The sequence below is a fragment of the Leuciscus leuciscus genome (assembly GCF_965113295.1).
Source record: "Leuciscus leuciscus genome assembly, chromosome: 10".
In the NCBI taxonomy this organism is placed as follows: domain Eukaryota; kingdom Metazoa; phylum Chordata; class Actinopteri; order Cypriniformes; family Leuciscidae; genus Leuciscus; species Leuciscus leuciscus.
This window is the reverse complement of record NC_138734.1, coordinates 30,891,296-31,035,474: the sequence shown is the minus strand read 5'-3', so window position 1 is coordinate 31,035,474 and position 144,179 is coordinate 30,891,296. Positions and strand designations below refer to the sequence as shown.

General features: G+C 37.1%; 1 protein-coding gene and 1 long non-coding RNA gene across 2 annotated transcripts; one reads left to right on the top strand and one right to left on the bottom strand.

Moving 5' to 3' along the window:
* The first annotated feature begins 3,552 nt into the window (after nucleotides 1-3,552).
* On the top strand, nucleotides 3,553-5,221 carry LOC309508715. The gene is made up of 2 exons (XR_014209687.1): nucleotides 3,553-4,650; nucleotides 4,681-5,221. It is a non-coding gene; the product is annotated as an uncharacterized lncRNA (long non-coding RNA).
* A 21,549-nt stretch (nucleotides 5,222-26,770) lies between these two features.
* Nucleotides 26,771-136,829, bottom strand: tmtc2b (transmembrane O-mannosyltransferase targeting cadherins 2b). Its single transcript, XM_082182073.1, has 12 exons — nucleotides 136,349-136,829; nucleotides 87,923-88,496; nucleotides 59,666-60,491; nucleotides 57,857-57,971; nucleotides 56,905-56,990; nucleotides 52,504-52,688; nucleotides 52,193-52,271; nucleotides 48,920-49,041; nucleotides 39,918-39,999; nucleotides 37,394-37,508; nucleotides 33,638-33,701; nucleotides 26,771-30,333 (listed from the first exon to the last, which is right to left on the bottom strand). Exons 1-12 carry the CDS (start codon nucleotides 136,429-136,431, stop codon nucleotides 30,154-30,156), a joined length of 2,511 nt encoding a protein of 836 aa, XP_082038199.1. The 5' UTR covers nucleotides 136,432-136,829; the 3' UTR covers nucleotides 26,771-30,153.
* Nucleotides 136,830-144,179: the final 7,350 nt, after the last annotated feature.

Sequence of the window (144,179 nt, the reverse complement as noted above, 5' to 3'; positions counted from 1 at the left end):
ACATCTGGAAACAGTGCGATAACTGTGATGCCCATTAGATTTCATTGGCACAGATTTGCACATTCAGGTCATTCAGCCCAGGTGTAGTTTTTAATCAGCTGACATTAGGACAGTTCAAAAGACCTAAAACCAAAGATGACAGACAAAAAAAGATCACTTGAGGACTATTGTGAAGTATTTGAAAATAATTGTTCATTTTGACAGTGTGCTTAGTGAAAGGCTACACAAATACAATAATATTTTCTAAATGAAGTTTTATAAAGTTTTGAAATGCAATGTTTCCTAAATAAACAGATCTCATGAAAGAAATTATATATAGGCTAGCACACATTTTATTTAACTTGCCATTTATACACCAAACATAGGTTTTTTTTGCGTGCATATGATAGGCCTACGCAGTTTCAAGTGCATATGATGCATATCATATCATAACCTAAGCGGTTGACAGTGTGCGTATCATATGCACGATAAACAAAATTTGTGCTATAGATACGCACTTTCATGAGATCGTGTTGGATAGACAAACCGACACAACAACTATTTGAACAGCTAATATCTCTGATTCAAGAGCTTAATAACTAAAGGCACTTGGAATTGTTGGACATTCCAGATCCTTATGGAAAGCTAAACACACTTAAAGGTCTTGGTTTTTGCTTGTTTTGGACGGCATATTTAACAGACTCTCTAATATTTCACTGGTATTCAACCACCCATGTACAGACTGACATTAGCCAAACCTTTCGTACAAAAACCTTAGGAGTATGATTCATTTCACATCATTTCCTATGTTTTGAAATGTGTTAGCATAGTAATGACTGACATGAAGACAATGACAAATGTAGTTTCCTCAATCACTGTAATTTAACAATCTGTATGTAGGCCTATCTTTATTTACAATCAGTCTGTACTTATAGATATATAGAACTACACTAGAGTAAAAAAAAAAAAAAAAACCTCATGTAATAAAAATCCCATTACAAATTATATTTTGGAAAGAAAGAAAGAAATAAAGACAGACTTTTGGACCCCACTACATTAACGTTCTGTAAAAATCTGGGGTTAGCAAGATTTTTAATGTTTTTGAAAAGATGCACGGCTGCATTTATTTGATCAAAAATACAGTAACAATAGTAATATTGTAAAATATTATTCAAATAATTGTTTAAATTTTTTTACATTTTAAAATGTAATATATTCCTGTGATGCAAAGCTGAGTTTTCAGCATCATCACTCCAGTCTTCAGTGTCACATGATCATTCAGAAATAATTTTAATATTCTGATTTACCACATGAAACATTTCTTATTATTATCACTGCAAAAAAAAAAAAAAAACCACAGCGGCTTAATATTTTTGTGTAAAATCTTTCTTTATTTTCTTGACCTGAAATGCATCCCTGTTTACAGGTATTCTTCACTGCTTACATAATAAGCATCCTTATATTAGATTGACAGAAAGAAGTTCGGTATGAACCAGATTTAAAGTGACTTTTGAGTGGCTTGTTGTTTTGATTTTGTGTGTCAGCATGCAGTTCCAGATTTAATACTCACTGTGATGATTGGGCAGACTTCACTGCGGTTTGTGTCAGTTACCTCACTGATGTGCATCAAGGCCAGCAGCCACATCCATAAAGCTTTATACAGTACATCCAATAATCTGCCAAAAAGAACTCACACGCATATTCAATGCTGATGAGTCACAGATTTGTTTACAACATTTCCACACTGTGGCATTATGGTTCTTTAGGGATACCGTTTCAAAATAATCAGAGGCATTACGTTTTTAGTAAAACATATCTTATGTTCATGTGCTTGCTGCATGTTTTGGTTATACTTATATTTCTCTGCTGAGCTTGCACCTTGGAACCTATTTCACTGTTGTTGTGCCAATGAGCGGCCAGCAGCGCGTTAAGGGTTTTCTGTTAGAACGGTGTCGTGTTAGCGGCCCCTAACATAATAAGTAATGATCTTTGCAACGGAAGTGAATCAATCAAAACGGACTTTATAGCTGGACAGTAACATTATTCTAGAGCTGCTGTAAAGCCAAAACAATCTCTGTTACTTTAATTTCCTATTATCACTGTAAAGCTGCTTTGAAACAATCTATATTGTTAAAAGCACTATAAATGAAGGTGACTTGACTTGATGGAGTCAGATCTAGTGGAGAATGCAGGTTTTATGAACGTAAAAAGAAAGAAAGTAAGTAAAAAAATAAAAATAAAAATAAAAATAAAATTTGATCACATTTCCCTTTTCTGTGGTTCCCTGTGTATATCAATGAAACAAAACAAAAAAAAAATACTAAAGTAACTGTCCAATGAAATAGATAAAATTCTCAGTTCTATACATTAAAAAACAAGGATTTTTTTCCTTCATGATTGTTCAAACCATTTTTCTAAATTAATGTCGGCTTCTCCATGGAAATAACAAATCATTTAATTATAGCTGCGAGCTGTTTTTTTAATAAATATTTTACGCAACCCTCTGTGTTAATCCGTCATATTTACACACAGTGCACCTCTAAGCATTCTCTTCCTTCAGGGTGTATACCCACACAAATGACTTTGCAAAATGAATAGCAATAGCCTTAATCTGAAATAAATAATTCAACAACTCACTTTTCATTGAAAATAGAGAGAATATATGTTAAACATTAAGGAGCCTTTATTTCTAGCAGCAATACAGTCCAAGTGCATTCAAGTCTTTAATGTCTTGACCGACTAACCAATCTTCTGATCTGTTGTTTGATGTAAACTTCATTCAAGAATAGAATTTTGACATACTGGCATAACAACTAATTAGTTCATAAATTACATAATTAGACTTAATATATTAACATTTACTTTATTCTAAGTCATCCTCTCAGAACAAAGAATACTGTAAATATTTACTGACCGCTCAGCAGTAAATGGATTCATTACATTCAGGGTATTTTGAATCTGCAAAAACTCGAAGGCTTTGATGGTAAACATTTAAATAAATTTTAAAGCCATACTATATCTGCTTAAGAGGCTCTTGATATTTATCAAATGTTAGTCAAAAAATGCAACCTATGCAAATAGGTATGAGTGAAATCATGGGCTGATGTTGCTTTTAGCAAATGGTGCCCACATGTTTCAGTCATTGTCAATACTGATCTACTAATGCGCCTTCCATGTGTGAAACACAAGAATTTGGTGTAATGGGGAGGTCTTGGCTTTATGGTACACAGATGTGTGTTGAGAGGGTCATTTGCTGTGGATGTAGTATTAACTGAATTGATTTAAAGTAACTGACCTCGTGATCATTTACAATTTTGTGACTTCCAAGAAATGAGCACCATATATAATTGAGGTGAAACTTTAGTTCCAGTTGTAAACACACATGCCATGTTATGGGCAGTTCAGAGGAAACAGCAATAACAACTGTGTCGAGGTTATTAAGGCAAGACACTAAAGGAAAATATGTTTAGGAAAAGACCTAAATTTTTTTACTGTCTGTTGACAGTACTTTCTGATTTCTGGAGTACTAAAAAGAAATCCCCTTTCTTTGACCAATTCCAATTGTCCAATTCTTTGACTTTAAAGGGACTCTGTGTAGGAATTTCTCCCATCTAGTGGTGAAATTGTATTTTGCATTCAAATGAATAATGCTCTCCAGCGCCTCACTTTTTCAAATGCGCGTTGCATCTACGGTAGCTGTTATGTACCAAAAAGCTATGACAGGATGTCTTATAATAGCACTTCGAGTTTTTCTTGGTGAAACTGAAACTTGAAACAACGAAAAAAAGATTGTTAGTTATCAATTACTGACTGTGAAAAACATTAACTATGGTAATTAGTAGTAATGCCTTCTTTACTCGTTATATTTTTTGAAGTACGTGAATTGTTAGATATCATCATCATCAGAGCCTTCTCTATCGTTACTTTACTCAATAGCTGCTATTCATCAAAGAGTCTGTTTAACTTTTAACTATAAATGTTCTACTGTCTATATAACATAGCTGCCAACTTTTGAGTTTTGCTTGGAGTGAGATTTATGGAGGAGTGGGGGGTGGGGGGGATATCTACACAAGATAGGCATTAATTTTTCTCAAGAAAAAAACAACTCACCTAATGCTGTAAACATACAGAAAGATACATAATGCGTTTTTTTTTTTATTATAATAACTTTATTTAATGATATAAATAAAAATATAATAAATATGTAATATAGTACACATATTTAGCAAAATACTCTTTATAGCTCTAACTGCTTAGCCTTTATTATGGTCATTAAATGGCTTTCCTGAGGTAAATGTTGTGACATACATAATTGTTCTCCAGCTGTTTACCATTTGTTTGATTGATTGGTCGATATAATGTATGAGGAATATACATTTCGGTAAGTTGTACTGTATCTTTCAACATTGTTCATTTGTGTTTATTTGCTACTAGCTAGAGATGATCGGTTCACGTGCCGCTAGGGATCCGTCGTGACTCGCGTCACATTTACAAGCGCCAAAAACAGTATATATTGTTTGAATTTCGTAATAAAAGTGACAGAATCTGAGAGCTGAAATTTTTTTATATCATAAGTAACCTGCTCTGTCTATTCTGTCAGTCTCCGTGTCCTCTTTGCTTCGCGATAAAGTACACAACCAAGCAATGAAAAAAAAGCTTGTAATTAAGGCCGTAACATTGACTTACCTGTCAAGAAAGCAGGAAACTTCAGCGTCTCTTTTGAAAGCTTTCTCCTGCGTTAGCTATCCCGACATTAACCCTTGTTTTTGTAATCTCCGGTCACGTTTCCTTTTACGGTCTATTTTGAACTTTTTCGACGACAAGGACTCCTTATCCTGTGACTCAGCATATGTATGAATGAACGGTGTATAAATAACCGTGCAGTGCAGCCTTTTAAACTTGCCGGTGCAGTGACAAGCGCCTCTCACTGCTCTGCGCCTCCGCTTCTGCTGACTTCAGTCACGTGACGCTGGTTCTGAACGAAAACGCGTTGTGGAAACGCGTTGGCCTAGTACTTTTTGTCCCTCTCTGCTATTATAGTTTTTCAAGATGGCGGAACTACATGGAAGCCTCCGTGGACCTACCCGTCCCATGTATATAAAGATAATAAATTCTTCGTTTACGAGGATTAGTCTGATCATTGGCATAGGTATTTGTACACCATTGAGGGCATATTTATGAATAAAAATATTGATTTTAGATAATAAAATACCTAAAAAGCTACACATAGTCCCTTTAAAGGCACACTATGTAATTTTTCGTCACTAGAGGTCGTTTATTCAAAACAAAGGCGTAGCTTGATGACGTTTTGATTTCACAGAGTCATAGGAGTTGTCTTCACCTCTACAGCCAGTGGAGAATACGACTGAACTCGGGGAGAAATCATATTCATGGGTGACCGGTAATGCATTAAAGATTTATTAACGTTACGAAGCCGCTGGAGCGGAACAAGGCCGCTGGAGCGATTGCTAATGAGAGACAAGTGCGACACACGGCTCGAGAGGCTACTATATGAGACACTTGTAGCACACTGCGATATTAGGCATGGTAAAATATGATACTTGCAGTAAATCAAGAAAACAAGATTTAAACAAAAAGACTAATTGTACTGAGCTGTATAACAATGATTCGTTTTCTGTCAATGAATGTATCCAAACAGTTGCTTACCTGTCTAATATATATACACATAATATACTAAAGCGTCTTTGGTGTTTCCATGGTTTCTACAAAAAAGAAATCGAGGGTAACGCGAGTATGATGTCATTGATAGGCGACGGAAGGACGTGTCCTGGTTAAAACTGCTTATTTCTCTGGATTTAAACATTCTTAGAAACATTTGGGATAATGTAAGTACACAAATCAACCAAATATATAACACTTTTCTAGTGGTTTTCGGATATTTTGATCCAAAAATCTTACATAGTATGCCTTTAATATAAAAATAAAATAAATAAAACATTTGTTTTGAACCTGGCTTTATCCAGTATCCAGTATTCAGATTCCTGTTCTGGAAATGTATGCAAATTAGTGCATATGTAATGATACAATGCCTCATTTGCATATTTAAACAACATTTCAGAAAACGTGTAATACACAAAATGGTTGCAATTTTGTATGCAATCAATCAACTGGGGAAGTTTGGCGATATCTCTTAGATAGATTTTTACCCTATTCACCTGGGGTGTCTTGCTATTTTTAAAGACTTTTGTCATTACTCATTTTGATTCACCATAATGCCATTGATTTACTTTAGCGTCCATTTGTTATGAATGTGTGTGGGTGTGTTTCACCTGGTTTGTGTGAAGTCTTTGTACTCAACTGTCTTAATGAACTCAATAACGTAGGGAGGCCTGGATGTAGATCAAACCAGTCTGTATGGCTTTATGTTCCCACAATGATTCTTAACATATTTTAAGTAAATGATTAACCAACAAACATTAACATCAAGGCTAAAAAAGCACAGTAATTATTAGTATTAAGCACCATTAGAGTTCAAACAAGCATATTCTGAAAACCAAATATTTAAAGAAAAACACTTCATTTAAACTCAAAACACCTTAATTTAAGAGTACCACATTGCACTCGCCTCATAGTGCTAGCACATGCACATGTCTTAACTTCTGTAATGTAATGCATACTAGACCAGGTTCAGACTGTTGACAGGGAACTTTGAAGGAGCCATCACTGGAATATAGTGCCTTTATTAAAACATTGCTGAGTGCTTCTGATGTTCAGCCATCGCAGAAAGTGAAAAAAGACTTCTGCTGCGCAAACAAAACACGAGTTACATTTATACCTTCAAAACCTGTGCAGAATTTATGCACTGTAATTCAATTGTGGATATAAAACATTGAACACATTTTGGCAGACATCATACTTCAGATGTCTTGTCTGTTATGAATTTCGCTACAGCTGCGTAAAAGTGGAATATTTCAGCATACATAATTCAACAAGTCTGAGAATGTATTATTTGTGAAGACTGGTAAACAGATGATGCAAGTGCAGGTTGGACCTCATGTAATGACTAAATTCTGAGAAATCAATGACAGTGAGTTAAGCCATAACCTTATATATATATAAAAAAAAGAAGAAAAAATAACAACATAAAAGCCAGAGGTAGAAATTATCACGGAATTTTGTCGTAAATTAACCAGTGTAAATGTTTAGAGTATCTGTGAATTTTCTTAATCAAAGAGACCTGAAATTAAATATACAGTATATCATGTTGTTACATTCCTGTTGGGTTGTGAAATATAAATTTTGGATAACTTGTGTAGATATCTGGCTCAGTTGACAGTTGCGATATGGAGAAACAAACCAGGGATGTGTTTCCCAAAAGCATTGTGAGCTAAGCTGATTGTAGAGACCATTGGTGGCAATGGTTCTGCGATGTACTTAGGCTTAATGCTTTTGGGAAATGCAGCCCATGTGAAGTGTGGCTTGAACAGTAAGTCAGATATTTGACAACTGCTATTAGTGGTCAGTCATATTTTATTGTGCTGTGAAGGCCAAGCATTAGCAAGCCCAAATGTGTGACTGTACTTTGGAAGTACGCCCCAAAAAATGAAACTCATTCTGACCTGTATTTTTAAGGTTTTTATGAATAAAAAAGCAAACCTGAATTCGCTTATAATAAGTGCATGGGCAACATCAATTATTCCTTTCCTCCTATCACTTATTTAAGATTATTTTGGAGCGGCAAGTCACTTTCAGGCTAGCTTGTTTGTTCTTACTGAAAGATCTGGTAACTTCTTGAGTAGAAGCATGAAGAACAATCTTTGGTGGGCTTATTTTATGACATTGAAAGCCCATTTAAGTGTACTGCCAATATATGTGGCAAACATTGATTGATGGGCATACGATTATGGGATTTATGTTCTGCCTGAGGTTACTGATTTCCAGGTTGTTGTTCAGGCAGCATAAGCCTACTTTGCTTATCTGCTCATGGAATGGGAGCTCATTGTTATTGCTTATGAGAAATAATAGTTCTTTATATAAAAATATAATGAAGGTATGTGGTCTGTTGGTCTCCGAGACAATTTCGAGTTTGGTTTGTATGATTCATAGTTAATAGGTTCCTAATAGCCAACTGTATTTCCAAACCTAATAAAGAAAAATGGTTGGTTTTACACTGACAACTTAATTTTACCTAAGGAGTAAGCCACCAAATGTAAACTACATACTGTTTAATAAGAGAAATAGACTCAAATATTATGATTGCAAACACAAAGTTCTAATAGATACTCAGTTAGCTTATGTCCTAAAAAGAAAAATATAATTTAATTGTTACATTTAATTGTGCATTTGAGAATAAATTGCAGTTTGCTGATTGGTGGGTTCATAAGTAAAAGAAAAATTTGGGACAGGTCGAAAAGTAATAAGAAAACATTATCCAGCACTAAATCATCTATGATGATCTATATCTTAGATTCAGTTTAACAGTCAAATGTAAATTACTGCAGGGTGAAACAAATACTTTGAGTAGATACGTTTATAGCAGAACAAAATAAATAATTCTATAACTGACCCCAATCATTGTCAAAAACATATCAACATATTGATGAAAAAGACCTCAAACAGTGAATTAGTAAATTGTTTGTTCTAATTGGTTTGTTTAAACACTACATATAAAATAGAGGACAGTGTTTGATTATTGCCTCAGGTTGCTTGTGCTAGTACTAGTGTTTTGTCTGGCTAAAACACACCTTAAACTGAATAATGATAGATACTCCACAACAGCAATAATATATTGCTCTTTGTGCAAGTTTGTATCATTGTTTAAATGTTCATCCAAGGGAGTGTAACATCAGTGTTGAGCACTAACTGTTGCTTCACATCTGAAGTAGTTCTGCACTTTTTCCACTGCTGTTAATGTTTAGAAAGCAAAACTTTTGGCAAATTAATCAAATATTAATGGAACTGAAAGTCTATTGTGTTTGAGACAAATGGCAAAATAACTTAAGCTTTCAACTACATATTAAGAATTCAAATAGGGGAAAAAGATCCAAATAAAGTGGACATGCATTTACATTAGAAGACACTTTAGTAGGTTTAGGGGTCAACAAGTTAGGTGTTTTTTCCCCACAATTTTTCTAATCCGTCCAAATCTCTGGGACAATATTCACTTTCATATCGGTCAGAAATGACCCTAAACCACTAACCTTCTAGAACTCCTTGGTAGTCTTCCAAACCGCAAGTTCGAGTACCTTCCTTTGGGATTCCTATCATAACTGTCAAAAACTTCAGAAACACACTGGACCCCGTCTTTCTGAACCCATTTGTAAATAGGGTCCCAACCCCGAGCAGAGTATTGAATTACCGGAGCGAGCCTGCCAGGATGAAACCTACACAGGTCAGCTACTGCAGAGGACCTGTGTGTGCTGAGCAAAGCCAACAGTGTCAAAACACGGTAAGACAAACCTCTCCGATATAGGTTCTGTCACACTTATGCATCCACCCACCGGTGTCCCATTTCCAACATTTGAATTTTTGTCCCCTATGAGCGTCCAAACCTATTAGCAACATTTTGCACTCCCTTTCGTCACGTTGCCGTAGATTCTGTGGGACCTGCCGGGGGTGCGCACACCCTTCCAGTGCTCCAGTTTTGCATGATGGATGAATACAGTGGCTGCTTGGGACAGGTCTTCTGCTATAATGGCTCCCTAAGGACCCCAATCAGCAATGACTGGAGCTCAGTGGATAAATAATGAGCCACAGGGCCCTGCTAGACCCACTCTGGGGGTCCAAGAAGGTACCAGCAGCACCGTGTGGTACAGAGTCAGCAGTCTGTTTTCAGCAAGATGATATTCATTGCATTAGGGGAGGGAGAGTCAGTTATAAATATTCCAAACATATGCTCTCTTCTGGAAATAGAGGCCTACCTGTCATTCCGTACGCACTCAGCAAGTAGCAAAATCCATCCTGAAGGGTAGTGTAAGGTGTGTTGGCTTCACTTCAAACACCACATTGAAATTCTGGTGGTTTGTGTGGCTTAAAGGCATCCAAAGGCTCCACTGAGACGTTTTTGTAAGGGAAGAAAGCAGTTCTGTAGCATGAGGCTTTGAGTGATATGCTCCTTCAATCTAGAAAAAAAAACAGGTGTTGGAAGGTAAAACCTGGAATATACAGCTTAAAGTTGGCATGAAATGGAAATACCCCTATTCACTCTATCTTATTGTGAATGCGTTTACATTTTTTTTTTTGATCTCTTAACTTTCAATCATATGCCTGGTTTCCCAGACAAGGCTTAAGCCAAGTCCCAGACTAAAATTAGTTTAATCTTTGTCCTGGGCAATCGAGACAACACACACCAATTTACAACACAATTACAGTCCACCATACAGTAGCACTCATATACAACACAAAAGAAAACATTAAATAACATTTCCAAATGTCACACCTCAGACACTGCACAATGTCAATATTTGAGAGAGGCAAAGAAGCAGGCTGGGAAGTGGATCCAAGTGCAGGTTAGATTTATTAAAGTGCGAACACAAAATAACTGATGAAAACACGGAACAGGAGAAAACACACTAAACCAGGGAATGTCTATTCAACAACTGACAGAGAACAAGTGAAACAAAGGGAGATAAAGATACAGACAAGCTTAACAAGATAACAAGGAGGCGTGGCAAGTAACACCTGGGGAGACTAATCAACATTAAACGTAACAAGGAACTGCAAAACTTGGAGCAGACAGGAAATAACAAAAGTGGGCCGGGGAGGATCTGACTGTTCAGGGGGTCAGGGAGGCACCGCCTGTTCAGGCGCAGAGGCGGCCATCTTGTCCGAAGACACAGGCATAGAGACTGCCATGTTGTCTGAAGACAAAGGCGTAGATGCTTCCATTTTGTCCGAAGACACAGGCATAGAAGCTGGCATCTTGTCCGAAGTCACCGGGGTAGACACAGGCATAGAGTCAGCCATCTTGTCCAAAGACACAGGCGTGGAGGTGGCCATCTTTTCCGGAAACACGTGTGGGGGTGGCCATCTTGTCCTAGGGCTCTGGAATGGTGGCCATCTTGTCCGAGGCCTTTGGAACAGCGGCGGCCATCTTGGCTGAGGGGGTCATGGGATAGAGTTGGTGTGCTGCCCACATACACAAAATAGCCATGGCCATGATGATCAGCGCTGTTTCATCCAGCGCTGACTCAGGCACGGTGGCCATCTTGTTCGAGGACTCTGGAACGGCAGCCATGACGGGCAGAGGCTCTGGAAGGGCAACCTCGACGTGAAGAAGCTCTGGCTCGATGTGAAGAAGCTCTGGCATAGGAAACATGACAGGAAGGTACAGGAAACAGGACTGCTGACCATCAGAACTGGGCATGCTGATGACTGATGGTGTAAGCTCCATGGCCACTGGAGCTTGGTGGGTAACATCCTCCTCTACTTCCCCGACAGTAAAGGAGGACCCACTTAACAAAAGAGCATAATCTATAAATTGTTCTAAGTTTAGGTCATTTACCCCTCTTGGCAGAAGTGATTTTAATGGTTCATTTAGTCCATGACAATAGAAGTCTTTCAGAACAGCATCCTTCCAGTTGTTACCATTAGCTAAAGCACAGAATTGAGTAGTGTATTCCTCAATGGTACAAATACCTTGACGAAGGAACAAAATCTTTTCCACTGGATCCATGTGTGTGGTCAGTCGTTCTGTAATACTTGAGACAGGCAAAGAAGCAGGCTGGGAAGCGGATCCAAGTGCATGTTAGATTTATTAAAGTGCGAACACAAAGTAACTGATGAAACCACGGCAAAGACAAAAACACACTAAACCAGGGAATGTCCATTCAACAACTGACAGAGAAACAAAGGGCTATATATACACAGGCAGAGAAGCTTAACAAGATAACAAGGGGGCATGGCTAAGAAACACCTGTGGAGACTAATCAACATTAAACGTAACAAGGAACTGCAAATCATGGAGCAAGACATAAAAGTCCAGGGGCCTGTTTCAGAAAGGAGGTTAAGTGAAAACTCTGAGTATGTTAACCCTGAAATGAGGGAAACTCTGAGTTTTCTGTTTCAGAATGGGAGGTATGTCAAACCTGAGAAAGCAGAGTAAGTCAAGCCTGTTTCTGAAAGAGAGGTAACTTATACTCAGAGTCAGTTACCATGGTAACTTACTCTGTGAACCTAACCTGGTCAGGAGCAGGTTTTCTTCGGTAAACCCAGAGTTTATTTCGGTCTCCTCCCCTTTTTTAAAGAGGAAGTGGTGTTTAAACACCTCATTCATTCTTTCAGTACATTTTTATTAAGAAAAAAAAGAAAAAAAATATTGCTATTTTTACTGCTGTTTTTTTATTTTTATATAAGATGAAGTCTATAACTCCTTAACTGGCAAATGAATATAATAGAATAGATAAGAATACCCATTTATACTTGGATATAAACTTATATTCTATAAGGCTACTCCACATAAATATGTGAAAAAAATCTGAATGTGTAGATTGTGTGATGTGTGGACACATAATATTAACATTACCTCTCTGTGGCAGCAGAAACTCTTTATCCTCATTGTCATGTGAAGATGAGCATTTGGTCGAGTACACTTTATAACACTATTTATCATAATTTCTGGTGTATTGGGTAGGCTTACAACTGCCTGGGGTTCTGTTGGGACAGGAGGCTCCAAAAGACAGATATTACCATCAGAATATGTTGGGACCAACAAAAAACCCAACCCAAAGTAAAATAAATGGAAATATCAAAAATAGCCTATATAAAAAAGGACACATGTAAACCTCTTACATTTTATGAAGGCCCTTGGATCTTCGGGAGTGACTGGCTCTGAAGTCCCTCCAGGAATTCCCTCAGCCAAAAATGCTGCTGCACTGCTTGACACTGGATGCTATTTAGTTATTTATGTCAAATGTAAAGTCAGGTAGCCTACACCCATGATATGCTCAAGCCTTACCTAATTGAATTATGTTTTTATATTTCATTTTCAGCTGCTGCCATGTTCTTTTAATGCCTGCAGGATAGTAGGGGAGACCGGGGACAGTTGCAACACTTTTTGCATTTCTCTCAATTACTCAGAGACTATTTGGACTACTAGACCAACCAAATTTGTATATATTAAACTTGCATCTGTCTGCTAATTACCCATACCATTTAAAGATGATTATATATGACATATCGTTCACAGTATTTATTTGAATGGAAGAAGTCATGAAGAAGAATGTTGCAACTGACCCCGACCCAGGGGACAGTTGCAACACAACCCAGGGACGGTTGCAACATGTTAAAAATACCTTAAATTTCACTAATTAACTTTAGCTTTTTGTCTCAATGAGCAAAGAATTCTGAAAATATAAACTTTTTTAGGCCTACTATAATATTATAGTATTATTTATTTCAATAATATTATTGTAGCCTATTATTTATTTATTTAGTCATATTTATCAAATAACAGTTATTGAGTTTTGTTTGTTCATGTGTAGAACATAGGCCTACATAGATTCAGTGTGCAGGTGTTACAGATGCTATTCAATCTCTCCATATTTCAGTGTCAGACAGGAAGAATTTAACAATTTGCAATGCAACAAACTTTTATTAAACATGCAATTTATAACATGTTGCAACCGTCCCCAACCCTATCAGCCATGACAGAACATCATATGCCTGCTAGACACACTGACTTTGACACATGCTAACCATGTCACTTAGAAGTCAACCAAACAATAATTCAAACGAAGTAAGTTTTGATTAATTCATACAAAATTTCAGGACAGTATGACAAAAATATATCTCATGAAAAAATTTACTTTCATACTGTACCTCCAAAACAAGTTTTGTTCAATAAATGCAGCAGCAGATGTTGAATATGTCTACTGTTTTCTTGGTGGGTGGAGGGTCTAACTGTGCATGTGCAGTATGAGTGTCATCACTCTAGCTTGTTTCTGATTGGAGAAAAATGACATGTTGCAACTGTCCCCGGTCTCCCCTACCTACATGAAAATTTAAATTAGGTTGAATAACATACTGTTCTTTCACCTCTGATATTATAACAGTTGGGTAAGTTACTTGTATTACTAACTACAAATGACATCTTCAACAGTGTAATTAGATTAATGTAATAATGACTATCTTTAGAAAGTATTGGTCTACTTATTAGGCCTACTAAATCCCATATCAACCTCAACCACTTGAACAATACAAGGAGAGACAAGAAACTGCACTTTTAATGCTTTCAAATAAACAATATACAATTGCATGAATTATTCTTGAATTGACCAAAGTGTGTAGAGGGAGAAGGTTACATAAAAAAAATATACCTTTTAAAAATGTATGTTAAATATACAGAATTGTTCTATAGTCTAATGCATTTACATCAGATTTTACTTTAAATTACAGAAGAATTAAGAGTAATCCCTTTAATTAAATTGCAGTATTTAGATTACTTGGTAATTAATTACACCCAACACTGTATAACTAATTAAAATGTAAAGGTGAGAAACGTGCAGACCTCTTTTTGTCCGGCGCTGTTGCCATGGTGACTCTTAATATCTGCACTCCATTGATAATGGCTTTTTATAGTTGTGGTGCACGCGCTTAACTCAGAGTAGGTCAACTCAGAGTTGATTTAACTAACTCATTTCAGCTGTTCTGTAACCGAAACCTCAGAGTTTCCCATCTCAGGGTAAGTCAACTCAGAGTTCAAGTTTTAACTCAGAGTTGGTTGAACCTCCTTTCTGAAACAGGTCCCAGGAACAAAGGTTGGAATCATAACAATATTGCACTATATACACCTAAAACATTACTTTACACATCTACAGCCCACCCTCTCCCACACACACCCATCATTACTTGTTGTTCAATAATTGAATTGATAGAGGAACTAAAGAGAATTTATACCTATCCAACTTGCAGGTTGATACCCTATACCTCTGAGGGCCTCAGCTCACACTCTTTGTGAAGAATATGGCTTGAATCACCAATGATTTAAAGGCCCTGCTTCTTTACAGTCCTCTCAAATATCTCCTGAAGAGAAGATGGGGCAACCATTATTTTTTTCCAGCTCTTCTAATCACGTTTTGAAGTTTAAACCTAAGTTTAACAAACAGGTCATTAAACCATGTTGAGATACCATAATATATGACAGATTCAATAGCCGCTCTGTAGAACAGTAACAATGATACTCCACTTCCAACTGAGAATCAAAGTAAATCCCATGTTGTTACCTGCTCAACTTCCCCCTTATAAACTGACACTTTAGGCTATGATCACAAACAGACCTCGGGTCAAAGATCATTTCTTTAGTTCAACATTCATCATCAAATTGTGCTCCTCACACCACTGCACAACCCCTTCTATCTCAGACTTATACATGACAATATCTGAATCTTTTGTCAATAAACTGAGTATGATAATTTATTTGTATGCTGGCTTCTAGATTTTTTTTGTTTAGTTTTTTTTGTACAGTATAAAAAGAATGGGGGAACTTACACAGCCTTGATGAATGCATGTTTGAGCTATCTTAACTCTTTCCCCGCATGCATTTTTGAAACAAGCTGCCAGCTATCACCAGCGTTTTTGCAAAAATTTCATGGCCCCTAGAATATTTTGTTAATTTTTTGAATATCTGAACATGCAACATATCAAAAGAAAGAACTCTGCTTAAAAAAATAAAAAAAATAAAAAATAAAAAAAACTATTTATTCTAGCTTCGTGCATTCCTCTTTTATCACCACTTGAATGTGGGTACAACATTTTAGAGATGCGCGGTTGGCGGTTACAGCCGCGGACTCCGCGGATAAACCGCGGATCGGGCGGATGACGTGACGAAAAATAATATTTTAATTAAATTCGGGCGGGTGGCGGGCGGTTGAACCAAGTCATCAGCAGCGCCTTGAATCGCCCAATCAGCGGATGGCGGGCGGGTGCGGTTTTGAAAATTGGTCAAAAACGTTGGTGCGGATGGATGGCGGACGGATGATGAGTTTTGTGATGCGATTGCGGATGAAATAATAGCCCATCCGCGCATCCCTACAACATTTTGAGCAAAAAGCTGAGAAAAATGCATTTTTTTCAAAGACTACATCCAGGTCAGATTCAGAACGATGATCAAAACATACTGTAGATGGAGTAGATCGAGTCTATCAACACCCCTAATGCTTGCATAATGCTGCCATCATGGGTCGACATTTCAATCAGTACCATTAGGAAGTTTTGATTTATTTGCTGTTTAATGTTGATGAACGTGTTTTAAAAAAAACTGCATATGATATGATATCGCTTGTTTCTGCGTCTTCGCATGTGTTTTGATCAGTAGATTCAGTATTCTTTCAGAAGATGTGTAATAGCGCCCCCTTCATAACAGTGAAAACACGTTAGGCCGGAAATTTCCGTCACAGTAGCTGGTCCAAACTGGTTGCTGGACAAACCAACCATTTTCCAAATACCAGCTTGACCACCTGAAGCTGGTTAGATCAGCTATGTTTCAAAACACAGCTATCTTGAGTTGAATTTTCCAGCAGGGAAATTAAACAAATTTTAAATGGAGTTAATGTGGCACAAGGATGAATTTCACATTTACATTTGGTGTAAGCAGATTTTTTTTTGTGGTCATTCAGGAAATGAGCCCGATTCCTATACATCTTGGCAAAAGATTCAATTACACTTAACAGATGGTTGGGAACGAAAGGAACCAACGAAGTGGCCGATGCCAGCATCCACATGCCAGTAGCCTATATTTCTCCGAGCAGCGTTCCTGAAATGGAGCATGAAAACCAACAATATTTATGAGGAAAAAGCACCGCTAAGCACGTTCAGTTGGTGACATACAAAATGGAGCTAACTACTAAGTGTTGAAATGCTAATGCTCTTATGCTCTCTGTTAATGAACAAAAGCTGTTACAGAGCTAAATGAATGACAAAATTCATAGCTGTGTTGTTTTGTTAAACAAGGTTTTGCATTAATTCATCTTTTCTCAAGGGTTGCTAATAGTCAAACTGTCTGCAATTCATCTGAGACGCTAAACATCACAGAGCAAGACAAATTACTCTTCCTACTATCATTATTTTGTGGAGGCCTACGTTAAGTGTATTTCATATTCACCATTTTTCATTTGATAAATGCACTCAAATGTAGTCTCTATAAAAAATGTTTTGTTTCCTAACAAGCCTAATGCCCAGAGCTGAAGTCTTTCAGCTGCTACGCACTCAGAAAATGGCTAATAGTGCTTTACAGTGTGATCACATAAACAGTGATATTTCATATTTTATGGCATCCCATGACAAATTATTTTTAGTTATCGAAGAAATAAGGTCATAGTAGACTATTCTAGTTTATCACTGTAACCCATCTTTAACAAAAAGTTTTAATATTTATTCATAGTGTACTATAATTGCAAACTTTCATTTCAGATATACTTACATGCAAGATATATGACTAATCCCCCCTTAAAATAAATCATATAGATACAAAATTGTAAGTTTGACTGAAATGGGAGGCCCATATATTGTGTATTTTTATTGCACCTAATCACTCAAGCTGCAACCTTACCTATAACCGCAAGTCTAAAATCAACCATAACGTCTTTCATAGTGTTGTATTCACATTAGAAATACTATATACTTAACAAAAAGTTCCAAAATGTAACATGGTTTTAGACATGAATATGGTAGGAATTTAGTACCATGGTAAAAACTAGTATTTCTGTCTGATACTATCACAATTTATTTTTAATTTTAATTTTTTTTTGTTAGAGTAGCCTACATTATACTAATGAACAACTTACATTACCGTCCAAAAGTTTGAAAGTAATTAATACTTTTATTTAGCAAGGATGCATTAAACTTAAAATGATCCCTGTAACTATTTCAAATAAATGCTGTTCTCTTGAACTTTCTATTCATCAAAGTATCCGGATTTTTTATTTATTTTTTATATCCAGGTTTCCACAAAAAGCAGCACTGTTTTCAACAATGATAATAATATTGATAATAATAATAAAAAAATCTTGAGCACCAAATCAGCATATTAGAATAATTTCTTAAGGATGTGACACGGAACAACACTGGAGTAATGATGCTGATATTCAGCTTTGAATCACAGAAATAAATAACATTTTAAAATATATTCAAATAAAAAACAATTGTAATAATATTTAACTATTACTATATTATTTTACAGTTTTTTTTTTATAAAAAATGCAGCCTAAAAAATTAACAATAGTGTAGGCCTATATTTAATTATTTTGAGGAAAAAATAACTATTACACATTATTAAAGCAAATGCAGTTACAAATTTGTGTAAAAGGTCATTAATTACCATATCAGAAAAAAAATATATACGCTTTTGTCAGACATCAAACTCATTATTTTCCTTATTCTCATTTCTATATAATGTATCTCTAAGAGTGGGGACACATCTAACCTTGAAGAAAGGCACAGGTGATACAGCTTTCTATTTTTTATCTCATTTACTGTCAATACACATTGAAAACCTCATTATATTGTGCACCGAGTTTGGATTGAAAGGTTAATAAGCAGCGTGTGTCTGGGTACAAATCCATCTCAGCACTTCAGCAGTGTCCCTGGACTATATCCAATCCTTCTTTGTATTGATCTCCACATGTCTTGTTGAGAGATCTGCATCCATTTGTGGGCCTGTAACTAATTAAACCTGAATACAAGCACAACATACCGACCTGCCCACACAAACACTGAGCTAAACAGAGACAACGTGACACAGAAAGAGTGAGAGAATACAAACAACTATTTAGTTTGACAGGGTTGTCATTCCCTACTTTTTTGTCCTTGTCCACTATTGTCAACTGATTATATTTAAAAAAAAGACTCTCCGGTTTTGGCCCGAATGGCTGGTTCCTATAATTTAGATGGACATTTTGGGATGGCAGTGGTCTGGGTTATATCGTTCACTCCTCATTTCACACACAGTGTGATTTCACCCTCCAACACCATTCAGGCCTGCTGCCAATGTGGGGCATTACGATGTGACATATAGCCATTTCACCCTTGAGATAATCAATTTGTTACCTTAATAGGGTGCTAGACAAGACTTACAGACAGCTGAGACATGCTACAGCAATATTGCTACATGCTACAGCAACCTGTGTGGTGCAACTTACTAATGTCCTGGCCACCATAACATCTCATAAGTGTGTTAGGATTTAGGAATTAAGGCAGAATTGAAAGGGATGGTTGACCCCAAAATGAAACTGGACATTATTTACACATCCTTATTGAAGCTTGTTTACACCACAGGATAAAAAGATAAGGTTTGCAATTCGGACTTTTTTCTTGCAAAGGCAAGTTGATAACTCGCAATTCTGACTTTATTCCTTGCAATTGTAAGATATACACTCGCAAATCTGAATTTATTTATTGCAATGGTGAGATATAAACTCGCATTTGGAAAAAAAGTCGGACAATTGTGAGAAATAAAGTCACGATTGCAATATATAAAAAATGTGATTTGTGCGATAAAAAGTTACTTTTGGTAACACTTTATTTTGATGGCCCTTTTGAACATTCTGTTGACTATAAGTAACTTTGCAGCTACATGTCAACTAGCTCTTATAAGAGTATAAGTAGACTGTCTGCTTAATATCTACTAACTCTTTATTGTGATGGTTCTCCAACAGATATACTATACAGACTATAAGTAACTTTGCAACTACATGTCAACTTATTGGAGCCCTTACAGTCTAATAATACTCTACTAAAATTCTAATGAGAGTTAGTAGACATGTGGGTGCAACGAGCCAACTGAATGTTAAAGGGACCATCAAAATAAAGTGAAACCCTTTTTTTATTCTGTTGAAGAAACAATCTTCCATACATCTTTCCAAACCCGTAAACTTTTTGTCCATATGAAAGTCAATGGGCTTCAATAATGTTTTGACCCAAACGTTCCTCCAAATATCTTCTTTTTGAGTTCCGCCAAAGAAATAAAGTCATACAGGTTTTGTAACAACATGGTGAATAAATGAGGACGTCATGTTTTATATTTGGGGGAACTATCGCTTTAGGAGAGGGTTTTAAATAATATTTTGTGAACTTTGGAAGATCATATTCAACCAAAGATTTCCAGTTCTTAACAAATAACATTACAAACACCTGAGTCAATATTCTATTGGCCACCAAACTGGACCATTGTTTCCAAACTGCGTTTAATACATGGAAATTAGCTTGCATTCTTACGAAATACCCATGTGGATCAAGTTTATGATTAATATTGGTGCACAGGAAAAAACAGCATGTATTATCATACAGTCGAATCAGATTATCCTTATTCTGCTGTTGCTTGCTCAAATGTTGCATCATTCAGTTGGGAAGAAAAATTACATGCGCATCAAGACGTCAACTTGATGAATTGTGGGCCGCTGGAACTGCTTAGGTGACGTCTATGTAAAACGCACAGCCAGTGGACAGAGTCATCTTTACACTTCTGACCTGAAAAAATACATTAAAAAGTCAGTGACAAATGTACAGTTATATGCCAACAAAACATGCAATATTTGCTATGCATAGCCTGTGTCTGGACGACTGGTTTCCCTGGTGTAAAATTATAGTAATCTCTGTAATTATTATTGATTGCTCTGACAAAATGCACATCTTTGTGATCAGGATACTTAACTAAATGACCACAGCTTAATTTTCTCATGATCTCGACGCAAGTTCTCTTGTGATTTATCATACCAAGATAATTTATAATAGAAGTTCTATTTACAAGTTACTTAAAATGCTTAACCAGTATAGGCTATAACAACTGAAACGTCAATAATGGTATTTAACATTATTAAATAAATCTAAACTAAATACTAATACTGAATTGTAAATATAAAATAAAAATAAATACATATGCTATAAATATAGAAATATATTATAAATATAGTTATTACATTTTATCTGATGTTTGTTCTTTTGCACCACAAAGTAAAAAGAAATATTTTCTAAATCGTCTTTATGTTTTTATTATATAAAATACAAAATAATATATTATTATTACATGTTTTGTACATTACATTATTTTTTTGTAAAAAAACATCTTATATGCCAAGAAAAATTTTGAGATTATAGCCTCGAGATATTGAAGAAATCTCTTTTATGTGTGTATGCATCCAGGTTCCAGTCTAATGCACAGTGAATAATTTTTCTTGTATTATGAGATAGTATGTTTACTATCAGTCACACCTCAAAGGCCCACTGAAGTGCCTTGAAACGCGCAATTTCCCCTGAAACATGAAGACAGGGCGGGACAAATAGCTCCTCCCCTTTTTTTATGCCGACTCACGCATATGATCCGCTCTGTGCTATTGTCTCTACATTCGCTTCAAATGGAAAGCATATTTACTGTCTGAATCATTCCCTATCCCCTATATAGTGCACTATGTGCCATTCACCATATAGAAAATAGTAAATGTGTGAAGGTGAACGATTTCAGCCGCAGCTTCTGCACCTATTTATAATATAGGGGGCGGGACGCTTCAGATTCTAGCATTTGATTGGACAGAAAATCTGATTAGAAGCTGAAGTGCAGTGTGATGTCATCAAAATCGTTGATCCATATTGGCGGAAGTGAGAGACTGTATGTTTTGAATGCTTATATCTTTTAAAAATACAAATCGTGTCATTGTTTTGGAACAACCTAGCTTATAGATAACAGCAAGGCTAACATATTCATACTAAAAGACAAAAAAACTTCAATTTTGATTTCATGGTGACTTTAACTATTCTAATATACAGCTCTGCTACTACATACCTGTCATCTCTAATTTAATTTCCTTCACGCTTCAGAAAACTCGGCGAAAAGCCTGAAAGAGCCGAAACCAGATTGTTGGGTTTAGCATTTTGTGCACAATACCCCATCTGTCAGGCAATAACATCGGCTATTGGATTTAGAGGCAAAGGCTTCCATGCGTCACGCACCGTGTTGCCCTCAAAAGATACCGTGTGTCTGCCCGAGGCTGCTGGAACCGGCCAGCCAGATCAAAGGCCCAATAGGTTGTCTGCACATTCCTAACAATATTTGCTTGATAACAGCTGGCAGATTTTCTATATAACAACATAATAAGAAAAAGGCGCTCATAAGGAAACGGTAAGCTCCTCTTCTTTACCAAAGAGTTCTCTTTATGCAAAAGGCAATATTGTAATGATGAAGTGGGTCAGGAAAACAAGAGACAGATGTTTTGATTTCCTCCATCGCTGGACATGGTGGATCTGAGACTTAATGCCTAATCAAAAAGATCAAAATGCGCACTTATTGATAAAGAGACAGGAAATCATATCGCGTGTGATGGATGGATGCCTGTGTCCTATGAGATTTTTGGTGAGATTGATCACAATATTAAGATCGCTGAACTTTGGGTCAAGGCTACGAGCCAGATGAACAGTCAAAGCTGGGGAATGTTCGCAGTTTGCACTTTCAAAGGTGTTCATTTGGGAAAGGAGTGAACCTAGCACATAATCATGTGACTCTCTCCAATTTTAATCAATGTTGAAAAAAACTTGATAATGGATGTTAGTAAATGACAGAGCACAACAGGACACCTGTTAACATTGCTGTACACTTTAAAATAATCTTTTAAAAAGATAATAACATACCTCAAAAGAATATGCTTACGTTTAAACTGAATGTAAGGTTTTTAGACATTTAAATCTGCAATTGCAATTAAATGAAAATGTATTATTGTTTAAATTTATATGAAATTGTCTGATCTTGAGTGTCTTTTTTGAACCTCTTAAGTATCTTTTTGTAATCTTTATCTAAAAATATAATATTGAATAATACAACCATTTAAATTATAATCAAGTACTTTACATTATGTTAGTCAACATCAAAATAAGTGTACCTCTTTAAAACACAACAAAAGATTATTATATCGCAATGATTTGAAATGTAATTTGTTATGTCAAATTAAAAGTTTTACTTTAAAGTGCACTTTTTAAGTGTGTTAAGAAATACACTTTAAATACTCTTGAGAGACCTTTTATTTATATTGTCTGCAATTCGAGTTTTTTAAAATAAAGTTTTAAAGATTTAAAGTTCACTAAAATGGCACATTCGATACAGTTAAGCGCATTTTTTTTTTTCACAAGGGTGTGCAAACATAATCCAAGTAAATGTAAATAATGCTGCAATGCATATACTGCGAACCATAAACAAATATATTCAGACCTACTTGCTTTGCACCTGTAACATTCTTTTAGAAACATTCTGCTTATAAACATTCAGTTTATAAGCAAGTAACATATACATTTACATTGCTTAACAGTACCACACATACTTTTAAGAGAAAGGGCTTGTTTTGGCAGAGAGAAGAGACATTTATATTCATTTGTGTTATGAACATCACACAGACTTCCCTCTAATGAATCTTATTAGTACATTAATTGCAGCTGGATCATGGATAATTATTACAATGATTAGTTGAGCAGGCACAGCTGCAAAACAAAGGCCTGCAGATAAATTGTGGAAAGACAGAACACAATCCACAAACCTAACCTGCTAACATGCATTCTGCAGAATATATCATCCATACTATGCAAATTTTCCTACTACGAATACCTGCAGCTGAATGTGCAGCATACAACATAACACACTGCACAGCTTACTGTATCCCACAATGCAATGCACTCAACATCAGTCCGCGTGATGCAAATTTCGTCACCAGAATAGTACGTGCACCGCATGATTTTTCTAAGTACGCGCAGGTCGCACATGCGCATTGAATTTGTTTCGCACTAATCAATTGTTCCACAAGGTGGCAAAGGTGCGTTCACACCATGTCGTAATTACCGTAACAATTCTGAACTGTAAAAAGCCTTCACATGCTTGTAGAACAATTTTCTGAGAACTACGACGTGTACCACCTGACTACTGCAGATTTAAGATGTGTTCGACTTAAAGCAGCGCTGTGCAGACCGATCATCAAAGTACCGTGAGCAATACCACCAGCAATACCACTGACTCCTGTCAGCAAAGAACAGGAAACTGAGGCTACAATTTGCATGGGCTCACCAAAATTGGACAATAGAAGATTGGATAAACGTTGCCTGGTTTGATGAGTCTCGATTTCTGCTGAAACATTCAGATAGGGTCAGAATTTGGCGTAAACAACATGAAAGCATGCAATCATCTTGCCTCAAGGCTGCTGGTGGTTTAATGGTGTGGGGGATATTTTCTTGCCACATTTTGGGCTCATTAGTACCAATTGACCCTGCGCAGGGAGTTTGATTGACAGACAATCTGACCAATCATAATCCGCCATCCGCTGAATCCGCCATTTCTGTCCAACAAAGCAGTCAGGAGAGTTAGAAGATTTATGTTGGTGGATTAGAACTTGAAAAACGGAGTGTACTGACGTCTTTCCGCGGTTAAAGCAACATTCCTTCTTATGTTCTTTCATGTTTATTTCCATGCTATAAATTAACTAGAAGGAAGAGATGATCGGTTCATGAGCAGCTTTAAGAGGCTCTACAGCGATCTGTCACAACACATTAAAGAGCCACAAAACGGGATTTATTATTTAAATTTCTTAAAAAAATTACCAAATTTGAAAGTTGAGACTTTGTTTCATATCAAAAGTAACTTGGTCAGTCCTGTCGGTCAGCGCCTTGTCAGTGTCCTCTTTGCTCCGCGATGTAATTTCACTGTGTGAGAACATGGTGTGTGGCGTGAGAGCGGCGTGGCTTGTCGGACATAGCAACAGTAATTAAAGGGGGCGGATCTTTGAGAACGGTCAATTGAGCATTATTTAAACACCACAGCCTAACTGAGTTGCAAACCATGTCCATCCCTTTATGACCACCGTGTACCCATCTTCTAATGGCTACTTCCAGCAGGATAACACGCAATGTCACAAAGCTTAAATCATCTCAATCTGGTTTCTTGAACATGACAATGAGTTCTCTAGATCTCAATCTAATAGAGCACCTTTAAGATGTGGTGGAATGGGAGATTCACATCATGCATGTGCAGCCGACAAATCTGTGATGCTACTGTATCATGTCAATATGGACCAATATATATTCCCTAATCTATGCTATGAAAAATTAAGGAGGTTCTGAAGCAAAAAGGGGGTCCAACCTGGTACTAGCTAATAAAGTGGCCGGTGAGTATATTACATATATTGCAGAATTATTAGGAGTAGTATGCTATTCTGAACGTAGCCTTAATTTGACGATTTTAGGCTATATAACAGAGCTTATTATTATTTATTTATTTTTGGCTTGAGAAAAAGAACATGGAGCAAGACTGCTGAAGAATTGAGAGAATTGTGAAGTACCTCAAGGTATAATACATCATTGGCTTTCTGGAAAAATCCTTAAATCCTGGAAAGAACAGCAATGCGTAAGAAAACAGAGTTGTGCAGTTCAAAGACTGCACTGTTTCAGTTGAAGCACTTTTCACACCAGTCTTCTGTCTGACTGTTGCTAGCTGAGATACGAGACACCTGTGTTTTGTAAAGGAGATGAGAAACATGTAGCGGCCATGCACACAAACGCCTTACACATTTTAAATCAACAAGGCCCCATAGTGTGATCAGACGTGAGAAAGGGCTATGGAGAAGAACATGTGAGATACAACACATGGCTCAGTTTCTCATATCCAGGGTGGACGGCTTCTGGCTGTCAACAGGATAGTGTGTGTGGAGGAGGGGCGAAACACGTGTCCCAGATGTGAATGTCAATGTTTACATTACATTATTGTGCCGCAAGACCAAATGCTCACATATGAATGACGCATTTAATACATTTGCAGGTCAAACTTCTAATTAGATCTTCGCATTTTCAAAAAAGGTAACTGGCTTTGTAAAAATCTTGAGTCCATCACTGTAAAGGTAAAATCATAAGTTTGATGGCTTAGAAAAGCAACAGTTAAATAAAGTTCTGAAAGAACCTGTAACGTTATAAGTAAAAGCAATAATAACAGTGAAACTTGTGCGAACACCAAAAAAAATTAAGAAAGAAAGAAAAAAGTGACAGAACAAGCTGAAAACTTAATATTAAAATGTTATTGAATTGGTATTTTTTTGTAAGTACAGTGTAAAAATACAGCAAAAACAGTAATGTTGTGAACTATTATTACAATTTAAAATAAACAAATTTTAAATGTAATTTATTCCTGTGATGTAAAGCTGAATTTTCAGCATCATTACTCATTACAAAATCATTTCAAATATGCTGATTTTATGCTCAATAAACGTTTCTTATTATCAATGTTGAAAGAATTTTTCAGAATGGCATTTATTAAAAATCAAATAAAAATCTTTTGTATGATTTTACAATATTTAGGTCTGTAACACTTTACAATAAAGGTTACAATTGTTAACATTAGTTAATTCATTAAATACCATAAACTAACAATGAACTGTTTTACAGCATTTATTGTAAAATAATACTACATTGTAGGATAATTCAAATTTTTACATATATTGATACATTGATGAATAATCATCAAAAGTACACATAAATTAACATGAAGCTAGGTTAATAAATAATGTAAACTGTGATACCTAATGCATTAACTCAAGTAATGCAAAAAATAAAAATAAAAAAATAAAAATAATACATGAGAAACCTACTTGAAGACTGGTTTCTATGGAGACAATGATGTCTTGGCTCTGTTTTAAAGTATTTATGTAACCCTAAAGAATTGCAGCTATAATATTCAGAACACTTAACGCTATCTGTTATAGCCATTGTTCAAAGCATTACCGGAGCACAACATTTGAGTTAAATGACGTTAAAGAAAACAAGATGAAAGGGAATGGATCACAGACTTTTGAAATGTTTGTATTCCAACGATATAGAGTCTGGAGAAGAGAGCAGAACACCGGGTACTTTATTGTGGAAAAAATGTGACATTGGGAAAAGTCTTATCTGGCACATACGTCAGTCTTTATACAAAAACAGAAGAAAGGCTACAAATCCTGATCATTTATACAAATGCACTGTTCCAAAAAATATTTTTTTTTTCTTCTTTTATTGAGTAAACTCGTTCTCTGCTCTGAGAGCACCAACCGCGATATCGCCACCTCTCAAAATCCCTGAGGAAAGACAAACACACTCACGCCTACGGGTGCAGGTGTCTTAGTCGTGTAGGTCTGCATTGTGTGAATCCATATGAAAACTCATCTTAACAGACACACTGGGTACAGCTAAAAACGGCACAGTATCGATGCAGTCACAACCGGTACCACTAGAAACTACTCAGATAACTTACACTGTGGAGGACAGACAAGACACATCACGTTACGACTGAGACGAATAAAAATACAAATGGTTTACTATGGTAATGAGGAATGCACATCCTTTGACACATGGGAGGTTTGTTATTCCAATCTTATGCTACTCTCTGCTATATATATATATATATATATATATATATATATATATATATAAAACATGACGTCCAACATTATTTTATATATAGTATTTTTTCCCTAATCTGTCTAATATTCATTAATATTAGAAAGATCAGACTGTATTGAGTTATTATTTGCATTTGAGCTCAGTAACTTTGGAAGGAAAAAGAAGACCACAGAAGTAGAGAAATGTGAAGAAACGATCGTCTGAGAGACCATCAAGATGAATGCATGACAAATTCTGGGTTTATTCCCTTTACAATGCTCCCTTTACACACGTCTCAGTGAAACAATGGATGAATCAGTTCAGCGCAAAAATGTGTTATAAAAAAGGGCATCTTGAATCAGAAAGTTTTAATACACTTTTAACATAACACAGAGCCAGCTGTTTTCTTTCTTTTTTCCATCAAGACAAACACAAAAAGGAATAAGTTAATACTGACTCGGCTGTCCGAAATGGCATTTGTTAGGACTTTAAAGGGATAGTTCACCGAAAAATGAACATTCTTTTGTTTATTCACCCTCATGTCATACCAAATACATTCGGTTGCTTAATTCCATGCTGTTGCAATGAATAAAAGTGGTTTATGTAACATTCCTATATTGGTTCCTGACACAAAGCTATCATATAGCTTCAGAAGATATAGAATATAGCGCATGAGTCGTATGGACCACTCTTACGGTGCTTTTTTGAAGCTCCATTGTAATAGCATGGAAAAGATACATGATTTTTTCCACATTTGTTTTTCATGAACAGAAAGTAGGTCATGTGGGTTTTAGGGCGAGAAGATAAAGACAGATTTTCATTTTTGTGTCAATGTCAATGTTAAAATAATGGAGAGAAGGCTCATATTACAAAAATCCTTCATAAAAATAGTTGGGATCACCAAATAAGAGCACCAAGTTGAAGATCAGGAACATGCACGGAATAAAGACTATCATGAAACAAAGTAATCGCTGAATGAACTAAACAAATAATTCGCATATCGTGATTCTGGCTCATCGTTTTCTGTTTGAGCAACAACATCATACTGTGTAATGTGTCATTTTATATATTAGGCTCCATTTATACACTCAAACATAGAAGAAAATATTAAACCAACAATACATATAAACAATCCCTTACAAAACTATGGCTGTATATTGTTAGATAGGTACAACAAGTAAACTTATCTGTATTTGGTTAGGAGTTACCAGTCAAAACTTTGCATTTCTGGTCTGTTGAACCAATTCAGTCAAAAGGACATTACCAGCAGAACTAGTCGATGCCCATGGTCCTAATGTTCAGATCTAATAAATACTACCGTTCAAAAGTTTGGGATTTTTTAAAAATTGAAAGATTTGAAAGTAGTCTCTTAAGCGCACCAAGGACGCATTTGATTTGATCAAAATGCAGTAAAAACAGTAATTCTGTGAATATTATTACAATTTAAAATAAGTGTTTTAATTTTTTATTTAATTTTAAAATGTCATTTATTTCTGTGAAAAGCTGAATCTTTAGTGTCACATGATCCTTCAGAAATCATTCTAATATGCTGATTTGGTGGCTCAAGAATTAGTTCTTAATACCAATGTTGAAAACCTTTAAGTTCAGAAGAACATCATTTATTTGAAATCACTTGTAACATTAGAAACGTCTTTACTGTCACTTTTGAAGAAAGAAAACTTACTGTCCCCAAACTTTTGAGTGGTTGTGTAACTGTGAAAAAACTCACTCTGCTAAATGTGATATTCTAACAAATGAACATTTTTCATCCGAATTTGTATTAGTAACGCAACAAGGAAATCAAATCCGCTGAATCTATCAGTTACAGAACAGTTTTATGCAAAGTAAGGCAAAATTTGCAAATTCAATTAGCTAATTTCCTTCAGGCTACATAGCTTATCGAATGTTCCTTTCCTGTCATTTTTGGCAATATGCAGCAAATGGATCCAATTTCTTGATCCCAGAAGTTACCGACCACTAGTTATCTTGTGTTGTGGGCGTGTCATGTCTGGATTGACAAAATGTTGATGGAATGTGTAAAAGCATTCGCAAAAAATTCTGCATCCCAAACCAAACTTCACATATTATCTGTGCTCATATGTACAGTGTCATTAAGGGTGTGTTCACACGTTTGGTTAGATTAAAACGAACTCTGGTACACCAGGACTAAATGTATTCTTTTCTTTTTTTGGTCCAGACCAAAAGAACCAAGAAAACCAAACTAAAAGTGTGATCACACCCTAAGTCTACAACCTCACAAATCAATCATTTTGACACAATTGGCATTTGTTTTTACAGTTAGAAAGACGTATGACATGTTTGGCCTATTTACCTAATTACTTTGATGATGTTTAGACAATTTGATTTGTTTTTTTTGCGTCCAGGCGTTTCTGTCAGCCATGATGTGCTCATTAAATATTAATGATTCCAATCATATGAATGGAGAAATGACATTTAAATGTACTGTACATGCAGAGTATAGCCTCATGGGGGTTGTAGCACTCTCAATTCCTTCTCAGTCTCAGGGCAAATATTGCCCTTCAAGACTATTAAGCATTGACTAACTAATTAACATCTAATCTATCATGAGACTTCAAGTATGCATCTATGGGCCACTTCAAGTTAAGGACTCCCGACACGTCTGAAGAGCTCCGCAGTTCTAGATTGTTCCAGAATGTCTCAGTTTTACCAGACGAAGCCGCTCTCGCATGCGTAAGCATCCCATGGGTAACCCAGGTTTTGAAGATGTTCTTTGTCAGCCCTAGGATGTCAATTACCTCATTACTGAGAGCTCAGAGAGAACATCTCCTTTACAACTTCAGAGAAGCTGTTAGATCAAATGTGTCCAAGTCAAGGAGCCATGGTCCTTAAGCCCTGTTTTTCCATGATGTTCCACAGTTTCCGCAGGTTGGACTGAGTGATGGTATCGTCCGGTTTCAGTTGCAAGGCTCGCAGGTAATTGGCTTCCGCTTCTTGGAGTTTGCCATTGAGATGGAGAATAGCTCCGAGGTTCATGAGGGCTGCGGGATACTGTGGGAAAAAAAAACACCAGTTTAAGGAAAAAGTCACTTTAAAAGTGCAGTCACATTTACCGTTGTTCGACATAATTTTGCAAGCAAAATCCAGTCATTTTAATAGGAATTTGTGCGATTGGGAGTTTCGTGAGAGGATGAAATATTTCACCACGAAATATTTGGTCATATGAAATTGCCACGCTGACCAACAGAAAGTTGGTTGGTTTGAAAGTGACTTCATACTGTTTAAAATTTACCTTTTTTGGCATGCAAAATTTCACTAATGTGACTGCACCTTATGGAAGCAAATAATATTGTTTGCATGCTTATTCTAAAACAAACCACGGTTATAGCGAATCTTTGGCATTTTGGAAAAGTTTTCAGGTTCACAAATCCATAAATTTACCCAGAAACTCTGTTATTCTACAGTCTATAACTCTCCTGGATGCACATCATCTATTTTACTTATGTCAGGGTTACATGAGTGATGTTGAATGCATCAGGCTTCAATGGAAACAATATGTTGTCTACGCCAATTCTTCTCACATAAGGAGATTTCAATAGATACATAAATCAAAATGAACCTTAACTAAACCCAGCATACCATGAGTTCTCACATGGACATACACAAACACATTTGTTGCAGAATTTCAACACAAATGTTTTCAATGTCTAAAATATATAATCATAAGAAGTTACTGTGATTTAATACAAAACCATTTCTGGACATGCTTCACTTGCCACCTCTGAAGGGAAAGACTTGTATATTATCTAACTCTCACGAGAGTAAAACTTACACTAACTGACTTTTTAGGCCAGCTGCCATGGTTTCCCGCACGGAAAAGTAGAAAGAGACGATCGTTGTAAAATTACACAACGTGTAAGTAATATATTAGCACTATTTGACCCAACACAGAGAAGTCAAACCTCAAAACAAGACTGAGGGACAAATGAACTGCAAACTGTGGCATTAACTGCACTCAGGTGACACGTATACCTTCCTCTCAAAACCAAATATATTCAAAGACATATTCAGCCACTTTTTCACTATAGCTCCAAGTATCCAAGTACACTGTAGGAAAAAAGGTACTGGTAATTTTCTGCCAGGACATTTTCTGGTAAGTTTAAGGACATTTCCTTTAACCCTAAAACACAATACAATGTGCAATTAAAAATATGGGTAAAACATCTGTGTAAAATCAATACAAAAATGTGGTAACACTTTATTTTAATTCCCTTGTTACACAGGTTACATGTAGTTACTATAATGATATCTATAAATTATGCATAATTACAACTAACCCTAAACCAAACCCTAATCTAACCCTAACCCTATAACATGTAGTTAATTAATTTTACCCCGTACTTAAATGTATAATTACACTGAAACAAGGACACCTTAAAATAAAGTGTAACCAAAAATTCCTTCATATATTAACACTGTACATGTCGCTGGCTATTTTAACAGACAGTTTTTAAAGTGTATGCATTTAAAATGTGAGTTTGATATGACCAAAAAATGCATCATTTTATGATTAATATATATAATAAATTAATACACACATACTTTGGTTTAAATTGTAAAGGGATTATCCAGTTAATTCAATTATTTAATGAAAGTTACTTATCTAATTTTACCCATTTTATTTTAAGCCAAAAAAAAAAAAAAAAAAAAATTAATAAAAAAAAAAGTTGATTTGAAAATGAAAAAGATTAATATATATCCTTAACAAATGGTAAGTCTGGCATCAATGTAAAAACATCTTCATATTATGAATCAATAAAAAAAGAAATAGCCAAAAAACATCCTAATTTATTGACTTAAAAGTCAAGCCAGGGGTGGTGGTGGCGCAATGGATAAGACACATGCCTTTGGTGTGAGAGACCCGGGTTCGAATCCACTGTGAGACACCAATGTGTCCCTGAGCAAGACACTTAACCCCTAGTTGCTCCAGAGGCGTGCGACCTCTGACATATATAGCAATTGTAAGTCGCTTTGGATAAAAGCGTCAGCTAAAAAAAAAAAAAAAAAAGAAAAAAAAAAAGCCAACTCTTACATGTGCATATTTGTGTTTGTATACTTTTGAGAAGGGTGTAACGTTTGATTGTTCACCACAATATAGAGGCTTTCTAGATACTGTCAGGTGAGAGGAAGTGAGCAGTGGAGGGGAATCTGCCCCGCTGTGGCCTCCAGAAGTTTCCTGACCTCTTTCCTTCCTCTTCATCCTACACTCTAACCGCACAGTATCCCTCACAACACTATCACGGCATGCAGTCACAGCATCAGCAGTACCAGATGTGGAAAGGATCTTGGGACCTTTGTTGAAACAGCTGCTAAGGAGACAAACATCCCTAAAGAAAGTGCAAAAAGTCCAGACACTGTACAATACTGAAATAAAGGTGGCATTTTTGAGATGGGGTAAATGTAGTTTAAGTGCACTTCAAATTAATTATACATTACCGGAATAACTATATTTGACATTGGCTGACACACATCAAATATTCATAATATTAATTTAGCTACATTTAAAACAAGTCATGCTTTCCGGAATTTCAATAATGATTCTGTTCATATATTACCTCTAAATGCCGTTAAATGCAATAGCAATGCATGATAAAACAGTGGCTTGAGTTTAGGTAATTTTTTACTTTATTTTTTTTTAATTTTATTTAATATTTCATACCAAAATAATTTTTTTTTCTTCTAAACAGAAATAAAATATAGAGTAGAGAAAATAAAATAAAGTTATGCAAAGAATGAATATAAGCAAACATAACCATCACTCAGACAAAGCTATTTTTTAAAATATAATTATAATACTAATAATACTTTTTTATAAATTAAACATACATTTTTTTTATCTGGTTGACTGTATGATAACTTACTCCACCATTGTTGTAAAGAGGCTTCATTACCGGTTTCCTAGTTTTTTTGTTTCTTTTGTCTTTGCTAAGTTTTCTTAATCTAAAAGTCAACCTCACCTTTCCATTTTTCCATTTTACACTTCTGTGTGGTTTACAAGGCAACTTCCTTTCAGGCAGCTGCACACCAAACATCAAACGCATTCACATATTCCAAAGAAATCAAACAACTGTGTGTTTTGCAAACCTCACAGCGCATGTTTCTGACACACTGCGTCTCTTTAAAGTTTGAGACTGATGCTGTGAAAACAAACCCCAAGACCGCCAGCAGAGCTTGTACAGTTGGTCGCTGATACAACTTATGGGGGATCAGTTGAGTCACACCAATCAATTAAATTCAACCACCATGTGTGTGAATGGCACATGTCCTATATGAGTGGGACTGCATGCTTACTTACATTGGGTCTCAGGCTGGCTGCTTGTCCGTAGTACTTCTCAGCAGCATCATTGAGGCTGGCTTGCCTGAAAGAGCACATAAACATTGCGTGTTACTTCATCCTTTCGCACTGGTTTATTGCTGGCCATCAAACCAGGGATCAATTGTTGACCAACTTTACTGCCACGGAGAAACTGAGCCAAATAGGGATATAAAATGTTTGCCCTTATTTCTCAGGTCATGACCTACAACCTACTGGATGCTCTTTGAAGATCTTTAGCTTCTTTACAACCTAAAGGTTTTGTTTTTTTTCCATGTAAAAACACCCCACATGCATCTTCTAGCTGCTTGTACCTGCTGGTAGCAATAACTTCTTTGAGAAGTGAGTTCAATATGGAGACAATGACCGTCAGCCAAAGACAGGCTGGGTTGTAATGATGAAAGAGCCGAAGATTAATGATAGAAGAACGCTTTTCTTATTCTGGCCAGTTTTATAGACCCTCCTTCATCCTCAACAAACATTTCTTGCTGAAAAGAGCTAAGGTTAAATGTTTCAAGAAATAGCTTTTTATTAAGAAAAAATAGGATGGACTTTACTTGAAACATTCAAGCAATGAGATGATGGATAAATTATGTCTGTGGAAAACATTCCAGTTCCAACCTTGACATTAGAGAGAAAGATGAATAAAGAAGAAGATGAATGAAGACACAGCATTAATATACCATTCAGGATGACATTTCTACAAGTAAAGCTGAAGAGGGTATATGTAGGTTAAGCAGCATTTCAGACACATGCTCTGTTGCTCATGTGGGTGACACACGTTTGAGTTCGGCTTGCAATATTTCCCAATCCCACTCTCAACTCCTCTCATTTGAATTTCCTGCCCTCATTCTGATATACTATGATTAAAAAAGCCAAAAATAAAATAAAGTGCTGAGTGGGAGAATACTTTGGATCATGGTGAACTTTGAACAGCTAAAAATGGTGTTGTCCTTCCCTAGAATTTTGTGTTTGAACTTCCGTTTTTGCAGTAGCTCTGTATATTTCTATTGCATCGCTGTCAAAGAGTAATTAGCTGGTGAGGTGGATTTACTTACTGTAGTTATTTAAAGTTATCATGGGCATTGTAATGTTTGAAGCTTATGTCATAAATGTAATTAGACCGGGAAGATTTTAAAATGAGCGGCTCATTCAAAAATCCGTAAGATCTTACCTTCATGCTGTAGAAATACAAACTGGAAGACCGAACACAACGAGCACAGCGCTGAAAAGGGGCGGGGCTACATAAGGTCTATAATGATGCGACCTGATGTATATTCATGGTGTATCTTTATATTATCTATATTTACAAATGATTGAAAACAGCAAATCTAGATCAGTGGTTTTAATTCCCTTATAATCATTAGTGGTTTTAAATTACGGTGGTCACTGGTTTTAAATTACGGTGATGTCCAGTTGGCTTCTGTAATAAATAAAATAAAGCCAGTTTGAAAAAATATCTGAGACATTTTAATTATTGTATGACAATATTTTCTAATCATTTACAAATATTAACTTATTTAGTACATTGACCATTATAAAAAATGACTTTCTGCACTGTTGTTGCTTTCTTATGCAGTATAAATGAGTCTTAAAATATGCATCTGCCTTCATTTAAACTATTTAAAACCTCTCATTTAGATGTATCCATTTTGAAAACTGTATGATTTGTCTTCCTTCTCAAACCTTGAATTTTCCCTAATGGCCCAACTTTTCTTGAACACAAGGGTCAAAATTATTTAAAATCTAAAGATAAAAAAAGTTACATAAAGAAAAATCTAAGATAAAAAAGATAAAAGACAAAAATCTATGGGATGACCGGTTCTCAACAGTGGACTTAAGCATTTTAAGCAGAACCATGTGTTACTGTTCACCATCCCCAATTCTGTTTTACAATCCTTTCCTCTTAAACGACGAGTCGGTGTAATTTTCACATTCACATGCACACAATAAACCATAGCTTGATCATAACCACAATTGTCTGCAGGGACAAAGAATTCCCTTATAATCATCAGCTGGAAAGTGACCACTCTTAACAGAGTCAAAATCCAACAGTATTAGGACTGGACTGGCCTCTATGACCACATTCCACAACTGCAATATATGGTGAAAATCTAAAAGACAGCATCCACTTGAACTCCCTAGGTCAGATCTAAACCTCCAAAATACAATAAAAACAAATGTTTAATATCTGGCAACCAAAACTGTTCCTCCATCTCACCGCAATCTGCTCATTATATCATTCCAAAGTGGTCACCAACCTTCAGAGAAAAAGCATAAAATAATTCATAACTTCATGTAACCATCTAAGACTGCATTACATGAGAGCTTCAATGGTAACCTTTTATTATACAAAGCTATAGAAATCCTCTAAAACAATGAGAGCTATGGATTATGGATAATAATGGGAACAATGCTCAAATGCAAACAATGCTAAAAGGCAATTTGGCTGAAATCAGACAGCAATTGTCATGAAATATATTGTGGAAGGAGGTGAATGTGTTACAAAAGTGGTGCTTAAACAGAGATTAATTTAGAGACGCAATGAAGGAGGGTTTTAGCATGCTCTAGACTGTTAAGACTTCCAGCACGCTATAATCCTCTCTAAGAAGATGCATTTATAAATGTATCCCCCTTAAAGTATTGCTGCTAAAAATACTAAAAAAGCAGAAATGATACTGAAAATGATACTTTCACAGACAAACAAACAACTGGGAAAACTTGTTTGGAAGTAGTAAAATTAGACATAGCTTTTCCTTAGCGTGGCAGTGACAGTTTGGTTGGGGTTTAGAATAACCAGTGGTCGTTTGAAGAGTGCAAGGAAACTGAAACTGATAGTAAGGAAGCAAACTTGTCGGTGCAGACGGGCCCCTGAGAGCCGTAAGAAAACGCTGTACATCTGAAGCGGTCTCGTACTTTCCGATTCCCCCCCCCCATCTGAGACCCTTCTGCATTTCCTTTCAAGACAAACACACCAGGAACCCGATCTTCAAATAAGTTGGACCGCAAGCCAGTATGAAGGCAGGGGACACGGCCTAAGACAGAAATTAACAACCAAGTGTTCGTGTAGCATAAAGCCCCATGCAAAATCTGCTGAAGGGCTGTAATACTTTTTAGGAAGTGTGTAACTATATACCATGTGAACTCCATGTAGTAATTATGAGAAGTGTATTCAACAGAAACCTCGAGGCGAGGGTATTAATGCAGGCTTTCCATTACATGTCCTGTGGTGCACTGCAATAGAAAGAAAGCATCCATACAAATGGGTAGGTGGAAAGAGTAAGAGAAAGAGAGACAGAGGGAGAAAGAGATAGAAAAACATCCTCTAATCTAGCGGTTCTCAACCGGTTTTGCTTCAGGATCCAGATTTTACATTGGACATCAAAGTGGCAACGAAACGCATGACCAATATAGTTCATCGTAAAAACAGGGTTGTGTGCCATTCACAATCAAATATCAAGACTCTTTAAACTCCAGTTCAATTTCAAGATTTGCACTGAATTATTATTATTATTGTTGTAAACAAAGTGGAACTGCAACTTAAATTTAAGGAATATCCTCATATATATATTGTGAATATATAAATATAAAGTTTGTAAAAAAAAATGTTTAACTATAAATGCTGTATAAAGTCGAACCAAACCAGTACGACAGCTACAAGAAACATTTATGCGTTGTCCAGGGTATTTAATCATAGTACAAAATGTTGTCTATATGGATTAAGCGTGTCCTTCTCACCTGAGCATGTGAGCTGCACTGAAAACCACATCAAATTCTTCACTGTCCAACTGGGCGGCTTTCTCTGCCATTTCGGCAGCCTCCAAAAGCCGCGAGTCCTCCAGCAAAAACTGACCTGAGGAAGAAAAGGGGGGAATTTCATTTTATATTTGCTTTTACTCCCTCAGAAAGACAAATGTGAAATATTTCCTTTGGCTGTTGGACGGATAGTTTGGTCTGCCCTCTCAATGATTCTGTGAAACACGAGATAGCAAGGGCGCTGCACGCCGCGCGCACCATCTGACAGACCATTTGTCCAATTGAGATTTCTCCGATAGGCATGTTTCCGTGACAAATTAAACGCTTACTCCTGTAAGGTTGTGGAAAGGGGACCGACTGGGATCTGAAACTTCTGCAGTATCGTTGCTAGAGGCATCGGTCAAGACCGAAGTGGAATAAACAGCCTGTTGCTATTTGGCGAAGCGGCTCTCCACACTCCTGAACACTGCAGGGCCAAAACCAAACATTTTTTCCCAAATAGCAATGGACCAAAGTAGAAACATAAGAAGTGATGTTATGCAAAGGAAGAAAGCTTAAAGTGCCCCAATTATGCTTTTTACAAGATATTACCTTTTTATGTAGTGTGTAATATAGCTCTTTGTGACTGTAAAAATGCTGCAAAGTTTCAAAATATCACAGTTTTATTGTCTCCCTAAAGAAAGAACTGATTCTGAACTGCCTGAAACTAGTGGTCAGTAATTCCAATCTTACTTCCTGCATGAACCTATGTAGGTTTATAACAATTTTGCATAATGCCAGACTATGGTTTTCATTTCAGAAATGTCTACCACATAGAAATGTCCTGCTCAAGTCGTGCTCTGGTTGATCAGCTACTTTTTTCAATGTTTCATTATTGGACTCGAACTGATACGGTAAAACCAACACCATTGTTACGGTTCGTATCACTGTGTATACAAGTGCTGAGAAAGCTTCCAGAGCTGAAATTGGGATATGGTAATGGCTGTTTAGTTTACAACATGTGCTGTAAACCTTAGACCAATCACAACAATGGGCAACAGATCTGACCAATCAGAGCAGAGTACACTCTCAGAAAGGAGGGGTTTAGAGAGACCGAATCTGTGAAAAATATATATCTTTTTTTTTACTATACACCTATTGTAGGAGAATTCCAAAACATTGAAAATTAGACATAAATAAAATTGTAATGAGGCACTTTAAACATTGTCATCAATTAAGGCATGTCTGAGTGGCACAAATGATTTACACAAATATTGCAAAAATCAGGCATAAAGCAGCTTTCTCCCTTTGGTAAATGACGATGTGGTCAATCATGCAAAACGGAAAATACAAAGAAGGCGGCACATTCTCCAGGACAGTTATACACCAGAGAACAATAGAAGGAAATAGAAGATCATCCTTATGGCCTTTGGATAGTACGTGTTCTAAAGATGCCTGATCAGACACGTACTAAATAATATTACGCAGATGCCTTGGCAGCGATTGAGTAGAAAACACATTGTTGGGGTTAGCCAGTGATACTGTGTTTTTCTGGACTAAATCCATACATGGGAGCATCCAGGGACAGGTCAACTATGAAAATTTAGGATTTTAGGGAAAACGATACAAGGAAGACTCATATGCCGAGATAAAACTAAAAATGCATCCTAAGGATAATTAAACTTTTTTTTAAACATTCAATTTGAAACGACTTTAAATTGAAAACAAATACTGTTGATAAAAATATATGATTAATAATAATACGATGGCATACTATAAAATATGAATAATGCAGTGCACTTATGTTTTAGTTTTACAGTGTGGTTTCTCACATTATCATAAAATCAAATGTTATTTTTCTCAACATTTCCATTTCAAGAACAGCAAAATGGACTAAAATTAATGAAAATGACAGGACAAAAACTCACATTTTCATCAAAAACTGTTAATATAAAAAACTATGTAAAAATTAACACTAAAAATGAGGATGTGATGCACAATAATAATTTACGAAAGAGGTTCAAACAAAACAAAAATACTGTACAAGAGGCAAACTGAAAAAATGGTCGTAGGCTACAGTTTGGCTAAACCACATACATGCAGACACACATGAACCCTCGTATGCTTTTTCCTTAGAGTAATAAGTTCTCGTTATCTATCTCTGCTCGCTGAGGCGTGGGTGGTTTCGTCTCCCTGGAATAACATCTGTATACAAGGTACGCTTCAGATAACACCCAAACAATGACTTCCTGCACAGCACCATCTATCTTGCTGTAAAAGAGCCTACAAACGTAACCTCAATTACAAGACTAAGCTAAAGAGTTAAATGTGAACAATTATGGCCAAAATGGATTGTAGTAAAATTGTGAAAGTATTTCACGAATTTCCCTGCATCAGCAAAACTAGAGCAGATGCAATGTTTGGAATTACATGACCTCATTATTTTTGCATTACTGGATGACTAGCTAATGTCATTTCAGCCCATGTGGGCACGTTTAGGAGTGATTAAAAATAAAGCACTACCAACCATAATGCATATAGCAGTTTCCTTTAGTAGGATCGAGCTCGATCGCCTTGAGAAAGAACTTCTCCGCTTCAGTTTTCTGACCCTGAAATGAAAACAAACAAATCATAATCAGGAATTTCTTCAGGGTGAGGTTTTCATGGAATCTTTCACTTTAAACCTGATGATTTCTGACGTATACAGTATAACGTTCACTGGAACAACAAGAAATGTGTTTAGCAATTCCAGTGCCTAATGCTGCTATAATTTATACACCCTTTGACAGCATGATTTAAATGTAAAAATGTAACAGACTTCTTGCAAATACAAAAAAAAAAAAAAAAAAAAGAAAATACTCTCTCTAGAATAGAATATCTCTATTTTATATTTTATTAAGCGAAAAGAAAGTAACTTTAGAATGATGAGATACAAAAATGAATAAACTTCCATTGCAATTTAAACCTTAAACAATACTCATTCCAGTCTGAGAGACATTATCATTGCACGCTCCCACGATTCACTTGATTAACAGTGCATGAAGTTACCTTCAGACCAGCTGCAAATCAGTGAAATATTTTTATTTACAGTGTATAATTTAAATCCCCAAAGCAGTGATGTGTAACTTTAAATCAATGTATTGCACTCACAGTGATGCCTACACTATATACAGCCAGTGCTGTTTAATGTTAGACATGGATGTTTGCGAACTTACACAATGTCGAGAGAGTGAAAGAAATAAAGAAAACAGACACATGGGACACTTGACTTTTATAGTTTATGCAACGGGGAAAAAAAGGTTACAGCAGTGGTGCAGTAGAATAAAGTATGTTATTCACGTGGTGGCAAACCTGTTCTTCAGCAGCCAGAAATCATTCTAATATGCTGATTTTCTCAAGATACATTTTTTCTTCTAATTTATTATTTCTGAAAACAGTTGTGCTACTTAATAATTTCCGCCACAAAGTTAAATCCGTTAAAGCCTAAAGAAAGCCAAATTCTGAGCACTTTTTACTGTATCAGTCGAACTTGGCAAATAGGACAATGCAAACAGCTGTCAGTCCATTTCACGGCGTGGTTTCTCGGCCATCACAGAGGATGTGTTAAAGCGGACATAAGGCCGTCATATTGATATACTGCCCTAACGAAAGCCAAATTTTTAGCAAATAGATAATTCATTAATGTGCATCCATACTCTCGTTTTCTTCATAGTAAAATGGCAGAGATGCACAAAGGAAATAGGTTATAGTACAGTATGCGCATACAAATAGTTTCTCATGCGCAAGCGAAAGTCTGTAGCGGCTCCGTACTATTGAATGGTATACTGGTGAGCCAAAACAATATGACCAATCACAGGTGACGCAGATATCGTTGATCATCTCCTAACAAGGCCACATATTAAGGACTGGGTAGATTAGATGGTAAACAAACAATCGGTTTTCGTAATTCGTAATCAACTGTTGGATGCAGGAGAAATGGCTAGGAATAAAGATCTGAGTGACTTTGACAAGGTCCAAATTGTTATGACAAGGTGACTGGGTCAGAGTATGGCAAGGCTTCTGAAACGGCAAGGCTTGTGGTTCGCTCTCGGTCAGCATTGGTGAGAATTTACCAATAGTAGTCAGAGGAGGGGCAAACCACAATCCGGCAACATGATGCTTGAAGGCAACGAAGGCTATCATGCAAGTGTCGGAACTGGACCTTGCTGCAGACCTTGCTGACCTTCACCTGGTCCGATGAGTCCAGTTTTCTTTTACATCACATGAACGGCTGTATACCTATGCGCCGTTTACCTGGGGAAGTGATGGCACCAAGATGCACTGTGGGATGACGACAAGCCAGTGCAGGGACTGTGATGCTCTGGACTAAATATCCTGCTGGGATACCCTAGGGCTATTCATGTGGACACGTCTACTTCATGTCTGTGCCACTAACCTAAACATTGCTGCAAACCAGGTATAACCCTTCATGACAAGGGTATTCCCTGGTGGAAGTGGCCTTTCAGCAGGATAAGTCACCCTGCCACCTTGCACACATTGCTCAGGAATGGTTTGAGGAACATGATGAAGAGTTCAAGTTGTTGCCCTGGCATCCGAATTCCCCAGATCTCAATCCAACTGAGCACCTGTGGGATGTGCTTGACCAACAAGATCACTCCATGGTGGCTCCACCTTGCAACCTACAGGACGTGAAGGATCTGCTGCTAATGTCTTTGAGCCAGACACCACAGGACACCACAGGACACCATCAGGGGTCTTGTAGAGTTCATGCTTTGGCAAGTCGGCGCTGTTTTGGCAGCACACGGAGGACCAACAGCATATTAGGCAGGTGGTCATAATGTTTTGGCTCATATATATATTTTGGAGTATATACATATACTTTATATATTTTGGGTTTTGATTCATATGAAAAATATGCGTGTCCTTATTTGAATGAGTAAGGACATGCATCAAGATAAGTTACATCAAGTTCCTGACAAACACATGTCAGTGTCATTCACCGAGTTCATGTTATCACTCTAAAGCAATATCCTGCTTCACCCCCCTTTCCTATGAACACACACACACCCCTCTCTGCTGGACCCCCGACCCCTTAATCTGAGCATGACATCAGAGAGACAACAGACACACTGCTGTTCCAATGTCTCCGAGGTGTTCTCGAACGGATTCTGAGCCTGATTAGCGACGGAAATGAGAGAATTCAATAACGCAGCTGAAGCACTCATAACACACACACACACACACACAGACACACACACACCCCTGGGGAGGGGCTCTTTGACCCGGTGAGTTTGTGAATGGAGGTCGGGGAAGGTCAGCACAGCAGGGGAAAGGACTGAGTTTCATCATGTCTCCTTCTTTCAACCCTTGACCGTGAAGATTTCCCTGTCCTCTCCTGAAAATGATGCCTGGGACAATGTGATGGTGACTGGATGAACAATTCCTCATTGTTAATGTAAAAAAAATGTACATTAATTAATGACCTTAAGAAGACTGACAAAAGTGAAAGTGAACACTTTTACACTATTGCAAAAAAAATTAAATTAAAATAAATTCAAATAAATGCTGTTCTTTTGACCATTCCATCCATTTACAAAAATATTTCACAAAAAGCAGCACCGTTTTCAGCATTGATACGAAATGTTTCTTGAGCACCAAATCCTCACATTAGAATGATTTCTGAAGGATCATGTGACACTGAAGACTGGTGTAATGATGTTGAAAATTCAGCTTTGCATCACAGGAATAAATTCCATTTTAAAATATATTCTTACAGTCAACAAATATTTTAAAATGTTTTTAAAAAGACCGAAAACACTGGGATATGAATATGTTGTATTATCTAAACCCAATTTAAAGGGCTATTATAATTATAAGGCTGCCAATTTAATGCTTTAATTCAGTGTAATTAATTAAAAAAGCTATAAATGAAAGCAATTAATCATGCCTTCTAATTAATTGCAAGTGTATGTATAGGACATTTTTCTGTCATCAGAGCAGTTCAAGCATGAAATACGTTCATTTCTAATATATGCATTTCATTTTATTAATTTGCATATCACATAGTTAAACCAATTCAAAATTGTATTCAATTGACAGCCCGAATAATGATAGATTTTGTTTACATATACCGAATGTATTTCCCTCTCAACCATTCAAGTTTGTTCAAGGTCAGAAAACTGATCAAATCACAGCCCAGGTTCCTCTCATCCCTGAGAAAGTTTTGTTTTCACCCAAAGGATTATGGGTACTCATGTTTTCCTCTGTTTCTGCATTAAGCAAGAAGAAAACACAAGGGCCTGAAAGCTTTGAGCTGAAAACGTAGTTCAAAATCAATACGGCTCTGAAGTCAAGACAACACCTTTTGAGTTTGCTTTCACTCGAGCAAGTTTCATCACAGCAGTGCGGTTCTGTGATGGATTGACTATGTCTCTGGTGGACTGACTTTGTTCTGGACTCTTCAAATTTTAACAGAAAATCAAGTATAGGCTACTGAATGTGTGATTTGGCATGGCAGAAAGTGTGCAAAGATTGCTCCCTTCATAATCACTTAAAAGCTGTCACTCATTTTAGTTAATTTAAACTAAATTAATATAAAGTTCAGTTATAATCAATGAAGCTGACTGAACAATTAATCTCTCATAATGTCTAGACTTTGTCTGTTATGATGAGAGGATTTGCGAGTGTACAGAACTCAGCACTGAACAAAAATCTGGTGTTTTGATTGGTGAGTGAATTCTGTTTGTGATTGGCAACATAGCTTAACGCTGCAAAAATGTGTACAGAAAAACGCTCTCCAGAGCGCCAACAAAGATACGCATTGGATTGCTTGCAAAGTCTGTTTCGCCCATGCTATTATTACGAAGAAAACTGATCCTAGACCAGCAGTTAAGGCCAGCTTTTCACTCTAAAATTAATCAGAAGCAAATATGTGTGCAACCGTTTGCATTTGATCCGTGATCCGAACGGATCAGGCCCAGTGGTTTGGCACGCATGTGATTCGCGGATTAATTGATAAGTTTGACAATTATAGAGTGAAAGTTTATGGCTACCTCTCTCTGCTCGCATCAAGTTCAAGGCATTGACGCTCGATCACAGGCTCAGCTCCCTCCTACTTTCACTCACTCCTACAAGTCTACATCCCTACCAGAAGCCTACGATCGGTCAACGAGCGACGTCTAGTGGTTCCATCACAGAGAGCCAAAAAATCACTTTCCAGAACATTCTCATTCACAGTTCCATGCTGGTGGAATGATCTCCCCACCCGCATCCGGAATGCAGAATCCCTGACAACATTCAAAAGAGAGCTGAAAACCCGCTTATCGGGCTTATGCTACTCTGAATAATGCCTGAACTTCGTATTTTGAGCACTTCTTGCGTTGTTTTTGCCTCTTCACAATGACTCGCTTAATTTAGTCCTAATTTTTAAGTCGCTTTGGACAAAAGCGTCTGCTAAATGACTATGTAAATGTAAATGTAAATGTATTGTATCCATGCATTAGGTCTAAAAGTGACAACAGCCTATACATATTTGCTGCGGTCTATATCATAAATGTTAATCAAACAACAAAACACAGCTTTAACAAAGATTAATCTATATTTAATTTATGAAGACTATAGTGTTTAATGATTACATTTCTGTACCTGAATACTGTTAAACCTTACTTTATATTGTATTTATCTATGCTTGTAATTTGTGTATTTGTTCTTATTTTATTACTGACTGTTCACTTGTCTTTAATAATGTTCAATTATTAAAAACTAGATTTTTGCTGTGGTATCAAAGTTAAAGGGGGCTTTAAGTAATAAATGAAAAGCAAAGTTACATTAATCCCCCTATTTTTTTTGGCTGATCAGAAAAATGATCCAATCTGCAATTCAAAAACTGTAATATGATCCGAACCATACGTTTTTTTTATAGAAGCAACAGCAAAAAATAAATAAATAATAGAAGCAACAGCAACAGAACTTGCCTAGCCTTACACACTATGTTTATGTGTCTATGTTTGCCCCTGTGAATGTTTTTTTTATTTTTTTTATTGTTGCTTTTGTGCAATAGAGCAATAACAATTGATTTGTTTTTGGATATTTTCTTTTTTCTATATTTTTATTTTGTCTTATCATGCGTCTAGTGTGAGTCCCTGTATTGGGATGCTTGCGGACTGAGTGTCTTGGGATTTATGTCAACTAACAGACAAAGGAATGTCAAAGTGAGAGAGGGACAGAGCCCTTTGATCTCACATCATTTATTCTTGGCTGTGTGAAATGATGTAACTGACAGAAATGTTTGGTCAATCTAAACGGTTCACGGAGTTTTATAAAAATAACTTCAGCCAAAAGTGTTTCAAATTTAACCCATATTTGAAAAGTCAGTTATGGTACCAGCAAAAAAAAAAAAAAATAATATAAAAAAATATATATATATTCATATATATCAAATATGGGTTGAATTTGAAACACTTTTGGCTGAAGTTATTTTTATAAAACTCCATAAACCGTTTAGATTGACCAAACATTTCTGTCAGTTACATCATTTCACACAGCCAAGAATAAATGATGTGAGATCAAAGGGCTCTGTCCCTCTCTCACTTTGACATTCCTTTCTCTGTTAGTTGACGTTTATAATATATATATTAAGTTAGTAACATTAATTGACATCAATAAAATATTAAATGTCCCAATATAAACTGCATTTCAGATTCAAGTAGAATAAAATACTTCATGAAATGTAAAATGACATTAAGATAACAATAAATAACAATAACAATAAATGGGACTTTACCTCTTTGTGAATTACCAATATCTTACAATAGCTTATACTAGCTAATAAAACACACACAGTTCTGTGCAAAAAGAGGACATCTCTCAGACACTTTTAGATGCTGTCATTCATTCACTCATCCTCAAGGTCTTGTTCAATGTCCTTGCCACCATCACTTGCCAGGATGTTTTCATAGAACTCTTGCACAGCTTTTGGTGCTCCCAAAAAAGCCGGCTCCTCAGCGCACCGAAATCATATGATTCGATTCGCGCCTTCTGATTGGTTCTTGGAAAGAAGCAGCTTTTGCTGCCAAATGGAAGTGTCGTCTAGAGGCTTTTGTCAACAAACTTATATTTCTGAATTGACTGAGGCTGGGATTTAGAGGATTTGAAGCAAACACATTTGTTGAACGTGTACTATGTGCATAAAGCTTTCGCTCAATCTCATTTTTGATGGAGGTGGCGTTTAGCGGCTTTTGCATCTGAACTCTTATGTTCCTCAATCCTCAGTAAATCTATTTATAAATAAAAAATATATTAAAGGGATTTCACCGCTGGAAAGATGAATTTTTATTTAAAATGGGTCATTTATGTAGTAGAAATGGGAAATTATTTTAGAAGTTGGTGCCTTCTAGACTGAGAAAAGCCAGTTTTTTTTTGGGCTCATGTGGATGAAAGACAACAACTCCCAGAATGCACTTGCTTCGCTGCCTACGAGGCCACTTCCGAGCCACGCCTACCGGTTACAGAGGGCAGTATCGGAAGAAATGATACAACTAGGCTATTAGTTGACTCGAAACTGAAAAGACGCCGTTTTATCGTGAGATCCCCTATGGGCGGGTTGAAAACATGTGGAACTAGCTCCTACTACTGGCTGTAGTCTCTAGCCTCTGGCCAAAAAACCTCAGATGATGCAAAATGACGATTTTTACGTCATCTGAGGTTTTTTTCCAGACACATAATACAGAAATCTCTCGTCTCAGGGGGACATGAGGGAGGGAAGCAGAGTCATTCGAAAATACTACCGGGTTTCTACTGATACAAAGCTTAATGCTAATCCCTTGAATTATCCCTTTAATGAAGTATACTTCACTAAGTACTTAGTGAAGTATCCCTTTAATAATACTTGAATATGAATACTTTCATTCAGCAAGGATGTATTTATAAGAACAAATTCTGATCCTGCTACTGTTTTTAATAAAGTATATAGACATTTTGGCTACAGCTTTGGCCTTTTTGCCTCATTTTAATGAAAGATGACAGAGGACAGGAAAAATGTAGAGAGGGATCCCTTATGGACACAACACACACCTGATATGAACCAACATTTCCAAAATGAGCACCACAGCTTAACATGCCTGGAACATGTTCAACTGCTATTTCACAGTGCGATTCCAAAAATAACTTTTATCTTTAGAATAGCATGCACAGATGAATCATTCACAATGAGAAAAGGAACCTGTATTAAGAAAGTATGTTGACTTTACACGATACCGCTAAGTAGTGGAGATTCCATCACATTTCTCATTTGATTTTATTGCCATAGTAGCTTAATAGTGAAGCTCCATTTCTGCTAGAACCCGTCAGAACAATCCCTCTTTCAAAAGCACACTGCTTTCCTTGTACTGTCTTGCTGAGCTTTCAAAGATGCTAAATTAAGACAGCCTGTATTTTCTTTACATAATCAGCTGGTGGTGGCCTCATGGAAGAAAAAGGCCCGAAGAGGACCATATGGCCAGAGTGGAAATGAAAGGAGACAGACACAGGTAAACTCTCAGAGGCAATCGCCTCCCCTCAACCTTTTTTTAACACATCTTCTCTCATATCTGTCCACACGGATTTCTGCTGAGTGAATTCAGAACCAGGGCATATGTGCGAGTAATCCGGTCTTCTGTTTTTTTAGCTAGATCAGTTTTTCAGTTCTAAACTTTAAGATTAGAGAGAAAGAAAGAATGCCTTTGGTTTTAAGGCATGACTTCTCGGTTTAGATTTATAGATGAAAAAGGTTTCTTTATGTAATGGTATCTTCTTGCAGAAAGCCAATGTGTGCTCAAGCTACACTATGCCTAAAGGGTATTTAATGTTCAATGAGAGAATTCTGACTTTCAAATAAGGACGTTTACAGAGTTACTAATAGGTCATTTATCTGATGAAAGAGGTCCAATGTTGTTTGGGAACCTTTTGACTTTTATTATAATTATGGTCAAAAACAGTCCTCTCTATATCAGTAAGCACTGTTTCTGACCTCCATGAAACGTCTCAATTATAGATTTTTTCCAGGAACGTACTCATCACAGTATTCCTCATTTAAATAATTCCAACCCAAGGCATATTCAAAAAAAAAAAGAAAAATGGGTAAGGCCTGGTTGTGTTGCTTTAGTAGTGTGCTGTTGCCATGTTTGAGTGTAAGCTGAAACTTGCGGTTATAGTAAGGGATGTGACATTTGCGAAACACGCTTGAAGTGGTTGACCAATCACAACACAATGGTCCAGCCGACCAATCAGAGCACATTGTGCTTTTCAGAAGGAGGGGCTTCATGGGGAAATGTACTAAACAGAGCTTAACTGACAGAGTGAGAAGAGGGGTGCTGCAACAATGTAAAATGTGAAAAACAATGTGTTTCTTGAACATTCGAGCATTAAAACCTATTCTTATACACCCCAAAAACAAAATTAAAGGCATTGTAAAAGGGCATAAAATGGCCTCTTTAACAACTAGGTAACAAACAACCCATTATTCGGTTAATGTTCATTAGAGTGTGAGTTTACCGTCATAGCCAGGAGCTTGCCGTAAGTGAGGTGCGCAGGTATATGGTCCGGCTTGGATCGGAGAGATTCCTTATACCAGTGTTCTGCCTCTGTCAGTTTGTTCAGCCTCATGTAGGCCTCTCCTATGAGGGGAGGAGACAGGGGTCAGGTCAACATGTCAAAAGTTAAGGAAGCACATAAACCCCCCCTCGCCGTGGTTCATCCCATAGCAAAAATAGAGGCAGTCAACTGAAAATGACCCACAAAAAGTCTGAAATGTGATACTGTAGCCTGTAAAATGAGCGTTGTGCGAAACCAACATTAAGCTGGGTGATTGTTTAGTGACCAGCAGACATTCAATTATTTATTAGATTACATTAGATTATTTATATTAGACAATTTTTGCATGGGATATAAAAAAAATATATTAAAAAAATGAAAGGCTTGAGGCCTCAAAAATGATCCTGCCAATGGCCTTTTGGATTTTTTTAAGAAGTCTCTTATCCTCACCCAGGCTGCATTTATTTGCTCAAAAATACAATAAAACAGCAATATATATAATTATATAAATCTATAATTTAATGCATCCCTGTGATGGCAAAGCTGAATTTTCAGCATCATTACTCCATACTTCAGTGTCACATGATCCTTCAGAAATCAGTCTAATATGTTTCAGGATCTAATATGATGCTAGATGAATAGAAAGTTCAAAAGAAAATTATTTATTTGAAATATAAATCTTTTTAATAAAATAAAAAATTTACTCACACTTGGTTCAGTATTAATTTTGGACTGAGCATAAAAAGTTACATTAAAAATTAAAAATAAAAGTAAATACATCACAAACCAAAACTAACTTAAAAAATGTAAATACTTAAATTAATTGGTTAATAATTCAAAAAAAAAAAAAACTATTTATAAGACACAAACAAACAACAAATGATGTATACTACTCTAAAAATACAGCGCCCCTCTCTGGCCTTTAGCTCAGCAATTGTCCTAGTGCCAACCCCACTCTTATAAATCCAGATGTAAAAGCAGACTCTTTAAGACACGAGTATAAACACACACTCCTATCCTTTAAACATCATCTAATATAAACACCCATCTGCAATAACACACACGCTCCTCTCAGACAGATTATTATAGAAGAGCGAATCACAGCTACTTCACTGAGATAACACAGCCTAAACATTGTTAATGTAATGTAATTAGAGCAAAAATAACATAAGCAGAGGGTACGTGACTACACTGGGGTTTCACATGACCCGCCAATCTGAATACAAGTCTGTCTGTGTTGTGTTGGTGTCAAATATAGGACATGTGGGTCATTAAAACAGCCTCAAGTCAATAACTCTGGAATTTTCATTATTATTGTTATTATATATATATATATAAAAAAACAGTAATCATCATCTAATCACAGTTCAAGAGAAGCATTTCTTACAAAAAGAAAAGAGAGAGGGGATCTTGTTTAATAGTTATAATAGTGCTCCATTAAAGTCTTAAACATTGAGGAGTGCATTTTTGATATTTTGACTTACGCTGAGGATTTTTTTTTGTATTGATATAAAACATGACCTTGTTGTTATTCAATCACATTACGGTGTATATAACCAATCTATTGCACTGTAATCTATTCCAGTTCTTACGTTCTGAATGTGATGTCATGTGATTTATTCTGTTTTTGATCAATTTATCACTTCAACTTCAATGGAGACGTCAGGTGGAAACGTATGTCAGGTGGCACAATTGATGTGAATAGCTATTGTTTTGAAAGCATTTATATGTATACTTCCATGATTATTTTTCTGTCTTTAAATGTAAAATCGAATGCTTAAGATATAGAATGCAATTACAAATTGATATGAATAAAATGCACAACCACAAAATAAGGTGTTAGGCACTGCAGACACTCAAAGGGTTACTTTGCTAAGATTTCACAATCAAATTTTTGACAAAATAAAAGTAAAAAAATGTAAACACTTTGAAATGTTATTTAACAACTGAATTTTTTTAAAACATATAATTCCTGACTCTGCATTATGAATATGCATTACATCCATTTTGAAAAGATTGAAAAAAAAACTTTTTTGAAGCTTTGTCATTGACCCAAATGTACAAAACGTACACATGTTGGTCTATTTAGCAATTTAAAAGGATTATTTAACATTTCAACACAATCTGATTTCCTCAGTAAAGCTGTATTTGGCTTAGTTGGTCAGAGAACACAGCTGTACATTTTGGCTGTTAAAATGAGTTAAATAGAGTTGAAACAGCAAAAGCAAACAAAAGACAAGTGACCACAAATGAGCTTGGGGAGAAACAAACAGGGAAAGGAGAAATGAGTGTTATGATGAGATAATTGTGAGAAAATGGATGAGAAGGAAAGCTGTGGGTTGGTAAATGAGTTGCATAAGATATTAAAATCCAACAGTTTGCTCCCATGCTTTAAATAAAATGGGATAACGATTCTCACGCTCTCTGTGTTGTACAAAGCGTCTAACTTATCTTGTGTGTGAAGCTGTTGACTCAAGCTGACTAAATCAATTCTATAGATCAAAGAAAGCTTTGGAAATGGGTTCATGAGAAAACACACCAATAAAGTAACAGACCCAGACTTGTGAGACAAGATAAAAAAAAAAACAATACGGAGTTATACTTACAGTATGTAAGGGATAATGTACAGTCAGTCAGTCTTTATCACAAAATAAACCTGACACTGATGGTTTGCATCACCCTGAAGGGGTTTATTTTGCAACAATGACCTACTGACTGTACATTATCCCAGTTATTACACAAATGCTTACCAAATAAATACTGTGTATGGACATGAAATATTGATTTGAGTTGAAATATATTTAAATTATCTTGTGGACAGCTTATCTAGCTTATCTTGTGTATTTTATTATTTTGTAGCTAGCTTAAAGCATAAAAAAAGCATAATGGTTGCGACATAAAAACAAAAAACAGCTTTGCCATCACAGGAATAAAATACATTTATTTTAAATCTTAATAATATTTGACTATTTTTTATTATGAAAGACAACTTTCGTTTTTGTATTTATTATTATTATCTTACTGACTAGTTGGATATAAAAGTTCCATTGAATGTTTTATGCTCATTTTTAACAATACCATCCTCCAAGAGACATAACAATCCCACAGGTATGCTGCGATAGACAACAATCACATATACAGCTTGTATATAAATATAAACTGCAGTAATATAAATATAAAAATACATATGACTCGGAATGAAGTATTCTTGTGAGTCGAAAGAGACAAACTTACCCATCATATTATAAAGGCTCTGTGGGGCAAACTGCCTGGGCATATTCTGAATTGCCTCTTTATATACAGATATGGCCTCCTAAAAAAGGATTACACCATTAATTCAATAAAAAGCCACAACTAAAATCATAATGAAGCACTCAGACTAAAAGTCATTTCCTGTGAAACCTTTTTTTAAAAGGTTTATAAATTACAATTGTGGTGCAAAAATGGGTTGAGACTTACACTTTCATGTCATTTGATCATGCCATCAGATTTGGTGTAAACAGACTTTAAACCTAAAGGGTTTAACTGTGCAAAGATCAGCTCACCTCCTGGTGACCCTGTTCATGAAGAAGCTTTCCCAGGTTATACAGGCAGCTGGTGACGGAGCTCTTGTGTGCGTGAGGATCCTTCAGGTTTTCATCTGGGATATCGGCACAAGTGACAAAGGTGCGCTTGGCCTCCTCTAGACGGCCCTGGTTCATCAGGACAATTCCTGTGTTCAAGTAGGCGGCTGAATGGGAAAGAAAAACGGGTGAATATCCATGCAAAAGGTAATTAGGCTTATTGAGGCTCAAAGAAAGACCTCCACTGGGGCTAGTGGAATGAACTAGTTGATTTATGCAGATTGGCGGCCTGCAGTCTAGTCGATAAGGTGCCAATACATATTCACTATCCTCCTGGCCAGAATCAACTCTAAATCAGCAGGGGAATATCCACTCCAGCTGCAAGCTTAATTCTGATTAACTTAATAGATCATAATATACACATAGAACCACAGATAGAAATGAGTTTACATCACAGGATGGGACAATCCATCACGACTCATGCAGCAAGGAATCAGGAAAAGTAGACATCCATCAGTCTCCTGAAGGCTGCTCTGATCTCACACTATTACAGATCTATTACAGGCGTCACACAAACCAGCCTAATTACACACTGGCTGCTAAAAAATAAAAATAAAAATATAGGCCAAAATCCTTTCATACTATCTGGCAAATACGGACGCATTTGCATTTATTCTGAAATCAGGAAGTCATCAGGAAATCCGAAAGTTGCACTAAATGTCTTATCCTTTTGTGAAGCAAAACTTATAGTTCACGCAAAAATGAAAAGGATGTTATCATTTACTCACCCTTATGTTGTTTCAGACTTGTATGACTTTCTTTCATCCGTTTAACAAAATAAAATATTTTGAAGAATGTTGGCAACCTTAAAGTTTTACGGCAGTCATTGATTTCAATAGTATTTTGTCCCTCCCTACCATGGAAGTCAATGGCTACTGTCAACTGTCTGATTACCAACATTCTTCAAAATAAGGGTGAGTAAATGATGACAGATTTTTTCATTTTTGGGTGCACTAACACTTTAAAAATCCCAAAGCCCCACTGCATGTATCATGATCATTTTCTCCCAGGGCAAATTTACTAATTTAAGCAGAGCAGCAATAATTTCCTCCCATGACACTAAAAACAACATGGAGAATTATATGAGAAACCTTAAAGCAACAACATGGATTATTTCCTCTTCGGTTGCCCTACAGGTTGGAAGCGGAATTGTCCATTACCTCTGTCGTAAATAATTTAGCCTACCGCATCCTACTGTCGCACGCACACGCTCGCTGTTTATCCAGCACCGGCTTTGGAATCAACTATGGCCACAGACAAGGTAGAGTATGATGCATGGTTTTATGAAAGTATGATGTATTGCGACATCACAAACGAAGAATAAATAATTAATGACATTGCTTGCTTTTTTATATATAGTATTTATTTTGTATCATAGTTTTTAGTTTTTATTTTGTGTAAAAGTAAACTTGAAACGGTATAACAGCAAGATACACAAGTTTACACAAGGATAAAAAGTAAAAACTTATTGCAGAACAGGCATGTAGTAGTCATTTGCATTGTCTGTGAAAATCTTTAGCATTTTATTTGAAAAATATTGCAGAGAAAGGTGACACCATTTTAGTGGCTGCTTTGCTACCTTATTTATATAGTTATCAGTGATGCGCGGGTCAATGTATAAACAACCCGGACCCGACCGACGTTTTCAACTAACCCGCCCGCAACTCGGACCGCAAAAAAAAAGAAAGAAAATATTGTACCCGACCCGCATTTTTAAAAAGTAGGCTAGTAAATGCATAGCAAGAAATACACATGACAAAGCCAGCACTTTGGTCATTATCTTTCATTATTTCGGCAACTTTGCTCTTTCTGTTTGTGTATTTGCGGAGCTTCCACTCCCCAGTCTTCACCTTTTCTCTTGCCGCCTCCATCTCTACCTGCAGACTGAGCTCGTGCGTCATCTTCGCGCCAGTTATTCAGCCAATAAAGTGTAGGCCTATGTATTTCATAGAAAATTGCATGTGAGCGGAGTGGAGCGGGAGCAAGCGGGCGGATCTTGGACAGAACGCAGAGCGGCATTTTTAAAAGGATGGAGCGTCGCCCTATTTCCCGCTCCAATTTCGCTCCGCGCACACCAAGATTCTGAAGCATGCTCAGTCAAGCCTGACTCAGTCTACTGTTGATGACTGCAAGATGGATTCTATTTTCAGTCAAAACTCGGCTTCAAAAAGGAAAATAAGAAGTCATACAGGTGTAAAACTAACTATTATGTGGTAGAAGAAAACGACATCGTTTCAGTCAGTAGGCCTAAAGATTAATTTTGGAATCTAAAAAGACACATCTCTCGAAAACATGCAGTGTGATATGTGAACACGCTGGGAAGAAAGCAAAAGGTTAGCAAATTGAATACGGTAACTTAAAGTGTAGCCTAAATTAAATACAGCGTAAAATGCAAACAATTGATACAAGCCCATTTAAATTTTAATCCTGCGCGCTGCGCACAAGTTCAGTTATAAGAATGTTGTCCTAATAGTTAATTTAGCCTAGGCCTACTTTTAAAACGTTTATGTATATTTATTTTATATTTTTGTTTATATAAATTTTATTTATATTATTAGGCCCATTTATTCGTTTTATTTTACAGCAGTTTGTGTGTACAATGGATATAAGCCCATTTACATTTTAATCGTGCGCGTTGCACAAAAGTTAACTTATCAAAATTCTGGCCTAATAGTAAATTTTTTATGTAGGCTATATTTTTGTTTATATAATTGTTATTCATATTTATATTATTAGGCCCATTTATTCGTTTTATTTTACAGCAGTTTGTGTGTACAATGGATATAAGCCCATTTAAATTTTAATCGTGCGCGTTGCACAAAAGTTAACTTATCAAAATTCTGGCCTAATAGTAAAATTTTTATGTAGGCTATATTTTTGTTTATATAATTGTTATTCATATTATTAGGCCCATTTATTCGTTTAATTTTACAGGACTTTGTGTAGGCTATATTCCTTCTTACATAGGCCTAATTTGTCATTTGAAATAAAACATTTCTATTTGAAAAATGTTGTTGTTGCTCATTAGTTCTTTAGGAGGTAAGGCTGTGGTCTAAGCTACAGTGATATAGGCTACATGTAGATTTTTTTTTCCCCTTTTTGGAGCGAGCGGGGGGCGATTTGAGTGGAGCGCGGATCAAACTGCGTTGAGTGCTGAGCGATAATGAGCGGAGCGGCCTGATGTAGCTTTGAGCGGGGGAGCGGAGGGGTGGACAGTTCCGTGAGCGATGAGCGAAGATTCTCACCGCTCCACTCCGCTTATGCTCTCTATACTACTATATAAATTACAAAGGTTTAATTGGCATCTTTATTTCAAACGACCCGACCGACCGCGACCCGAATATCATTAAAAATATTTTTGGATGACTCGTAACCGCGGGTAACCGCGGGTGACCGCGGGTAACCGCGGGTGACCGCAGGCACCCGCTCATTTCGGATCAACCCGCGCATCACTGATAGTTATACCAAAAATCGGTCGGGCAGCTCTCCTCCTCCTTAAGCTCATGCCAGCGAGCAAACGCTCGACCAATATTGATCCTCGTCCTGCCTTTAAGTCTATCACTCTCCCTTTTCCTCTTCCGACTCTCCTCCGACAAAACCTTGGACTTCTTACATTTCGCTGCTGCTGCTTCGGCCATGACGAAAACAGACGCTGGTTGGCAGCTCTCACGGCCGAATTTGAGGAAGTGGTGGGGGAAGTGACGTATGCCGTAAAGTAGTCGAATTTTGTAGTTCTTTTTGTGCTCCGGTTCCATACCCGCACCCCGAAGTTACATAGTGCCAGTAAAAGCGATACAGACCCCGTCAGGCTATGGCAGACGTGTCATTCAACCTATTGTAAGTCGATGTACCATCACAAGGGTCTTGGAAATATATTATGAAGGTTGAAAAGTTCCATGTTGTTGCTTTAAAACAGACAAAAATAGCACACGCATTTCATCTGGATACAGGACAAGCAAATGCATCAATATTTGCCAGATAATATGAAAGGATTTTTGGCCTTGATTCCCCCCCCCCCCCAGTTGAAATCAAATCAAACGTCTGTCATTCCTTGACAAGAGGAAACAGAGAAACTGTTTAGGCCTGTGAATAATCATTATTTCTTTAATGCTGGACTTCATCCACACACACACACACACACACACACACACACACACACACACACACACACACACACACACACACACACACACACACACACACACACACACACACACACACACACACACACACACACACACACACACACAATTTGTAGTTGCCTGGACACAGTAAAGACTGAGAAGCCTTGAAATTGTTCATAAAAAGAGGAGCTGTACTTACAAGCCAGTGTTGGCCTGCTCCCAATTGCCAGCTTATAGTAGTGGAGGGCCTCTGAGAATCTATTGTTTTCCTGGAGCAACAGACCCCTGCAATCCAAGGGAAGAAGAAAAAAACAAGAAGAGTTTCAAAGTATGTTGTTACGACCCAATAGTGAAACACAATTAATTAATATTGACAAAAAAGGAAACAGGTCATAAATAAACCATTATAGCCACTTCATTTATATCCAAATTTGTTCAATGATATTTGAGGTACATAACTATGAAATCGACTCCCAGAGAACAAAAACTAACATAAAGCCCTTGATTTTGTAGTAATATTTCAGAAGGCTGAAAAAAAAATAAAAAAAATTCCCCACATGCACTGTGATGGGTTCAATTATTCTGGAAAAATAAACAAATAAAAACACACACACACATATATATATACACACTAGAAAAGAAATCAGAATATAATTGTTTTAAAGGATTATATTATTAATGATTAATATATACTTTTCTTATGAATAATATAATGCTGTTTATTATAAAAACATTTATAGGATAACGTTCCATGCAGTGGGATGGAGTGTGCAAATCTGTCATACTGATCTCAGGCAAGTGGGTATGTATGCGCTTGTTGAAAAATTGAGATGCATCGAGAATCGTTTTGTAATCACATCACGACTCTCTGAATTAAAGCCAAATCGAATTGTGAGGTGCCTAAGGATTCCCAATCCCACTGCTTTATATGGATAACTGAATAGCCCAAACGTGTGCGGTTTATGAATTATGTATTAAGTGCCTTAATGCCCTGACTGTGGAGGTTAATGTGTCTAGGGGGGTCCCTGTCACCGTCCTCTGGAAGGCTGATGAATCTGGGGATAGTCATCGTCTGGCCTCTCAGAGATTTCCTGAGATTTAATAGGACAGATCGATAGAGTCTGCCACGAGAAGGAAGTTCGCTCACTCACAGGTTATACAACATGTCAGCCATGTTCCTCCGGTAGTACAGAGCGTTCCTGTAGGCTTGCTCGGCCTCCGCCACCTTTCCCTGGTTCTTGAGGACGTTTCCCAAGTTACCCCAGGCTGAGGAAGGAGAATAAAACATTTAAATGAATAGAACAAAAGAAATGAGTCTGGACACATCTGAAATCGATGGACAAACAACCTGCAAAATACTAAAAAACTAAAAAAAAATCCTCAGAAAAAAGGAGATGTAAGTATGCACTACGAAAAAACAACAACTTAAACTTAAAATAATTAAATAATAATGATAATTAAAAAAATTATAAAAACAACTTTCCACAACATTTTATCATGGTTGTATAAAACACATATTTAGCAACTAAAACGTAATATGCATGTTGCCGTGTGGCAAAAAAAAGTCTGGTTATCTAAATATGTAAATTGCATGTACTTTCTTTGTTACATTATTGGTTTAGTCTTTGAAGTGGTCTCCAGACTGTTGCATTTTGGTTGCGGTTAGGTTACAGTGCAACATTGTGAAATTTTATGAAAATGTTTTGTGCTTGCGGATACAGAAATTGAGAATGGATTCAGAAAGGTTAATAGTGCTTATGAGAGGCACAAGCAAGGACAAAAAAAAGTAAATTGCATTAAAATAATGCAATCTTAGACTCAACCCATGCATAGTATCTGTGCCATGAAAAGGGGTGAGAGTGCCATAGCCTGTAAAATTGGATCACGGGGAGGTAATTACAAAGTCAGATTGATGCAGTCTGGCTTGATAAATGATTTAAATGAAATTGTGATAATCAATTTAAGAGATTTCGCAAATGAAGATAACGGGCTGTCATTAATAGATTGAATTTAATAAGAGAGGATGATAATTTAACAGTTCAGTGGTTCTCAAATGAATTTGATGCGTAAATCAATGTGAGTGATAAACTGAAGGAACTTTTAAATTAATCTAATGCACTAGCATTAGTGTATTATGCTTTATGCATTATGCTAATGCTTACAATAAAATAAAATAAGTAACATTCTCAGTGTTAATGGAACATAGCACTTTAAAGGCATTTGCGTTTCTTTTTTTTGTATTTTTACACTTTGTAAATGTCATTATCACTTAGTTAAAAAAATATAAATTAATGTTTTATATTTAAATTAAAATCTTTGAGAAATACACCACTAAACTCTACAAGAAGTACAGAAATTAAGAGATGCTTAGGAAACCTCAAAACTTTTCATGATGAGCTACTGCAATTTTTCGTTTGCAGTAGCATTTTATTATTTTGGGGATATAAATGATTGCAACACATCCTGCTTTCACATCGTCAAGTAACACTTACCAACTCCTGGATGTTGTACTGTTGATGGATGAGAACTTGACTTTGGGGAAATAAATACTACAATATGGCTGAATAAACTAGAATTATAGTCTGAATAGAGCAGGGTTATTACAGTCAACTAGAATTAAAACCATTAAAAACATTTTTGTCACATCAAATAAAATATTCGTTAATTGAAATATAATAAAAAAAACATTGTATATATATATATATATATATATATATATATATATATATATATAAATAAAATGAGAACAACATTTTTGAAATGAAACTGGAAAATATAAAAAAACTAGTTCAAAATATTAATAAAAACTATTATACAATCTCTATGATACTAAAATAACACTGGAATAGAGAACAATCTTGAAAGCTTCTAATAATTATATAATAACAGGGATAAAAAAATAAAAAAATAGGCAGAAAATAGGTTGAATCTCCTGAATTACTTGGACTATATTAAATTACCTTTAGCAGGGTTCACAGATATTCCTGACTTGTATAGCATCTCCTCGTTCTGCCAGTCACGGTTCCTCAACACGGTCTTAATCCCAAAGAGAAGGACCAGGGCGGCAGAGCAGCCTAGAACCAAAGTTCTGGAGGACTTCCTCCTCAATCTAATGTATAAAGCTCTCATCCCCACAGCTACCAACAGGCAGAAGCCCATACTAGGGATGTACAGTACTCGCTCCGCCACCACAAAGCCCACATAGAAGAACAGGTTGATGGCAGGCAGGAAGGGAATGACCAGTAGACCCAATGAGAAGACCACCAAACTCTCTGTAGTGGGTAAAGATGACGAATAGTGTTTTGCAGTACCGTTTGTTCCATTCACGTGCACTGAGTTGGAGTAAAAACTCGAGAGGTCATAATCAGAGCTACAACTGTGTCCGTTCGTGGACTTCCCGTTTGCTACATGATTGGCTTTCCCATTGGTCTCTTTGCTTTTGGTTGGGTATTGGCGAAGGCCAAACCACGTCAGCGTCAGAAGCGAGGCGTAGAAGGCAACGGTGTGGAGGTTTCGCCAATCTGCAATGCTCCTCAGAAGAGGCAGGGCGTCCATTGACCAATCAAAACTCAGCATGTCAGGGCACAGGAGGAGCCAAACGTTCATGGCGGGGAGGAAAAGGAACGTTAGCGTTCTAGTCAGGAAACAGGGACAATCGGCTGCAGGGTTGTCGGAGTTGGAGAAGTTTGGAGGTTTGTTGCCCATCCAGTAAAGACGGCAAGCCAGAAGGATGATACCCCAGAAGCCCAGAAGAAACACGCTCAACAGCAGGTGCAGGTTCTTCTTCTGAGAAACAAAAACAGAGAAAACAACATAGATGAGAGCACAAAATGACTGAAATATTTTAAAAAAGCAGAATCAAATGTATACAGTAAAATAAATTAGGCTGGGCACAATCAAAAACAAACAAAAAAGGAACTTGATTTCATTTAGAAAAAGAGACTAAATAAGTAGGCATATGCAATAATAATAATAAAACATAATATAGCCAGTTTAACTGAACAAAACAACTTCAAATCTTTTCAGGAGCATTGTAGTTTGGGCTGACTTGATTTGAATTGATTACATAAAAATGAATGAAATTTTTAAGGCAAAATCTAGGGAGGCAATTTCTGCACGAAAACAAAACATAGATGAGAACAAACTGACTGGGACATTTCAATAAGGAGAACCATTTTATTTTTCTGTATGACTTCAAACCCTTGAGCTCAGGTCTGGACAAGGTCTTGTTAGTAAATCAACACCAAGACTGACCAATAAGTCAAATATTTCCAACTGCATTAAATATGAAATAGAAATGAAGAAAATAAGCAGCAGATCCAACAGCAAGTAAACTGAGATCGGAAAAATAAATACTGTAGCCCAATCTGGAACACAAGCAACCTTAATGAGCAATTTGTCGGGAGTTTTAAGTGTTATTCAATACATACATGCAAGTACTACGGTTTCATCGTGACATCAATCCTTGCAAGGCCTGCGATGGTTAACGAGAATCAGACCTTTGCATCTCCAGTCACTGCAAACAATTTAAAACCGTTGGCCAAATGTAGACACACATTTTCCACATTTTTCAGAGAGCCCAGAATAATAAACGTAGCGTCACTGACTGCTGGTCAGCGAGTACAGCTTGACGTCACAGCACAAGGCAGCGCCGCATTTATCTCTGTCTCGTACAGCCGGCTTTTACAGACTTTATCAAATAAACAAGATATGGCCTCATAAAGGTGCCAATCCATCATACCGCAGTGCTGATATTAAACACTCCAACATGAAAATGATTTCAGAGTATTTATGGAGTGTTTGAATATTTTACATGTTAAGTAAAAGGGGGGATACATTGTATATTTCCCAGTAGAGCAGCTGCAGAGTTCAGTACTCCTTTTTCATGTTGATTTTGGATCGAGGACACCCTCGAGCAGTTTTATGACTTCCTCCAAACACGGAACTCATTCGGCACGGACGGCAAACAAACACACAAATGATTACTTCAAGGCCTCGTCGATCGTCATTAAAGGGATAGTTCTCCCAAAAACGAATGTTTACTCGCTCTTGTGTCGTTCCAAACCTGTATTACTTACTTTCTTCTGTAGAACACAAAAGGAAATGTTAGGCAGGATGTTAACAGTCAGTTCCAGTACAATGAAAGTGAATGAGAACAGACACCGTTGAGCCACAGAAATCATATGACTTGTATGTCATATTCAAAGCCTTATGAAACTATATGTGAGGAATAGACCAAAATTGAAGTCGCTATTTGCTGAAAATCTTCATTTTTGGGATCAGTTATGATAAATGCATGTTTCGTAAGTTAAATAACGCAACACAGAACTGCAAATTATATTTCAGATCTGCGGCGGACGGGAACATTTTCAGCTAGAAACATGTTTGACTCAAATTAACTATTTATACTTTTGGTCAGTTTAAGAGTTTGCTAGCATTCACCTCCATTCACTTTCAATGTATGGAAAAGAACAGAATACATCTCCTTTTGCATTCCACAGATTTGGAACAATGTGAGTGAATGGCAGATTTTTCATGTTGATAAAAGATGTTACGTACAGTACATCTGGAAAATGCTGATATTAAAGATTAATGCGGGAAGAATTAACAAAGCATTCCCCCTAAAGGTTATTTGTGAACAATTTTGTCAGTCCAAGACACCATTATTGTAACTTAGAGAATTGCTTCCCCTCCCTGCTGACTCCCTAACAGAATATGAGACGGTGAGTATGTGTTCTGCATTAATGTCCAGCTGTTCTATACAATATTGATTTTTTTTGGTCCTGTTTTTGGTCATCTCTGCTTCAGACAAAGAGCACATTATTGCTCACAGGGGAAATGTCTGTAACAGGCCACTTCCCATGTAATCATGTTATGTAGCACAGATGTACAGAGCATATCCCAAATGACATAACCTTTACCATAAGTCCTGATAGGCACACAGCTCTGAATGTGACACCACACGCCACCAGAGAGGCTTAAAAAAGAGAGAGAATTGAACAGATAATTGTTTTAATAATATACAAATACTGTATATATACACATATTGCAGTAAAGTATCCATGTCTGTAAGACATATCAATCTGTCATCAATTAAAGTCCGGGACAATATCAAGTTAACTGCCTGTCTCTCTAGTTCCTGTGACATCTGTTTAAGTTTGCTGACCGAAGGTATGATGCGTGCATTAATGATCCTGAAAGATGAATAAGCAATACAACTAACTACAACAATAGCTTGAACATACATAAAATACAGTACAGTAAGATATTACACACAATAATTGTGTACATAAATAAAAATGGTTAACATGATAAATATTGATAAGATCTCAAGGTATTTTGATTTCATGCATACAGTATGGTTGGCCGTTTCAGGTGGAACGCGCATGCATGTCCCGGCGGAGTGAACTGCAGGCTGAAGGGAAGAGGTCGTAAACGGGACGTCCCACAGGGGTCTTGAAGCGGCAGGCTACAGAGGCCAAGCGGAACTGTCCGACTGAAGAGAAATACAGAACTGTAGCCAGGCAGGTTCTGCATCTTAGAACCTAAACTACCGTGGTATGAAGTATACAACTGCCCACATAAATCTAAAAAAAGTTAATTTCTTGTATTTCTTGTATCGTTTTCTTTTTTTTATGTCTGTATGTCTTGACGTAAAACTAATTGCCCCCCCCCCGGGGACATAAATAAAGTTGAAGTGAAGAAGAAAATTAGAAGAAAAAACTACTGCAGCAAGTAGAGCGGAGCAAAAATAACAGTTTTCAGAAATGATTTTCATTTAAACAATTTAGTATTGATTCTTAAAGAACAAATCGATGAAATCCAGAACAAATCAATCTTTTAATCCATGTCTTTTTCAGTGGTGTGCGACAACTAGCTAACAATGAAAACACAAATGTTTTCTTTTCCACAAATAAATGTGAAATGAATAAAATAATAATAATACATCTAATATTATAAATATACATAAAAATAAAAAGCTTAATATAATGTTTTTGGCCCTATTGTTTAAGCTAAATCCACTGGAAATCAGTGCCAATACCAAGCTTTAGCAATTGTGTGCATGTAATTAAAATATTTACTAAAAAACAAAAACAGCAAAAAATAATAATATAAATAATAGCTCACCAAAGAGTAAAATTATCTACAAAATAAAATTTGAATAAAGTCTGTATGTTCAGCATAAAGTGTTCACATATGTCCATTTAAACTTTATTCTGTAGATAATTTCAGTCTTGCTTTTTTTATTTTAGTTTTTAGTAAACTTTATACTTAAAAAAATCTAGATAAAAAGTTTGAGAAAAACAATTCCCATTTACATTGATAAAAAAAACATTCAAAATCTAACTGAAAGTGATGAGGTCACTGTAGAATTTGCACATGCATAGAGAATTGTACTGTAGTCAGCGAAAAGACATAGTGTTGCTTCTCGGGGACAGCTGACTGAAAACAAGATGCCTGCCGAGCGTCATGATAATTGACAACATAAATAGCGGCTTTGATATGGCATTTTATTTATTTATGATTTTATTTAAAAGCAAATTCATTAGACTGGATACAACTCTAACACATTTTTTTTGCTGCCTTGCAAGAACAGCAATTTCCTTGGTTACACTTGAAAGTCCTCACATACTTCACTACACCTGTAGTACAGAGTTAGATCATGTCCCTAATTAGTGAACTGCACCAGTAAGACAGCAACGATCACACAGCATATAAGCATAACTACATCCTTGGAGTCAAATAATTCACTGCAGGAAAATAGCTTTCAAAATGTCTTCTCATCTAATGACACTTCTCGCCTGAATGTTTCTCTTCATTGATATGGGATTTTTATATGGGCCGGCAGAGCTTCGGGGTGATGTATTACACAATCTTCATCTAGCACTGAAGGACTGTGAATTCAAACAGATGAAAGTATGAGAGACGTTCATACTTTTCAACAGGTATAAATCTCTGCAAATAAGTATAGTTATGGGGACGCATCTGTCATTTTAGCGCACTTACAAGAGAATCACTGAACTCCGCATAACCCTGTCAGCCAACACTCATGAAAAGCCTGCAAATATGGGCAGTTTCTTGCACACACACACATCAGGGCTCGCAAAATTTCAAAATCGCTGGTAGCCCTTCGGGCAGGCACTCTTCAGATTTTGGTAGCCCGAAATGAATTTTACTAGCCCAGATAAAAAGACAATTTTCAATGTAGAAAATTGGTTAGGAGTCAAAACAATGAATCAAAAACTTTTTCAAAACACAAAATATCAACAAATATGCATCTGGTTCTAACTGAACTGAAATGTGTGTGACAAGTATGGAACATGAATCAGTCATGTCTGTGGCTCAGCCCCCAATGAGGGTATGAAAAAAAAAAAAAAAAAAGTAACACTTTAGTTTAGGGTCTAATACTCACTCATACTCAGTCAGGGGGGTTCGAGAATTTTTTTATTTCTCTGATCTACATATGTGCATTTTAAGATGTTTTGAAGGCCCAAAAAAAATGGATAACAATAGCTTTAAAACCATGTAAGTGGGCAGCTGATTATTTTTCTCTCCTCATCAGCATCACACTCCTATTCTCTTTGTCTTCCCCTCCTAAAGCTGAGCTTTGACTGATATAGGCTTTTCATTTTTGTCTGTCAGTGAAGTAAACATAGGGTCATCTGATAGGTTGATTTATGAATCATTTTCTCAGACGCATTAATTTACTGAAAGCTACTAGGAAAGCTAGGTAGCCAAAGTTTATTAAATTCATTCACAGTATGTACACATTCATTATTGATCTTATTCCTAATACAGGGCCGTAGACAGGGCTTTATAATCAAAGAGGTCCTACATTTAATAGGGGGTTCAAATTTATTTTTTTCTCTGATATGTCCATTTCAAGACATTTTAAGGCAAAAAAAAAAAAAGAATTAGCTTTAAAACAACGTCAGTGGGCAGTAGATTATTTGTCAATACCTGCTCTCACTTCTTATCCATCACTCTTTCTTTTTCTCTCAGTCTCCTCATCTTGCCCTGTCTCTTCCCCTCCTAAAGCTGAACTTTTTTAATTTACTGAAAGCTACAAATTGTATATTAATTCTCAACATGTACACATTCATTATTAATCTTGTGCCCAACATGAAAACGGCTTTGTTAATGCTCTGTTAATGTCCCCTCACAATGACAGCAAACTAATTATTAGTCACGTTACATAGGCCTATTTTCAGTTCAAAATGGCGAAATTCGACAAAAGTATATTCGTTTGTCTGATAATTTTTGTCATTCGTTTCACATTTATGACCTAATGAAATGTTTAGTTTAGCTACTTACATCTTATCTCGCACTTGACCGTAAACTGAAGCGAGTCGCTCTGCTCAAATTCGCGCTCAGAAGCTTCTGTGTATATAAAGCCCGCCTACTTTGATTTGATTGGTCATCTCAAATATTCTGACATTGACAGACCAATGAGACTCAGATGAACACACACACACACACACACACACACACACACCCTGTCCTCTGTTTCTGACGTGCGCTCTGCTCGGAGCCACTGCGGATTGAAGATGAAGAACGCGCTGAATCTGATTATAACAAGACTGAAGCGAACAGTATTTCAGATAGCCCGTCGGGCAGGCCGGTTATACATTTTGGTAGCCCGAATGGAAAACAATATAGCCCCGGGACGTCGGGCAGGCGATTTTGCGAGCCCTGCACATATAAATATATAAATAAATAAATAAAAACTCAGCTCTATACATATTACCGGCGGTCTAACGCCGCTTAAGCCCAGTGGGGGTGAGACTGAGCGAGAGAGAGCGATTGTGGAGCTCTAGTGGAGGCTGAAGATGTGTCAGTGAGGTCATGCGGGAGTGTGAATGCTTGCACACAGGATTCTCACTGGATTTATGAGGCGGCTGCAGGTTTGGGACTGTGCAGGCTCTCAAAAACCAGCATGGGTTTTAGCACTTGCAGGTTCAGAGCCAAAACACATAGACCCTGGGATTTGCGTAGGTTTGAATCTCTCTCTGTGTGTGTGTAGAAGATATTACACATGTACAATTCTGCATATTGTATAATTTTAAGATGAAGCAACTACATTACTAACTGAAAATAAATAAACTAAAACAAAAATTAATTCAACCTAAACAGTAATACATAAAAAAATATATATTAATACAAACAAGCATTAACAAAATAAAGCAAATAAAAAATATTAATGAAAACAATAATAATATTTAAATAATACTAAAATAACACTGGTTCTTGGTCTTGTGTTTAATTCATCAGAGCACATTGTTGTGAGGAAAGATAGCTTTATTGCATAATATTTCATGCAAATGTAATAATGTTCTCATACTTTCAGTATAACTTAAAGGGTTAGTTGAAAATGAACATTTTGTCAGTAATTACTCACCCTCATGTTGTTCCAACCCCTTAAGACTTTCGTTCATCTTCGGAACACAAATTCATATATTTTTGATGAAATCTGAGAGCTGTCTCACTCCTTCATAGGCTGCAAGGTAATTTCATCTGCCAGCCCAGAAAAGTTAGTAAAGACATTGTTAAAATAGTCCAAGTGACTACAGTGGCTCAACCTTAAGTCTATCAAGCAACGAGAATACTTTTTGTGCACAAAAAACAACAAAAATAACGACTTTATTCAACCATCTCTTTCTCCTAAGCTGTTGACGTAGTAGTGTAACTCAGCGCTTCTGGGTTGTATGTCAGAACGTACAGTAGGCTCACTATTGGCCGACGCTGGTCATGTGTGTGATGCGTGTGATGCCGGCCAATAGTGAGCCTACGTTCTGACGTACAACCAGAAGCGCTGCGCTGTTACACTACGTGAACTCACTCAAGAGGCCCACAGAGAAGAAAATTAATAGTTGAATAAAGTCGTTATTTTTGTTTTGTTTTTGTGCACAAAAATTATCCTCGTCGCTTGATAAACTTAAGGTTGAGCCACTGTAGTCACTTGGACTATTTTAACGATGTCTTTACTAACTTTTCTGGGCTGGCAGATATCAATTACCTAATATCTTAATTTCTGTTACGAAGATGAACGAAAGTCTTACGGGGTTGGAACAACATGAGGGTGAGTAATTACTGACAGAATTTTTTGGGTGAACTAACCCTTTAAAGCTGCAGTCCGTAGTTTTTCCTCTTTGTCGCCATCTCTGTTCGAAATCTGCAATTGCAATTGCGGAATTATCAACTTTACGTGGGTTGTGCCTCGGCATGGCACAGCGCGGATGAATCCAATGTTTTGAAGAGAATGTGCGGCTGTCAGTCACCGCGCCAGTGTGGATACTGTCATTCGGAATCACAGATTCTACTTTTTGGAAGTATGACCAACATAAGAATTTTCACCGAAAAATGTCATCTGAACAAGTAACAAACATCCACTTTTGTTCTGACCAACTAAGGGAAAAAAAGGTTTTTATTTGCACCCTGAGTATCCCAACTGATAAAATCAAGTTCAATATATACATTTTTCTCATTGAATATCCTGTGCCACTCTGAAAATAAGAAAATACATTTTAATGCACTACATTGAGGCAAAAAAACCAGAACAATGCGAAGCAGAGTGCATTCAAACAGTTTAATGCACAGCTAGCCGTAGATTATCCCACTAATTCCATGATCATTTGCCAGCATTGAAAAGTTAAAGCTGTCATTGATGTTTTCAGCGTTATATTTGAATGGTTATTTTCGTTATTTTGAAAGAATTAGCCTATCAAGAGAGAGAGAGAGATGTGCGTGTGAATTACCTGCGACTGTGCAGCGTCTCTTAACCATCAATGAAGCTGTGAGTTTAATTACTTCAAAAACAGCAATGTTACAACCTCCTTGCTGAGTAATATAATGCAGCGATTCAGTAGCGAAGTTAATAGGCCACTAAATGGAAAGTTTCTGTGTTCCTGTTTCTGTGTGCACTGCGATCTCCTTTTCAATGAGAGCAGCACATTAATACAGAATTGTAATTTTAACTGACTTCCTGCGCATTAAACTGTTTTATTGCACAATTTCCAGCCAATCAGAATTGAGTATTCAGACAGACCATGGTAGAAGACATATTACTGAAGTAAAAAGGGTTGCAAAACACAGTTTCATGTTGACTTTTCCTGTTGGAAAAAAAAATCTCCAATTCTCACAAGACAACACATTATTTGAGCAAGAACGTGTTTGCCTTATTGTATCTGATGCACAATGCTGGATTAAATGTTGCTGTGTTTAACCAAGCGAAAACATCCTCAGGTTGTGCGGGGGGAAAAACATAGTAAAACTCTTTTTCACACTACCTGGCCATCTGAAAAAAATTGTCACTTCTAGTCTGTCTAGTAACTAGCACTGGGAAAAACACAGCGGACCTGACCGCATCCATATGTGCACGCTGAAGACGTTACTATATGCGTGTCTATGCAGACGTGTCACTATAAAAGAATGGACTCTTGAAGCACTATCACACAGTACAGAAAAATCAATTCTATGCGCATAATGTTCATTTCCCAGTAATGGCATTTCATTCTCTAGAGATGAGCTTGAACAGGGGGATAGAACAAGACAGAAAGGCAGAAAACCATCTAGAAAGGCAGAACAAAATCTGATAAGACTGAACCCTTAGAGAACGACCACCAGTCATAGACTGAAATGGATTTTAGTGCTTGGCTCTATCTCCATCATCTCCTGCATAAACACATGCATAAAAGTGTCCATCTTCATAATACAGGCCCTGTTTTCAATGTCAGGCTCTCTGCAGCCCAATGTGGAATCTAGCTTTTGTCTTTAATCCAGTTTGTCTTGAAATAAGTGGTTTAACACTGCCCGGTAGGAGGGATGCAGGCTTTCTCCCTTCCTCCCATTGTCAGATTCTCTCCATCAGTTTGAAATTAAACTACTAGAAACAGGCATATGAGGATATTATCCATGGAGATAAAGCACACAACAGACCAATTCAAAAGAAAAGTGAAAGAAAGAAAACCATTTTTGGCAGCAAATATTTTTTTTCAGAACATTTTGGAGGTTGCCAAAAAAACAATAAACTTTGGATTCTTTTTCTTTTTTTCTATTTTCTGAGATGTATAGAATAAGAAAGGTAAAATAATAATAATAATAATAGTTTTATTTTTATTTTTTTACTGTTATTTTGCTCAAATGTATGTAGTAAAAAGAGAAAGAAAAATTATTGGTGGATAACAATTAGTTGATAATTATATCTATGTTACTACTGTTTTCATGGTACAGTAGCTATTAAAAGTATATACTAGAAAAAAAATACATTAAAAAATATTAAAAAAAACAATTTTAAATGCTAAAAGGTGCATATATATTTTATTTAATAAATTATTTTAATATATTTTTTACAATATAAATAAGAATGCACAATTAATTATTAATACTGATTTCATAAAAATATATACAACTACTACTAAAAATAATATCAGCCGCCAAGAGAAATTAACTGTGCTTTAAGTTTAAGTCCTTTGGTGCTTAATATTTGCATTTCCAATATATTTATACAAATTTAATATTCAAAAGGCAAGCAGTAATGCATTGATGTAGCTCTTAAATTATGTTTAAAAAAAAGCAGTGAGGCCTGAAAAAAAAAAAAAAATCAATGCCTGGAGGTTTTAATATGCTGATATACGACTGAGAACAACACCATAACAAAAAATAAATTCATAAAAAAATAAAAAATAAAAAATAAAAGTAAATAAAAAATTAATTCATTGGAGCTCTTATCTTCTCCATTCACAGGTATGCTTCAACCTAAATCAAAGTGCCCGGCCGCTCAAACAAATAAAATGCACATGATTGAAAAACATCTAAGTCATTCTGTCAGAGCGAACACCCTGTGAGATTTGCAATTCAGAGCTGAATATTTACTCTGAAGCTGCTTTGAGCACAGTTATAAACGGATCAAGAAAAAACAGCCCATCAGCCAAGATGCCATATGAGGATTTAGCTTTTAAAATTCACTTAAACCAACAAGCCGCTCTCATATTAAGTCCAGACTGCACTTCTACCAGTGTATTTTGAGCTTTCGTCAAAGTTTCAGAGTAAGGATTTTTTTCTGAAAAGTCTGTCAGTGTTTCCAGTTCCCGAGTGCTAACGCAAGCTCTCAGATTTAACCTACATGATTGATAGAAGAGGGAAGTGTTAAATATTTCACTTTTCTTCATGAGTAAATTGGCTGTAACCAAGAGGGATTTGGTGTGAGCAGAGTCAATGGATAAAAGCCATCCGGGTCTGCACTCAATAATCCGCTGCTCTTAATGAGACTTTTCACATGAATCTGCAACTCTGGGCCTGAAGACAAGTGTAGAGCTAAGGAAGATGATTTACTGAGCTCAGCTTCAGACAACAAACCTGCAAGCACCACCATTAAAGATTTATGGGGCAACTGTCCGACCCTACAGCATTATTTTAACCTGAAACTATTCTACGTTTTACATTCATAATCTTAAAGGTAAAATATCTTAAATTATAGATTGAGACATAAAGACTGACATAAAATGACTGGGATCGATATGGATCAAAGTCTGGAGGATATGACTAAGTGAAACAATGAAATTAAACAACGGTTTTGTAATAAATTTGTAACTTATATTTAGAAAAAGAAAAAAAGAAGGAATAGACCCCAGGATAGGACAAATAAAAAATTCACTGGAACAACATAGCCTACTGTCCAACAAGAAAAGCAGCAGCAAAGGGATGCAGGGATTACACTCAGATAACTGTGACATTTATTAATGCAGAAGCTGAAATAAGATAAATAAATAAAATTTGTGGGGACTGAAATGTCACGCAACATGAGATTTCCCAAAACAAACAAAGACTATTTTCCTTAGTCAGTGGGAGCTCACCAAAATAATTATTATACCACAATATCTAAATAGACTGATAGCTAAAATTACTTGTATCATGAAATTGATCATGATCATTGATCGTATCGCCCACCAATAATAGTGCTGTAAACCCTAACGCTCAAAATAATTAATTGGTTTGAGTAGGACAAACTTAAATTAAACTAATTAATTCAGTCAAATTAACTTTTATGAGCATTTAGCACTTTCTTTTTCTTTCAAGTTCACAGAACTGATATATTTTAAGTAAACTGAACTGTTTCATTGTTTTGAGTTTTATTAAATGATAGAGTAAACAAACTTAAGTTTAACTGAATCGGCTGGGATGTCTATTTCCCAGCATGCTTTGCCGATGGCACTTGAATGGGAGAGTAAATGCTAAAATTAAGTGTAATATAATGGGGTTTTTTTGTGCAAGATTAATGTTAAGTGGGAGATTGAGTATTGATTAATGTTTTGTTATGCTCATTTAGAAGATTTCTGTTAATGTTGGTTTTAGGATAGTTACCATCATGGTGACAAGTGGTGCATGCGGCTTGATTTGAGAGCAAATAAAATCTTTATATTGTTGCACTCATGCTGCAAGTGCTGTATAACATACTATTGTTAGCATGATAACATAGTAGTATGTTAGCAAACTAGCTTGTTAAAACTAAGTTAATACAAATAAAAGTGTTCACATTGAGATTACATGAAGGTTTTAAGTTAAATGTATGAAATAGTGTAATCAGATTTTAATTTTAATGTTCTTAACTTGAAATGTTTAAGTACAAACTTAAAATCTGCAAGTTCTGCTTACTTAAACTTTGAATTTCAAAACTCAAAAAAATTTAGGCAATCGATTGCCTTACATTTTTTGAGTTCTGCTAACTTATTCGGGTTTACAGTGCAATTGTGATTTCAATATTGACCAAAATAATTGTGATTATGATTTTTGCCATAATCGAGCAGCCCTAATTTGCTTGGCCTTGGTTAGTGGGACGTTTGAAGATTTCCATACCTGAAGATATGCCAGTGTTCCAGATGGCCATAGTCCTACAGTAATCATTCCAGCTCAAACGGGAATGTGCTCAGATAAGCTGGCTCTACTTATTATGCCAAGCGTAACAAACTTCATAATCAAAAGGCTAACAGATATCTAAACTCTCAAGGTGAATGTATGGGTTCATTTTTGCCTTGCATTGGATGGCTAAGCAGAAAAGAAATGCAGTACTTGCAAAAGAATGAGAAAATAATAATGGATATGAAAAACATTCATCATGAGAAAGTAATAATCTTTAGATTGCAGGTATAGACTCATGCGGAGCTCTAGTTTGAGCCGATGCGAATATGAAACTTTATATTTAACAAATAAAGAGAGACATTTATTACCTAGCAAGGCCATAACTGTGGAAAGCACAAAGGGGATCAGAAAGTTAAAGATGAAATTATTTTGGCCTTGGGTTTGCTTGCTTTCTAAACTGCTCTCTGTATTTCAGCCATGTCAGCAGTCCGTTTTGATCACGGACAAAGAAGAATGACATTTGAAGGATTCTTAGGCCTACACGCCAAAATTAGAGCTTTTCAAGGTAGCCAAAAGAAATGCCTTGCAGCTATGCATCACCATTCACCAAAAATCTGAAGCTCAACCGCAAAAGATGAAAATCTGAAACGTAAATAAAGTGATGAGATTGAGAAACCTCAATCCATTCAAACTCAAAATTGCTCCATGTGAAAAATTTATTGAGTGCAGCCACAGAGTGACCTCCTAGCATAAACTTCTGCTTCCTAAATCGCTGCTGTTTATTTAGCCTGAATGGTTCGGAGAGCCTGTGTGTTTCCACAATCCTCCGTGGCAGTTACAAGATACTGATTCATCCCTTTCAGAGGTCACTAAGGTCGAGGAGAATTTTTTGTTAAAAAAGTTGCCATTTAATTGACCACTCTGGAAACAACTAGCATATTAAGCTATATTCGGACTGGACTCGTTTTCAAAACAGCACTCGAGTCAAAATTATTAACACAGGACGTCTGTGATTTCATGAACTCACAAGATTTCTGTAGTTTACTCAAAAATTCTGAAAAATATAATACTTTCTTATGTAGAACACAAAAGAGCTCTGTTTAAAGAAAGTCATTGAGGTCCAGTGTTGCTTTGGAACTATTTGACTTTAAATATATCTTCCATTATGTTCTACAAAAGAAAGTAAGTCATACAGGTGTGGAATTACATTGAGTAAATGAGATGAAAGAATTTTCATTTTTGGGAGGACTATTTCTTTAAAGTGGGACATGTCGTAAGTGGCAACCAGTCACATGTCGCACGGGTATATTTGTGGCAATAGCCAACAATACATGGGTATTGTATGGGTCAAAATTATCTATTTTTCTTTTATGCCAAAAATCATTAGGATCATGTTCCATGAAGATATTTAGTAAATTTCCTACGGTAAATATATAAAACATTTATTTTTGTGAGTGAATGCAGCATAACCGCGAACATAAATGAATAACTTTAAAGGTGATTTTCTCAATGTTTAGATTTTTTTGAACCCTCAGTTTTCTAGATTTTCAAATAGTTGTATCTCGGCCAAATATTGTCATATCCTAACAAACCATACATCAATGGAAATCAGCTTTCAGGTGATGTCTACATCTCAAATTCAGAAAATTGACCCATGTGACTGGTTTTGTGGTCCAGGGTCACATATGTGCAAAAATGTGATTAAATATATCATTAAAACATTACATATTTAATTAAAAGGAGGAATTGATTAAGGTGAGGAACAACGAAGGTTAAAATAAATATATAATTAAAACATTACGTATTTAATTAAAAGAAGGAATTGATTAAGGTGAGGAACAACGAAGGTTAAAATAAATGAGAAGTGTACAAAAAAATTATAATATTTAGCAGAATCACAGACATTCCAATCTGGATCAAATTAGATTTCTCAGAGGAACAGAGTTAGATGAAACACAGCCCAAAATAAAGCACATGAAAGACAAATTTAGCTAACCTTATCTCCTCGGGTAAAACTACTTTCTGGGTTTTTGCAGCTTAACAACTTGGCACTTTCACCATGGCAGAGTTTGGATGTTCTGTGGTGCCGAGTGAGACCTCCTGTGCACCGTCAGCACTGCTCTCCTAAACTAATAATCTGAAATGAACAGGACTTGTGATTTTGCTGAGTAGGTTTTAATGTTTGGACTTGCTGAGTTTCCAGCCTTCCATCCTTGTTGCTGTATCAACATATAGCAAATCCATCCAGGGCTGTTTGCATTGGCTGCGCTTGACCAAAGAAAACACGCTGGACATGATTGAGTGCCATCGACAAGCTGTGGTATATGGCAGCCTGTTTGTGTACATGTATGTGGCCACCTTGAGGTCATACTGTGTTCTATTCTATCCTTCCAGCACTAAGTACATACAAAGAACCTGAATCTTTGATGAAAATGCTAAAAGTTCCCATAAGGCATTGCTTAAAAAGCCTTTCTAAGGAAATTATGGATTCCTGAACACCACACTCCATCTTCAGCTAGACCAGCGCTGGACCGGAGGGGACAGGCAACAATAAATTAACCAGTCAGCAACTACAACCCAAACAAAGGCTTACTTCGGGCCACGGTTTACATTAGGGCTTACAGTACAAAGACTCTTGCCTCTGAGACTCCTTTGAGACACAAAACGAGACTCAATCTGACTATTTCCTCATCATTAACCATGTACGGCTGCCTTTTTCAAATACAATGGAAGTGAATGGAGACCACAGACAGCTGTGTTCACTGTATTCACTAATATGGGAAAAAAGGAGGTCATACAGGTTTGGAACAACATGGGGGTTCGTAAATGATGAAATATTCATTTTTGTGAACTATCTTTCACTAACTAGTATTTTGTAAAGAAATTATTAAGGACCAAAATATAACTTGCACTTACATAAAATGCATGTATTTTAAATGGGCAAGAAATAAACAAGATTTATGCGTGATTCAATTATAACATTACTGTATATAATAATGGAAAGGGATTAATTACTGTGAGGATCATTACCTGATCATTACCCAGAAAATTGGCGAAAATCTCTAAATTAATAATAAATCTGCACCAAAAAAACAAACATTATTTGATAAGGAGCAAATAAATGTGTCAATCAAGAAATTAACGATGTTCCTATGAAGATGGGATTAAATAAGGACCCCTGAATGAGTCAGAATGTAATTTTAATAATGCAAATGTAATTTTCTCTGTAACTTTTACCTAGGATTGTGTGAGAGATCAAAACAGCCATGTCAGATTTGTACAGGATTAAAATCGTTACGTACATCTGTGCAACACAAATATACAATCCTCAGAGACAACTAGTCCCAGCCTGCACTGAAAGAGAGAGAGAAAAGCAAAATAACAGAGCAACTCCTGCTTCTGTGGGCAAATATCTGCCAAATAGATACAAAGAGAAACATACAGAGAAAAAATTATATAAAGGAATGGAAAATACACACGAGGGGAGAGACTATTATTAGAAGTAGAGTGTGGGAATATTACCACCTTTCACAGCTGTTTTTGGTTGTTGGTGTTTTCCTGTATTCTTGGCTTTTCTATAAGCATCTTAACTTGTTGCAGTTTTTATTGAAACTATTAAGAAATAATATAAAAGATGAGCACCTTCCATTGAGGGTTGGGTTAACTATTCATTTGAGTTCTGTATGTGTTCAGGCACTAGCCTGGAAATCCAGACCTAAATCTGAAAGATTAAGGTCTGGCATCGACTAATGAAAATCGACCAGCTCAAGGGGCGGAACCAAGCATGCATTTGAAAATCTCACTGCACGCAATTGGATAACACTACGACCAATCACAACAAGGCTCCATACGCTTAGCTACCAGCGGAGCTAACTGGTAGATTAGACTCTTGCCGTGTCCAGTCGGCAAAACAGCAAAAACACCCTTCTTGCAAAGGAACGATTCGAGCGCCGTCTTCTGTTCCTCTTTTAGATAAAGAGCCATGTCTAACTCGTTCATTGTAGCGGCCAAAGCCGTTTAAAACAACTGGTGTTCATCCATAGCCATATTGCAATGTTTACTAATGACTTCGACGTCTCAGCGCTGTCGTCATCTGTTTAGCTCGCCTCTATATCAGATAACCTGATGTGATTGGTGCAGCTCAGATACAAGGGCATATTTAATGAGCATCATTACTCGACGTCAGAGTAAACTCGCTGAGCAAATTCAACTTGTGCTCTCGCGAGAACTCTGGATTTCCAGGGTATTCAGGCACACTTCTAAGACCCATATTTCATCTCACATTCTTCTCATTTTGTTGTGTGTACCACATCGCTGCTGCATGAATTATAGCTAAATCAAAACGACAGCTCTTCAGTACAAAAACATCACAGCGCTGAAATACTGCTGAAGTGGCAACCAACTCTGACATTAAAGAAAAATGGAGCCGTTCCACTCTAAGCAATATTAGCATTCATGTCATGGGTAGATTCTTCATGGTTCTGCTGCAGCATTTAATAATTCCAGTGTTGAACAACAAAGAAATGAGAAATGGACCAAGAAAACTCACAACATACAGAATGTCATGCCCCTTACCATAACTGTGAGTTTCAACAAACTACAAACGCAACTTAACCAGGCCTCGCCCTTTTTTCTGCATATGCTTTGGCGGGAATTATTTAAATGAGTAAATTTTTAACGTACATTCTCAGAAGAAAACTCAAGACTATAATCGAGGTGCTTCAGGGAGTTCAGAAATAGTGTGCACTGATATAGAGAATAACTCCCTTTGGACATTGTGCTTAGTAACTTTGAAGACCTATTCCCATGCTCAAACAACATCAAAGAGTAAAGAAAGTAAAAAAAAAAAAAAATAACCCCTTTAATAACTGTTCTCAGCAACATGACTTTGCCTAGTCAATCTGAATTTATTCACTAAATATGATATGTTTACAGCTGCGATTGGATCATTGAGTCAGCTGAACTTCAAAACTGGATCAGTCCAATTCATGAAAAAAAAAAGAAAAATGAAAAAAAGAAAGAAAAGGATGCTTCCTCTACATTAGATACATCCCTGTTTGTGAAGTGCTAAATGCAAGTCATCAGGACACGTCCACATTGTAAATGGACACAAAACTAACAAGTGAGAACTAATAATGCTAATAATAATAAAAACTAATAATGCTGTGAGAACTAGAAAAAAAATGAAAGAGTGGGTTGAAGATTAGAAAAAAAAAATCCAGCTGTAGAGCATCATGCAACCTTTTTGTGCACATTAGCATAAATAACAAAACATACACGTGAAATGAGAAAGAGGAGTTACCCCGCAGACGTCCCTGTGATCATTAATAATCACACTGCTTAAACTGCCTCTTTGTTATGATAATGAGCATGAATTCATATTTCTCCATTCCCTCTTGGTTTTATAGAAATTAGTGCGTTGCGTAGCACAGAGATATGTGGAGAAAGAGTCCTACAGTATACCAACCACGTAAGAAATCTCACTCCAGACCATTAGAAATCATTCAGTGAAACATTACATTTTACATATCCATCATACTCTCAAGTTACACCATCATCATTTCTCTTAAGTTAGAACATAGGAGGTCTCTTAAATTTACAGAGCCTATTCTGCTGCAGTGATGAAGATCTCTGTATTGGGACATCAGATAAAGGGTAAATATAAAATGGTTTCAATAGATATACTCTAACTTACAGAACTCAACACTTCCCACCCACCCATGATTTTATGCAAATTAAGCCACACAAAAAGGTAATTTAGAATTCATCGTAGTTGATTTCTATTAACTACTGATAAATCAATTATTAAGCTAATGAGTGTTTGTTTGGCCAATTAACAAAGTGGCAATTACAAAATCTATCGAATAATTTTTTTTTTTTTTTTTTGCCAACATGCAGAATAAGTTCTCATTTAATTCCAGTGGCATATACAGTCAATCATCATCCATTTGTCTTAAAGGTATGGTAGAAAATGGTCATGTAAAAAAAACACAATGTTTTTTTGTGGTGTAAGCACCTTGGCTAACATTATAAGTGAAATTCAGTGGCAAAAATAAAACTATTCAAAAGTGCAACATGCAGCCCCTTTACACACATTCCTAAAAGCAGTTTTAAGCCAGAATAAAGCACCGAGCGAAAGTGCCATCTCTGAACATTTCCCTTGAATGCAGCCAAATGAATGCATGGTTCAATGATCGTGCCATTTATCTGAAGCAAGAAATGCAAAATGGCAGCACTGTCTCCGGAGTACGCAGTATCTCCAGGAGCACGAGGAAGACGCTGCATGTCAGAGCTGCCCTTTAAAACACCACCTCAAAAACCATCAGTATTTAGACAGCAATGCAGTGCACAATCAATAAAGACAGAAACATTCCCTAGCATACGTCGCATCAACATATTCTTGATTCATTGTGCGGGTTTTCGGAGGTAGAATGCAAATCTAATTTTGACCTCCATATGCTCTGCTCGCTGATCGAGTAATTACAAGAGTGGGCGAGTCGGCTGAGCATAATGCTAACTGATAATTAGAGAGTGAGAAATTACGAGCAGAAACAATAAAGTGAGCTAATCTGCAAGTAATTTATTTGCCGTCATTAGATTAATAAGATACCCCTCCGATAAGAGATAAAAAGCTTTGGCTGTAGTAGCTCATTATGAGAGAGAGAGAGAGAGAGAGAGAGAGAGAGAGAGAGAGAGAGAGAGAGAGAGAGAGAGAGAGAGAGAGAGAGAGAGAGAGAGAGAGAGAGAGAGAGAGAGCAAGCTTTTATACAACAGTTCGATGTTTCTGTGTAAATAAGAAACAATGTGTCTTTAAAAAACATCTTTTGTGCGGAACTACCTTCCACCGCGGATTCATGTCAAGTTGACAGTTTAACAGATTTTTTGTTGTTTATGTCTTTGTTTACAACATTTGTTTCAGTCCCTTTCCAAATAAAAGTCTTTGCTACTGACTCTTTCATTGACGCCATCTAAATGTCATAATAATGTAACTTTCACTAAAGTCGAAACCAGTCACTAGCAGACCCTTTATTTACCCTTTATTTATATAACAAAGAATTATTTGTTGAACACTAATATTTAAAAGAACAATTATACCCATTATAAAAATATGAGAAATTTGTATAAACATAAGCAAACAATTCAGTCAACATTCTCTCTACTAGCAGTGAATCTGTAAGTTTAATTATTTCAAATACAGTGACGTTAGAACCTCCTTGCTGAGTAATAGTCTATAATGAAGCAATTGAATAGAAAAGTTAATGTATTAATAAAAGTCATGGGGCTGAGTTGACAAGAAGTTTCTGCTCCTGCTTCTGTGTCTGTGCAGCGCGATGACGTGTGTGCGCGCTTCAATGAAAGCAGACCATTAATATAGAACGTGATTAATCTGACTTGGAACTACATGTGCATAAAATGGTTTCATTGCACACCTATAGAACTGAGTCGCTCAGAATTGAGTATTCAGACTGGCCATGCTATTAATATAACTATATATTAATCCAAATATTGGGTTTGCAGACACTGGATTGTGATTTTTGTATATATAAATACAAAAACCTAAACAAATTTGAGTCAGATATTCCAAAACAAATTGTATTCGTCTACCCGTCAGAACAAAGCCTGTGGCTTATTGTCTATTGTGTGTTTATTGCAACACTGAATGAGTTCATTCAAAGGTGAAGCAAGCATGTCAGATACACAGGTCAGCCAAAACCAATCAAATCCACCACATGATCATCTTCATCATACCAGATATCTCCAAATGATCAGTGGATCATCACCGCTGCTGTGTGGCTGTGTGGGAGAGTGAGTCTCGTGTTTCCAGGCTGCATTAACTCAAGTCTGAGGGTAGACAGCAGAGGAGAGACCCGCTCAGACACACTAACCACAGAGCACTATATATAGAGGATGCATGACAGATCATTGGATCTGAGCTCTCTTATGTATAACGCTGGGAAAAAACAAAACGCTGAAGCTTTGCAACGCTTCACACACACCTCTCCGCAAAGCTGAGAACACATAAATTAAATCAGACAAGGAAAAGGCAGCGATACAGGATACATTTTCACAAGCACAAAAGAAATACTTCTTGTAAAATCTCAAAACCTTCTGCTTACACCATTATAGCTTTTTTGAGCAGTGGTTTGAGTACTTTTCACCAAAATGTATTAAGCTGCTCTGCCTCGATTATATTATAAATAAATAAAAAATGCATATAAACATTAGGGCTGTGTATTGCCAAGAATCTGGCAATATGATATATATAAAAATAATAATAATACATAACACAAATACTGGGGGGAAGGGGAGGGAGGGGAAGGAAAGGGAGGAAGGAAGGAAGGAAAGGGAGGAAGGAAGGAAGGAAAGGGAGGAAGGAAGGAAGGAAGGAAGGAAGGAAGGAAGGAAGGAAGGAAGGAAGGAAGGAAGGAAGGAAGGAAGGAAGGAAGGAAGGAAGGAAGGAAGGAAGGAAGGAAGGAAGGAAGGAAGGAAGCTTTTACCAAAATGTATTAAATTGCTCCACCTCTGAAACTACGCCCCTTTTCAGATGATTTCACTTATATTTCAACCCTTCAAGCCATACATTTCTAAGTGAATAAATGTAAAAACAAAGCAATTAACAAAAAAAAAAATTATTGAAAAAAAAATATATATGTATTTTTGGTTGTTAACAAAAACCAAGGTACCCTCTTAGCGAACAATAATTGATGTTTATTAAAATATGGTTATTAAAACTAAACTGATGTTTCATCTCTCAAAACAGTCCAAACAATGTGAAGAGGGCACAAGGTGGCAGTGGAGAGCACAGCGTCCCCTCTAGTCCTAGACTCCGCCCCTTTTATGCAGATCTGTTTCCTGTGTGTTAGAAAAACCAAAACGGATTTGAGTCCTTCACACATTGTGTTCATCTCTGAATTACTATCTCTGAAAAGTCACGGATATTGCTGTGCTCTTTTGAGAGAAGAAAGAAAGGGTGAGGGCAAAGGGTGACATGCCCGAATGCACAGCAGGGTCACCGCTTGTGCTGACCTCAACGACACAGCAGATTCTTTTAATTCATGATATATGCTTGCAGAGAGCTTAGCATTTACCAAGTTAATTCAAAATGAAAAAAGACCGGAAAACAAGATAACAATAGAAAAAAGAATTTCGTTTGCAGCCATTTTGATTTTTGAAGCCGCTATACAGCCTGATATAAATGTGCTCCTGTGGGCAGGTGCTCTTGTACGGGGTGATGCCTACAAAGCATCACTTCATCATACACTGACAGAAGGCGTTAGAGCATTCACATGCCATCTGTGCCAGAGTGTGCATACGTGACCATGTGTACACACAAGGCCATGTAATAAATTCACACCTGTTCCTTAAAACACAGCAACACACACCCAGAGCTGAACTTAACACATGCTTCATTGACATACCAGGGCTTCTTCTGAACTGAACCACCCACACAGTAAAATCACCAGACTTATCAAATACCACATTGTTTTTATAGGAAAAAGATGGTAGAAACATGCTGCATTAAAACACAACTCTCATGGCCTTTTACTTTGGATACCAGAGTCAAAATGTTCATTGATGTTATTAGTAGTTTTTGAATTTCTTTTCAATAAAAAAACATGTATATTGTGGTATATATGTAGTTAGACCCATTTAAAAAAAAAAAAAGAAAGAATATTATGATATAAATGCATTATGGATGCAAAATGATAAGATACTAAAGATAAACAGTCAAAACTAGACAATTACAAACCAAAATCTCAACTTTATGTCACAAGTTAGTGTCAATATTATTTTATGTAATAATGAATTTATGTCATCATATAATTATGTTTGACAGCTATTTCTTCTGTGGCGGAAACGGAATTCATAATGTTTTGTTTATATCATCCACTATTTCGCATACTGCCATTGCACACTTTATTTCTATACATAATAACACTTATTAACTGTCTATTGTTATTGATGTCCTTAATTTAACTATGGAAAGTTGTTTCTCATATTTGTCTATTTACCTCTATTTATTCTCTATGATTTGATTTCTAACGACATATTTACCAAATCAAAACTACAGTTCAACAAATTGTAACACAAATATAAAAAGATAAACAACTGCTAAAATAACTTTTCCCTTGTAGAGCACAAAGCCATGCAAAATTCTGTCACAAAACACATTTACCTTATTAGCTTAACAACAATGCCGTTTGTACTGTGGAAAAATAGTAAAATTGCCAAGTCCTCAGGAAAGACATTTTACAGCTTAATGCTGATGAATAACTATTGTGATCTCACTCTGAAAGGTGTGTATGCCAAACGTGCTGTGCTAATTGTATCTAACTTCAGTATCTGTTACTGAAAATGAGCCTATTAACTTGTTCCAGAAAATGAGCTAATAAAACGGCATTTTCCACATAAAGATAAACTGATTACACCATAAATACAATACCTTCCAGTGCCAACAATGTTATACGTGAGAGCTAGATTTTTAAAACCTACATTCACAGAAATGCAGGTTTGACCTGCTCTAAAAATTCATTTTGTTTTAGACTGAGGGTTACAGATAAAGTTTGAAAATCTGCGTCAATCTGGGAGTATAAAATGTAAAACATCTCAGCAAGCACACTTTGATTGGCTGTGAGCGTGGAGGCTTTTTTAAAAGGGTGAGCAATGACCAAAAGCATCCTAGAGTTCTACCAGGACTCTTAATAAAAATCCCCCAAGAGTTTCGGTGGGAGACGCTGCCAAAGGCGCTTAAAACGCAGCTCCCTGTTAACTCAACATGTGCTTATGCACTTAAGTCATTCCCTCTCCTTCTCATATTCATACGCATGTGCAAACTTATGAAACATAGTGAACTGCCTACCTAGACTGCAGTTTAGGCATCACAGGTGCCCAAAGGAGGCCGTTTCAAAACGTACAAATCCTGATATGAAATGGAAGTTGCGATAGTCTTTTATTCCCTATTGGGATGTATATGATACGGCAAGTGAAACTGCTTTTTGAACAAGAAAAAATGTAGCAGGGCAGGACTTTTTCGAATTTGTCCATTGGTAATTGATTGGTTTGTTGGATGGTTGTGGTTTGCTATTGCCGTGATCTTATGTGAGTGACAGGTTCTCTCGCCCTCATGCCAGTAAACACGTCTTCAGAGAACAGAAGAGATGTTGCTGCAAGTGGCGGGGGAAGTTATTATGATTGAAAATTACGAGGGATTAAACCGGATAAATCATTTATAATAAATACTGCAATATTCCATTTAAAAAAAACAATTGTCCATTTTGATTAGGTATTTAAGATACCTAATTTTAGACAAATTCTAGCATAGCATATATCACATAATGCACTGCGACAAGGCAGGAGAAATAATGATTACATGTTTGACAATACACATTTTATACAACACTGTAAAGTATTCAATAAAATAGTTTATTTTAAAATGTAATTGTTTTATTCAAAATACAGTACTGTGCAAAAGTCTTTGGCATGTTAATATCCCCCCTTAACATGCCTAAGACTTTTGCACAGTACTGTACATTGTCAAACTCTTTTAGAATCAATTGATTGAGTAGAATATTCCACATATTTGGGTTCTACACGGATGTGTAGACGGAAGTGTACAAATCGGTCACTCGATGTTAGGATGCAGACAGCTCATTGGATTTTAAAACAGAGCGTTAAATTACTTCTAACATGCCCGTAGTGTAGAAATAAAATGCAACCCAAGACGTGGCTTGATTTCCTTAAATGCAAGTGTGATTTTTCTCAACAATGAAACCATAATAGAGCCACAAAAACTGTTTGCAGGGATAATGGAATCCCGGCTCTAATGGAAAGAGAAAAAGCTCATTATGCATTCTCAGCTGATACGTCTGTCTGGCTATCATTACGGTGGAGAGACAGCAGAGGTGTGAGGAATGCGCAGCCAGAACATTACACCCTGATCCAGGCAAAAGAGCGTTAGTATGTGAATGATTACAACGATATGGAAAAAGACTTTCTGACACTGAGTTACAAGTTAAGGGGATAAAAAAAATGCTATTAGGAGATATAAGTCTATTTTTTATAGCCGTTTTTGAATTTGCGGAAGAAAAATAGCCATGTCAGTGCTACCGAGTCCAACTCAGGTGCAGAAATATATCTCTCAAAATGATTTCACAAGTGTCAGGTGAATTGTAAAGCTGGAAATGTGCATAATTTAGGGACAGAAATGCATAAAATATCAGTACGATATCGGTTATTAACATTTTCTCATTTATCAATATTTGTCACTTTTGGATAAACATGTATTTGCTGATGTTGAATAGTTAATTTATTACATTTTCTTCCTTTAGATTAACTTGCTATCATTAACACTCTCTAACATCTAATCTTTAAAAACAAATGTTAAATGTAATCTTTAGCAAATCTCAAAACGAATGTTGATCTTCCAATTTTGTACATTATAATGTTGTAACAATTTCCACAACATCACTACGTGCTTGTCGTTATGAGAATACAATCTTTTTTGCATCGAAGTGCCATTTTAAGATGAAGCATCACTAAATATTGACCACTACAGACGGTACCAATATTAAACGGACTGAACTTCTGTTCCTTTTAGCCTCATTTTCATTTGCATCAAATTAAATGTGGCATCCATTTTGACTTAACTCTACTAATAAGCATATCAAAACACTGCGGTTTTACTCGTATAACGTAAATACAAATTCAAGTTAGAGAAAATTGGAAATAAATTGAGTATTCGGAACAGTCCAGGGAGATTCTAAAAAACACTTTAATGCAATTTAGAAGCCTCACAACATCCAGACCCTCTTAAACTTGAGATTATTGAATCGAAAGCACCATCCATCTCCGTAAGTAATTGTCCTGAGTCCAGACCAGCTGCCCAGGGAGCATTTACTTATAGCAGACATCCTGATTTAGCATCAATATAAAGCTATGGGATGATGTCATAAACTGAATAGCGCAATCAGATAAGCAGCCCATTTTACGATCACACCGCTATTCTCATACACGCTTGCACATTTAATATGGACAGACGATGAACGGCCATTAATATGTCCCTGTGCCTCACACATTAAGCAAGCCCACAGATGTATTGCACCAAAAAGTGCATTGCAGAGAGAATTATAGACGTGCTTATTATGCCACATTGACAGATGTGCATCTAAACTCTGGTGTTTTTGAGTTTATTCCCCCCTATTCAGTTTATTGTCTCATTACGTCGAATGAGTCTCCGGGCCCTTGGATGTAGGAAGCAGTTTGTCTCCTCACTAAAACCCATCCAGCTTTCATCTCTGGAATTATCGCCGCACTGCAGCCTGGCAGATGAGAGGTATTTGTCCTTGGGCTTGCGGATCGTAGACGCCTTGATGCTTATGTGTTTACATCGTAATTCTGGCTTCCCCTTCGACTCTACTTTATGTTAAGCTGTCATAAGTCAGAGTGACTCGGTCTCTACTCAAAGAAGTAAATCTGGAATTATTTGCCTCTGACAACATGCTAAGACCTTTTAACCGGATGACAGCAATGTGAAAACACAGCCGGGACATGATGCAGAAAGGATATTTGAAGCACATGGGTTTGCAGAGCAAACTGCAGAGCTAAGCATTTCTACTGTATGGATTAATTAAAACGACAGCTGGGCCAGTAGAAGAGCTGATGATTGATGGGGAGATGGTCAATCAGAGTGAGAAGAGATGTCAGATATGAGAGATCGTGCTCTTTAACACCCATAGGCCAGGCTTCCCGGGCTGAAGTGATGTGCCATTAGAGGCCCTGTCTGCTGCAATCTATGAATAATCCAAAGGCAGACAGCATCACAGCTCAGCCTCTCTCTGAGATGTCACAGGCCATTATGATGAAAAGCCATGCTGGTCCAAAATACACTGGTGTACTGTACAATGTTTGTATGATTTGTGCCCATCAGTGTCAGAAATAAATTTTAAGGTCTAAATTTGCCCCATTTTCTTCTGGTATGAGCACATTTCTGTCTAACACACAATAAACACAGAGCATGTCTTCCATTTATGTTAAATGCATTTATTTGAATTAATAAATTCATTGAAATAAATTCTCAATCTAAACAACTGTTACCTACGGAGCCCCTAAAGGGACCTTTGCAAAAATAAAAATATACAGACTTTCATGTGCGCACGAGAAACTATTGCGTGCTCAAGAGAAACATATCTCATGTGCACGAGAAAACCAACAACCATTATGGCACTTATTGTGGAATTGAGGAATTGTCCCCATGGTTTATATTTCTGATGAATATGAATACATGAATTTACATTATTAACATTATCTTTACACCCTGGCATGAGAATTCAATGGGTCTCTAATCCTAGTCACATTTGTGCACACGTCAATACACAGCTTGCACTGATTGGCTGGGGGTTACGAATGTCACTGTGTTCTGAAAGTTGATGGTAAATCCTTTTGACAAGCCAGGGTTGAGCAAAACTCGACCTGATAGTTGGGTTCTTGGAAGAACAGAGATCTGCCCTAAGGAGCAGGGCACCGCTATGTGCAATCCTTCTAATATCATTGATTTCCCTGTCTAGCTTTCTCCACCATAACTCTATACGCACACACACAGACTTCTAATGTTTATGAGCGATTGCTGCGCTAATTACCATTCTCATGTAAACACAATACATCCACATCATTAGACGTCATTAAAGGAGCATTCGTTGCGATTTCACTCTGACCGTTAATAAAACAATTTCAGAATGTTAGCCAGGCTTTTCCGGCCTCACTTGAAAATTTTCCAATTATAAAGGGTTCATTAAAAACAGGAGTTTACAGGGGACTGACTTCACCCGTGTCGGGTTCAGATGAACGGTAGTTTGAGAAAGCAGAGCGGGTCATTGAAATTTAAGGAGCCAGTGTTCAGTAAACACAAAATCAGGGCAGTGAAAATAGATGCAATAAGGTTACCGAAATTTGATGTGGTGCAGAAACGTTTTCGTGTAATTACAGATCGTCGTGTGCTGCCAAGTGAAAACACAAACATCTCTGGCCAGATGCATGTATGTTAATACACCAAACAAACACCAATTTTCTTTTGATTGCCCTTGGCTAGCATTTTTCTAGTCCATTATGAAGAAGGAAAAAAAAAAACTATACAGTTTGTTACGGTTCACTCAGTTGAACATACATGCCAAAATGTTTTCCAAATTTTATCCTGATGGAAAGCAAACACTACACATGAACGTTTATACAAATTATCCACCAGCACACACATGCACTTATCCACAGTTTGCCGGGCCACTGCAAGAGTTTAGGAAATCAAATGCATGCATTAAAAAAAAAAAAAAAAACACAGCTGGTTTTCCAAATGGCAGATAAAGGCTGTTTACCTTCTGGAAGAGAGCGGGAACCTGCTGCAGCTTAAACCTGTGGAAGACAAAGACATCGTACATGGCAGCCACAGCCAGCACCGTTACGCCTTGTTCCTTCCACAGCATGCTGAAGGAAGCACATGCCAAGGTGGCCAAAAACCACGTCCAGCTTCGCCTGTGGGCACTCGTCTTCATGGCACAATGGCATATGTAGCAGCGTAGGGCCAGAAGGAAGAAGAGGGCGGCTCCCACGTCAGCCCGGCCCACAATGCCCGCCACGGCCTCTGTGTGAATGGGGTGAGCGGCAAAGAGAAGCCCAGCCAGCAGGCTCCAGCAACCCGACCCAAGCAGCAGCCTTGAGAGGCTAGAGAACAGGGCAGTCGTGGCACAGTGTAGAACCACATTGACCAGGTGGTAACCCCAGGGATCTAAGGCACCCAGGGCGTAGTTGAGTCGAAAGGAGAGTGTGCAGAGTGGGCGATAGGACTTATGGCTACCGCTGTGGGTAAGAAGTGTCCCCCAGAAGTCATCGTAGAAGATGTTGATCCAAGGCGTTTCGGGGAGAAGGTCCTGGTTGATCTTGATAGCACGGCTGTGTGGAGAAAAGAAAGAGTTGGTGATCCAAATAGAGTCAAATGACATGAACAGAATTATTCACATTTATAAAACTGTCAATTAATTCACTACAGTGCACACAAGGACATTGCTTTGAAGAGTGAAGGTTGAGTTTGTCCTCATCCCACAACACTTGCTCTGCTATTGTATGAGCTGCACTATGAGTGTTGTGATTGACATTCGTCACTTGCTAAAGCCTTGAGTCTTCCTAACACAGCAGTCTTCTTCATAAAAGGACAGGGGATGACTAAAACACACACATCACAGGCATGAGACCATGTGTGAAAGTACAAACCTGCATGTAAGCTGACAAAGTCATTTGTCATATAGCAAACTTCCTAATTTTTACAATGAACAATGAAACCCTACATTTTAAGTCTAAAATTAAGTAAAAAAGAAAAGAAAAATATTAAAAAACAATTTTACAAATGATATATGCAGTTTTAATTATAATATGATGTAACTGTTCATAGGGGTCATAAAGATCAATAGAAACTACAAATCAATATGTGAGAATACCTTTTAGAAACTGAGGATATGTACTGCACACTTGACCAAAAATAAATAAGTGATAAACAGAAAAACAGGGACATCCATTTAGCTGCAAGCAAGCACGAAGTGGTATCAAATGTCTGTCAAATCAAAGCGATCCGACTTTGGCAAAAAGAAACTCAAAGACAAAGAGAAAGATAAAATCTAAGGGGAATGAAAAATGCAGAAATGCAAGAAAAGAGCGAGTTGAAGGAGTAATCAGCCATTTTCTCCCTCCCTGGGAGAAGGCTTTGGGACTCTAAATATGTCTGAAGAAGGCCTAATAAAAGCATAGAGTTGTGCAGAGAACGGGGGAGGCAGGGCGGGATATGCTCTAGTGGCCATAGACACATACTGTGCCCACGTTGTCTGCCTGTGTTGCGCCGCCCAACAAGACTAAGAGAGCCCTCAAGGCAAACAAACACCACAAACATGTGTAAACAAAGCAACTAAGCAGTTACGTTATTCCATATGCAGTCATCCGTGCCAAAATCCATGTCATTCAAACCCTAGGCAGTGGTATCTTGCTGTGAAACAAACACCCTCTACCCCCTGTGATCGTGAATACACGGCTGCACACATGAAGATGGTGTTGAACCGTCGAGTGTAATTAGTCTCCTTAGAGAGCGCAAGCAATGACATAAGCTGTAATTAAAACATGCAATGGGAAATACGTGACAAGTGCGATAACGTACCATCTAAGCGACAGAATAATCAGTCTTCACAGCAATGGTGCCAAGAATGTGTAATTAACAACGAATGGAGACAAAAGGTTTAATGGAAACATGTTTACAAGAGAAAGATGATGCAAAAAGAGCAATGGATCCCTGGCTGTAGAGCCAAAGTTCTTTTATCATTTGCTACTAGCTAGCACACTTGCACAGTCGCCAGCAGCGATCGCCCGTCTACTCCTACCCCATGAGAACAGATGGAACTAGGAAAAGTGAGGAGATATTACAAAAGACTAAACTGCCAAAAAGAACTAGTGTTATGCTTCAGCTTCTTTGTAGTCTTGGGGGAATTTTTTGACAAGACACGTTGAAATTGCGGCCATTACTTTTTAAAAGTCCACAAGAAAAACAGATGCATCGAGAACTACATTTCTCCGTGAGATAAAGCTCTCCATCATCGGACACATTTCAAATCTCTGCCTTGACTTTGATAGATTCACTGTCTTGGTAGACTTTCCAGATTTTTCTCTCCCTAAGGTATACCTTCTTTATTTTATTCCAAACCATTCATCAAATTAGATCTTTATTCTTCCATACAAAGGGATAACACGAGAGCCATTGTGGTTCAATTACACCTCTGAATCAATTGAAAGGAGTTGCCAATTTACTGGATACTTTGGAGAGCAAGAGAAAACAAACTCCATGGCCTGAAGTCTCGACAACCAGCAGCTCAGACAAGACAACAGACTGTGCCAGGGCCAGCAGGCAGGGACTTCAGAGATCGGCTTTCGCATAAAGTGTGAATAAGAAAGGAACACTTGGAGCTCTAGAGCTGGATCGTAACTGAAGATCAGGAACAACAGAGGCTCTCGGATTGTATGACGAATACATGAATTCTTGAGCCACTGCCTGATTTGGCTTGACAGCACAAGGAAGTCTGACTCCCTAGAATGATTCTAATTGGTGTTACTGAGACAAATAACGTGAAAGCTAATCTCTGGCATGAGTTGATACTTCTTGCCCGTAGAGGATGTAGACAGGGATATGAGTCCAGTGGCAGCTTTTTTATATGCAGGAGCACACACTTACTCTCGACAACTCTCATGGGACCGGTGGTATCACGCGATCCCGAATCTGGGCACTTTATTTCATCTAGAGTCCAATCAGCATGCTGGGGATACTGTGACCACATCTGTCAAAGCATGTTTGCTTATCACTCTATCCTTGCCGTGACTGGTACGTTGTTACATTCTGTATGACCGCAGCTCTAATGAGAAGTGAAATCCAAAATAAGTCCTGTGTAATCTAGATCCCAGTTCCCTCAGACTGGGAGCAAGATTTAGCTCTGCAGCCATGAGGGGAGCTTAAATGCAGCAGTGTTGATAGCAGGCTGCGACCTCAATGTTTTCGGACAAGTACAGCTTTGCTAGATCCAAAACAAAGGCTTATAATTCGAGCCAAAAGCAAAACAAACCATACAAAGTGTCTAGTCTCTGGAATCAAAAGCGACCAACTACAGTGCAACCATATTCCATGGGTTGTCTGTCTTTATGAATCTTTATGAATACAATTCTTGAAGCATGATTAGCTTAATGCACAGAGTAAATTCGCTCTGCCAAAGTGCATGGATGTCAGCAAGTGTTCCTATAACGCAAGTCCATCCGGGGTCAATATTTTTTAACTTAAAGCTATCTAAATAACTTATCTTAACATCAAAAAATTGTTTCAGATATTCTTGTGAAAGTTTGAGTCACAATTGCACATGCACAATTGTTTTATATTTGTGCCAGCAAGTGAAAAGCGGGGGAGAAATACACAGGCAGTGGGGAGATGTGTTTTTCAGTCTGCCAAGTATGTGTCATCACCCGGCTTCAGTGTCTGAAAGGGCCGCCGTCATATTTTGAGAGTGCCTACAGAGAGGCTGTCCGGTCTGTCCACTCTGCTCTCGTGCCTGGGCTTTTGTCTATGGTTTCTTCCCATGAGAATGCCTGCAGGTCAATAACAGAATACCTTCCCCTTATGTGGTACTTATGCGAGAAGAGCTCTCAGGGACAACAGCCTTGTTCCTTTGTGTAGTTTCATGAAGAAAAGCTGTATGGGCTATAAAGAGAGGAAAATCAATTAATTTGTCAGAATAAAGGACTGAACTGTTGAGGAAACACCTTCCATGCCGAGTAACTCACAAAGTACAAATGTCTTTCATTCTTTGAGTTATTCATTCATTAACTCCCTCTTTCTTTCAGTTATTCATTCATTCATTCTTTCTTTTGGCCAACCTTTTTTTTTCTTTGGTCAATCTTTCATTTGTTCTGTCATTCTTTTTCATTTCAGTCATTCTTTTATTCTTTATCATTCATTTTCATTCTCTCAATCATTTATTCATTGGACAACGTTACATTGATAATACAATTTTTGGACATGTACTGTGCCAATATCAGTTGGTTCAGATTTGTTTAACCTTGAAGTACCATATAAATGGCATAATAGATAAAGAGGGTAATCGTTATACAGTATTCTGGAGGGCGGAGCGAAGCCGAGAGCTGTGAGAACAGAGCGAGCGTGCCACACTGGCCTCGAGTGCCACGGAGGAACTCTGGAAGGATAAAAGGAGGAGTGACAGCAGTGGAAGAGAGAGAGAACCAGGCCTGGAGTTTATGTTGTTGTTTTGTTTTAGTTTATGCGGCAGTCGTCTGTGAGGGGCTTCTGCTTTACTTTCATTTTGATATTTGTTCATTGCATCATGTTTTTTTCTTTCTGATTCCATCACTGCACAATGGTAATGCCACAGGACTTAAAAAAATTAAAAATAATAAAAAATAATTCACAAGAAGAATGTTTTTCAGTGAAATCATTAATCCTTCAATATCAAACAACACCTAAATGAACAGAAATACATGAATTATTATTAGGCATATTAGTAAAATAAATTTAAGTTAGAGGAAGTTGGGGTTAATGCTCAACAAATGTATGCAAGATCAACCTGAAATAAATGTCTGTGCTTTACCAATAAGTCACCGCTAGCTACCACATATGCTATTGCAGTGAATACTTCCTATAGTTCCTCAATTGAAGAGCTTTAGATCATGCTTCAAATCATGTCAAAAGGTCTTAACACCATCGCAGCTTCCTCAAAACTGGAGAAATAAAAAACGATTTGCATCCATCATTTATAAATGGCAGATTATGGAGGTGAAAAGACATTTCACCAGGCTAATCTTATAAATGCTGGCATTACAAATCAATTCATACGCCTGGAAAGAAAAATAAGCTATTGACATTTCAAAGTCACAAAATGCATTCCGTCACCAACTTATGCACAAAAAAATGTCAAGGAATGAGTGAGGTACAAAGAGCTCTCTTGAGATATTAACTAATAGAATTGACACTTTGAACTGTTCGTTGTTAAACAACACAAAATCGATACCACGGTAAACTCAATGTATTTCAATATGTCAGTCTGGCAAGTTAGTCAAAATGTCAGCTGGTGTATTATTGAATTAAGGTCAGACAGAGTAGGACTAAAGGCTTTCATTTGGTGGGATTCAACAAATAGTGAAGCAGACACACACTGAAAGGGTCGGGGGCTCTGCAGTCGGAACAAACCATCTCGGGTCACCATGAAATCAACATGGTCATGGCTGGACATTGTTGATCTAAATGCCACAATAGCCACATTATCTAGATTACAACCATGTCAAAGTAAAAAGAGAATTAGTTTTTTTCCCCCTTGTTTTTGTTTAAAAAAAATAGTATATATATATTATACATTCAGGCATGATTAAATTTATGACACTTTCTACCTTCCACAAACTCTCATCCTTGAACCATTTTCACAAAATAATATGCACATATCAGCAGCCATAACTTTTTCATGGGCATGAATGAATCAATTGTCCACTAATGGCAAATCAATGAAAGCGCCATTTCCATTTAGGCTTTATTGACCAAAAAGAAGGGAAAAAAACGCACACTCAGCACATGGTTCTGTGAACTTCCACTAAATTAGCATAGTGAAAAAGCGACCACCACATTTCATTATATCATGCCACCCCTCTTGGGAAAAGCAGCTTTGGCAGGACTCACTATTTACAATAGTTGTATCATGAGGAGAATATTATGCTGCAATTGAATCTTACTAATTAGATAACACAACAACAACTAATAAGATATGCATTTCCTAAAAGAAAAATACTGTATCAGTGCATGCAAAACAAAATTAAACGTATGCTTTAGTTGAAAAACAAATGTGTAATTGTAAAATAGCCACACAAAAAAAACTTTAATTAATTACAGAAAACAGAGGAGAAAAAAATAAGAGGAGAAGGAGAAGAGAAACTAGTCCCTCCTTCATCCACTTCCTGTGTGCAGAATATCTGCTGTAAATAGCAGACAACTATATACAAAGCATGAGCAGCTTTGGCCAAAAGCGATCAGACAAAATAAGTTACACCCTACATATTTGCTCTGTAACACTTTCATGGATGGTAACAGACTTTCCAGAAGGACTTTCAGTGGAACATCTGTAGGAAGATGCTCTTTTAAACCCAAAATAAATGTCTGGCCTCTAGGAAACATAGGGGTATTTTAGAGGTTAGCGATTATCACGAGGCGGCATGAAAGCCAAATAAAGAACAGGCCTGTATTTTAGAGTATCTTAAACCTGTGGGCATACGACAAGACAAACTGCTTCCTCACAGCAAAAATATACCAGCATACCTTGTTACTGTCTTGCCTTCCCTCACTGTCTTAAACATAATGTACAAAATGACAGGTATCTGAAAATATTCTTATATAACTTTTTTTGTTCACATTTAACAAAATGTACACAAGTAAATACACCAATACTTCTCCCAAAACGTTGTCTTTATCTTTCCCTGATTGACTATGGTAAGCATGTTATAAGTGTTTATATTTTAGACCGAGCTGGATGCTATTCTCTTGAAATTGTGTGCTTGTGTCACTTGTCTGTGAGTGTCTCGTCATATCTGTAAATAGAGAGAAGTTGCTCCCGCTTACTTTGACGCATGTGGGAGTGGCATAGGTTAGTTGTCACCTTGAGCGAGAAAGGTTGACATGGAGCACACTAATATAAACCTTTATTTAACCAGGAAAGAAAACTCACTGAGATTAAAATCTCTTTTACGGGAGTGTTCTGGCCAAGATAGGCAGCTCAGTATAGCTACCAGTATAGGCAGGCCATAATGCCCTGTTTCCACCGAGCGGTGCGGTACACAATTTCCATTGTCAGAAGTTATGAATGGTACCCTAATTCCGAACCGTACCACTTTTTTGGGACCCTTCTATTGGGGTACCTAGCACAATAGTTCGGTACTAAAGGGTGGAGCTAGACTCACTGTAGAACTTTGATTGGTTGACAGAGAATCGTCACTACATTACTAGTGTACGTGCTACAAGGGGAATGGGGAACAACAAGGGGAACAACACAAGAGGAGTAATTTTTTTTAATAATGTTGAAACACAATACCGTTTCTTCTTGTGACAAACAACCACATGTCGAGAAGCAAGAACAAGATCTGTTGTATTTCCTCCATTGTTGTTTACTGTGTCACTTTCTTCTTCACGAAAGAATGATCGCTACTTGCCGGCATACACCACGCCTATCAAGTAAGGGTACTATTGGCAGTGGAAACGCAAGCCGGATCAGAGTTTACCGTCCCGAATTGTAATGTACTGTCCTGTCCTGCTCGGTGGAAACGAGGCATACAGGACATCTCGAACCTCTGGGGGAACCACTTTAAAAAAAAATATATTTTTTTTAAAGGCAGAACAAAGGAGCATCTGCTTGAGAAAAGAGAACGTGACAGAGCTCGTAATAAAACGAGAATCAACATTGTCTTGGCTTTTCAGAGATGGCAAGAACTGAGGTATTTAAAATGTTGTAAAAGCAACACAGAGATTGCGTTTTTATGACTCAACGGATGAGTTAGTTATTGAACAGATAAATTGCCATATGTAGCTTTCTAACAGAGACCATTGTAAAGCATTATTTATTGTGAAGGGTCATTTCATTATGGTTGTTGTAGCCCTGTGCTGGAATTTATTTTCAAGGAAGAACAGTGTCTATTGTTTTTAACCATATGGTTCTAGTAACCATAAAGGTTGAAAAACTCAGCTATATTTTTCGCATCCTTGTCTTGTCTTTGTTTTTTGTTTTTTTATATTGCCTGCACATACATTTGCTGGCTTCCGTGGCAGATCACACTATAAATAAATGCATTATCACTTACTTTATTTGTCCTCTGTGTTTACTTCCATATGACTGCATGCTGTGTGACGTCTTTTTATCGTTCTTTTGCACATGCAGGTCAGTTCAGGACCATGATCGGTTCACACTGGAATCTGATATTGGCCACATTTAAAACGGATCAATAAATCGGAATTGAGCACTAAGGCTCGCAGTGTGAACTGTACCTTTTAAGGAAATAGGAAAAAGCTCTACTGTTCAAATTGTGACTCGTGCCCAACATGGAAAACCACTAAATGGATTCTTATGGTTTGCACTAGTATTAACAAGAATCAAAAGAGACAAAAAAGCTGAATTTCTGCCAGAGTTTAAGCAATATCATGCAAGATCTTGCACAAACCATTGTTCACAGAGATGTGCGAGCTTTGTACTGTATCAGGTAAAATCTTTGGAGCTTAGTTCATTTCCTGGGGATCATAAAGTGGCATGTGCGCCCTCCCGGTCAGCACTTCAGACTGCGAACTAAGCCACCTGTTTGGCATCAGTGTTGACACAAGATACATCTTGCATAAAGGTTACAAATGTGCTGAACAGAGATTTTCTGAATAGTCATCAAATAGATTGTTAAAACAAATGTACTGTTGAACTACATGAGACTCGCACACATGCTGCCGACCTGCAGTTAAAATCTCTTAACTTCTGGGTTTGTTGCAAACGGCACCTGTCCTTAAACCATAGAAAATACAAACAAAAACTCCCACTCCGCACTTTAATATTGGATCGATCACCCACAACCAGTGTTATCAAAGCTTCTTTTAAAACGTATGCCTAATTCGCCAAAGCTACTCATCATTCCAGCTAAACCCCAGTCAAGCCATTCCTTTGAAAATGTAGGTAGCTAGTAACTAACAAAACCACAGATAAAATACACTAAATAGGTAAAAAAAACAAAACAAAAAACAATAGGCCTATCAATCATTTAACCTAGCTTAAATGAGATTGTAACTATAACTTTGTCACAGCTAACATTCAGTTTAAAGAACACTAAATAAAATGTATGCAATTATTAGGTTAAAAAAATGTGTGTAACAGCAATAGAATACTATACAGTTTTGGAAAACAGATGAGCTACTGTTCACTGCTGCTACATATTTTAGTTACTCCCCAACAATGATAACAAACAGTTCTTCAAATTCTTCAGGATAAGCTTTGTCAAATGCTACTTAGCTGCAACAATGGATACAAAATATCATCCATTCAATCTCAATTAGCCTAATCTGCCAAACGTGTCATGCTCTGTGAATCCTCTGGTAAATGAAAGTGCCTTTGTTTTATCCAGAGTTTGACCCAGGTCTGAATGCTCAGCCCACTCTCTGGCCACAGTACACAGGCCTCTCAACAGGAGGCTGTTTGTTACGGCTCGAGTCCCTCTGGCCGGAGTGCAATAAATTAGCTGGACTTTGTTCCTGCATGTTTGTGGAGCTTCTTTGTCTTCCCATGGAGCGAGAGAGTGGGCGGCCTGCTCGCTGTGTTTGAGTGCGAGGCCCATCCTGACCACCGATGGGATGGTTTATCATTCGTGCGGCTCTTGTTGACCCACAGGAGCACGTGGGAAGGAAAATGAGGAGAATGACATTGGATGGATGAGAACCAGCTGAAAGAATGCAGAGAGGAACATGTGGTACAGGGATGGGAATGAATGCCGAGGAGATATACACACACACACACACACACACACACACACAAAACTCTTCAGATGGGAGCGAATATATTGCGACCACTGAGCAGGCTTTTTTTTATTTTATTTTTTTTATGAATTTTCTTTTTTTCCCTTCCTTTCTGGACTGGTGTGCCAGCAACATTCTCTGCTGTTGCCTTGTCAGCGGGGTGTCTTGGCTTTCCAGCCAGTTATGTGCAATAGTCTGGCAAATGTCTGAAATTTTCAAAAAGCACATCTGCATTGTAGACAAAAATCATCAGAAATACTTTGAGAGAGGAATGAAATGAAATGAATTCATCGGAGTGTCATTTGCATCTTTACTTGGCTTTGCTTCCTCCACTGGAGTGTACAGACTTCTGGTCTACGGACACGTGGCGGATGTTCTGCAGTTGTGGGTTGGAGTGACTGCTTGCATGCGATGCAGTCCGTTTTTTATGAGGCATACCAGCAAACGGGCCGCGCCAGGCCTTGGCATGCTATTGGTTAGCCAAGACTCACTACAGTTAAGAGCACAGCACAACGACCGTGAATGCCAGCAACTCAACCGACCAAATCTGAGCATCTTCAGTAAAATTTTGGCAGCCAAAACCACTTTGCCACCCACACGCAGCTCCCAATGCCTTCAGACCATAATACTTTTTTTTCTTCCTGCTGCATATGGCTATTCCAGATCTTCTCCTCCATCGTGACCCCAAAAACCTTTGTTCATCATAAGTCTGATCTGCTAGGAGGGATACTGATTACCTCAGCTTTTTGGAGGACACCAGGTAATCTATCAACTAGATAGATATCCATGAACGCAAATCAATCTAGAGGAGGCTGACTACAGCTCAAAGACCTCTAGGGTGATCTGTGATGTCCATGATTTATACTTTAAAAAAATTCCTCAAGAATGCATGGCATTTCGTGGAAAATCGGTAGTCCATGTATAAAATAAATAAATAAAAATACACTTGCTGCATGTTCAATTTGGTGCAACAGTTCCTGACAATGCTTGTCAAATAATTTCAAATAAAACAACAGCAATAGCTCAGAAAGAGACTAAATATGTTTATTGGTCCTTTAAGTTTTTTTTTTCGTGTACTTCCAAAATCCAGTGTTCATTTTGACTGCAAATTTAGAGTTAGTTTTAGTCAGTCTTTTGACTAAAATTCCATAGTTTTAGTCATATTATAGTTATTTGAATTTATATTTTTAGCCGACTAAATACGACTAAACTCGAACAGTCAGTAAATAAGAAACAAAAATAAGAACAAATAGCCTAAACACAACATACAAATGAAATAAATAGTGCTTTAAGTTTGTCATGTAGGTCTAACAATAGTATTCAGGTAAGAAATAGTAGCCTACATACATACAGAAATTAAATAAAGTCATTAAATCTAAAATAAAAGTGCATAGTCTTCCCTGCAAAAATCCCTGTTAAAGCTACTAAAGTTACTCATTCAAGAGCAGTGAGAGATTTTCTCTTTTTTCTCTTGTTCTTTGAATAAACATTAAGTACTCGCACAGAGGAAGATTTAGGCTGCTGTCACTTTAAGAACTAATGCCCAGATCCAATGATACACATCTGATTTTCTCCCAACTGTTTAGTTTCACTTAAGACATAACCGCTTGTTTATTAGTGTATTTGTCCTTCCAAGTGTGAAAAGAAGCTAATTTAGAGAGGTGGCTTTCTATGTGCGCAGAAGACCGTCCCGTATGGAGTTCTCTTTTGCGTCGTCTTGTACTTGAATAGTTTCAAATTAGCCAAACACCTGCAAAAGCATGATAAACTTTTCCTAGGCCATTGTGCAGTCCTTGCTGTCGAGCCCTTCAATTGTACTGTTAATTTCTTTGTGTTTTATGGAGTTTGCATTTCCACATGGTTTACAAAATTGTTTTCCATTACATCAAATGTGAAAATATATCTATATGTTTGTTTTTCTCTTTCTCACAGATGTTGACATTTCTAAACGTTTAATAAGACATGCAGCATTTGTAAGGGAACGTTTTTTTTAGAAACACTTTTTGTTGCCTACCCTACTTTTTGATCTACCGCTGGGTAGATCAGTACATTACCATTCAAATGCGTGCCTCTAACCTCCCTACCACTCAAGAGATTTATTGTGATTGAATCCCGTTTCGTTCTGTTCATTGACGAAAAGGTCAATTGATTTTCATTTTAGTTTCTCATCAAAAACTGTTTATTTATTTATTTATTTATCTCGTTTGCGACAGCAAAATTTGTCAATTTTTTTTGACCAAAGTCATGAATTATCTTCTTCCTTACAATTAAAAATCCGAACAACTCTCTCTATTCACTGATCTGTATAATGATCTCTATATAGATCAGTGTCTCTATCCCACTGTCATGCAACCACACAACAATTCCCTTCGTTAATGAGCTCGCCTGAGCACAAAGCACACTTCCATTCGTGATTCCACATGTTCCATGTTAATTATAGACAATCATAGAGGATTGTTCATGGTGGTGCACAGTGTGATCTCATTAGAAGCAATCACACTGTTATCACAGATGCCTCTTGTTCAGGCGCACAAGTTATTAGTTGAACATTAGGGGGCTTGCTCATAATTGAAGGTGCATATGTTGACTGTCCCGTGTGAGTGTCCTGTGAGTGAAATCACAGATGACCCCCAACAGAACATACATGAGACCTTGACTCTGACCCCACCCCCTTCCTGCCACGAAACGCATCATCCTTTCAGCATGTCCAATAATGAATTCTGTGCAAAACATAAGACACAACAGCTGTGTTCCAAAACTTGGTGAGCTGCCTTGCTGCCTACATAGGCATTTTAACAGTCACAGAAAAAATAGGCAGCAAAAATAGGCTCGACAAATTCAATAGAATTTTATGATAGCATGCTGCTGAGCTAACAGTGATACTTTAATAAGCATAGCTCACAAATATTGGGTAATTTAATCCAATTTGAATTCCTCAGAGCAATTTTTTACCAATAATTTTCGTTATAGAAATTAATTTCATTATATAGCTCACTGAGCTCATCCCAGTGCATCAGTTGCAGTTGATATATTATAATAACATATATATGATATTTATGCTTTTGAAAATGTATCCACTTTAATTGATAAATATCCCAAAAAATAGATATAAACATTTTACATATTTAATAGAATTTATCATTTAAAGGTGATTTATCATTTAAAGAATTTATCACAAAGGCTCTTGTGCTGAAATATAATTGAATGATGTTAATGATGTTGATTTAATGATGAATTAACTTTAAAATATATTAAAATATTTCCCACTTTTATTATATATTATAATAATGCCTATAATAAGGACTCTGATGAAGATGTAACTTAACATCGAAACGTTAGTCATTGTTATGCACCTTAAATAAATAAATTAATAAGACGACATCTGTGCTGCACCGGTGATTTCTTTCTTCTTTCTCCTATATATTATAATAATGCGTTTCAGTAATAATAATAATAATAATAATAATAATATTATTATTATTATTATTATTATATGTTATATATTTTAGAAGTTGGAAATATTCAAAAAGTTACCATCGTTAAATCATTTTTCCTCACAAGAGTGAAAAACAAGAAGCCCTGATGAAGCTTCCGGAAAACAATCCAAATCGCTTCATTCAGTGCAGACTGGCCTTTGACTTTTTAAACAAACAAACTTCTTAAATTAGTGGCTGGAAGGAAAATGAGGGGTGGAAAAGTTTGCAATAAAATGAAATACAACTAAATCTTTCCCCTTAAGGAGTGACATTAATTCAAGTGTTACCAAAATATACTTAGCGGTGCTATTGCGTGAGACGAAAGCGTCTGGTAATCCCGTAAACATTCTTAAAAGGAACCCAACCAGCCACTTAACTGTTTTTAAATGCTTTGTCTTCCACATGGTGTCAATTTGCATTTTTGTAAAGGAGCTCATTTACGCATTTTAGACTTTATAGTCACAAAAATCACAGAAACCACACCACCATCCTGGTAAGCAATTCGGTTTTACAGCCTTTTGATTTCGCAATCGACTTTTCAATCATGTTGGGACCACAAACGAAAGACATCGGTTCTCCAACAAGTCCAAGCATCACTAAAATTCAAGCTTGAGTTACCAATTACCACCCAAGACTGATTAATTCTAAATCATTTAAAAAATAGCAAACAGATTACGCTGCTTGGGAAATTTGGTTCATCATATGGTTTCAATGAATCAGAACCCTAGAGATCTTCAGTGCACGACTGCAGCTGACCACGCCGAGGGGGAAACCCATCAGAATAAAAGCTAAAATTTCATGCACCCTGCCCTCCTCCTCACTGCCTGAGATGGAGAAACAGAGGAATACTCGGAGTACAATCCATCAATCAATACCATTCTGAGCCAAATCTCCACCGTCTTCTGGAATCGAATCCAAACAGACAGGCCATAGCAAATACCTCACTTTGAAAGAGGCCAGTGGCACACCACGCACTCGTCATTATAATTGCATTATCCTGTCGTTAATGTGGAAAAAGACCTAATACACAATACATTACTGACTCACAAGGAGCTAAAATACATCCCACAGTTATAGCTAAAATGTGCATGATTGACTTTGCAAAAATTATGATGACAGAAACCATTTGTTTAAAATAAAAACTGAGGTATTGGGGAAGTCAGCACTTCAGATGAGGCCTTCTTGACAAATCGCTTACTACATTCCTCCAGAAGACAGGACGTACGAGCATGAACCTAAAGCTGAAAGTGCGCTACAGAGGTGTTTTCATTTCCTCTGGAAAGAAGCACAAACATTCGTCAGGAAAAGGCCATTTCCCATTGTCAAGTGTGCGTCTTTGAAGTCTTCAAACAAAATGTATTTCCTGATTAGCAACAGCCTTGTGCATGAGAAAAAGAGGCTTTCTGTGTTGCTTATGCTTGAGATTATTTTGATAAAGTTCATAAAAGAGGTCTTTCATAAACATCCTAATCAGTGACTGTTTACACGCACAGATTTTTGTCAATCCGAATTTAAGAGTCAGTGTCAAATCTGTGCAAATTGCGGCACAGGAATCGCAAAAACATAAAACGTTTACGTCCGTCAGCAATTTTTCACGCAAACAGTTAGTCACGCCCCCAAATTCAAGCTATTGATGTCAATGTTGCGCTGGAAGGGATTCTGAACCAAAGAAAAGTTTTGGAAATCATCACAGCCATCTGTTTATACTTTTGAGGGAAATCAACCTACAAATGGATTACTTTCATAATTCCAGAAAACGTTCAATACATCCGTTAATATTTCCGTCGATACAGGCCAGAGAACAAGTAATAAAACTTTTGCACTAATAAAAAATGCATGTTTACTAGACAATGCATTAATTCACATCAGTTGTTAAGTTTGCACGATATTTATAAAATAACACCTTGGGTGAATATTACAGATGGAGAAAAAGCAACTACGTCCAGAGTCGTTTAAGACGAGACCCCAACGACGCAATACAAGAGAAGGAATTTGCCAACACATCAAACGGTTCTTTGTTTTAACCAGAAAATGACCTTCACATGTATGAGGAATTATGATTGAAAGACAAGTCATGGAAAAATATGGAACTAAGTGGTGTATATTATGTTGCAGAACAGCAGATGTGATTATGGCAACCATCTGAAGAAGGTCGGGCTCCTTTCATTCCATATAGCACTGAAAATAAAGCTCCGGGTCTGACCTGCACTAGATGCATCATTATGCACTTATCAACTGCCATTGGGAATTGAGAAAATGTTCTCCCTATAACACAAAATAATGCCAAGAAGCGTGATTCTATGGGGTTGTCCTCTAAAAGCAAAAGCAAACATATGAGACAACCAGCATAGTCTGACATAGTCTAAAAATGTGGCTGAACTAAATATATAAGAATGCCAAGAATAGTTTTATCAAGACTACGCAAGTAAAATCTTTTGAAGCATCTACGCGTCTAGGCTTTACAAAGAGGAAGATAAAATACTCATTTCAGACGGCAGACAACTCTAGGATATGAGACAAAACCTTGAGTGTCAATGTCTAAAATTGAAATGCCTGCTTTTCACTGCTCTATCAGGGCAAACGAAAACCAACAAAAGGGAACTAACATTCATAGCATGTCTGAGATGCTTGCTAGTGGTCTATTGTTGGATTGTAGATGGAGAGCAGAAAGATTAGGGGAGGGGGTTGAGGGAGGGTACTCCCAACGTTAAGGACAAAGAACCAGGCTCAGCTCTGCCCAATACACCAACCCTATGAATGGATGACACAAAGAAACAACTGAGGCTCTCAACTGCCGGCCGAGAGTGAGAACGAGGGAGAGGCGGAGAAGGAGAGGTGCTCCTCTGCCCACACTTGAGGGCACGGCAATAGAGGAACAGTGTGAGCTTCGATCATGTGTGGTCCATTACTCAACCAGTAACAGCTTGACTATTGCCCATGCCTACGAGACAGCGGAAGCTCCCTCGGTGGGTAAATAGGCCTGATAACTAAGAAAAGCCCTGAGAAATAGTTAAGCCCATTCATCGTCGCTGAGTTGGCTATTGAATGCGTCGCAATATGCAGGCACTTCAAAATACCTCGGGGAGAGAAAAACTGTTCCAGGTGGCAACATGGAGAATGGTGAGAGAAAACAGGAATAGTGCAATGACTATCATAGGGCTTGCAAAACTACTCATTTTTACTAGTTGACTAGAGTTCTCCAGAAAACTAATAAGCAAGTCAGTGTTTACCTTCTGCAAATGACACATTAATACCAGGGTTGTGCGTCTTTCAAAACTGAATTGCGAATGCCTGGTAGATTCCAGTTAATTTCCTTATTTCTATCTATTCTTTCAATTTCTAATAGGGATGCAAGATATATCAGCCACCATATGGGTATCGGACGTTATATGATCATTTTTAATGTTATCGTTATCGCCCCGATAAGAAAATTTGGTCGATATATTACAGCCAATAAATATTTTTTTATTTCCTTCAGCTGAGACACTTCAGATGCGCACTGTTCGCCATGATGGTTTTGAATTGCTTAAAAATATGATTGGAATCACTTCAAAAAGGAAAATACTTCTATGCAACATGTGCAGCGCAAGTCTGTCATATAGTCTACATAAAATTCTAATGAGAACATCATTATAATTGTGCGTTTGGGACATGGCTTTAATGGTGAGACTTTTGTTTTTGTAATCAGGCTCTCAAAAATTATGTAAAAATTTGGATTTAGATTTATCAGCCAATATATCGCTTACCGGCTTTCAAATATAAATAATTATTGGTTATCGGTATCGACCAAAATGTTCACATCGGTGCAATCCTAATTTCTAATTGAGGTAGTAAACATTTGAATTGTAATTTGTCATCCTTAATACAAGCAGAGTTAAAACTCATTTTAAATGGAAAAAAATATATACGTATTTTTTACATATCAAGTCTTTAAGTGAAGAAAGATAGTAAGAAAGTAGAGACTGATAACATTTCCCAAAAATGCATTACCTGTGTTGAATTTGTTTGAACGGTTATTCAGTGTTTTCAGATTCCAATAAAATTTTCTTTGATGCGTGGCTAATTCAATTCAAATTCTCACTCATGAATTAAATAGGAGCCAATTGTTCAATTATGAATTTTGAACAACCCTGGTGAACCCTCCAAACAAAAAACTCAAACCATCACAGGTTACCATACAAAACAAAAGACATCCAAATACACCAGGACACCATATAGAAGTGCAACTATGTAAATCCATTTGGATAACCAGTTAAAGAACTGAAAATCTGAAATGTGGTCCTTTCTGATAGAAGTAAATGGCAAATATAATGTTTTCTTTTTATGTAAGAGAAATCAAAACCATCTAAATTAAGAAATGCCTGTCGGAAAGCACTGCTCAAACACGTTAAACTTCTAAAATTACAATGTTTGAGGTCTCTGACTTTTTGGCTGCTCAGTGGCTGCTTCTGCCAAAACTTATTGCATTCAATTATATTATTTTGGGCTTGAAGAGGTTCAAAAGGTGCAAACTGAAGTCAGTTCTCATTTGAGTGAGATACTGATTAATGCACCTGACTTTTTGTTTAAGTGCAATGTCTTTCTTAAAGTCAAAGCAAGCTAAATAAAATAGAGTCGGAGTCTAACTCGTCTCAGACCAAATATCTACAAACCCGTTCTTAAAATCTGAATCTGTGTACGTCAGTCTGTCGCTGCTTTTCCCATCCTGGCCATGCGCAGAACAAGGTCACAAGGCACAACCCAGGAAAACTCCTCTTAAAGAATTAGGGTCAAAGTGTCAGTGCGTGTACAAGTGCGTGTACATGTCAGCGGCGGAGGATGAAGTGTCATGCAGGAAGGAAGGTGTGAAGGATGGTGGCTAAACTAGCTCTGAGATAACAGCCTTGCACTTCCTCCTGAACGATGTTCACAGTTTGCTATATGTGCAACAGGCAATACTGAGAACATAAACAGACACACACAGATGTCATCAGCCTGTTACCACCGCTGACAGAAGACCATGTGTCTGGGGTGTTTACAAGCATGGAGACTATCTTGAGGGCATTTGCTTTGGTGTGAGAAATACAAGCAGCTTATTCTGCAATTAAATGGTGATGAAAATATGGAAGCAGTAGTGTTTATTTGTCAACAGATTAAATATTATTCACTTAATACTGTATGTATGCATGTATGTACTGTATGTACTGTATTGTATGTATGCATGCATGCATGCATACATACATACATACATGTATATACACACACACACACACACAGTCAAACCAAAAATTAATCAGACACCAGATATCATTTTTATTTTATTTTTACTAGTGGGTGCAGGACACTATAGTTCATTTCTATAAGTGAGGATAGCAAAATAAAGTAAACTGTGACATATTATACCCCCCCCCCCAAAAAATTCATACAGTGGACTACCAGTAAAATGTATACAATTGGGACCAAATATAATTCAGACACTTTGACCTGACCGTGTTTTGCTTAAGGGGTTTTTCTTTAATTGCTAATGCGACCTCTTTGCACCACAGACTGAATAAAATGAAGCATTGCTTGGTAATTTGTTGACCTAAATTGGTATTATCTAATTGTGTACTTAAATTTAACAGCTGACAACTGACAGCTATTCAACCCAATTCATTAGCGAGACAGTCTAACAGAAGGATGGCCAAAACCAGTGAAATATCAATTGATTTGATAACTCTGAGTTCTTGTCATATTTTATTACCATTTTCTAAACTATAACGAATAAACTGTGATAATGTGAGAAATGTTGAAGGTGTCTGATATATATATCTGCCCAGATAATACAAGAAACTCAGTGAGCATGCTCAAACATGTATAAATATATATAACATACATGTATATAAATATACATACACTGTAAAAAAAAATTACATCCCCAAGTCAAAAATTTCAAGTGACCGATAACATCTAAATTTTTCAATTAGTCTGACGTATTATTTCTCATTGAGCCAATGTTAACAGACTATTGCAACAAGAATTTCACTTGGGCCAATTGAAAAATTTAGATGTTATCGGTCACTTGAAATTTTTGATTTGGGAGGGTTAGAAATTTTTTACAGTGTATACATTCTGAACTTAACCAGATTTATCACTCCAGGGATACAAATGTTCAGCACGAAGACAATTAGTGTTGACAGCCCCACCTAACCACTGCACAATCTATTGCTTAAGCTGTCTAAACATTAGATTATCTTATCTGAGAGCTCAGGCAAAGAAACGTTTGAGCTGAGCCAAGCTACAGCGAAACATCGTGAAACATTACCTTTTCTTATTAGAGAGCTTAAAGCGCTTGGATAAGAAAGGCTCATTTAATCTTCCCCGCACTTTATAACTTCAGCAGGAATTGGGTTTAAAAAAGAATGCAGATAACCTGCAGAAGAAATGCTCTGACCGGGAATTCATGAACATCTTGGTACAGGGAAGACTGCGATTGTGGGAACATCATTCCATAACATGGTCTGTGAAAAGTTATCTGTAGCCTATAGGTTGATAAATGCATTCATACAAGCCAAGTAAAAATGTAAGATAGTATATTTATGTACTGAGACATCATGGGAGAAAAGGTCATGTTATTCAAAAGGTATAATCTCTAGTTAATAAAAATAACTGGGATGAAAATAAATCAAGCGGTTCATGAAAAACAACAGATGATGCGGAGAAGCTAAAGCTCTGCAATCAGGAAGATCATGAATTAGCCCTTACAAGAGCTGGGCAATATATGAAATATCTCTTTTATTAACTGAAAAATTAAATATAAATATACATTTATAACAGTTGAAAGTAGGCATATACTGTACACGTCTATGAACGTATTACTAAAAAGGCTGTGTCGCCCTACCCAAGTGCATACCAATGCCAGTAGTATACAAAATGTTCCTAAATTATCTTTAATTCAGGCTAATTGTTCATTGTGGATTCTAATTGCTTAGCAACCGAGAAAGAGGTGTGTTTCTGGGTCAAGCTGCTGAGATTGATGCCTGTTTTTGGGGGGTTGAGTGGGCTTGGCAAAAGAAAAAAACCCTATTGGTACTTTTTTTGCCCATCCCCCCTCTAGGTTAACCCTCCTTTTTTTATAAACACAGGAGTGCAAGAACAACAAATGATAGTGACCTAGAAAGCACCACCAGAACCGATTCAAAGGCTCTCAGTGGTAAAAGGCTTTCCAGGGTGCCACATGCACAAGCCTTTTAAAGAAGCACTACATCGGTGAAGTGATCATACGCTCATGATTCTTTTATGAGGAGGAGAGGAAGACAAAGAAGCAAGCTAGTAAAATTTCTCGTTAAATGAATTAAACTAACCCATTCTCCAAAAAAAAATTAAATAAATAAAAAGCATAGCGTGAAAGGATTTTTAGGATATGTTTACATGACAACGATGTACTAAAACCGGAAAAGTTTTTCCCTTTTCGTTTTTTCACAATACAGACGACAACGTTGTCAAAACGATCCCCATTCACACGGATCCATCAAAACGACTAAAAACGCTGTATTATTCATGCCAGGCCAGTAGTTGCCAATGTCTCTTTGTAAAAAAACAAAAAAAAACCAAAAAAAAAAACCACTACACCTATAGACTGACCACGTATGCGCATGATGTCACCGTTTTCACAAATACACATTTTTTTGGTTTACATGGAGACGATAACAGTATCATTTTCAAAAGCTTGCGTTTTCAGGTCCCTAAACCGTTGTTGTCGTGTAAATGAATGGGCAAAAAGCATAAAAAGGTTTCTGGTTTTAGTTAAAAACGGTGTCATGAAAGCGCCCCCTTTAGAAAAAGGTAAGCTTCACTTTTACTATTGCTCATACTTAAAGTAGGGCTAAAGGATTTTCAAAAAGCAACCCCCTAGCAACCACCCCAACCACCCTAGCAACCACATTAGGTTTGGAAACGCCATGTGAACCATTCCTGAAAATAAAGCGTAATGGGCATCAATTGGCACTGCATATTAAAAGCACATCACTGCGAAAAGCAGCTTTTCCAAAATAACAGGCATTGAGTCGACTGCCAGTTTGAAAGAGTGACTTATCGCAAAGTTTCTAACAGTGCACTGACAACTAACTGCAACCCAGCGGTGCTTTCATGTGGATACGTTTACCACATTTTAAATCAAAACGACATGAGGGGCCAAGTTTAAAGAGCAAAGAGCACAAGAATTTCATGCTGCTGAAGTGCTGGAACCACATCAAGGCACAAACGTACACCAGACTCCTTTTCTGATGGAAATGTGCCAGTCATTTCCTCAAAATTCACTTTGCTCACACTCAAAATATAGCTTGGTATAGTTTTTTTTACTTTTTTCCAATAACCAACTGATAAGGATTTGATACTCAACATACCAGTGGAAACCACTATATGAAGGTATACGAAGTGCTTCTCAAATGTTATAGTTATGAATTTGGTGGATTTGGTCATTTTCTCTCTCACTTTTTCAAAAGCTCATATAATAACCCAGAGAACAAGAAACAAAATGCTACACCTTCTCGTACCAGACGTTATTTCACGGCATTATGGCATGAAGGATGTACGCTGAGCCCGGGAAAGCTGGACAGCCAACTACTGGTTGCAATTAAAAGCGTTTTTATGGATGTCCGTCTTCTAGCTGTAACGTAGATGAGAGTCTTGTGTAAAAACAAAGCACGTGATTTAAAACACCTTGCATCTACTGAAGCACGCGGTATTATGATCGTATAACCCGAAGCACTTCTGATGCATTCGAATCTCGGTCGGGGTGCTGAAGTCTTAAAGCAATAGTAGAGGAAGAATTTTACACAAAGGTCAGATCAAATAAATGTGTTTTAAACAATACAGTTTGTGACTTCCAGACCACCTGTATGAAGCTCCCCTGTTAAACAGGGACTGGGAGGTCTGGGACGAGGGCTGGGGAAGCGGGCCTGCTCACCCTGTAGGAATCTGTCGCAGTAAATTCTCTCCGGGACATTACAGATGCAAGCTCATAAAGTAAGGACATAAACTACACGGCGGGGTGGCTTCCCAAATGCAGAAAAAAAAGAAAATAAACCTCCCAGAAAAAAGACTTCCAAGTGTCACTGATACGTTCAACTTGAAAAAAGTAAAAAAAAAACATGAAAAAAAACACAACTTGAATTCAAGATGTGTTTTTGTTTGTTTGTGCATACATTGCTTGCCTTCAGCGCAGACCTAATCGTCATGTCACCACAAAGGCACTTTCTCATCACCACGAACAAATGAATAAAACACGTCATGTGCTCTGTGTCTAGTTTGGGTTTAGGTCGAGCTCTTTTTATAAGCAAATAACATTGCACAGCTCTGTTTTATAGGCACACGTTGTTTGTGAGTCTGGGAAACAGATACCGGCTGCGAGTAATCTTCTGCATGTTGCCGCATCAAAGCCTTTCTGGAGATCCTCTGGACATTTCCGTCAGTGCCGATGATAATTACACACAACTTCCTCTCATTAAGGACAGATGATAAGACTCTTAGTCTTGCATTTAACACCACGCTACTGCGCTTGCATCACATTTAATGTGCCTGTGTTAGGAATGCACTGGTATTACAATTCTGAAATAAACTCTTATGTCCCATAATAAATGGCCTTATTAAAACTATACATGTTTTTGTCTAAAATAAATAAATAAAATACTCAAATCAGTTAAATGCTACAAGTGAATAACAAAACATATACAGCACGAAAATATTCATTTTGAGATTTGTTAACAGTATTATTAAATTATTGGTGTTTTAAAAATTAATTTTACATATTATTTATTTATTCAAATTTGACAATAATTATTTTCAATGGAATATTGCAGTATTTTGTATAAATTATTTAATCACATCATTATCTTTTTTTAACTCATGTGTCCTCAATCTTTAATCAAAATAACTTCCCCTACCACTTGCAGTGACATCTCTTCGAAACTAAATTAAATATCTAATATCTACTGATACCAGTAAATTCAAAAATTCTGATCATAAAACCTTAAAATATAGACCAATATTGTGCATCCCTAGTCTGTTTATATTCTTAATAAGGAACTTATTTCGGTAAAACTTTAGTTTGGGGGCCAATTAACTAGTTGCTTATCAGCATGCATATTACTAGGATATTGGCTGTTTATTAGTACTTATAAAGCAAATATTAATGCCTTACTCTGCATAACCATATTCTAAATCCCTTAACAACTACCTTATTACTATTACTACGCAGTAATTAGGAGTTCGTTGAGGCTAAAGCTTTGACCCTAGAGAATTTGACCCTAATCTAAAGTGTGACCCTGATTTCTATAAGTAAAATATTTCTAATATATTTTTTTTCAGAACTGTAGCAAACTTGCTCCAGTGTATTTCCTCCTGTCAAAAAGAACACTGCTGTATGTTCAGCCCAGAGGCAGACAAAACATTATTAAATATTAAGATGGCCTAATGTTGAAGATTTTTCTTCCTAATAATTCACTGTGTGAGCTCAGCTTTTCCAGCATGTACTTATATCCAAGGCCGATACAAAATCTATGCCTGCAAAAGTCATGTAAAAAATGTGAAGACTTTTGGATTGGAACACCGGTCAAGTAAAGTTTTCACCCAAAAATGTGTGCAAAAAAAATTTAAAAAAAAAAAAAAAATCCCAGCCTGATCATACCGATACAAATCTTCCCAAGAAACCTTGACATTTCTTTCGAGTAACATAAACAAATACATATGCAATAGCATGCCAACACTTAATTGAAGGGACGGAATTAAATATATACATTGTAAGAAATAGACATCCGAAGGACTAACATCTCAAGGAGATGTTTGGAAGATTGTGACATTCAGATGTTTGCAGTGCAAATCAGAGCATGTCAAGCATAATTTTGTGTGTCAATCAGTCCAATGAGGTCAATATGTGACTGGATCAGTGTTTATTATTGCTCAGTGTGATCTGATTTGCGTGCTTAAGCTCAGGTCAAAGAAAACCCTCTCAACCAGACTTATCAAGGTTAATTAGACAATAAATGGAAAGAATGACGGCTTAACCAAGTATGTAAAGGCACCGATATGGATAAAACGGAGATCACAGATGACAACTATGTCAAAGGTCTGGGGAAAAGGAAAGAAATTCACCTACTTAATGTAAAATGTCTATAGACAATACAGATGTTCTCAAGTAAAAGCAAAATAACATTTGCGAGGAAAAACAAGAAGGAAATTACCAAACTCAACCCAGGACATGAACCCAATATTTCTGATTACTTTTGCATTTTTAGATAATTCAAATGGGAAGTTTGAAGGTCAACTTAAAATCAAATGAGCAAAACAGACTGAGCTGGGAGGTCCAAACCTGAGCTTTATGAAGCAAACTCTGACGTCAAACAGACTCTGCACCAAAACCTTGCCTAAAAAAAAAAAAAATTTAAGAAAAAAGGAACACAGACCGGTGACAACTGGCACACAAATGACATTAGGTCTGAGAGTCAGGCTAAGACATTTCCCGATGCAGTGTCAAATGTCTTTTCACTGTGTTGCATCACACAGCTTAACAAAAAGTCTTGATGCAGATCACCAAATGTGACTTTCTCTACGTACAGAGGTTAAGCCTCTCTCAGCAGGATGTGTGGAGGCACTTCAACGCTTTCCACGGCGCTCTGTCAGGTTAATCGGGATAATCCCATACCAATCTTGTGTTCAAGAATGATCACAGATACAGCTGAGGGAAATTATGACGATAGTGGTCGAAAAAACATTTAGAATTACATGAATTACACACACAGCCCTGCATCTTTCAAATTCTAATTCTAATATTCCCCAATTTGATGATACTGACTTAAAAAAATATCTTTCCATCAAGTACGAAAGAAGAAAGAAGTATTGGATTTCATTCAGCAAATATGATGCAGGGCGATTTTATTGAAAAGCAGCAAAGAGCCTTACCATGCACTAAATAAGATTATATACACAATTAAATAAGATAAATATTCTTTGTTTTTTCAATCAGCCACGTTGAGAGAACAGCTGCAATGGTCCAACCACACTCCACCCGTACTGCAAAAATAAACAAGTTCAGATTAAGACACGTATAGCACAGATACTCTCTCTTAGAAGCATGACATCTGTTGCCGCCCATGTATTCTATTCCATTAATGTGCTGAATGAATTAAATCAGCACTTCAGCATATGGGGGTGTTTCACCCAAGCTTCTGCAGAATGATTAAATAAATGAGGGGAAAGAGAAAGAGAAAACAGAAGAGAGACCAGGGGAGTCCGATCGAGTGTGCGCATTCCTAGAGCTTAACTCTTATTAAATATTCAAGTCACGCAAAGTGGGTTAAAACCTCACACAGTACGCACATTCAGCTCTGCTCAGCGGACACAAGCATTTGGGATTTGTGGCCGAATGCAGCTAATCTCAGCACATAATGCCCTGCATCGCTCTGTTCCTGCCAAAGTCTGGGCTATGGAAACAGAAGAGGTAAAACATACCCAAAACTCTCTGTTTTCACTCTACCACAGTACAAGAACTGCTAAAAGATGGTGCTTAAGTCAAAATCAGATTGATAAAGTCAAGCTGAAATGGTGTTGCTAACATAATTCATGCCTATAAATAGTCTACAAACTTAAAGGTGCACGTGCAAACTACATATTCAAAATCAAGTGGGTTACCTGAATGACTAGTTGATTAATTGATTTTATCTGGAAGCCCTGAAAAATGAGATGAGTTTCCAATTTGGATGAGTTTTTAGTGTTTACATGAGGTGATGCTATAAAGATTTTTTAGTTTTACCAAGAAAACTGAAAACGTTCAGCACACTAATAAAACATCATCATTAAAAATACCAACACTAAAAAAAGTAAAGTACTAAATAAATTAAAAAAGTAGGGCTGTAAAATATATGTATATACACACACAGTATCTTGTATATTGATATATATTGTATATACAATTGTATATATTACATATATATACACAATATTGTATATACAATCAGTATATATTGTATTGTAGACACGCGCACACACAGAAATTTATATCACACACACACACACACACACACACACACACACACACACACACACACACACACACACACACACACACACACACACACACACACTTAGATGTGATTAATAGATTGTACAGCCCTAAAAAAATACTACTACTAAACAATATAATATTTATTTGTAACATTTTAATGTTTAATACCATTTACAAACTCTTGTACATTTTCATATGGTGGCATCAGCTGTGATAGCCACTTCCCCATTCTGTACTGCTCTCTTAGTGCATTTTTAATTCTTGTTATTAATATCGGTTTATAATAGCTGTTTTGCAGATGTTTCTGTCATAAATTTCAATTAATGTTCTTGTTATTTGACTTTTTAATTGCTTATTGATTAAATCCCTGTTTTTATTGCTATTACGGGTTGTTCCATTTATTACGCAAATGTGATGTACATGTGTTTAACTGAACAAAAAAAAAAGTTCTGTCTGTTCAAAAGCTGACATCGCATTATCATGGACCCACAATCTGCCACAATATAAATATCAAGATTTTGAGCAAGTCACATGTTAAACAGTAGGTTTGCTTCTACATGCATACAGCTGCCCAGACAACACTTTTTTGTCTTTTTATCCAATCGTATTTAACTTAAACTGAAAACGGTAGTTCAGAGAGCATGTCCACAGTCAATTAAACTCTTTCTAATGTTTTCCATGAAAGTTTCGTTCATGGAATCCTGACCAACATCCTGACCAACAAACAGGTGTTTCTATTTTAATACACAAGGTGGTGAAGAGCTGCGAGAGTGTGGAAGATTTGTGCTCCTCTAACAAGTCTTTATCACTTCAAACAACACTCAGAGCAGATGAGTGATCTAGGATTGTGGATAACCCTACTTCACATGCAAGCTCCATTCTTTATGAGGTGCAAAGCAGAGTATTATTTCTACTTCCTCATCCCCTCTCATCTCCTCTCCTCCCTTTCCCTGGCTCAGGACTTCTTAAACCCAAAGAATAATACACATATAGAGATTTTATGATTTGAAAAGTGTAGGTGTAATTGACCAAACCCTGTTTTGGCTGTGAGTGTTATTGCTGGAAGGCGACGTTGCCAGGTATGGTAAGGCTCAGCGCATGAAAACACAGGATTTGGATGTGTTTTGATCCAAGAAAGCAGCTGCTTTAACAGTTCCTTATTTCAGTCTACAGAGGAATAAAACCCTTAAACACTCAGAAATACCTCACACTTGACAACTATCTTGACTGTTATAGACTCTTCTCCTGGAAAATCAGTTATTTACAACATTAGCTTTGAGGAAAATTTACAATGGCATGCTGCTCAATGCATCTTTATGACAAACACATTTCTCCACCCAGAACACCTGAGAAACCACCTAGCAACTCTCAAACAACTACCAAGACTATGTTAGCCTGGATGCCAGCCGAACTTAGCCCCGCCCACAACATTTGAGGTCGGGAAGTTCGGTCTGGACTTGATCCGTTGTGGAGCAACTATGCTCGAACCAGAGCTGTTCGGACTAAATCAAATTGTCAGGGCGGGCTTTACACGATGATGGACAGATGATCCACAGTAACGTAATCATCCACGTCACCAAAGAGCATTTGGGTTGAATTCGTTTACAACAAAGATGACTGCGCTGGAGAATTGAGATGTGTAGATTCCGCCATCGCGTCTGTTATACAAGATATCGACAGCGCATTAATTTTAAAAGAGAAACAGAGAACCGCAATCAAGGCATTTGTCGATCGGAAAGATGAATGAAGAACATTCGTAACTTACTCCGTTGCTCTGATTGGTTGTAGGTCTAGCCAATTGAGTGCAGAAGCATTTTTTTTCCTGGTTCGGTTGAAACACGCCCCTTAATCACAGCCCAATGGAGCAGTATCAGACTCATATTCTGACTAGAATTTGAGTATGACAACGTCAGGCTAAGACTATGTACAAATTTGGTCAAGACTGCAAACAGTTAACAAGTGCACTGCACTTGGTCTAGCGCATGGTTACAAGCAAGCAAATTGGCTGTGCAGATACTGTATATGGACTCTCCAGTTATAACACTAGCCACTGTGTGAAAGCACCAGCTTCAGATCATTTTCAATACTGTCAGGTTCAGAAACTATCATATCACTTATGAAACACAGCCATCAAATCGTCCATCAGACTACCACTGTTTGCCGTGGCCCATACACTTCATTAAAGCAGCAAACAGCATAGGCAGTCTTTGCAAAAAGGAACAAAAGGATGAATTACATTCAGTTAAGTTTGCATCTGTGCTGAATAGAGAAATACAAAGTGACTCTTTCCCTATTTTTTGCCCTGAAATGACTTCTCATTAATTGTGAAATTGCAAACCTGAAACGACCTACATATGTCCCATGCTGACACAGGGAGAACATCCAAACTCCTCACAGAAAGGACTCCTGGCTCAGCGGGGGCTCGAACCGTGGACCTTCTTGTTGTGAGGAGACACTGCTACATAGTGCTGCCCTTGTACACTTCTACACTGAACATAAAAAAAAAACTAAAAAAAACAACCTATGTGGCATTTAGCTGCCATTAAAAGCTCAGTTGGATCCACTACAGCGATCCTTCCTAATTACCGGCCCTGTCCTCAGCATTGCTGTCGGCCTGTTGGACAAACAGGGCTGTTGTCCTTCAACATTCATTTGAGAGTGTTTTTTTGTCTTTGAGGAGCACTCTCTCTGAAGGCCAGCCAGGAGATGGTTTGCCCCAGGCAGGCCAATCACAGTTAAAATGGGTTAGAACACAGACAGCGCCTTAATTATTCTGCTGCATTGATGGCCTCCGCATCCGTCACTTCACGCACAATCAGAGCCAATAGCGGCACAACGGACATGAACTAATCTGGCCGATTTCAGCTCCACTGCCATTGATTCATCCTTTCCAATTAGGTAATGGAGGACAATGGATAGAAAGCCCGAGTCCAAGCATTTATTGGGAACAGTGATGGCGATGACCTCCTTTGATCAATATAGAGTGCAAAGGCCTAAAGGACCGCTCACCGCTGGCCACTGTCCAAGTCAGAAACTAATGGATGTACTTTCTCAGCAATAACCTAGTAGCAGCGGCCAAAACGCACCATTCAGCCACATGAATCATCCCTAGAAAAGGCACATACTTAGAAGAAACAATAGACATTTTTACCACTGATCCAATAAAATGGCACAAAGAATCTAAACAGCTTTGAATCAACCAAAATAAACAGTCTTTCGAATTCTCGCAGCAGATGTGAACGCACCGGATGGACACTTGCGGTTTGTCTCAACATACCGACTTGAGTCAAAATAATCCCCATCCCCAAAAAAGCACAATCTAGGGACTTTAGAAATCAGGACATTTCGCGGTTTATAGCTAGCTACAAGTTGGGAATCAATATTGAGGCAAATAGCTGTTTGACACGAAAGCGGCTTTGGTTTTATTGGTTGGTCGAGTGCTTATTTAGAAAGTATGAACATTAAATTGTGGCATTGAAAATATCTGCAAACCGTAAATAATCATGCAGAATCAAGACTTGGCACGATTCTTTGTCAGATGCTCAAAGCATTTATTAGTGCTCTTTTGAAATGACAATAACTGGCTTATATTACACTTTTGGAACCACTGACTGTGAATACTCATAAATCCGCTCAGAGTTGAAGGCGTAATAGCAAAGGAGAACTGAAAGATGGTGTCGAAAATATATATTTTCCCCACAACTACCTATTATCGACATGAAAGGATTGCCAAACCCAGTAATTCCCCAAACAAAATACTATCTTCACACAATAGTGACAAACCACAAAACTACCTCAAACGTGCCGCTATATGAAAGAGTTATCATCAAATACATCTGGACACAGACATTGTTTGGCAGTTAAAGCAACTTCCTAATGGTCGGATGACAGAGGTAAAAAAAAAGAAGAAAAAAGAAAAGTTAAGTCACAAATAAAAGGAATCAAAAGGATTTTCATGTTTTTCCAATGTCACTTCAGCTGCACCCTTGCGGCTGTTTAGGGCTTGAAATGCTACTGTAGTCATGATGATCAGCTTGTGTTATTTTATGTTACTTATTTTTCTCTTCTAAATGCCTTTATGCAATCTCAATGCATTATACTGCTCACAGACCAAACTAATTCCAAAATTTCTACAAAGAACATATAATAATATATAAAGCACTGTTTATTTAATTTGTATTTTTGTTCTATTGTATTTACCTATGCTTGTAATTTGTTTATTATTTCATGCAGATTCACTCCCCTACAAATTCACCCCAATCATTCTAGAATGATTCTTCAAGTCATCTGGTGAAATTGTTTTAATATCGCAATATGTATAGCAGAAAAACAAAATATTGCAATGTGTCTGTCAGTGATTGCGCTAAAGATCTGAGCTTATTAAACTGCTTCAAGATAACTTTGAGTTTGTCAGAATTATCCCTGATGCTCTCTGTAGATAAACACTAAATGACTTCAAACAATGGGAAGGAAACAGAAACAAAAGAAAATGTAGGATTGTGAGTGAAGAACTCAAATAGTGACTAGGGAATTTCATGGCAAGATGTAGAATTTTCATGGAAGGGGCTTGTCAAGTTCACATTCATTTCTAACAGCTGGAAATGCTTGTCCCAGTCGTAATAAATTCAATAGCTCTTCTCAACATACCCCTGGAGAAAGACAGTATTAGCCTTTGCATAAAATCACATACCGCTAACTGACCAATACCATGGGTGTCAAAAAGAAAGTGGAATAAAGAAAGAAAGAAAAGTGAAAGAACGAGCAAAAGAAATTCAATTTCAAGGCCAATTTCAGGTATAAAAACTAGTGACATTTCAGTATTGTGACGACCCCAATTACATTTACATTTAACTTTAAGCTTGACAAAGTTCCACACTATACGTGTATGAGACACTCCCAATCTCAAGTCAGCATCTGTAGACTTTCAAGCTCAATAAGTTTTACTTTCAACAAATATGTTTCCAAGTAACACTCTCCTGTGAATGTAACAGGATTTACACAAGATGTTTCAGTTATACTGTAGTTCAGCCTGTTCCAACAGACAGAACCCTGTGGCAAAAATAATCAAGATGTTTCACGTGTTGTTTTTCTTTCTTTATAAACACAATTATGAAACGTAAGCCCTCCACGGTGTGCGAATGTAAAATTCATAGGAGAGAATGAGGGTTTTCTCAGTCCCAGACAAGGTGCCACTGAGGATTTAACCTTTCATCTGGTTTATCGGGAAAGCCTGAGCCCGTAACAGCTGCCGTTCATTCAATCGGCACCACTGATTATTAAACACCCCCCAAAAAGAGTTCAAATTTAATTTAGATGTTGTTGCCTTCATTTACTTGCAACTTAAAGGAACAATTTGGGAACCGAACTGTTTTCACCATGTATACAGTATATTGGTAAATTTGTTCTAAAAATATTTTTTTCTCACTTACATTGATTGGTATGGAGCCCCTAATGGGGCCTTTGTAAAAATAAAAATATACAGGCTTTCAAATGTCCCTTTAGGGGCTCCATAGATTGGCATGCAGGTATAACATGTTTTCAAATATGTAAAGGATGAATCCCTTTGGTTAAATAGGGTTGAAAAAGCATAATTTGAAAGTACAGTATTACTTAAGCCAAGTCAACCAGAGTAGATGCCAAGTAGTCCTGTCAAGACCAGACCCAAAAGAAAGACAATCCTGGCCAATGGATGATTAAAGCATTTAAACAGAGCTTAAATTGTGATATTAACCAACGACAACCATTACACGAGCTGAAACCAAACCCTGTGAAAAGCCAAGTGCCTCCGCGGGTTCCGAGTATATAGATTTCAGAGGGAACTGCCATTTCAAATGGATCTTTCCACTATAAATCAGATATGGTCTAAGTAAGACAAATAACTCTTGAATGCTCTTCATGCTGCACAGACAATATCCAATTTAACTTGAGAAACTTCAAAGTCACTGGAACGTCGACTTGAACGTGCCCACTTGGGTGAAGGAAATAAAGGAAAGATCTGCAGCCAGCCACAGTGCCGGTCAAGCCATCAGCGTGACTCCAGCAGTAAGAAATGCAGGGTCTGTATTGTTCACTCAAATGTAAATATCCTATTCATACAAAGCAAGATGATCTTTGTTTAATGGCTGCCTTCCAGATTAGATCATGTTTAACCAGACAAATGCAACGGATGTCTAATACAGGACTGAGAGATAATTACTAGAATTAATTTATAATGGAGCTGATTACATGCTCTTAGACACTGTGCAGCAGCAGCTCTGGATGATTAATTTTAACATTGGCTGTGAAATGAACATTTAACCCAAGACGGCAATATTATGTAAAATGTATAGTTAAATACATTGAATGACAAGACTTGAAATAGGGTGGCTTAAAATAACAAATATAAGAAGTCTGAAAGATGTCAAAATATGTGTAGTGTAATATAATTTTAGGATTAAGACAACATATTAGCTTTTTTAAACTCTGACCACATCCTAAATCCATATTCAGTGCTCAAAGCTCAAGTCAATCGACCCCATTTACTTTCTTTATAAATGATTCTGGTCTTAATACATTTGATTTAACAGGCCATGTTATTCTAACAAAAAATAAAACCATTTTCTATTTTGTCGACGTCACAAACCATATGGCACCATTCTGTTACTGGACCACTAGCTTTCACAATCCAATCAATTTTAAATGTATAAAATCAACACCTTTTCTAGCTGAATACATTTAGGGTTTAAACCGTTGTTTTTGAATGAATCGGGGTGAGTGGTTGAGTGAGTGAGTGAATCAATCACTCACTCATAATACTCAAAAAGATACTAAACTCATCATCACCTACTAATGTAATAATGTGACCTACAGAAAGATTCACAGAATTAATTAGCAAACAAAGTGAACAATTCTTTTTGGTGAATTGACCACAAAAAAAAATCAATAAATCAATGCAATGATTAAAAATCAAGTATGTATTGCTCTTTTAGAACTCATAGTAGGTTGAAAAAATTAAATAGTAAAACAAAAAAAGTAATAGACTCTAGGCCCTTCATTGGAGTCAACAACACTTCAGAATGAAATACATTTATTGGGGGGGATCGACTTCGAGTCCTCCCAAAACACTCTGCAAACACCACTTTATTGCCTCTTGATAACATTAGCAGAAGATACAGAGGATGCAACTTGGATAAACCGATGAATTCAAGGTCAGTGTAAAATGTGGTTGGAAAGAAACCTCCCAGTTCTTAAGCTCCATTTGAGCATGGGCATCACTAAGCAATGCCCAATGGAAACATTGTCCTCTTAGGCCCCGTCCACACTACTGCGTTTTAGTTTAGAAACGGATAATTAAAACGAATACGATCTCCGTCCACACCAGCGTTTTAGCTGCGTATTAGAACTGATCTCCGTCCACATTAAAACGACTGAAAACGCGGATCACGTGACCATTCACCAACACTGGGCATGCGCGTGCCGGTGTAAACACAACTTCATTGATAAAAATTATCCCACCATGCGCTGGTTGAGACCCCGACGCTCCATGTACGGTCGGTACCGCCGCTGCACACGGGAATTGTCACGGATCGCTCGAATAATAGCTTGCCTCCGGCGCATGTAGGCAGTTATAGCATTGTAAAATGCAGAATTTACTTGCACAACAGCGGCTAGCAAAGATATACGCCATGACTGATGACACCCAATCATAGAGCCGAGCGTGAGCCTCTACTACGTCATCGTTTCTAAAGTCCTCCGTTTTGACCCGTCCACACTAAAACGCCCTCCGGAGATTCAAAACGAAAAACGGGTCTGCAGCGTTTCTAAACTTCTCCGTTTTGGGTCTCCGTTTTTGCCGTTTTAGTGTGGACGGGAGGTGCAAACGTAGCAAAAGGTCTCCGTTTTTAAACGAAAACGCAGTAGTGTGGACGGGGCCTTAGGCTTGCGAGACGAAATTGGTCTTTTGTTTCTTAACAAAACCTGTTTTTTGGCTAATTGCCTTCTAAAGCTAGGAGCAAGATGTGATTACATTTCAATCTAAGTTCATGATTACCAGAGATCGCTGTCTCTCGCTCTCTCTCTCTTTTTTTTTTTTTTTCATGTCAGGCCATTACTGTGCAATTAAAGCTAGATTTTGCCAACAAACATTTGAAGACAGGAGTCTGCCAATTCATCTTACTACAGACAACCATTATTAATCACAGAAACAATTAACACACCCACATGCATAGACAAACACAAACCAGTCCCCAGACACAGTGTGCAGGAAAGATGCCTTTCCCAGACACATTACGTTTATGTGTCATTTAGGGCTGGAAAGTAGATGCTACAACCAACAGATGATGTCATTTTATGGCAATCTGCAAACAATGCATACATCTGCTGAGCTTTTCATCAATGTTTCTTGTAATAAATGTGAAAAGTGCTTTTGAAGTCCATGCATGGGTTTGCTATGAACTGGTAATGCTGTAATATGACACAAAACGCTTTAAGATGTGAGACAATAAATCCACTTCTGTCCATCATAGACAAACTGCATTACCAGGAAGCAACATCTCATCTTGACAGAGTGACTTCCATTACTGCATTAGATGTTTGGATTTCTGACCTTTGAAAGAGCCAGAGCCGCAGCCTAGTGGTGTGCAGACGTTCATTCATTCATTCATAAAAAATAACCTTACCACAAGGTTCAACAAAAATCAATCACAGACAGTGACAGGGCAGCACAATTGAGAGTTCCCAAACAGTTCCTTTATTTAAGTCCTTGATGAGAAGATGGAAACTTTGAAGATATTGTGTTTGTCTCTCTGATGAGAACCATTGACATGGGCCTCAAACTTTTATAGCAGTCAATCACGCAAAAGCAAACATCTTCGATAAGCTGAAGAGGGTCCACATCATTTAAAATGGTTTTAATGAGACATGTTGACATTTTCAACATGTTGGCAGTGAAGCTGGTGGGCTACATCTGGTGGACTACATCTACTTATTGATTATTTAAAGATCCCCACCAAGTCATCAAGGGCGTTTCTTCAGTTCTTAGTTTGTTGTTCTTTGAACACTTAAACCTAATCATACTTTTAGACTGAGCTAGAGTCTTTCGCTAATCATGCTTAGAGTCTTTTCTGCAGAATAAAAAAGGCTTTTTTTTTTCTTCAATCTGGGATATTCAGAAGAAGCAAGAACGTTACACTTAATTTTATTCAGTGGCCAACCTGTCAAAAAGACACATGTACTCTCTCAAAAGCTAAATTTCCTTTGAGACCCAAAAATAAACCTCCACTAACTCCCCCATCAAGGAAAGGAAGACCCCACTCTGCCTGATGTCCCACTGGGCAAACTAAACAGTGCGTGAGTTCAAGAGCAAGGGAAAACTTCCTGTAGTTCCGCTTTCTCAAGATCAATGCTCTGCAACACACACAATACACAAAAGCATTTCTTTATCTGGAGGAATGCCTGACTGGACATCTTTTCACAGTAAAGCATAGGATGAAAACTTTCCATTTGCTTTTATGACTGGTATTACTATTAATAATACTATTATTTTCAGTGTGAGAAGTGTAAAAATTTGCAGCCTAAACTTGATATAGACCTTTTAGAGTAAACAGTGGATGTTGGAATAGTATCCGGTGTAGGAATGTCAAAAGTTGGTTAATAATAAAAACGCAAGTCTGAATGGATTGAATAAGCAAGGTCAAGCTAAGCGCAATGCAAATAATAGTGTGTCTATTATATTGCAAAAATATTGCACAATATTTTACTACAATAATCTCCAGAAAGAGCACAAAGACACCACTTCCTGAAAAATCACTTCAATCACGGTTTACTTCATTTTAAATATATGTTCCATTGTTTTACATTGTTATATTGATTGAAATTTGTTTCTCTGATCTTTATTGTATTACTGGCAGCACAATTGTTTTCAACACTGAGAATATAAATATTTCTTGGGCACCAATTTGGAAAATTAGAATGATTTCTAAAGGATCGCTTGACAACGAAGACTGGAGTAATGGTTGCCGAAAATTCAGATTCACAAAAAACAAAATGCATTTTAAGATTTTACTGTTTAATTTGACTGTTTTACTGTAATTTTAATTAAATAAATGCAGCATTGGTGAGCAAAAGAATGTGAAAATCCTACTGAACTCTTCTTACATACAGGAGAGGGTTTTATTATTTATTAATTTAGCATTAGTTTTTTTTCTAAATTGGTGTTGAGATTTGTGCAATTTCACTTGTATTGTAGCCTGGTTAAAACCAGACCCTTCTCAGTTGAAACTGAGTGTAGGGTCTGGCGAAGCTATGTAGACAAATCATTTCCAAAGGGGCGTCACCAACCGACGTAGCTCAAATTCCTCTGTGCCGAATTGGATAGTCAAAAAACCAATCAGATCGATGAAGGAGATGACGTATGCTTCGAGTGTTGTTCTTTGCTCCGGTTTTAACGAAAACGGTAAGTTTAAATCGCTCAAAACAGACGCGATAACTGATTCGTTTATATACTGTCTATGATTCGAACGAGTGATGTTCCACGGCGGCATCCATCTTTGTAATGAAATCTCCTTCAGCGTCGCTGCGCTGTCGTCATCATGTAAATCCCTCCCCAAACGTTTCTGATTGGTGCCGCGATTTCGGCGGCACAGAAATGAGTTTGAATGGGATCTTCTCCAGACTATCCTGGAGAGAGAATTAAAATTCGCCGGAAGTAGTCTGGGTTTTCCCAGGCTACTTGTATTGCTGTCGACTACAAAAATTACAGTGTTCTGACAACCCTAATCTAGTCTGTCCCATAAACTACTCTACATATTGCTGCTGATGTCAGAGCTAGAGATGTTTGTATGCATTACAGTGATGACAGAAGAGATAACTTGGAAGTAGGACAACATGAACGCTGTTCCAAAAGCAATGACTCAACCTCCAAGATGTTCTATGCGATCACTCACAGCCAGAGGAAGCCTCGGTGACTGCTGCTGGGTTTGATTTGCTCCCTCCTTCGCTCATTTCCACTGAAAATGTATCAAAATTAAAAAAGAACAGACATCTCAGTGCAGGCTGTCTTGGTCTCCTCAGAGACTGACATTGGTATCACAGATCACAGACTGAAAAAAAGAAGTTTGATGTCTGTTGAATGTTGAAAGACTGAAAACTGGTGACAAACAGCAAGTGTTGTTTTAGACATTCAGAAGTGTCCTCCATGGGGCCAATTAACAAAAGCAATGTGAAGGCCCACAAAATCATTTCTATATAACAAGCTCTAAATCGGTTTCTATATTAATAATATATATTATATATATATATATATATATATATTGACTTTATAAAGAAAATATTACAGACATGGTACATTTTAAAATTAGGTTTCAATTCGAAATACAAACGCAAATTTATTTAAATGAATTATTCACCAATAAAATGTCAAATTTATCATCATTCACTCACCAAATCTTTCCCTCTACCATAAGTTCTCAAATCCAATTCAGTGACGAGTCAAATTTCACAGGTTCTTGCATGTTTCATGACCGTCAAATTTTTCCACTTTTGAAATTTGACAAATATGAATAAAATGCAAGCTGACAACTGCGGCAAATGGAAAAATAACTAACATTTTGGTCTTCTCTTCATGCAGAGCTATCATATGAAATCAAGGACAAGTGCACTTATTTTATGACACTTTCATCATGCTTTTATTGTCCATCAGTAACCACTGGCTTTCAAAAGAGCAGCTACACATTTGTGACAATTTTTTTCTTTCTTTATTACCGATTTCACAAATTTAAAATTTTCGTTTTTGTAGTTTACATGGAGATGTTGACGGTATCGTTTTCCGTTTCTTTTCAGGCCCCCAAAACGCTGTTGTTGTGTAAATGAACGGCCAAAAAGTTTTTAATTGAAAACTCTCGCGTAAACGGACCCTTAATTAAGTAAACTGTCCCTTTAAAGCAGTCAAATAACTTAAGATGTTATTTTTAAATAAAACACCGGTCTACTAGAGATACAGGAAACCAGACTGCCGGTAAACAAGGACGCCCTGTGCTAATCATACCATTTGGCCTTTACATCATATTCTAAAGCCTTTATTAATAAAATACCAGAATCTAATCCTCCTATCCCCCTGATCTCTGTAAGAAACCAAACGGGCACTGCCCATCTGGCATGATGTCAGATATGGAAAGCAGACGCCGGCTCACATGCCCTAGTTTGCTTACATGAGGTTGGCAAAGTCATCTCTGGCTTGCAAATCCGGCCACAGGATTGCTGAATCAAAGGTAATCTCAATGATAAGATCAGTGTAGAAAAAGGACTGTGGAAAAAAAACCTTTAGAGAAATGAAAGCTTTACCGAGCCTGAGCCAAAAACAACATCATTTGTTGACTTTGCATAAATGCATTAAAAGATTTGTGCAAATATTTAAAGATCTTTAAAAAGAAAGAAAGAGGGAATACTTTTTGGATTACTGAAAGTCTCAGTAAAATGATTTCCATTTTTACTGATACTTAGAGAAAGAAGTAAATGCAACAGTTAAAAAAAAATCTGGTGTTAAGATCTAATACTGATATGATCTTAAACAAATCAATGCATTTTAAATAAATAGATGTTTATGTTGTCTCTCTCTCTCTCTCTCTCTCTCTCTCTATATATATATATATATATAATTTGGATTTATAACTATACTTTCAGGCTTATAACTTATATTCAGATTTCATATATTTATTTCTAATTCTAATGAATCCAATAAGCAACCAGTACAAAAAACTGACTATACCCTATTAAGGTAAAAACAACGCACCTAAAAACACCTAAATAATGCTCTGGTCTTCAGCGGAAGATGTCTGTCCTGGCACGAACATGTTTGCAGGGCTGATCAGATAGTTTCTGACAGGTTGATAGATACACAAAGGCAATGCATCTATTCCCTGCTCCAAGGAAGAAGAAAAAAAAGCACTTCATTGTTCATTTGAGCCAACAGGCAACACAACTGAGGCTTATTTCTCATCAGTGAGCGGCGACGCTAATGGTGTGCACAGGCGGAAGGGTGAATAGAGACCACACAGCTCTCCACAAAGCACAAAAGTTTCTTGGCCAGGTCATGTCGCAGCTTCCTCTGCAGGCATAGAAGCTGCATAGGAGACACTAGAAGGTAGACCAAAGAAAAGAGAGGCTTGCTTTATTTTTTTTAAGTGCACTATAGCATCCTCCTCAGACGCTAGCAACAGGGGGGTTTTGTGCTTCAAATGGATCAGACGCTTTCCTGACACAGCACCCCCCACAATCCACAGGGCACTGCTAATCCTATTAAAATGAAGGCAGGCCGGCACAGGACCGGAACATGGCAATAGATCCATCAAGAATATTAGATGGAAATCAAAGCTCTTGTCTCTGGCCTTTACCCAACTAGTGAAATGAATGAAAATGATTTGAGACCCGTGTGTAATGACCAGGCCGTGACATCACATCAACATTTTGTGAAATGGCTTCCATCTAAATATCCCCTGAAGCATCAGCACACTAATTGACAGATAAAATCCATCTTTCTGTCAGTACAGCCAAGTTTTGTTGTTTATTCTTTTGCAAGTTCATTCTTGTCTATAATGTAATTTCTGAGAGTGGTTGTAGTGGTTATGTTATTTTGACAAATATTGTGACTTCGACTTTAACTGTGATATGAAACGTAAGTGTAATATTTCTGCTGCTCAGATACAGCCAAAAAAAAAAAAAAAAAAAAAAAAAAAAATCCCACTGAAACAGCAGCTTGATGCACAAAAACTATGCAAGAGTGAAACAGAACTCGAGTGTCTTTGGATTTACATTGTATATGAACTTTGTTGAAAGTGAAGTTTTGTTGAATTGAATTCATTTATATTATTTAGCTGTCAACTTTGCTTTAATAAAACTCTAGCAAAGCTAAGTGAAGGTGAAGAAATTGACCACAACTTATTACAATATTAGAATACAATTCTACCATTCAAAATAATAATAATGTATTCTTAGTATTCTTTGTTATTATTTGAATATTATTCATTATGCATTTAACTTTTTTTCATTTGATTTGTGTAACCCTAGTTTATAGGACAAAGGGAAAAACATGATTTACCTTAATTTGTATACAGTTTACAGTTTAAGCATAGGCTTAATTCTACCTTAATTAGTGGCTAATGTGATTAGTTCAACAATTGAAGGGGGCAGAAAGAAGGCGGCCAAACTAATGAATCTAGACAGATAATCTGTTAGGTTTAAATTAAAATGACAGCCGCAAAGACGCAGCACGATTGCGGAGGTAGCCATGCGATCCTACAGCATGTCCAATAAAGTTAATCTGCACTGCTGTCTTCTACTGTGCAGTAAACCTGCCGTACATATGGCCTTCCTCTTCCAGCCCTGATTACGGCCTGTCTGATTTAGAAGGCCTGAAAGGCCATCAGCTGTGACCAACAGCCCATTTTAGAGCCCCTATGGGCAGCGATGGGTCAGGCCGCACTGGCCTGCAGTTTATTTCGGCTCACACATCACAAATGACAATCATCTGCCCTGGCAATCACAGAGAGAAGCTGCTCCCTCAGAGGGCCAATGGAGTGGGATGACGGCCATCCAATCTCAGTCTGTTCTGACAAAGCTTCACTTCAGTAATCAAGCTGGAGGGAGAGCCCCCCTCTGCTGCTTACCAAGACGATTGAGGAGAGAGGGGAAAAACCTCGGCTCGCTCCCAATCCCGACATTTCAGTCTAGACGCCATCTGGACAATGGACATGGTTATCAAGAGGCACCTGCATGATTTAAGTATTTTAGCTGTTGCTTTTTTAAATAAAAGCACAAGATAATAGTTTGTTCCAATGTTTGATGTCTATAAAGAAGTAATTTGGAAATGATTAATCATAGTAAAGCATAATTTTGAGTTCAAAAAGGAATACAGAGCTTTGATCTGATGCTTAATAGCGATGCACTGTAAAACTTGAAGGGAGAGTTCACCCAAAAATTAAAATTCTGTCATCATTTACTCACTCAAGTTGTTCCAAACCTGTATGAATTTCTTTCTTCTAAACACAAAGAAGATATTTTGAAGAATGTCAGTAACCAAACAGTTGATGGACCCCAATGACTTATATAGTATTTTTTCCATATTATAGAAGTCAATGGGGTGAATCCACTGTTTGGTTATATTCTTAAAATATATTCCTTTGTGTTCAGCAGAAGAAAAAAATTCATACAGGTTTGGAACAACTTGATGGTGATGATCAGAGGAATTTTTGTATAACAGGCATTTGTACAGTTCATGTTTAATTCATTAATGTCGTTTCTTTGTAATTATTTGTGAAATTTACAAGCAGTTTCTGTGGTATTCAAATTCTAGTACACCATTTTTTTCCCAGTGTGTAAAAATGCTGGAAACTTCTTTTGTTCCAATCCCTATAATCCCAATTTAATTTAATATATTTTTTTACAAAGAGTGAATATATCAATGCATCACAAAACTTTGGATACTTTGGATCCCTGTTTTTTATATTTTGTTAAATATAATGATCAAGTGGCAGGTCATCTACACAAGTGTAGACTCTTTAAAAAGGTTTTTCAAAGTTGTTTCTATGCACAAAAGCTTGAGAGATTGAAAGATATTCCTCAAATTCACTCTGATTATGATAGTGTGAGGCAGCTGGATATAACAATTGTAATTTTTAGGCTACATACCTTTACAGAACATTTTAGAATACACCTCTGCACTGGTATTTCTACCCGAGACATAGAGAATGGTGTTTTTCAGTCAGTTTAAACCCCAGACACAGAAGAACCGCAGTAAATTGGAGAAATAGCTGGTCCGAGTTTCCAGCCCTGAAAGTTGACCTTACGAGGTCATGGCCATAGTAATTGTTAGTCAGATTACTCAGTGGGAGACACCAAAACCCCACACAAACACCAACTACAGTAGGGCGGGTTGTGTTTAATAGTGTTTGTGGTTTGTCAGAAGGCCCGCTGACCCAAAACTCAGAGGTTAGAATACGTCACAGAGAGAATGGTCCAAGAGGATCCTCAGAGAACAAAAATGTCTACAATCCACAACTGTTAACGGTCCACAATCCTGGCGTTTCAGAGGGCAAAGACAACAATGTTTTCCAGTCTAGCAATACACTAATTAACACTATCAATATACTAATAAAATGCGTACCGTCAATGCTTTGGAAACCTTTTGTGCAATGGAAAGTTATGAATGTTAAAGGTTCTTCATGGAACCATCAATACCAATAAAGAGGAGTGAAATATAATACAATATTACAGTTTTTTTCCTTAACATATTTGCGACAGTCGAAATATATGTTACAGAGAAAAAACGCTAATACTATACAACTTTTTTTAAATCCATATAAAAACATGCTAAATTAATTCCCCTGAGATTGTCATAAAACACACACGTCACAGATCTTTTCTTTAGTAGACAGTTTGTATGCCAGAGTCGATTCACGCATGTCAAGACTTACACCACTTATGTTGCGGTTCCTAATAAAGTTACAAGCCAACTGGTTACAGGTTGCTGACCAAAGCCAATTTAACCAGCATTTGTCACTATGACAGTGTTAACTTTGGGCTCTGATTCCATCTATACACTCATGCAATGGCAGACTACAGTCACGCCATAATGAACTTAAAGCAAAAATATTTATAATGCCGTGAAAGCGAATGCAGCTGTTTCACAGTGAAATGGCACAGGTGGCTGTTCAATCTGGTGTTTTATTTTATGACATCTCTACTCAAACCAAAAGATGAGGCAATACGTTTCCCTCATTCTGGATGTGCCAAAATACTCCCTGAAGTTATATGACTTAACCCACAGTTTGAAGTCTCTTAAACCTGCAAGTCACTGGCACGCACTTGGTGTAGTTTTGCACTGTCTGTGCATAAAAATTGATGAGCCTCGGTTTTAATCTTATCCCAAAAGATCTAATCATATAAGTCAACCATTTACAAGTCTCACAAGGAAACACATTGCACTAATTAATAAAGAGCAATGCAGAAAACACAACAGACTAACAAACAAAGAGTCTCTACAGTGTCTGACTGAAGTACGAACAGACACATTGCACTTGACCACAATGTGCCAATGATCCGGGCGCCTTCTCGCAAGGGACTCTTTGAGTCAATGGCATAATCGTAGTCATCTGGAATGCTGATGTCTACATCAAACTCCCCATGAATCCTCAAACAAAAGTACAGAAGAGGAGTAACAAAAATATTAAAAAAAGAGAAACACCCACAATGCTTTGCAAACATGACCATCTGGACTGAGCTGTTGGAGGATTAAAAGGGGGCCATGTAAGGGTGCTGTGAGCTCTCCCGCTCTAATTTTTCTCTCTCAGATATAATTACAGGGTACCACTGGGATGGACGGATTGAGGAGAGAGATGCTCCGAGTCTGGGTTGCCGCCCTTGGATCTCGACATCACCACAGAGCCAAAGTGTGCGGTCGGATCCACAGGGTGGACACTCCAGCAGTGCATGAGGATAACAGAGCCAGACAGCACCACAAAACCCAAACCAACAGCACAGACTATTTAAAGCGCACACCAGCTCATCCCTGCAGCCTCAGCTAAACAGGCTTGGTAACTAAACTACCAATAGAAGCACTCGGAAAATTGCTTAATGGAGAGGAGTCAGTGGAAAGGTTTAATATGACATTCAGTTCTTAATAAGTGCTTTTTTTGAAGCACACATTTAATAACAAACTTTGGATTGTTAATTAAAAAAAAAACATTTAATTCATCGCACTAACATTTTTCTGGAATTAATCCCACCTAACAATACAATTTGTAATATATTTTTCTACTATAATACATATTTTCACATTGAATATCCTAAATAACGTAGAAAAAAACAAAACAAAGACAGTATGTTTTGCGTATTTGTTTATTTACTTCATCTAAGTACTATGAATGAAGGCAAGTATCACTGATACCAATAGCTACTGATGTCTCTATTTAATGGATCTTTTCTCAAATTCTGGGGATGAAATTAATCATTTAACAATACAGTATAATTACAAGCCATCGTTTTTAACATTTATTGGGCTTTTACAAGGAACAACATTGAATTTAAGTGAACTTGAAACAATATTTACATAAACCTATTATAATAAATGTCACATAGCTATGCCTTTATAGCGTTGAAAATATTGTAGTAATATGATGCTGTTTCTGTCAATATTAAATCTCGGTCTGAACGAAACCTGCCATTTAATTTTTCGCAAAGTAAATTACAAGTTTAAACATTTGCTATCAATATTTTAGAACCTCTCGATACAAGGTCAGAATCGCAAGTATTTATACACACATAAAAACACACACACACACACACACACACTCTCTCTCTTTGTTTCCATTTCTACAAAATTTTAATAATTATTTCTGCTTACACAGCCAAGGTTGCACAGAAAGAGAATTTTGTTTTTTATTTACAACTAATATTATAGTCTACAATGGTTCACTTCACTGTACACACAAATCCCATTCTACATTATTTTCAGCTCCAAATTCTTTTACATTCGGAAAAAGGTCACATTATGGAAGATAAATACATTGCAAATGCCATTTCGTGCTGTCTTCATAAGTACTTGTGGAGGAAGTAGTCAAAACTTATCTGATGCTATTTGACATGAGAAAGGAAAAAAGAAAAATTTGCCATTTAAGGAACTCCAATTCATCCAAAGCTGCCTTCTTTCCAAAACCACAAACCCTAAATAAATACAGCCTGCAAGAACTTGAAACGGCAATGGGTTTGCCCTCAATTTCAGGTGAATGACGGCGATTCCTCATGCGACTTCATCTATCAGGCTTCTGGACAGGTTCACAGCAGGCCACGGAGATGAGGCCATAACTCAGCCCTGGCATCTCTCCACTCTTTTCTCCATCTCTGCTTTGGGTGTGAGGATTATGGCATCACAGATATGAGCTCCACGAGTTATGGCCTCCACTCAGCGGAGCAGGTGTCAGGGTCGGGTGTGATTTGGAGACAGAGAGCAGATACGGAGAGCTCCCTGGGGAACGCTGGGACACACAGCACTAAAGTCAAGCTTACTGAACGTCTAATAGACCTGAGTGATGGTATGTCACAACAGAGTAAACAGTTCACGGATACCAGCAGAGAAAGCAGCTCAAGTTTTTAATGAGGAAGCAATAGAAAATGTAGTACCGGTAATAGTTATTTCTCATACTATTAGATGGACAATTTCCTTTTAGATTTACAGCAACTGTCTTCATAAATGGATTTAACAGTGCATCATACATAAAACCACAAGACAAAGAGATGCAGATGCATTTTTAAAAGGCAACTTATTTAAATCAGGAATGAAATGTTTTTTCACTTAGAATTCTGTTATAATCCTTAAGACAATAATTCCTGTTATAAACTTCTTCCAACATGAAACAGCCATGAGTTGCCTGAAAATGAAACTACATGTCATGCTTTAAAAGTGACTAGACGTATAACTCATGCTGCCTTTGCCATCAAAATTTCACATTTTTCAGCTTTTTAGCCAGCATTTTGAAGCGAATGTTTTGTGCATTAAGCTGGTTGCAATATATATGTGCAGAACCACTTTGCTAAGTGCTCCGTTTCCTGTCCCCACATTAAAAATCATAACCCCCATTCCTCAACGCTTTTATTATGCTCCAAAAATCAAACGCCAACCTCCCGTTTTTAATAAAGCCCTTATACGACTAGGGATATCTGATAGTGCTCTCTTAAATGTTACCAACATTGGTCCTCACAAGCCTGTGGTTCAATAACAGAGGTCAGTGCAGTGATTTAGGAGACGGTTCTCGCTTACACATGTGATATCAGGATTCAAAAAAGGCTTCTCGTCCCTCACCACGTCACATCTGCTCTTTCTCAGCGCAAATTAAACGATAACTAGCACAGGGTGTGTAACACTGCCCAGGACCGGCCTGAAACTCGTTTCTGTGCTCTTTCCACCTCAAGGAACGCTGTGAGACAAAATGTCATTTCAGTTTTTAAATGACGCCTGCTACTAATTACAAAAATGAGGCATAAAAACAGAAGGTACTGCTTGAAAAGCCTACTCAGACTGCAACTTACACAAAAATACCAATATACAGTGCACAATTTGTATGTACGAGTAGTAACGGGTACTTTGGTATTATTGCCCAGAGGACTGTACTTGCTCTAATAGCTGAGGAAAATGAAAGAGAAACACGTGTCAGGACGCCCTGAGCCCATTTTTTTTAAGATTCCATACATTTTTTAGATAGTCAAGTGCACCAAGAAAGAAAAACATGTTTAGCCTTTCTTATAGCATAAGAAAGTTGTTAGGCGTCTAATTAAATAAATTAGTCACAGTAAATTTAGGAATCTAACCCTGGAGACACATTCATTTCACAATCGGCGACAGTTGACGCGTTCATCGCTTGATTGCTCTCTGGATTATTGCTTCTCAACTGTGCGGAACTGTCATGCAGCTCTAGGTTTCTTTAATGTTATTATAAAGTGCCCTAACGCTACTTAGGAAAATAAATTTGTCATCCCCATGGGGTGGCAGGGTGAATAGCTTATGAAGAGCTACCGTTCTCCCTGTTAGAGTTGATGGATATTTGGCTTTGCCATCCATTAAAAACAAGTGGCCGGAGCAAGTGTTGAGATATTTTTATTTTTTTTAAGTATTTAATATTACTAGGGTTTGGGATTAGGGTCAGAGATTTAAAATATTTTCTGGTTAATAACTGGGTTCTTCTTATTGAATTAAAAATATGAATTGCGACTGGTTTTACTTCTAAGTCTATTCCCCATAGGTTACTGGTAGGGTTAGGAATAGGATTAGGTTTAGAGTCCACAGGAAACAAAGGGGAGCAGACTTCGACACAACACCGGTACGGTCCGAATCCCAAACAAATTAGTCCTATTAACTGGTTATCTTTGGTTGAATCAAAACCGTACAGAGCAACCAGAGCAGTCCGATTCCCCAACAGATGACAAGTTGGCTCTTTTTAGGGAATTAAAGTGATAGTTCACACAAAAATTTAAAATTTTCTTAATTTACTCATCCTCATGATGTTCCAAACCTGTATGAGTTTCTTACTTTGAACACAAAATATATATTAAAGAATATTGGTAACCAGACAGTTGACGGCATCTATTGACTTCAATAGGATTTTTTCCCCCTTCTATGGAAAGCAATGGGTGTCGTCAAAGGTCTGGTTACCAACATTCTGCAAAATATCTTTTTTTTGTGTGTTCAACAGAACACAGAGAGAAAGAAACCCATACAGGTTTGGAACAACTTGAGGGTGAGTAAGTAATGACAAAATGTTCATTTTTGAGTGAACTATCCTTTTAAAAACACGTATTAATCAGTTGTTGTGGTTCCTGAATTAATCTGACTCACTCACTGAACCGCAAATTACGTTCGTAATGTCTGATGCAAAATGAACCAAAATCTGTACTTATGGCTTGTGAGACTTCAATCATTGGTTTTTGATATGACAATGTGTAATCAATAATATTTTATGAATGAACGAAATGTTGCCACATATTTTAGTAAGATTATTTAATGTAGGCTATAGGCTACAGTTCTAATTTGATCGCGCTTGTCCCGCTTTTCTTTTTTTCTTTTTTTTGTAATTTAAAAGTCACCAAAAATCTGTGTTAACACTTTTTATTTCTCTTTTTTTATTATTATTATTCATTTGTGGCAGAAGACTGCTGGGGGCAATACTAATTCAAATGTATTTCTTCCTCAAAAGTACTAAAATGATCATAATGCAATCGGAACATAGCCTAATTCCCATTCCTAAATATCACCATCTGACACTAATCCTAAATTACCAAGCTCAAACACGGCCAGTTCCCCCGGGCTGACACAATTCCCCTGTAATAAATAAACGGACAGATTGTGATATTCTTAGGCATCCTCACTTACTTTACATTCAATCACAAACAGATATAGCACGTGATTCGCGTCCTTGAGCGCATTGCAAAACAAAACCAGCAAAACACGCGCAACACTCGAGGTTTGAAACTTGCACGGCTGGCTCTGTTTATCTACTGACAGTTGTCATGCTCGCGCCGCCATTCCCTGCGCTGTCGCAACATGTATAACAGAATCAAAAGAACAAAAGCCGCCGCTACTACATTCGGCTCAACGTTCTCCGGTTGCTACGAAACCGCTGAACTCACTGAGATGAGGAAGAACGTGCTGATGATGTATCAGAGTCATTCACTGGCATACCTGTCATCGTAGCAGAAATCGGCGTCCAGTGTGTTGACATACAGGAGCAGTGCCACGGCGCTGCACACCAACTCTGCGATCATCTCTCAAAAAAAGAAAAGGAGGAAAGGAAATGAAAGAGTTGAAGGATGATATTAAAGCCCTTCTTTGATTTCTCTCTTCGTCTTTGTCAAAATGCCTCTGCCAGAAAACAATATCCGAGTCCCCATCCTTGCAAAGAGTTGAAATGAATTATCCACACATCCTCCTCTTAACCCATGTTATTTGCGGAGAGAATCCTGTAAGGTAGAGTGGATGGGGCACGTGTAGTATTTACAGTACGGTCTACTGTGTTTGGGCGTCCTTACACCGAGAGTGTTGAGGTGATGCATAGTGAACGCCGAATAAATGTCGTGATTGAGCCGCGTGTGGTTAGTGGCTCCAGTGCGCATGCGCAAAACCCCTCCTCCTGGGTATGTATACACATGCACACGGTCTGACTTAACCCTCTATTGCACGCATTATAAAATGTTTACGCTATGTTTGATTCACTTTTCTTGCATAAAATGAACCTGTTTAGTGACCTAAAACGTTTTTGAGCAAGAACATGTGGGTGTGTTCCTTTTTAAGTAGTCTATCATGTTTCAGTTCCAGAATTTAAATGAATCTGACATTTCTGACCTTTTAAATAAAGACAAATATCTGTGCTCTCTAATGAATTTGAACTTTTTAACAGCTATGCGTCTTTTGCCATCTGTTATTTTTGCTCATATCTTTTCAAAATAGGAGGGTTTATGTTACATTTTATGTCGTTTATTGCATTATTCTGGTGTAGTGTGTTCTGGTGGTGTTTGTCATTGTGTATATGACACTGTGCACTGTTTGGGTAATGGTTTACCAATTGCCAAAATTGGTCATTTTCTGTCAACAACAGCTGACGTTTTTGCTCTGTAAATTTAACAGGATTTTTTCAGTAAAATTAATGCATGAGTAGGACCATATTATTTTTTCATACAGATAAATTAACTTATCATGACCATTACCATGCTAAACGTTTATTCTGTCATGACTGAGCTTTCTTCTGAAGCCTAAAATGTGTCTCATGACATAAGAGTGCATGTTAAACAATTACTTGTGTCTCAGATTTAATTTGCTGTGGTGTTAACTAATGATAAATATAGCAGTGTAAATTTAAAATGTGCTAAAAGTGCATCCTAAGTGCGTGAAAATTCAAAAGGGTGTCATTTTGTCATTATGCAGTTATCATTGTTTCATCTGGTGAGAGCTGCAGATTCAGCAGATCATTAAGGCACAAAATGCAATTGATAATTTTGACACATTGTCACACTTGAAGCAAATGTGTCCAATTGAAAGAATTGGTGCTGAAATCAATTATTTTAGATCTGCAACCATATAATGATTAGTTTGAGTTTATAGCACTCAGCTCTTCGGTTGATCGGTTTGAGCACTCGGATTTTGTCAAAACCAGGTCAGTTATTAGTAGTAGGGTAGATTGGGGTAAGATAACCCCCAGGGCAAGATGATCCCCCCAACCCCACCCTAATTTTTTTTCCTGACCATAGATGGCAGAAAATCTCATCTCAGCACTTTTGTCATTTCATCTGAATATCAATTTGTGAGATTTAGTTTGTCAAAACAGTTTTGAGGTTAATTGATCCAATTTTGTGTCTCTGGAAAATATTGTAATATGTTGAATTTGCATTATGTTGAGATACGGGGGCCAATTCACCCAGCTTAACCCTCTTTTAATATTTGACATTTTGTGCTGTAACAGCTAAACTAGCAAATATTTCTATTTATTTCCTATAATAACGCATTGGCTGATGCATCATCATCCTGCACATATCTAAATGTTACAATTTAAAAGTAAATCCACATTGTTCTTAAAGGGGACATCTTCCCCCATCCTGCCCTATAAAAACCGCCATAATGATGATAACAACTACTAGTACTACTTGTCTATCAAGTCTGTATACATGCAATCCTAAATTAGGTGGATTTTAAAACATCCAGTAGAGGGCCCACATTCAGAGCACATGCCATTGTCTTTGGCAAAAGTGGAGAAACACGAAATGTATCACTCCTATAATCAGGTCTTCCACCTACATTTTTCATTTAGCAGCAGCCATACAGTTTAAGCAGGCTTTATGTGTAATATGTACTGCTTTCTTCAAACAGCAGGGAGTATTTGGATTCCTTTGAAGACTTGAGAAATTGAAGAAAAGAAACCGAGGAAGAGAGAAAGAATCAATCTTGTAGTTGCTAAGGACACAAAGAGTGCTCTATGGTCCAGTGAATATTGATGTAATTCTAGTTCAATAGCGAGACCCGGGCTACTTAGACAGGCTTCAATGTGGCCATTCACAGAACAGCAGGACACTATGATGTAATCTATTACAGAACTGATGGAATCACAGGAATTGACCCTTTGTAACTCATGCACTTAGTTGATTTTCACAAAAATTGTTTTATAGGAATGGGTGTGCCACAAGACAACCATTTGTTTTTTCTGAGACTATTGTTTTCAGTTGACTCCTCATGACCACATGGCTTAATTTGAGATAATTCTGTGCTCACAGAATAGGGATATACACGGAAACCTCAAAATTCCTGTCACTGTGATAATTCTAGGTACGAGAAGTAGTTAAACTAAGGCCCACACATTTAAGCTTAGCAAAGTCTCAAATCCCACAATCTCTTTTAGAGCAGAGTAAGTACGCTTGAAGTATGTGGCCCTTCAAATTCATTTGCAGCACAGTGCCAGCTGCAAATTACATGGCATACTTTACATTTGAAGGTATAAATGGATTGAGTGCACAATAAAGAGCTCAAAAGCCTACAAGTACATATCTGTTTGCTTATAACAATTCAAGATTATACGAAAGACTTATAGACCATGCTGAAATGTCATTAACTAAAGTATAATATCAAATTCCTGTATATGAAATAGGTGTAATCCCTCTTGTAAATGTATATTTGTGCATGTCATTTTTCAGTGTCAAATTCATATGATTTTCTAATAATCTGTTTCCTGTGTGCGGAAAAACCTCATACTTTAAGGTGAACATAGCCTGCTATTTACATATGGGCTTTAAACTCATTTGCCTAGTTTTTTACATTTGCAACTAGCACTTTTTAGCTTTTTGGCACTTCATAAATATGTTGTCTATTTACCAAATATTTGTAAAGAACTTTTGTAAAGCCGTTGTTTCAATAGATGTCTTTTTGTATTGGAAGAAATTTTTAGTTCATGAAGTTATTTAAGCAATATCACATGGACATGAGTGCTGTTGGTCTGATACAAATCACATATCAGTGTGATATTGGGTTACACTTTATTTTAAGGTGTCATTGTTACAGTGTAATTATATATTTAAGTACTGAGTAATAATAATTAACAACATATACTTACTATAGGGTTAGGGTAGGATTTGGTTTAGGGTTAATTTCATGTAATTATGCATAATTTACTCTTATTACACATGTAACATATGTAACAAGGACACTGTAAAATAAAGTGTTACCTGATATTGCTTTAAACGAACATTAAAAGAAAGAAACGGTTAATACCGACCAGCCGCGGCGCTACCATTGGGCCCGGGTGGGCCTGGGCCCACCCATTTTAGGTCTGGGCCCACCCATTTTCTACTATGGTTTTGTACGTTTCTTCGTTCGGATCTATTTGCGATCCATTCCATTCTAAACAAACAATGCAGTTTACATGCTTCGTCCTTGTTTCATTATTCATTAAGATAATAATTAATAAATGCACGCATAATTATCAGTGAACTTGATAAATGTTGCAGATATGTTTTGCTATGCACAAACAAATGACTTTCAACTTATGTGTGCAAAATTCAGAATAAAATGAATGTGCAGCAATTTGTACAAATAGAGAGTCTGTAGGTCTACTATAGCCTACGTGTTGTAGCCATTAAATAAGCTCATTTAGTTTCATATTTGTTAAAATATTATAATGTTATTTTTTCATCTATGTTGATTATGAAAAGTGAACCGCAGAGTAAGATAGGATGCGCAATATATCGAGAGACATGGCGTGGGTCAGACATGATTTTGACCACTTAATTAAGTTTTGTTTTGTAGAAAGACTTTTTTAAAGTGAATTTCGTTTTGTATAAATTATATCTTAATTTTAATTAAAAAAAATTATCAACCAATTGCCTGGAACCAAGAAGCAAATATAGCAGACGATATAGGCCTAATCATGGAGGCGTCCGCTTGTGAACTGGAGCGCATCTCATTCTCATCCTAACTTAACGAAACTCAGCGTAGGCCTCACAGACATGATATATATCTCAAGAAAGCTTGAAATGTCTTTTTAACAATTTAAAACGAAAAGAAATAGGCTACATAATCAGAGATGTAATCCATGATGTGCATTTCTCTCTATAGGCGCGTTCACTACGGAGATATGGCGATCGTCAACTTCATCTTTACAGCTGTTGTTGCTGTTAATAAACTAAAAATAATAGGCCTATAATTTTACTAAACAATAAATTAAATGAAATTGTAATTGTATTAAAAAAGCAACAAAAAATTCCTGTTTAAGTTTTCTTTTCTTTTTTTTACCTATGCTAATTACGCATTAAATTCAGGTAACTGTTAGGCTACTGAGTCGCTGTCCTCAGTGCCCAGAAAAGCGCTGAAACGGAGATGAAGGGGAACCCGTTTATTTTTTTATTTATTTTTTTTGCCTTATTTTAACTGGCCCATCCAGTTTTCTGGAGGCCCACCTACAATCAAAATCCTGGCGCCGCTAGTGATACCGACAGCAGAATAAATCATTGTGAATCTCCAAGAAACACAATAGAAGTGCTTTGTTGAATGAATCAACATTTTTGAACAAATTGATTCGCTTGACAGAATGATTCTATGATTCACACCAATAAGACTGAATTAATCTGTTGGGTGAATAATTCAATGATACAAATATGATCAAATCCAAGGACTATCTGTTGTATGGATTAACTGCTACAACATATTATTATTTAATAAAAAATAAAAATAAAGTAATTTAATGGTTTTTAAAACTTAACATTTTAAGTTTGTTCTTTCTTTGTACTTTATGTCCTCCTCTTTTCAAAGCTTCACCCCCTCTATGTCCATCTGTTCCTATGCAACTGTTATATTTTAATAGATTACAGCCCACAAGATCACATTTCTACAGTTAAAAACAGTTTCTTTACATGGCCTTTAGCCACATAAGTGATATTACCATTTAATTTCAAGGCAGAATGATTTAATGTATAGGATGCGGTGATGGATGGGAGAACCTGGTGTATTTGTCACCATGAGATTAGAAAGAGTGACATTTGTGATTGATACCATTTGCTCCTTCATTACTCATTTATGGTTTGCAGGCTTGGTAAGCTTGGAACCAAGGACTGTAAGTGCATGTAATTGTCTAAATTTCATAATGCCTGTTTTATTATCAACTTCCCATCAGGGTTAAGAGATATAGAGATTTCCCTGGCCAAATTTTTTTTAAATTAATTTTTAAAATGCTGAATTCAGTATAGAGTAGCCATTGAAAATGCCATTTCAATAACAGACCACTTTTGGAGAAGGGTTATTTCTGCATAGTTAAAAAAGTAATTAGTGAGGCATTTATATGAAAGTGAAAGTCATTCATGAGCAAGCAGGTTGTAAGTCAACAGGCCATCAACAGCCAACACCAGGAAAATGGAAATATACTGTAACCTTCCTCTATCATTTGACTTAACTTAAAAAAGTGAGGAAACCCATTGCCTTAAATTTATTAAGTTAAAAAACTTCATGCGGAATTGACAAAAAAGGTATGTGGAATTGTCAAGTTCACATAACTTAATTTTTTTCAATTACTCATGAAGTTTATTACTTAATCTTTTTAAGGCAATGGGTTTCCTCACTTTTTTAAGTTAAGTTAACTGATCACTTTTTACAGTACCCACTAATAATAAACTCAAGTAAATAATTGCCTAGCGACCTTCAACAGGTTTTGGAAGTTTTGGATGTCTTTCAATTATTAAACTCTAGATTGACTTTGACAGATCTGCATTGAATGAGTCAATGAAAATGAAAAACATTTCCACTCACATGTCCACATGATTTTGACTTTGGTAACCTTATCTGGGCAAAAAAAGAAGTTGTTTTGCAAGTTCCCTACTGAGCAACTATGGTCTCGAAGACATGTGTGATGTGAAGTATGAATGAATTCTGTATTTGGAAAAGATCCACTCTATATTATACGAGTTGGCGTAAAGTGTTTCATGCCCATAAAACACAAAGAATCAGTATTTTACGCTCGAGTACCTGCACCTGCACACATTCACAACACATCAGAAGTAGTTCAGGTTATTTCCAGCAGAGATGGAAATCTCATATTACTCACAGAAGTGTGATAAAGAATGAACGGATGAACGGCACAAGCAACAGAAGAACGTAATACAAAATCTAACCCAGAACATCAGTGTAATAACAACTGAAGGCTATAGATAACCTTTCTCCAGGCTCATGTCTACATGAATTTATGTGTAAGGAAATTCCAGGGTGTAAAAGATTGCTTCCTCGTGGTATCAGGTAAACGATCCTACCTTTTGCAAGAGAATATCTTCAATTTCCCATCTGTTTATACCGTATGAATGTAGGAATGTATGCATTTTTGTGGCTTTATTCTCAAACAGTCTTAGACAGAAGGGGGTCAATGACTGTCATTAAGAGGCTTGGATGGAGGCCTGTTCCCCAAAACCGGCCTGTTCCAGCCGCCCATAGTTTCTCTCCGCATCCAATGGCTTTCCCACGTCTGATTTACATAATCAAATAACCCAGTTGCACAGTTTTTCCACACTCAAAAAACTCGAATCGCTCAAATAAACCTTTCTTCCATATCCTCAGACATTTTTCCTCGCATATCAGTCAAATAAAGCACGTTTTCAAAGTCAACTGGCATTCATAACCCATTTTACTTGATAATGTGACACATTTCCGACTGAAACAAGATGTTCAATGAGAAAAGTAAGGTGGGACTTGATTTAATCTGTCAGGAAATTATGGATCTTTAAAGGTGGTTGTTACATACATTGATTGAAAAATAAGAGGGATTGGTGATGTCAGCTGCAAAGGAAAGATGTTTTCAGCCTCACAAACTGCAGTTTTTATTCGTTTTTATAAGTGTTTTATAAGTCCAGTGATGTACTGTGCACAATAAAACCAGGAATGTGTATATGTAAGTAAAGAGGTAATTGTTAGTTTTTTAACATTGATGAGAGTATCTTCAGTCCATGCACCATGATGGTCTCCTAACGTATGCTTTAAGCAGTTCTCTCTAATCCATCACACTTTAGAAATTTCCCCAGGTGTGATTCAGAAGGCATGCTGACATTTGACCTATCCATGTGCGCAGATGGTGCGCTGCAGAATGCCTTTCAGTCATTGGCCGGGTGCTCCTTCTGGTATCTAAAAGTGGGTCAGCAGACTCACTGGTGTTGACCTTCAAGTCTGAAACCAAGAGAGGGTCGCTGCAAGACATTTGGAATAATTAAGTTATCTAAATTTCTATTTATAGGCTAGCGTGGTTGCTAGGTCGTTGGTTTTGGGAAAGATCATAAGAGAAACGAAGCCATGAAATAGAAATGGGAGTTTTGTGGCTTTTAGTCTATTAGCTTTTTACAGATTTTCAACTAGATTTGTATTGTCACAATGTATATGTAAATTAACAATGAGAAATCTATCTCTGTGTTGCCTACACCCAGATATGCCTGTTTATTTTTTAGCAAAAGTCTGCCAGATGATGCAAAAAGTGTAATTTTGTGTCACCTCACCTGCTGGATTT

Coding starts and splice junctions, on each gene's coding strand:
- tmtc2b (XM_082182073.1), bottom strand. CDS start 136,431: ATGATCGCAGAGTTGGTGTGCAGCGCCGTGGCACTGCTCCTGTATGTC. Junction 60,492..87,922: donor TTCCCGCTCTCTTCCAGAAG/GTAAACAGCCTT, acceptor TTTGTTTCTCAG/AAGAAGAACCTGCACCTGCT. Junction 49,042..52,192: donor GAGCCTTTATAATATGATGG/GTAAGTTTGTCT, acceptor CTCCCCTCATAG/GAGAGGCCTACATGAGGCTG.